The sequence below is a fragment of the Carassius carassius genome, chromosome 30, assembly GCF_963082965.1.
Source record: "Carassius carassius chromosome 30, fCarCar2.1, whole genome shotgun sequence".
NCBI lineage: Eukaryota > Metazoa > Chordata > Actinopteri > Cypriniformes > Cyprinidae > Carassius > Carassius carassius.
Window position 1 is genome coordinate 24,556,493 of NC_081784.1, and position 144,179 is coordinate 24,700,671.

A 144,179-nucleotide genomic window follows, 5' to 3' on the forward strand; every position below is an offset into this window, starting at 1 on the left:
TGGCTGCTCTGTCAATTCTTCTTTATCATTTAAGAACCTAGGTGTGCTATTTGATAGAAATCTTTCCTTAGAAAGCTACGATTCTAGCATGTGTAAAACTGCATTTTCCATCTTAAAAATATATCTATATTATGACCTATGCTCTCAATGTCAAATGCAGAAATGTTAATCCATGCGTTTATGACCTCAAGGTTGGATTATTGTAATGCTTTATTGGGTGGTTGTTCTGCAAGCTTAATAAACAAACTCCAGCTGGTCAAAAATGCAGCAGCTAGAGTTCTTACTAGAACCAGGAAGTATGACCATATTAGCCCTGTTCTCTTTAACCTGGCTTACACATAACACACTAATACGCTTCTAATATCCAAATCCGTTAAAGGATTTTTAGGCTGCATTAATTAGGTAAACCGGAACCGGGAACACTTCCCATAACACCCAATGTATTTGCTACATCATTAGAAGAATGGCATCTACGCTAATATTAGTCTGTTTCTCTCTTATTCCGAGGTCATTGTAGCCACCAGATCCAGTCTGTATACAGATCAGAGGGTCACTGCAGTCACTCGGATCCAGTATGTATCCAGGCCCTGAAAGACACCAGAGACCAGGACAACTACAGTAGATGAGCCGCAGATACAGATCCCCTGTAAAGACCTTGTCTCAAACGACCACCGGACCACAGGAACCAGATGAGTCCTCTGCACAATCTGACTTTGCTGCAGTCTGGAATTGATCTGCTGGTTTCGTCTGGTCAGAGGAGAACTGCCCCCCCGACTGAGCCTGGTTTCTCCCAAAGTTTTTTCTGTCACAGGTGGAGTTTCGGTTCCTTGCTGCTGTTGCCTCTGGCTTGCTTAGTTGGGGTCACTTCATTTCCAGCAATATCGTCAACTTGATTGCACAGATACTATTTAAACTGAACTGAGCTGGATGATGACATCACTGAATTCAATGATGAACTGCCTTCAACTGAAAATTTAGTGTTTACTATTGTCATTTGCATTATTGAAACACTATTTTCCTATTTAACACTAGTAAAGTTGCTTTGATATAATCTGTATTGTTAAAAGCGCTATATAAATAAAGGTGACTTGACTTGATTAGTGTCCGCCCACTTTCTCAGCACCCTTGGCTCCAGGTATTCTTCCATTGACTTTTTTCATAGGGATTTTTAAATGGAGAAAATGAATGGGTTTTTCACTTCCAGAGCCTGAATATTGTGCTCTGTTGGAACGGAGCCCTAGACTGTCAGTTGCCACTGGCCTGATCGAAAGAGCATCAGTACCAACTTGAGCTTTAACATCTCCAAGTCCTTGTTTTGGCCCACAGCAACAGCCGCCGTTCCACTTCAGCAAGACAGGCATGCAGCCATGAACAACATCACTCCTCACCCACCAATATTACTCTCTAGAGAGTTTGCTCTGCATTATTGTTAGAGTCAATTTTATTCAATTCCATCCACACATGGTTTCAGCGGCAAATGTCCCAGAAGCAAAGAGATGGAGCCATTTCTATTGTGACGGGGCAACAGGTGAGAGGCAGGTGCCCAAGCTACAAGCCCACTGCTCAAATATGAAAGAGTTTCTCCGTTGCTTAACAGCTGTCTTGTGGTTTAAGCAGTTTTAGTGCCAAAGAAATAGAAAACCGGGGAAAGTATTTATTGGCCATCTGTCCACTCAGTATTCAAGGAGTAGAAAAACTGTTCATTTAAACCTTGTAATGGGGTTAGTTGTTTAAATATTGATACTCGATCACATGATGGGAGGTGAACTCTTTAAAATGCTGAGATCTTTGAAGTCTATAAAATGCATAAAATGCAAATTCACCGTATGAGTTTTCTTAATGCATGTTAATGATCTAGTGGATTATTCATCCATGCATAGAGTGTGATTGATTTAATTTTTTATTTTTTTTCTAAATGTCATAACTTGATCTTTTGACTTCTCTGTAGTGACATATGCCTGACTTGTCCAATCATGTCATCCACTGAACTCCACCTCTTTAGTACATTTGACGATAGCTCAAATCTCATCGCATTTAGATCTGCCTCTTGTGAAAAAGAAGTGTGATTTATTGGATAGAATGTGCACTCAAAGTTTTTTTTTTAAACTGTAATTACAGATAATACAATATCATTGAAATAAAATGCTACTTAAGCATACCTTAAGAGAGTACACATTCATGATGTTTCTTAAACACTTTTTTTAAGTGCACTTTGTAATAATGACAAAAATTAAGTTTTTAAAGAACTTTTAAATCATGTTTTAACAATCATTTGTCATGCTTTAAAGAAGTACTCTTATTTTGATGTGTTGACATACTAAAGCACATTTAAAGTACTTGATTAGAATTTTAAGTGCAGTGTGCTACTCATCTAAAGCAGGGCTGTCGGTTGATTACAATTTTTAATCTAATGAATTAAATGTTGTGGTGATTAATCTAATTACACAAATTGAATCTGGTTGTGAAAATAACCCTAAAATAGAATTTTAAAGCCATTATTGTGTTAAATGAGAACATTAAACTTATTACACACGAATGATTAGGCTACAGTGACCTAATATAAACTATGGAAAATAAAATACAATTTTGAAGCATCTCAAATACTGAAACATCTCAGTATTTTTTGTTCATACAATGAAAGTCATTGCCGGGAAAACCAAATCAGCTTGGTTACCAACAGTCTTCAAAATACCTTGCACAAAATAAAAGTTTTCGAAATGTCATGAGGGTGAGTGAATGATGACAGAATGTTTCTTTTTGAGTGAACTATCCTTTTTCTTTCTTTCTTTGTTTAAATATCTTTCTGAGTAAGTCATTGAGTCATTCATTCATTCAATTCATTCAAAACGCTTATTATGAATGGGTCACAGAATCATTTGTTCACCCGATTGTTTCAAAACAGGATTCCTTCAGAAACTAATGATTTTCTGCATCTCTGCAGTGTGTTGCTCAGAGGCGCACAACAGTTTTGCTGTGGCTATATAGGTAATATTTTCATTGGCAAAATTGTGCAACAACAAACAATATTGTTTCTGAAATATAACACAATATTACCTATTACCTATTTACTGAACTGTTGTATAAAATCATATTTGCACTTGTGGTAATCGAGACAAAAACAGCACTTGTGCAATTTTTATCCTCGCTGCTAGTTATCATATGATATAAATACCAGACAAAAACTCATAAGGTGCATTTCTGCTCCAATATATTAAACTTAAGAAACATTTCAGGATACATCATGCAGTCCCCCCCCCCCCCCCCCATGTTTGTCAACAGTCAACTGTATGAAATATAAGAAGATGATCAGATCTGGGGCGAGTGCGTTATTTGTTAAAAAAAATGCAATTGGTAATTTTTTACATAACTAATTAATTGAATTAACGCGCTAAAATGACAGCCCTAATTCAAAGTAAATATATTTTAAGTGCACTAAATTAAATTTTGAAAATGTGTGTAATATATTTAAAAACACGATAAGCTTTGATATAAATGACATTTAATTCAGTTTATCATAAATACTGGCCCATATATCCAGCAATACACTTTAACCATATTTCAAAGAAAATAGCAATCATTATGAATTTACATATAAAGATATGTTCAAGTCCTACTTTCTGTCAAAAACTCTTTAAGTTCAACTAATTGCAAGCAATTGCAAATATTATGCAGTGTCCAATGACATTACATTCAGTTCAGACTTATTCCTTTAAAGCACTATGTTTCTGTAATAAGCAAGTCTACTCCATTTAAAAGTACGCTGAAATGTACCATGCAATCAACATCTTATGAACTGAACCTCCCCACTTCTTTTTGATAATCTGTTTCTCTCAAAACAGAATAAAAGATCCATCACCTTCTGTTACGTGCACCTTTAGGTCTGGATTACAGTAAAACAATTCACTGAGCATCAATTTAACATTAGCCAAGCACAGTCATTCAAATCATCATCATCATCATCATCATCATCATATCCTATTATTTCTAAGATGTTCTGAATGGTTTTAGCATGTTCCTATCCAGTTTCTAGGGGGGTTGCTTACTAGACCAATTTCATAGTACTTAAGATTGTTGGTTTATGCATTTCACAGCATACGGGCCTTAACAAACATTTCCAACAATTATTGTTATGTAGGTTAATAACCAGCGGCTATGTAAAATCTAAGTTATAGCATTAGTTATCAAAATAAGTGACAAATGCATTTTGGTATTTATTCGGCTTTTGAAGTCTTCGCATTGAAAATATTTTTGACCGCAGGATATTATGGCTTGACATAATTTGGCTAGTCCTAAAGCCACAATTGCTTATAAACCCACCGACTGCACTGGGAATTTGTGTAGAGGGTTAAAGAGCTGGATTTGTGAATCATGTAAAGGTTAGCCAGCTCCCAAAGAGAGGGTCGCTCCTCTCATGCATCGCATTTGAACCCTGTGACTCTTTCAAATGAATATGCATGCGTTTAGCAATTCAAGGAGGCATTTAGGCCTATATAAAAGGCTATAACTGATTTTTAAGAAATATAAGAGAGAAAGGTTATTTAAGCCTTCTGTATGTTAGAGGCCAGCAAAAAGGCAAACACTGCAATGTCCACTAAAACTCAACTAGCTAAATGATTTCAAATTCATATCTGCTTTGACCTAATTGTGATACTTGGATAAGAAAAAAGCTAATCAAGTAATTGCGGTCTTTAGAAATGGTGAGTTTAATCTTTTTATCCAATGCATTAAGCTAGGCTTTATATAATGTGCTCGTGCTCTATTACTAAGAGAAACATGTAAACAGAGTCACTGCGCCCTCGTGTGGATGGGATCAAATATCCAACAGCTTTTGGAAAGTTATCCGATGCTGTCTGGATCTAGTTACACAACACAAACTCCAAACAGCCAGACATCACCAGTGACTCGGTCAAAACAGACCCTGACTGCTCAACGGAAAGCTGGATCCTTTGTGACGAGGCTTTCACAAGTGTCTCTTTTCCAGGTTCACACACACCTATCAGGTGTCAGAGCAGCCGTCACACCTGCTGCTTCACTGGTGACCTCCACGGGGCATCTGCTACACCACACTAAACACAGTCCCATTAACTAGACGGGGAAACATGTGTTGTTATGGTGTGGTTGAAACAGACTGGGCCTCCTGCTGCTCATTACAAATGAATGAGACGCTGCATAATTACTGCAGCAGGACATTTCAGGTCTGAATACTGACTGTCAGTATGAAAGAGTGAGGGAGAAATGTCTAGCATGACCACAACAAAAAGAGTAAGACACACACAAACACAAAATGTTTTTTCAACTTTATTTAAAACAAGTTAACGATACAAAAAACCTTATGTGAAGCCGAAACAATTGTATATATATATATATAAAAAAATTAAATTACAAAAAGTTAATGCAACATTAAAACACATACGGAGGTCAAATAATAGAAAAATAGAAATTAATACCAACGTGTTGTACAAAATTGGTCGACTTTTTGGATCTCATTTAGATTTTTTTGGTGTTTTTGTTCCTTTCTTTTGAGGTGTAGAAAACTCTTTGTTGCACAAATCACAGACCCAGCAACCTGTGAGAGAGAGAGAAAAAATATATAAAACAATTATAAGGAATACTGTTCAGGACACATTTATCTCCAACTTCCCAACTTCTCTTCTAAACACTCACTGGCAAAAATACAACACATTTTTTTAAATCACATTATAACAAAACTAATTGAAACTCGCCTATAATAATAAAAATAAAATATAAAAAGCCCTCCGTGTGTGTTCCTGGGTTATAGTCTCAGTCTCGGGCGTTTATTCTCGAGACAGTAACCCTCAATTGTCAGATTAACAAATTAAGATGACATTTTTATTCCGAAACGGTGCATTAAATTAATCAAAAGACTTTCAAATTGTTACACATATACATTTATACACACACACACACACACACACACACACAGTATTTTTGATCAAATAAATGCAGCCTTGGAGAGCATAAGAAATTTCTTTCAAAATCATTAAATATATATATATATATATATCTGTTATAACCCCAATATTTAAAAAAAAAAAAAAAAAAAAAACTTATACAACTTATCCTGCACTTGCACAGATTTTTGTCCAAACAAATTCTCTCTACGGTAAGAATTTCTGGAGACCTAATCTCGGTCTCTAACCTTAAAGTGATTAAAAGTACCAAATAATAAAAAACCTTAAAGGTGAGGTAAGATTTCACCATCAGCTTAGCATTGTACGTATTCATTCATTCATGCATGCATATGAGGGCGAACGCATCTCCGAGCCTCACCCAGAGGAATGGAGTCCATGCCCACACAGAAGGTGTGGAAACCTCGGTCACACTTGTCACAGAACATCATCTCCTCCTCATGGTGCGGCTGCTCGCACACGGTGCACGTCTTGCACTCCATGCACTGCCAGGGGTACATCTTGATCTGGGACACCAGCTCCACACTCATGTCCAAGCAGGACGGGTGACCTGAACACAAAGTCAGGCCTCTCATGATATACGCACAATGTCACACACCACAGAGCAATCCAGCAGAATCATTCACAGGATGCGGACGCTTAGGAAACGCTACTTGAGATTCTGATATCACAACACTGGTTCTTTAATCAAGAGACCGTGAGCCTGCGTCCTTCACATGTAGTGAAGGAACAAACATTATCAGGACATATCACTAGAAGATTTTCATTAAACAGAAGAGTCAGGAAGAGTTTGGACTTACCGCTGTTCTGGCACTGGGAGCAGTGGATGAGAGTCTCTGGTTTGCCTTTCTTGTTGGCCTCCTTACCCTTCTGACATATGCCACATATAGCATTGGGAATGACCTTAGGCTGCAAGGGCAGAGTAACGCTATAAACGCCAGGCAACCAAGGTCATACACACCATCTGACATTATGCTTAAATCAAAACCACTATGATTTTTTAAATTAAATTAGTACAAATACCAGAGTAAACTGGATGCAGGTTCTTAAAAAAGTATTAAAATAGCCTAATATTTCAATTTTAAGAATGGTTAATGCATATAAATGTATAAATACACAAGCAAAAAATTCCAAAAAATTAAATAAAAAAATAAATGTCACATAAATCAAGATTAAAGACTACTGTTCAAAAGTCAGTTTTTTTTTTTATTTTTTTTTTTTTTAGAAATTAATACTTATTCAGAAAGAAGACATTAAATTGTTAAGTGATAGCAAGATACATTTATAATGGAACGGAATATTTTTGAATTAAAATGTGCGTTTTCCACAAAAATAAAGCAGCAAATCTTTTTTTTCTTTTGTTCAATACTGATAAAAATAAACGTGTTTCTTGAGCAGCAAATCAGCATATTAAAATGACTTCTGAAGAAACATGCGACACTGAAGAAAGGAGTGATGTCTATTAAATTATCTATTATTGTAATGATATTTCAATAACATTAGCGTTTTCTGTATTTAATTTCATTTATATTTTTATTCTTAATTGTAAACAAATGCAGCCTTGGTGAGCATAAGAGACTCTTTTCAAACACACACACACACACAACAATAGATAATCCAAAGAAAAGTGTTTCACCACATTAAACAAACTGGCAGAAGAAAAAGCCAATGCAAAGTGTAACAAGTGCATAAAAAAGCACACAAAATAGAGAATGTTCTTGTGCTACACTTTCATTCAATGCTCACAGTCATTAAGAAATCTCTCTACAGTCTAATTTCTTTAAAACCTCTTTATTCAAAAGGTTACTCTAATTACTGACATGTCAAAGGCCCTACCATAAAAAAATAAAACCAGGCCAGTGACAACATTGTGGAAAACTAAACTAAAGGTTTCAAGAGGCAGGCCACGGCTACAAGTTAAAGACATTTAGATGTTAGTGAAGCTCCCAGGTATGATAACAAAAAGACAAAATCCTTTCATTCGGTCACAGCTGGAAACTTCCAGCTGAACTAGGAGTATTACATAAAATATAAAAATCACATAACAGGAACAAGAACATTTAATGTGGTTTAACTACAAACACTCTTAACAAGACTCGAGAGATTGCATGAAAGAGCGATGGAAATCAGCTGAGAGCTGTACCTACCGTCTCCTAAATAAATCAAGACTTTCATACGTGCTGCAGTGATTTAGGACTGAAACACCACACTCACAGTAGATTCACATGATCAAATGCCATATTCAACAATAAAACAAAATCTGGATGAGCATATAGTTATAGTTGTCTCTATAGGTATCATCCTTGGTGTGAACAAGCCTTTAAACCAGTCAAACGTGTATGTTAAGAGGAGAAATTGAACAGGGCTGTTCAGATTACTGCCTATTCTTGTCTTTAAAAAAGTGAAACGTGTGCAACATTCAAAAAATGTTTCGACCAGTAGTATGCTACACTGTCACATGACCTTCTAACATCACATATGAGTGCAGTGTAGTTATCATCCCTCAAAATAATGGATAGCATTCTAAAGTAAATTCGATTTTGTGTTTACAAAAAGTAAACAAAAACACAAAAAAAAAACAAAAAGTTCAATTTCATTCTGGAATTCATTAGACTTTAGAGTGCAGTGCATTGTGGGAAATGGAGTGCACTGCAGTGGACTGGCAAGTTACTTTGACAAATGTAGCAGGTCAACTATGCAAACCTACCGTGCATACTGCTGGAGAACAGACGGCTCACGCTTCCTGAGAAACACAACTACAAGGAAAACTAGAAACGAAGACGGGGCTAAAATAAGCCTCTAGCTGGGGCGTATTTTTTAATAATAAAATATGCAAACATTTTTTCCCACAAAAACACATTAGATAAGAATGAACATTTTCAATCAAGAAAATGTAAACCATCTGGAACAAAAAAAAAATGCACATATTGTACAAAACATAATTTAAGTATGCAGAAGTGTAGCTCAAATGCAAGCATATGCAGGCAACGACTTCTTGCAATATAACACTGCAAAACTATTGTGCATTGTAATTTACTTCATGTAAATTTTGTTTTGCATAATTTCTAATGTGAAAAGGTGAACCTTTTGTTGATCCAGCAAGCATTTTGACAAGAAAAAAAGTAACTTACATAATTTATCAGAGTAAAACACGGATATCAAGCATATTTAAGGTGCCCATAGAGTCAGTGTAGAAAACCACTGATATTCAGTTTGACAATGTTATACCAAACAATCGTTGATAAGAGAGTAAAGCAACTAAAGGATAAATAAAGCTAACTTTAAAAGTGCACTCAGTACGTTTGTTTAACTGTTAAAGGCATAATTAAAAGGATCTATAAGGAATAGTTTCTTCATTTATTCACCCTAATGTTGTTCCAGACCTGTAGGACTTTTTGTCCATAAAATAGAAGTCAATGGAAACCAAAACGGTTTCACAGAAGTCAGTCAATCAAAGTTTGAGACTATCAGCGTGGATTAATGACATTTCACAACCGCTTTTAGCAATTCTTTTTTAAAGTTTTGCGAAGACGTATGATAACTTCATATGGTGCTTTCATTTATTTATTTATTTATTTTTAATGAGGGGAACTGTTTTGCAATATCCAAATAAATAGAATATAATTCACAAATAAATATGAAAAAGATTCACAAAAATTAAACTGATGCACAAATAAATACTAGAATGCTATATGTTAGGAGTCTCAATTTTTTAAATCGGAAAATTACAAATTTATAGAGTTATTAATTTGTGAATTTAACTCTTTCCTTTTTTATTAATTCATATGTTTACAACTGTTTTTTTGGAGCGTGGCTTACAGCTGCTGATAAATGGAAAAGAGCTTTGAAAATGTGCCTTGAGCGCTGCAAACGTGCTTGGTGCTTCTTTTATTGCTTTTACTAGTAACCTGGTTGTTTCGCAACACCCAGCTGGTCATGTGACCTCAACATTGCGGCACCCATAAGACGACGACAGGGAAAAGCATAACTGAGTGCACCCTTGATATTTCTTCAACTGTTTCATATCTATGGATTATTAGCACTTTTTTTTAGTGTTTAGCAGCTAAATGAAACTGCTCACATGCCCTTCAGCTTAACCGACAGTCAGGTGGAGAGATAAAGAGAGGTATTTTAAGCTATATGAAGTACTGTTCATTTTATGAGGGTATTTACCTTCACAAGTGCAACACAGCAAAAAAACAAACCCTAAACTGACGGCAACGCCACACAAAAATGTTATTGCTCCAAAGGTCTGTGCAGAACACAGGAACTGTCACTGGGTTTCCTGGCACTGAAAACAAATGAGTACCACTCTTCAAAGAGAAGATAAGTCCCATTTACACGAGCAGTCCCGATCTATGACCAACCGGGGGGAGAGTGTGTGTGAGAGAGGGAGAGAGAGGAAAAGAGGAGTGGCGAAAAGGGGAGAAGAGAGGTGTTGGGTTATTTTAAAAAAAGATCAGGGGCTTTTTTCTTCTACCTTGTACCCGGGGACAGATTTGTGTTGGACGGTGCGAGGAGTGGCGTCTTTGCTCTTGACTTTGGATTGAACTCCACTGTCTTGGCTGTCTCCGTCTGAAGTGTTTCCTGATGAGCTGTCCTGTAAGTGAATAAATAACTCAATCATTTAATACACTTCCTATCATCCACGAGTCATGGTTTGCTTTTCTGATTATGTCAAATCTCAAATAGAGACCACTTTTCATGATCCAATTTCATGATCCATGGTCTTTTTAGATTTTTTTTTTGAAGTATTTTTGTTATGTGTTATGTTGTCATTTTCATTAGTTTTTTATATGTAAATTTAGCTTTAGTTTCTATTTCAGTTTTAGTCATTTCGGTACTTTCACTTGGAAATGAGTCAGAGTGCATAAACAATCATTCAATATTTTGCAGTTGCTTTCGAGACACTAAATTGCACTGGATAACTGTCCAACTATAGACTGAAAATCACATTTGAACTAACTGAACCAACTGTGCACTTTTATAAGTAACAGGCAGTCACATGAAATCAACTTACAGAGGAAGCTTTATTTTTTTTGCCGTCTTCTTTCCCGTCCTCACCTTCATCCGAATCCCCATCACTGTCCAGGGCAGGCAGCTCGGGGTCCAGTGGAGGCTCGTACAGAGCCGTGTTCAAAGGCAAGTAGCGGAGCTCATTTGGAGAATACCTACAAACGAAAAACCCAGTCAGAACGCTGAACGAATTTAAGCCTTTCATGTTCTCCAGTACAGTGATGGATGGTTTATTACAGAATGCACCTTTTGTAGTACTCTTGGAACTGGCCAGGAATGAGGCCGACTGGGTATGGACCGGTCCTGGTCCTTTCTGGAGGGAGGACTCTGTATCTTCCTTGAGGCACCTGAATAATCTGGGGGTGAAAGAGAACAAGTAATGAGTCCTGGGAAAATAAGTGTGTTATCAAAATGGTTTAATGGGGTCTTTTATTTCTATTCTTATTGTTTTCATTCATGTCAAAAATGAAACATGGCGCTATCCTGTCCATAGACAGTAAAAGAAATGGACACAGCGACCCCATTGGATTCAACGGAGACAAATGAAGTCAATTAGAAGCACGCACTTCCTGGGGGTCGGGCGTAAAAGTCAAAGTGACGCCAAAATGAATGGGAGTCAATGGAATGCTAACAGCAGGTGGGGGTCTGCTAGCCAATGGCGGCGTCCAGGGGTGCTTCAAAAAAAACTGAAACCCTGCCCCGCTGATCCTGACTGAGGTCTGTAAGTGGATGCTCAGGATTTAGGGTTAGCTGCCAGGCTATTGTTAGGCAGGTTTTTTGGGTGGGACAGGAGTTTTACATGCATTTTACACACCACAGTAACAGTACACAATCAGATTAAAGAACAGAAGCACATTTTACATGTGTTTGAAGGTCAAAATAAGCCCTCCTCTCCTCCATCCGCTCTCGGTTGAAATTACTGTTGAATTCAGCAGCTTTTTTAGCTGCTTTCTTGATGTAGTCGGGCACTTTACTGGCTTCAACTTTTTGAGGATTCTGTTGCTGCATTTGCTAAAAAAAAGAAAAAAAACAATCTGACCATTAGGACTAACAGACTTTTAGCAAAGTTCAACCATATTGATCATTATTACCACATACACCACCCTTTACTTTAAAAAAATAAAAACCTCACATACATCTATATATATATATGTGTGTGTGTGTGTGATTAATCGCATCCAAAATATACGTTTTTGTTTACATAATATTGTAATGTGTGTATGGAGTATATTTATTATGCATGTATATATAAAAGACACACATACAGCATATATTTAGATAATATTTACATGTATATATTTATATAAATCATATCATATATATAAATGCATTTAATATATAATCATCAAATATTTATCTTAAATGTATAAAAGCATGTGTGTGCATTTATAGATACATAATAAATATACACAGAGTACACACACATATATTATTTAAACAAACTTATTTTGGATGCGATTAATCATTTGACAGCACTAATATATAAATAACTTCATCAAAATAAAAAAGCTAAGCATTTTTTGATCAAAAATACAGTCAAAATAATAAGTAATATTTTGTTATACTAACATTTCAATTTTTTATTAATTCCTGGGATGTAAAGCTGTATTTTCAGCATCATTGCTCCAGTCTTCAGTCACATGATCCTTCAGAAATCATTTTGAAATGCTGATTTGCTGCCCAAGAAACATTTCTGATCATCATCATAATTACTTTTGATCAATTTAATGCAGCGGTTCTCAATTCAAGTCCTCGCTCCCCCCAGCTCTGCATATTTTGGCACGTCTGTCTCATCCACGCCTGTTAACACACCTGATTCAGATAATCAGCTCGTTAGAAGTGAGCTCCGTGCATGAACTGTGTTCCCATTGACATGGTCCCTACACAGTGTTCAAGGAAATCTGTTGAAGTTTACCTCACTTCGGGACATTCATTCACAGATTTGCGCTGCACAACGTCTTCACACACATCATATACTTCTGTAAATAAATACAATTTAAGTTCACTTCTCGCACACTTCAATGCACTTTGAATGGAACATATACGTTCATTACGAACTGGAATCATGGAGGAATATCCTGTGATGTCCACTTCGCAGGGAACTTATGTTCGAATAGAACAAACGTCTGAAGCCATAAGAGAAACATACAAAATGTGCAGAGCAGGGGCACTAGGACTGGAATTGAGAACCGCTGATTTAATGTGTCTTTGCCAAATAAGAGTATGCATTTCTTTAACAAGAGTAATATCTAAAGCCAGTCATAAATAAGAGCGTGTGTCCCTCACCGCACTCAGCGTGCTCACAGAGTACTCTTTAGTGATCCTCTGGCGCTCTCGCTCCTGGAGTATGACAGAGTACTCCGCATGTTTGACGGGATACTCCTTAATCATCAGATCAATCACTTCATCACTGCGCAGAGCAGTGAGGCCTGACGGAGAAGGCAATTTCATTATAGGGATCTTACATTTAGTCTTAAACTAGGCGGATACACTCAACTTCTTACTACAAGAAACTAAGCTACAAGTCAACACCGAAAAACCAAGCAGAGCAGATGATGAATTAAACCACTGAGTTTATATACAGACACCGCATTGGATATATTTAGGGTAAGAGTAATAATTACAAAACAACGATTATTTTTATTTGTTTCACAGATTCAAGAAACGGAAACGAGAAAGACTGAATTCTTACCCAAAGTGCACTGCGTTTCTGTAATAACATTTTGTTCTCTCAGATAAAGTTTTTCTTTGTGAGACAGGTCTCTTCTTTCCAAATCTGGTATGAAGCAGAGAAGGAAAAACTTTGGGTGTTGGGACAGTCACAGCACAGCACAGAAAGTCTTCTCTGTCATGAGTAACTAAATCTGAAAAATCAAACCACCATTTGACCAATAACGTGAATACCACTCAATTAGATTTTTCTCTGCAGACCGTCAGAGGCTCATCGTTCATACCTGGATATTTCCGTTTGAATGAAGTGACTCCTAGGTACTCGCTCACTTGTTCCTGTAACATATAATACTCCCCTGAGTCATCTGGGGGCCATTTGTATTCGGTCAGATTCTCAGCAGGAAAGTATGTTGGTCTGTAATGAAATGGCAAACCTCAATACATAGTAAAAGAACAGAATAAAGATTAAAAACATTTTCGGTGAGCCAATAATTCCAGAAACAGGTGACTGTACTCAGTCGGAAATACATAACAGGTTATTTTTACCCTATTCATCTGGGGTGTCTTGTGTTAAAAGGGATTCAGCGGTCAGCGTGGTATATGTGAAGAGTGTGTGATGATCGCTCACCCCTGCTCGTGGCTGGAGGTGTCACAGCTTCTGGAGCTGTCTCCGGAGCCCATCCGCCGTCTCTTGGGGGCCTGACTGCCATCACTGGAGCTCTCCTCAATGTCATCCTGTTTTGGGCACATTTCAATCTCGATTGAGAGCTAGGTCTAGAGCTAGCTAGGTCTAAAGCCCATGAAATCATACTATCAATGACTGTCCAAAATACACATAGGACGACAGCTGGGGTCCGTTTATATGGTTTATTTGTTTAAAAGTATAATTACTCTGAACATCGTCCGTTCATCTAGATCTTTAGCTCCATCGGCTAGCAGGCTAATAGTAAATAAACAAAGGCGACTGATGCTCACATTCACGTTGATATAGACGCAGTAACTGAACAGATGTAAACCTCTCATGCTACAGTGTTATAACTGTCTGTGCAACAAGATGTAGCCGCAAACACCCACACACCTTCACAGACTGCGTCCCGGGAGTCGCGGGATTGCTCTCGCACGGTCTCGGTGACAGAACCGCTGCCATGTTGACGCTCCGCTGATCAAAGAGCGTCACAGTCACCGTCCGACCGGAAACCAGGAACGAGACGAAGCGTTCCGAACACTTCTTCTTCTTCTTCTTCTTTTTATATGGCGGTTGGCAACCAGCTTTCGGTGCATTACCGCCAACATTCCGAACACAAAATAATAATAATAATAATAAAAAAAAAAAAAAAAAAAAAAAAAAAAATTATATATATATATATATATATATATATATATATATACATAATACATTTTTATATGTAAACAATTAATATTGATAACATTTTTCATCTATATCCCTCTCTTATTTACAATTTATTTATTTTTAATTGGAACGATTTATACTTACAGGAAATATTTGTTATGCCTTTGTATTATTATTATTTTAATAGACAAAACTATTGACTTTTTTATTTATATCTTATGATTAATCATTTATCTACCAATTAAGGTTTCCTTTTAAATGTTTCAAGTTATGTTGAGATTGTTTTTTGGACTATGTTTGTTGCATTTCTTCTTCTTATTATTATAATTATTAATATTATTGTTGTTGTTTAGCATGAAATACCGTCCTGCACTCCCATTTCCTTATGACCTCCTTGCCATTTGCTGCACAACACTGTTAATGTTTTTAATGTCTTGAAACATTTAATCTGTTAATGTTTAAGATTATTATTATTATTATTTTGTAATATCTTAAGTATTTTTTTTACTCTATTACCTATAGATTAGAAGTTATAAATTATTGAAACTAAAGGCAACATTGATTAATGACAAAATATTATAGAAAAGAAATTACATATAACGAGCTTTGGGAAATCTGTTTACTACAGTGACGTTTCGATGATTGACTCCTCAACTGTCCAATCGCTGACCGCTTGCAAATTGTATTAGCCAGTCCGAACGCAGAAGGCGGGGCTTGTGATAAAACGGGCTGATCCGCTCGCGCGAGCAACTGGAACAGGAAGTAAAACCTGCTGCGGCTGAGCGCTTGTAGCACTTTGTCCCACTCCGAGAAAATTTGGCTGCCGCTGACGGCTCCGGGGCTTTTGAAGATGGACAGCCAAGGAAAAAAGGTGGTGGTCTGCGATAACGGAACAGGGGTACGTCCGCAGCTCGAACACCTGACATTTATTTTTGTCTCGTTCAACGTTGAGTAAAGTTTAATGAGACTAAGGCAGACTCCTAACCAGGAAGTAAAGAAAGCTTAGCGCATCTGTGAGGAATGTCTGACAGCTGCAGTGTCTTTGCCCTCTTATTCTTCTCTGTGTTATCCGACACTAAACTGATTTATATTCTATATTTATCCTGTTTAAAAAAAACAGCGTTCACTTATTCCACAGACTGCATTAGACACTAGCAGCACAGTTCCTGCTAAATGTGCCTTGATTTGGTCCTCATGTATATCTATATGATAATATAAACACAGAGGCACGAGTAAACATTCGTTTATGGGTCGGTTACGTGACCATACATCGATCTCTTAGCTTGCTAATCTCTTAGCTTGCTTCGCTCCAGTCATTGCTACCAAAACAGAATATTAAAGTGAGTTTTGCGTCGCTATGGTTACAGATACTCTATGTTATTGATGCCTGTCAAGAAATCATCCGCTTGCTTTGATAACGCTTTGCATATTTCAAGCACGGGTTGATGTCACTTCCTCACCTCGCCGATAGAAAGGAGTGTGCATCGAGTTTCACTAAAGTTGGAGGACGCTGGTCTTTGTGGATGATACAGTTTTTAGTCAATATACAATATATAATAACTGCCAGAAATCATCTGCCCTGGAACTTGGGGGCGGGGTCATACATCCTCACGTCATGTTTGGTTAACGGATGGCGTGGACTGGTTTTCACTCGGGAATCTGGAAATAATGTGGATTGGGGATATTATAGTTGTGTATTTCTAGTAAACAGTAAATTTGTTGAGGTCAGGACAGCCAATGAAACAGAGCCATGAGGCAGGCTCTGAAGGAAGTGATGTCACCCGTTAAAACCACAGCCTGCACAGAGAACGTGACTCTACTTGACAGACGACCAATAAATGAGCCTGAAAGCCTTCAGACCATTTTTGGAATGTTAATACAAGACACAATAGATTGAGTTTAATGCAAACAAGTAGTTGTTGGGGATGATTCATAGAGCAAGTACGGACAGTAAAGGATGAAACCAGTCAGTTAAGCACTGTTCTGAGCTGTGGATGGAGAATTACCATTAAATATCTTAAACAATATGGGATGTTTAGTATACAGATCAATCATGCAAAGACATTCATATTGATTTGTTGTTGCAGCAAGTCTGAATTAAGTCAAAAAACTATATTTAAACAGTTAAACAAACAAACAAAAAAGTCCCCAAATACTAACTGAAGTAGAGAATGCTGCAGAAAAGAGACCTAAAACAAGGAAACCCGTTGCTGGCCTGAAATAACATCTGTGGTTAACACAAGTTCAAGATATTTTCACATTTTATTCTTCAGCATAAATTTCGTCAGTGATGCCATACTTGGGTTTGTTTTTTTAAAACTCTCTTGAACGCCAAGGGTCTTAAAGGCCAGGGTTCAAAACACCTCTTTTTATTTTGTTTTAGTTTGGTTGAAAGTCTGCGTGAGAGGCGTGGCTTTGGAGAGTGATTTGCAGGGAGGGTGGGGTCTTATGCTTTCAAAGCCTCTCCGAAATCGCCTACACTACCTTTAAAAAAGGAAGTTGTCAACAGGTTACTAAAGGGGACTACAGGGGCTCTTGGTGACATTAAACTTCAGGAAACCTCATCTACTCACTAGTTTGCCTCACAGCCTCATTGTGTATTTATACCCATGCTCTTGCTGTTTAACTCAAACTTTTATATTTGAAATGCATGCCTTGTCCAGATATCCACACTTACGGTCACTTGAGAGCGCGTGTGCGCGACAGGAAGTAAGTGTGCAAGACTGTCCAGATCTTAAAAACGCCAAAGTGCAGTGCCCTCAACGCACACTAAATCCACACTTTCTCAAATACCACTCCGGAGCTTAGGCTTAGTGTATCCCATCATGCATCATGTTGTGGAAATCAATCGCAAGACTTTTTGACAAGATCGCGAGAGGTCAAGGAAACCTTTACAGTGTAAGATAAATACTACTAATAATTAGGTGTTAATATAATTTGGTAGTAAAACAAAGTGCTACACGTTTTATTGCTGCTTAGATTAGTATATTTATTTTGTACAACATTTGGAATGGCTTTTTATCATTTAATTAAAATTGTCATGTTATACAGACTGAACAGACATTTAGAAGTTGATTTAAAATTAAAATAATGCTATGTAAACGCTTGCATTTTTGTGTATCCCATAGGCAATGAAAAGTTGCTCACTTGAACACTTGGACCAAATACAGGAAGTACATCATAGAAGAAATCAAGTGCAAAGACCACAAGTGTGGGTGTTTGGACAAGACTAAAGTGTTGGAAACTTAGTATTGGTGACACTGAAGTCATGCGGCCGCAGTATATTTCTTTTTAGACTGCTGTTTGAGCTTTTTTTTTAATTTATTTTTACATCTGCCAAGTTAATTTATACTTCATTATTCATAAAAGTTGTGTTCATTTGTGAAGATTATAATGATGAACAATACAGATGCACTGGTCGACCACCATAAATAGTGGCTTGACATTTTTATTTATTTTTTGGCTGATATCTGTTCCAACCTTGCACACAAACTGCATTGCAGTCATTTTCCAAAATACCATTGTTTGGAAATATTATGAAGAAAGCGGAGAGAATACATGCTCATGCTAAAAACTGGAATAAAAAATCATCAATCAGAATCAGGCATGAAAAATCATGATTGGCACATCCCTAATGAACAAAATATATAAGAATCACAAACTTTTGTTGGTCACAAAGGTATTTTATTGCTGTAATAATACAAAAAAAAAATCTGTAAAACAAATGTTATGCTTTTTCTTTTTTCATTTTTTAAGGAAGCCATTGTGAAGGTAACTTCTGTATTATCAACAGCAAAGTGTTGTCCTTATAGCACTCTTATTATTCTATTTTATAAAGCATATCTCACATTCATATTAACAACCTGTAAATAGGAGAAAATGTTACATTTGTGATTTCTAGGTTTCACAAAATCTTTCAAGGTCATTGAAAAGTCAGGAACACATTTTATGAATAAATAGTTTTTATAATTATGCTCATCTGTAAAATGTTTAATAAGCTAGGAATGGCTGTTTGTGAGTAAAATCTAATACTAATCTAATACTTTTTTACAAGTGTTGGTAACATAATAAGTGGGATAGTGTACATCCAGTAAATCCATCCTCAACTTCGCATCAGTGTTTATTCTGTGATCAAAAATGGCTGGATGTACATTATCCATTACTTTATACATAATAACCCCTGCATCTGTGGACCATAACATTAGCCAGTCATTAACATGTGTTTAAAAAGTCAAAAATTCAGTTCTGTTTTGCTTTTGTCTCTCTCCCTCTCAATGATTTAGTTTGTGAAGTGTGGTTATGCCGGATCCAACTTCCCAGAACACATTTTCCCAGCACTGGTGGGCAGACCCATCATCCGATCCACAACTAAAGTGGGAAACATTGAGATTAAGGTGAGCTCCACACTCACACTATACCTTCCACCCGGCCAGATGATCCCGTGGAGTCTGTTGTGGCAGTTTCTGAATGACAGTGTTAGTAATACTCTAGATTGATGGGTTCTCAAAGTTATTTTTCAAAACCTTATTATCTTAATTGTTTTAACTAGGGATGCACCGAAATGAAAATTCTTGGCCGAAACCGAAAACCGAAAAAGAGAAAACCAAGGCCGAAAACCGAAACCGAAACACCGAAAGAAATTATCCCAATTATTAGTACCATTGCATTTATTGCTATGGCCGTGTACTAACTTTACTAAAATTAAAACATTGCAATTGCATAAATTAATATTAAAGTTTCAAAGATAATTACAATTACATAAATTATAAAAAAACATAAAAATGCATAATTACAAATTATGCAAATATTTATTAAGCACATTGCAACAATGCACAGTATAAAATAAAATTCAAACTAAAATTTAATCCCACTCATCTGTATATTAAATAATAATGTACAGGCCTACTGGCCTGCAGAAAGGTTTTAAAATTAACTGTTCTCTCATAAAAAGTGCATTTAGGTGAAGAGCATTTGAAATTTTTCTCTGTAGTACTAGAAAGTGCATTACTTCTCCAGTAGGCAAGACTGTTATCACTTCTGGGGATGGGGACTTCAGACAGATAACCATCTAGCTGTTGAGCAGTTGAGCTTGTCATCTGCCTGACATTTGAGAAATATTTGAGAGAGTGTATTTAAATAGGGCCAGGGCATAAATAAACATTTTTATCAAATTAAAGCAGAAATCTAGCAAAAAATCTAGCAGAAATATGGCTACAATCTGATATTATGCATGTATATGTATATGTGTGTGTATTATATATGCAGAGACGAGTCTTTTTTTTTTTTTTGCGCTCTGATCTCAGTCTCCTGCGCTTGGCGCTTCTCCGTCTCCACGCGGGTTCTCCGCATCCAGCGCGGCCTGGAGCATTTCTCGTGTGCTCTGCCATATTTCCGCGTCCAAGTAATGGTCTTTATAACGCGGATCAAGCACATTCGCGATGAAGTGCGGAGGATCCGAAAAGATCTCAGTGAGACGTGTGCTAACAGACTCTATAAGACTGTACTTTTCTTTGTTTTCACTTCGTGGTCCGTCTCAATCTCTTTGTTAGGAGACGCTTTAGTGCTGCGAATAAAGGAATAAGAATAGAGAGAATGTTCTCTATTAAGACCCACTGGTGTGAAGTGAATGACGCGGGGAGCTCGTGGTCTGCGCTATGCAGGTGCACGTGCAGGTCGCGGTTTCTGTTTGCGTCATCATAACATTTCGGCCGTGTTGTTTCGGTAATAAAAGTGTTTCGGCCGAAAACCGAAAATGCACTTTTTGGCCATTTTCGGCCGAAAATTTTCGGTGGCCGAATATTCGGTGCATCCCTAGTTTTAACGTAAGCCTTGATTCTCTCCTGTTTACCTTTTTATACTTGCACTCTTTCCTTCTTGTTCTTCACATGATCAAGTAGAATAACCAAAAATGGTAAGTGTAGCCTGACGTGTGTTGTGTTTAACACTGACTGCCTGCTGAGGAGAGTGTATTGCACCATGCAGTTTTTCAGTGGTGTTCGTGAGGTTGCCTATTATTGAGCTTTGATTTTCTTTTATTTAGTAGATTATCTAATTCCTTTTAACCTGGGCTGGGTGATATGGCCAAAAGAGTGGATATAATTCTGCTCTAAAATGGGTTAAAAGAGTTTGTTCTTTTATTGTCTCTCAGTAACAGGAGCATCATTTTAACCAAACATCTGTTGTAGCAACTGAATTCAGTATGTTTAATACAAGAAGTAAAATATTAATGCAGATAAAAAAAATAATCAAGACATGTTGTCCACTAAATGAACATAAGGAGAATTGATTTGTTTGTTTGTTTATGCATCATACAGTACAACAGCATAAACATAAAATAAAAATTTACTTAAAACATATTTTTATTAAAGCATTTTAATGTATGAAAAATGCCACAGGGAAACAAAACATTTTAATTCGGTTCACTAATTTGGATAGAACCATTCTAATCAACTAAAATGCAGGTTTTTTTCTTAACCCTTTAAAGGGCAAGACCATAAAGAGACATCAGAAAATCTCTAAACTGTTAGAGATTTAACGTGATAAGACTGTTCTTTGTGTTTAAAAAAAGTTTTCTTGTAAATGTAGGTGCGCTAGGGTTGTGCCGATAGACGATAGTATCGTGTATCGACGATAGTCAGAGATATCGACATAAGCAGATTTCTCTGTCAATAATCAAGACGATATTAGGCTCATTTTCCTATTAATGTATTAGATTATAATAATAATAACTATTATTTTTATTAGGCTGCTTATTAAAATAAAACTGCCCAGCTATTTCATTTCAGCATCGCATTTCACACACACACACACACACACACACAGCGCGTGCGAGCGCAGGAGGATTAGAGCCTGTAGTCACTGAAACTGTCCGCCTTGACTCTGATAACTCGTTAAATCCATGAAATGAAAGAGATAGAAAACGAGGAGTTGGTGTCCCACACATTTAATGGCTGCTACACGACAACACGCTCTTCTCATTCATGATAGATTAACTCTTTCTTGGCGTTACAAATAAAGTAAAGACAAAATATTAACAAGGCGGCAGAGCGAACTTATCATCCATAGCGGTTCTCACGTAGACCTTCTATTAGACTTATCACTTATAACACTCACTATGTGGTGATGACGTAGAAGGACTACGTGAGAACCACTATGGATGATAAGTTTGCTCTGCAGCCTTGTTATTATTTTCATGCACACCACACTATAATGTGATGCATGCAAAATACAGAGTTTTGGCCGTTACAAAGTGTCCATCCACAAACAGACGTAGCCTACATCGTCTGCAGATATAAGGTGTTTCATTGCACTTTAACAAGTAATCTGAACGGCCTATATATGTGCACTATTTTAAACGAGCCCTCACTGAGTTTAATGCCACAGTTATGTTAGAATGCATCTCATTCTTGTTTCTGTGACGGTGCGTCAGACTCGTCATGAGGCGCGTGGTCCGGAGCGCTGTATGACTGATGCATCAGTTCAATTCAACTTTACTCCAAATATATCAACTTACCTGTTTTAAATACTTTATATTTAAATGTTCGTTTATGCCCAATATTAGTGTTTAACTGTTGGACTTTAAATTAAATCTAATATTGATTTTCACCGTTGACTGATTATGCAGAACATTTAGACTGATAACTTCCACACACAGATGCGGCAGATTGTCACAGGACGCACGATATGACAGTTGTGTCCGACTATATATATATGAACGTAGCTGTTTTAAATACAGTATTTTTATATTTAACATTAGTTTATCAGTATGCTTTAAAGTATATTTTTTCAATAATTGGTGATTCTATAGGCTCTCTCACGCACCTGCACGGTTTAAAACACAAGAACAAAGAGTCTCTCTCTTGCTCCACCCATGCACGATAAGATCGTGTATCGTCGATCTCATGGGCTGACGATATGACAATTTGAAAAATGACCATATCGCCCAACACTAAGGTGCACCATTCAGAAGTGTACAGGTAATAGCTAGTATCGTAACCAAAGTTTAAACTATATTGAGTAGTGTTCTGTTGAACGGCATATGTATTTAGCAGTAATAGGAATTTGATGTGAATTTTTAGTAACATTTTTAAAGTTAAATTTGAAGTTGATATCACAAATGTTGTGGTTCCTGTGAGACTTTGTTTGGGCACTGTACCATAAATAACCTCTGGGTTACACCCAAACTCTAGATTTTTCTGATGTAGTTTTTTTTTTGTCACTAATCAATCAATTTCTGTCACAATATCACTTCTATAACAAAGCTAAATATGGAAGCATGACTGTCAGACTTTTCCAACGATATGTTTTGTCAAGATTACAAAAATATTATATTTTCTAAAACACAAGCCACAAAATCTCAACATACAGGTGCTGGTCATATAATTAGAATATCATCAGAAAGTTGATTTATTTCACAAATTACATTCAAAAAGTGAACTTGTATATTATATTCATTCATTACACACAGACTGATATATTTCAAATGTTTAATTCTTTTCATTTAGATGATTATAACTGAGAACTAAGGAAAATCCCAAATTCAGTATCTCAGAAAATTATAATAGAACTTAAGACCAATACAAAGAACGGATTTTTAGAAATCTTGGCCAACTGAAAAGTATGAACATGAAAAGTATGAGCATGTACAGCACTCAATACTTAGTTGGGGCTCCTTTTGCCTGAATTACTGCAGCAATGTGGCGTGGCATGAAGTCGATCAGTCTGTGGCACTGCTCAGGTGTTATGAGAGCCCAGGTTGCTCTGATAGTGGCCTTCAGCTCTTCTGCATTGTTGGGTCTGGCATATTGCATCCTTCTCTTCACAATACCCCATAGATTTTCTATGGGGTTAAGGTCAGGCGAGTTTGCTGGCCAATTAAGAACAGGGATACCATGGTCCTTAAACCAGGTACTGATAGTTTTGGCACTGTGTGCAGGGGCCAAGTCCTGTTGGAAAATGAAATCTCCATAAAGTTGGTCAGCAGCAGGAAGCATGAAGTGCTCTAAAACTTCCTGGTATACGGCTGTGTTTACCTTGAACCTCAGAAAACACAGTGGACCAACACCAGCAGATGACATGACACCCCAAACCATCACTGACTGTGGAAACTTTACACTGGACCTCAAGCAACATGGATTGTGTGCCTCTCCTCTCTTCCTCCAGACTCTGGGACCCTGATTTCCAAAGGAAATGCAAAATTTACTTTCATCAGAGAACATAACTTTGGACCACTCAGCAGCAGTCCAGTCCTTTTTGTCTTTAGACGCTTCTGACACTGTCTGTTGTTCAAGAGTGGCTTGACACAAGTAATGCGACAGCTGAAACCCATGTCTTGCATACGTCTGTGTGTAGTGGTTTTTGAAGCACTGACTCCAGCTGCAGGCCACTCTTTGTGAAACTCCCCCACATTTTTGAATGGGTTTTATTTCACAGTCCTCTCCAGGGTGCGGTTATCCCTATTGCTTGTACACTTTTTCATCTTTTCCTTCCCTTTACCTCTCTATTAATGTGCTTGGACACAGAGCTCTGTGAACAGCCAGCCTCTTTTGCAATGACCTTTTGTGTCTTTCCCTCCTTGTGCAAGGTGTCAGTGGTTGTCTTTTGGACAACTGTCAAGTCATCAGTCTTCCCCATGATTGTGTAGCCTACAGAACTAGACTGAGAGACCATTTAAAGGTCTTTGCAGGTGGTTTGAGTTAATTAGCTGATTAGAGTGTGGCACCAGGTGTCTTCAATATTGAACCTTTTCACAAGAGAGATACTGAATTTGGGATTTTCCTTAGTTGTCAGTTATAATCATCAAAATTAAAAGAAATAAACATTTGAAATATATTGGTCTGTGTGTAATGAATGAATATAATATACAAGTTTAACTTTTTGAATGGAATTAGTGAAATAAATAAACTTTTTGATGATATTCTAATTATATGACCAGCACCTGTATATATTTATATTTTGATTTCATACCCATAAAAGCGTGATGTATCCCCTGAGAAACAAACATTTAAAGACAGATTACAAAAAAAAAATAAGCATTTAATTAATACAATTTCAGTGTAAACCTAATAAGCTAATGCTGAACAACAGCTTTTTAAAGGGGTAGGTCCCCTCCAACATGTGTAAATATGTGAACTAGATCCACTTGTAGCAGAGGATGAGTAGATTTCGAACTACAAGCAGCCATGCAGATTTAAATGCTTGCCAGTTAAAGGGTTAAGTTTAAATGTTCGCAAAATATATTGTTAGTTTCTGATATATTGCCGAGCCGTATTTCTTGTTCTGTGTGTATATTGATTTTTGTAAAATGCCATAGGGAATGAATCAGACTTTCCCAGTCCCACTAATGTTTGGGTTCTTACATAATTTGTTTTCTTACTCCAATATTCACCACAGTGCATTGCTCAAAGTGCTCTTACGCTGTTTCAAAGCTGCAAATGTCTTACACAGAACCTGGCAACTATTCAGATCCCCACCAGACATTATAGCTTAATTTTCTCCCCCTCCTCCGGTCCGAAATAGATTTAGCAGAAGTTGGCCTTAAGATGCAGGGAAATGTCGATGTCTCGGTTCAACGTACTTTGGCCTCTATAATGTTTGAGGAACTAGAACTAAACCACTGGGCTCTAAATAAATTCTGATGTGTCATAAAAGCTGCTTTGGTGTTCACAAGACATTGTTTCACACACAGAGCTCCTTTCAAAAGTCTTTTCGAGAACCCTGCATTTCCCTTCTCAGATAAACAAAATGTTGCTGAAGCTGTGCTGTACCCAGGAAGTTAGTCAGACAGATGAAATTTAAGGACAGCAGGGCTTCATTGAAAACACATGGCACTACCAGACACATCCTGTAACCGTGCCAAAGAACACCCAGTACTTGCACACTCCATGATAATCTGTGCAATTAACACCCAGTCCTTCATTCAGGGCCTTGCTAGTTATTAGAGGTATTTGCATAACTGGTAACAAAGCATAAACTAAAGGGTGAAATAGGCTGCACAACTCTTGCCCAGATTGTTCCCCAATTTGCTGTCTGTCAAAGCCAGTCTGTGGATTTTGGGTAGTCAGAGTTAACAGATTTCAGAGAAAGATCAGACATTTGCTAGGTTTAAAACAAATTGTTTTCATTGGTCGTGCACCTCATAGCAACGAGGCACATGCTTCTGTATGTTTGTTCTCAGAACGATTTGTAAGTCATTCATTTAAAAGTCTGAAATAAACAAAAGCTAGTTTGCAGAATTGTATAGTACCAGTGGAACTAATAGAGAGATGCTCGCTGTGGTTTAAATCTTGTGACGAAGGGCCATTTCACAACAAGAACAACACTATAACGATAATATTATAAAAACTATACAAATGGATTATTAACATGTTTATTCTAGGAATACGCTGCAGTTTTGTTGTCTACTGCTTTAAATAAATTTAGGTGGATTCTGATTGGCTGACAGTGTTTACAATTATTTTTGTAAACATTATTCCAAATAGGTCGTTCTTCTGTGTCGTTATTGATATAGCTGTACTATGGGTGTCCCAATTCTCATAATTATAACAATTATTAAAACTTTACAATAATCACCTTTATTACGTAAACCGGTCTTTATGTCAGTGCTAACACTGGGGGCAGAGAAGCCTGTGAATAAAAATGCATGGAGGTCTGCTGTTCTGAGCATGCTGGTTCTACTGAACGAGCGCAACATCTGTCCATACGCTCATCTCATCCCAGCGGCTGTGTTTACTGTGCTTGAGCTCTCCATGAGCCGTAACATGAAGTTTCCTTGTGCCTCAAACTGTAACTCCGCACAGAATGTGGATCAGCTGTGGCAAATCTGGGACATGAGATTCCCGGTGCCAGGCATCTGTTGTGGAAATGCTGATGCTGGGCTGCAACATTGAAAGGTTTTTGGTGGATACTGACCTATGGTTTCATCAGCATAGCTATGAAGTGAGGTGGTTTTTCTAACCTGTGACCTGTGATTGCTTCAGGATCTGATGGTGGGAGACGAAGCCAGTGAGCTGCGCTCAATGTTGGAGGTCAACTATCCCATGGAGAATGGCATCGTCAGGAACTGGGATGACATGAAGCACTTATGGGATTACACCTTCGGTCCAGAGAAGCTCAATATCAACTCACGTGACTGCAAGATCCTCCTCACAGAACCTCCCATGAACCCGACCAAGAACCGTGAGAAGATCATAGAGGTGTGTAGTGAGACCGTACATGTGAACCTCTCCAAGTCATGTTTCAATACATAATCCAAAGAAAAGGTAATAATAAATGATACTTTCCAAAACGTCAAATGAAGACGGCCCTTCCAAATATTATTTGCATATTTCTGTAATTCATGTTCCTAAAGGTGGTTTATATGATGATACATGATACAAGTTTGATCATACAAGTATGATACAAGTTTGGCCTATCCTCCCAATAGTTTGGACAATTTTGATGCCACAAACTCTGAATATACACTACTGTGCTGTAGCTTAGCCACATATGAAGAGACATATTTATATGTTGGTAAGATTAATCGTTGTATATTGTCTACATATATTATGTTATTGTCTCCCTTCTGTAAGTCATTACTCCATTGTTACTCGGTCATTACTCTCATTACCAGTCGCCTTATCGCCCTGCAGCCCAAGCCTGGTCTGTACCTGGATGGGAGACCTCCAGGTAAAAAACTAGGTTGCTGCTGGAAGAGATGTTAGTGAGACTAGCAGACCCTGTGGTCTGTGTGGGTCATAACCATAGACTGTATAAAAACATGGACGTAGTGTCCGTGACGTCACCCATAGGTTTCCGAAGAGCGTTTTTGAAGCCAAAAGTAGGCGGAGCCGGTCAGCGCCATTTGATCAGTCATAATCGAAAATGGGCAACAAGGCGGGAGTTGGTCGCTGAAACAACGCTCACCTAGCATGACATCAGCGGCAATCCACCTGTCACTCAAGTGGCCGCACCCGTAATTATGCAGAACTTTAAAGCTTAATATAATTTAAACGGATGAGTTATAAAAAATTCACTCCCTCACAGTTGTCATGAAGGGCAAAATTAGCTATTTAGACCAAAATCATTTTTTGAAACGGGCTGTAAACGTTTTTTTCTGCTGTAAAGTTGGGCATTTTAACATGGGGAGTCTATGGAAATGACTCCCTTTTGCAGCCAGCCTACAGCGGCCAGTCGATGAATTGCAGTTTAAGTTACTTCCATATGGGCTTCACCAGAGAGAACGGGAGGTTGGCGCTTGGTCCTAACACCCCAGTGATGGGGACACTATACTGACAAAAAGCACCATCCTTCGGATGATTTGTTAAACCGAGGTCCTGACTCTTTTGTGGTCATTAAAAATCCCAGGATGTCTTTCGAAAAGAGTAAAGGTGTGACCTCGGCATCCTGGCCAAATTCGCCCATTGGCTTACTGAGTAACAGTAGTGTTAATTACACTATATGTAATACTTTATTTCTCATAATTCAACCCCAAAATCAGTGCGAAAACAGATGCTTTATTTTAACACTTCACACCAGACATGAGCAGCAGAACTTTTTGAATTGGGTCTAGTGTTCTTATAGTCATTTTTCTTCATGTTTCTTAAAATCATTTGACTTTGTGTTTGTCCCGCTGTCCTTTAGGTCATGTTTGAGACGTACCAGTTTGCAGGTGTTTACATCGCCATCCAGGCTGTTCTGACACTCTATGCTCAAGGTGAGTTATTCTCTGCACTGTTTTTTAACCTCAACATGTTGAGTTGGCAAGCATTTTATTGTACCTACATTAGTGTGTCAACTATCAGTGCATGGCTTATTTCAGACACTGTATCAGTATTTGTCTGTTGTGCTACACTCAGGCCTGTTGACAGGGGTGGTGGTGGATTCAGGCGATGGAGTCACCCACATTTGTCCTGTGTATGAGGGCTTCTCTCTGCCCCATCTTACAAGGAGACTCGACATTGCAGGACGGGACATTACACGCTATCTCATTAAGGTACACAATATTTCTGTTTACATGCTTCAGCTTCTTGTTTAAAATAATGTTAAGTATCTAATTTAACTTTTGATTTCCTCATTTGACACATCAGAGCTTAGATGTCCCACATTACCATAAAATGCCCTATTCAAACATTGAAGCAAACCCTTTTTATTAATCAGTCCTAGAGGCCATTCAAACAGAACACTTTTTTTTTTTGCGTTTCAAATTGCCAAGGATTGCTAAATTGCAAAAAACACATGGTTTAGAGACATGCTTGTTAAGAGTTTAATGGGATAGTTCACCCAAAAATTAAAGCTCTGTCATTGTTTCCTCACCTTCAAGTCATTTCAAACCTGTATGCATTTCTTTCTTGTGCACAACATGATATTTTGAAGAATGTTGGTAACCAAATAATTTATGGACAAAAAATACATTAGAACTCAATGGGAACCAAAAATGTTGGCATCACTCTTCAAAATGTCTACTTTTATGTTCCACAGAGGAAAAAAAGTCATTTAGGAATTGGCCTGAGGGTTTTGGAATGTTGTGAGGGGGAGCAAATAGTGATAGAATTTTGCATGAACTATCCCTTTAACTTATTTTTAACTGGAGCCCTGCATTTTTAGAATGATGTGTCATGCGCGAGAAGCTCTAGAGTACAAAACTTAAACACATTGGTCTGTTTATGCAGAAAATCTATGGAAAAACAGTGCAGTGGAATGAAAAAGTGCATTGTGTTTGAACCGCCCTTTAGACTATAATTGTGACATGTCACCTAAAAAGCGTTTTTCATACTTTCTGGAAAATATAAGTCGAAATTGGGTGAAAAAACAGAGATATGTTGCATCAGTGTATAAGTCACATTGTATTACTGCATTCAGGAATGATGTAAAATACTGGTAAATAAAACAAAAATCTAACAGACATTATAAACATAATAATGGTGTGGCTCATGTGCCTCTCTCGTTCAGCTCGCTTTGCGCAGCGTGCTTAATGTTGATTTTTACATGCTTAATGTTGATTGAATTTGCAACATGTTTCAGATGATGAAAAGCATCACTTATATTCTGTAAAATATGGTAAATGTTTTTATCTTTTTTGCCACACAGTTGCTCTTGCTGCGAGGTTACGCCTTCAATCATTCGGCAGACTTCGAGACGGTACGGATGATGAAGGAAAAGCTCTGCTACGTGGGATACAACATTGAACAGGAGCAGAAGCTTGCTCTGGAGACCACCGTATTGGTGGAGTCCTACACGGTCAGTTTTATCTGACACTAGGAGGAATTTCATGTAAAGTTTAATCGCAAGCTTATGGAGTCAAAACAGGGCCACATTCTGTATACTTGGAAAAGAATTGAAGTATTGCAAAAGAAAATGAAGTAATTGCTAAATATAAATGAAACCGCGCAAAAGCAATGATTGTTACATATTTAGCATGGTTATATCTACTAATTTATTTGCAATGCTGCTTTTATTTTGAGTTTCAGTCAAGTTTGAGCTTGCGATACCCTTTTTCACTTTGCACTTTACGTTTCTGCGCATCTTACTTTCTGGCACTGTTTTGTCATGGGGGTGGAGTCAGGGGATGGGGGTGTGAACAACAGTGATGTCATCGGCCCGATACGCATCAATCCAGGCACCGTCATTGAGCAGAGGCATGCGGGTGGATCGTTTCCTTTTATTCACTAGCACTAAAACATTTATTATTAACAAATGTGTATGTGTATTATCAGTGTTTTCTCAAGTTAAACTTGTTAACATGAACATCCGTTGTTTATTTTTCTCAATGTGCACACTTTTATAGCATTAAAATGTAGGGATGTCCAGATCCGATCACGTGATCGGAAATCGGCCCGATCGCGTGGTTTCAGACTCGATCGGAATCGGACGTTACCTCCCGATCAGGACTCGGATATATATATATATATTCTTATTAATTTTTAACACCTCTTTTGTTATGCGGTGGCACAGAGTTAGACCCTTTTGACTCCACACAGAAACAGCAACGCGTGCGGCATGACATCACTTTGTTTTCAAGAGCTGGTGTGAATAAATATAGATTCAAACTCAAAGAGACATGATAGTTTGCGCATGACCCGATATTTCATTCGGACCCAGGATACAGCGAGATGAACATCACAGAGCGCTAAACTCTCATGCAGTGTGTGTTTCATTCATACTCGAAGCCGGAGCGCGCTCTCGCGCTGATATCAGGATATTCCTAATATGGACAAAAGCGTCCAGCTATGCTGTGGTGCGCACAGGAAAACAGAAACGTATGCAAACACGAAGACATTAATATACGATCACGACAATAAATTGTTCTTCAAGTCATCTCCAGCAGGTGATAAATAAAGTATGAACAATGCAGTGCTGATTGACATAGTATTTATTACAGTATAGAAACTATTCTGCATTATTATGTGATAAACAGTGTTTGTAGTATATAAACAAATCATTATTATTTGTTATTGTCCAGCATTTATAGATTTCTAAGCCAATTAAAAGCTAGAAATTAGAGAAAAAATAAAGTTGCCTATACTACCAGTCAGAAGTTTTTGAACAGTAAGCTTAAGGTTTTTTTTTTTTTTTTTTAAGAAGTCCCTTCTATTCACCAAGCCTGCATTTATTTGATCCAAAGTACAGCAAAACAGTAAGATTTTGAAATATTTTTACTAGCCTATTTAAAATAGCTGTTTTATATTTGAATATATTTCAAAGTGTAATTTATTGAAGATCCTGGATCTGTTTTTTCGCTCTTCTTTATTCTTTTTTTATGTATTATAGAAGTATCGGATCGGGACTCGGTATCGGCAGATACTCAAAATCAAATGACTCGGACTCGGACTCGAGGACAAAAAAACCTGATCGGGACATCCCTATTAAAATGTTTATTGTTTCATTTTGTTCAAAGTTACTGCTAGTTTTAATGTAAAAGAATGCAATTAACTTATTTTCATTTGCAAAACTTTATTTTCTTTTGCAGTACTTCAATTCCTTTGCAAGTATATGTGACTCCATACAAGCTTGCATTCTGAAAAGGTGTTAATGGCCTGCAGGGTGAAAGTATCCTTCTCTGTTCAAAAATGTTCAAAAGTTACACTTCGAATGTTACAGTGAGGAAGAAGTTTTTCTGGATGAGGTTTTTAGTATGTGGTTTCACAGATTTCCCGCCGGGACGCAGAAGTGTTCTGTGTTTCCATGGTAATATGCTCTTTGGATTGGATTTAGCAGCAGGGACATTCTTCAGTCTACACTTGAGACCACACTCTGCTGGATTCTGATTGGCTGCTGGGTGTGTGATTAAACAGAGCGGCCTCAAGGGGGCAGCGGTCACTGACAAGTTGTTCAGAGTAGTACTCATCACACACTCTGTGCAAAGTTCCTTCTTTACTTTGAGTTGTAAGGCATGGGTGTTGTTTTTCTGTTGATCTTCTTTCTAAACGTTTTCTTCAAGAGAAAAAAGAAAGAATCAAATGAGCAAGTTTTGAAACAAGGAAGGCTGTGTGATGTTGGAGTTGTTAACCAGCATGTAACATCATTTCCTGCGTGGCCACAGCTGGGAAGCTCTGCATTTCCGACCTCTGGACATCCTCAATGGGCTCTTTATATGCTCCCACGCACCCGTGGCCATTTTCTCATTAGTCATCAGGGTTTTGCTGGGCTGTGTGTTACGCTTCAGACCGGAGACTTTGCTCAGTGCAGCCAGTCTTACAGGAGCATCTCATGATCAAGGTCAATTTGAAGGAGTGAAGCATGTGATAAGAAACCAGCCAAATGTTGACACGAGGTGTGGTTATTTACCACAGTATTTTACAGCTAGGTTACTTATCATAAATCATAAATACTTGCTGAGGTCCTGTTGCCACTGTACACGGTTTAATAATGCAAGTCACAAATCACTTTTAAAAGAAATTAATAATTTTATTCAGCAAGAATGCATTAAATAAATTTAATGTGAGAAAATGTTTTCTTTAAAAAAAAAAAAAAGAAAAAAAAAAAAAAATATATATATATATATATTGAATTTTAAATTCACCAGAGAATCCTATATATACCACAGTTTGCACAAAAATATTAAGCAGCACAGCAGTTTTCAACTGATAATCACAGATAATAGTTAAGAAATTAATACTTTTATTCAGCAAAGTGATCATAAAAAATATTTCAAATAAATGCTTTTTATTATTATTTTTTTTTCATAAAGAATTCTGAAAAAATGATCACAGTTTACATAAAATGGGAAGCAGCACAACCGTTTTAAACAGATAATGTTTCTTGAGCAGCAAATCAGCATATTAAAATGATTTCTGAAGATCATGTGATGCTGAAGACTGGAGGAATGATGCTGAAAATACAGCTTTACATCACAGGAATAAATTACAGTTTAACCTATAGTACAGACCAAAGTTTGGAAACATTACTATTTTTAATGTTTTTGAAAGAAGTTTCTTCTGCTCATCAAGCCTGCATTTATTTGATCAAAAATACAGAAAAAAATGTAATATTGTGATATATTATTACCATTTAAAATAATTGTTTTTAAATTTATTATACTTTAAATTATCATTTATTTCTGTGATGCAAAGCTGAATTTTTAGGATCATTATCACATGATCCTTTAGAAATCATTCTAATATGATGATTCATTATCAAAGTTGGAAACAGTTCTGCTGCTTAATATTTTTTCAGAACATGTGATACTTTTTTAGGATATTTGATGAATAAAAAGTAAAAAAAAAAAAAAGAAGCTATGTTTTTAAAATATAAATATTTTGTAATAACAATATACACTACTGGTCAGTAATTTTTTTTCTTTCTTTGTGTAATAAAATCAATACTTTTATTCGGCAAGGATGTGTTAAATTGATAAAAAGTCATAGTAAAGAAAATATATTATTCAAATAAATATTATTAGATTTTTTTTTATATTTTGAATAAATGCAGTTCTTTTTAACCTTTTATTCATCAAATATATTAGAAAGCAGAACTGTTTCCAACACTCATAATAAATCAGAATACTAGAATGATTTCTAAAGGATCATGTGATAGACCGGATGTTACATGTGACTCTGAAGGCTGGAGGAATGATGCTGAAAATTCAGCTTTGCATCACAGGAAGAAATTTTTTTTTTAAAGTATATTCAAATAGTATAGTATATTCAAATAGTTTAAGTATATTCAAATGAAGTTGTAATAATATTTCACAATATTACAGTTTTTTCTGTATTTTTGATCAAATAAATGCAGGCTTGATGAGCAGAAGAAACTCCTTTCAAAAACATTAAAAATAGTAATGTTTCCAAACTTTTGGTCTGTACTGTATATTCACATAGAAAACAGTTATTTTAATCTGTAATAACATTTTACAACATTACTGTTTTTACTGCATTTTTGATCAAATAAATGCAGGCTTGATGAGCATAGAAGACTAATTTATATTATGTTTTATAAAAATAATCATACAGTTTTGGGACAACATGAAAGTTGGTGATTTCTTTAAGAAAAAGTAATACCTAATATTGTTCATTTATATGCCAATACCTGGTAATAAACATCCATGTTTACTAAAAAAGTACTATGAATCTATGAATTCCAGCACTGACTCAGAAAGGGAACTAGACATTTTATATCAGCAGCAAAAACCTCAAGTATGTTGTGAACTTTGATGTATTGGCGACTCTTTAGGCTGACTGATTTAAAGCCTTGATGTTTTTATATTCTCTGTTCTCCAGCTCCCTGACGGCCGGGTTATTAAGGTCGGAGGCGAGCGCTTCGAGGCCCCAGAAGCTCTCTTCCAGCCGCACCTCATAAACGTGGAAGGGGTCGGAGTGGCCGAACTTCTCTTCAACACCATTCAAGCAGCAGACATTGACACCAGGTGAGCTCTAATTCTCCAGTAGCTGACAGGAAGCTATGAGACATGAAAAGAAACAATCTGTCATCTAAAGATGCTCTCGTCACTTTAGTAACTTCTCCAGTATCAATGGAGCTCACTGTGTGTTGTTCTCAGTGCTTCCCTTCTCTCTGTCCCTCAGGTCCGAGTTTTATAAGCACATTGTTCTGTCAGGAGGATCCACCATGTATCCTGGTCTGCCCTCTCGACTCGAGAGGGAACTGAAACAGCTTTATCTAGAGCGGGTACTGAAGGGTGATGTTGACAAGCTCTCAGTAAGTTTTACAGTTCTGTGCACATGTAAACATGTCATCCAGCAGACAAAAAGGTATATTAGCAACTTCGTAAGTAGGGCTGTGTGATCTAGTGATTATTGACATCGATTTAGCAGCATTGTGAAAGTGCCAAAGACTCAGATTACATCAGGGTACAGTTGGTTGACTGTAGCTGTTTTTTACACATGAACCACAACCAGGAGAAGGATGTTTATAATTATAAAAGGCCTTGCCAAAAAAGTGTGATCTGTCAGGCAGAAGGCTGAAAACATGTAGTAGATTACAGGTTTTTCAGTAGTGTTTCGAACATGTTGAGGTTTTAGAGGCCTTTGAAATTTGCTTATCAAATACAATGCAGAGGGCTTTAGGGTTTAACTGCGATAGAAGAGTATACTCAGACGTGTCGTAATGCCTCCGGTGCACCAGCAGATGGGGCTGCATCATACCCCTAAATGGCCTCGCTTACACAGGACGCCCCTTACTGCCATACAGCTGAGCCCCATCTCATTTAAAACCTGGCCACTGGCCTGGAAAAGCATTTTGGGGAGCCTCAGAGTGGGCTGCATGTCTGCCCTCTATATATAGATGATCAATTACAGATGGTATGCCTGATAGGGTCGGGCGGCGTGTCTCTCTGTCTGTTCCCAAACTGGGTTTAAGGCAAATTAAAAAGCGGTAGACTTTACACCAAGGCCTCTGTGAGACCCTTTCAGCCACCTGTTTGTGGCCCGTTCAGGGTCTGAGAGGCTCTGCATGCGCTGTGCACCTCATTATTCCCGACCGGACAGTGAGCTTTTTATGTGTATTAAAGAGATCCATTCACAGTGTTTTCTGGTATGTGGGTCAGTGTCCGTTCTGTTCCACTCCCCTGAAATTCTGGTCACGCTGTCTGTTTAATACCCCCATAGAAATTCAAGATCCGCATCGAGGACCCTCCCCGCCGCAAGCACATGGTGTTCCTGGGTGGGGCGGTGCTGGCTGACATCATGAAAGACAAAGACAACTTCTGGCTGACGCGGGAGGAGTATCAGGAAAAGGGCGTGCGTGTCCTGGAGAAGCTCGGCGTCACCGTCAGATAAACCCCCACGACCCCTGCGTCTGTCACTGCATCTATTTCACACCACCCTTCTCTGTTTTTGGGCTGTTCTGCCGCTGAATCTGTTCTGCCGCTATGAAGGGGACTGGTGGTTTAGTGTTGTTTTGGTCCTCTGTCACTGTTTGTGTGCTGTTGGCACAGCATTAGCGGCGATCGCCTCAGTCCTGCTTTGCGATTCATTTTCTTGTCCCTTTCTTAGTAATAATGTAGGTTAGAAATATAATTCATATATAATACTATTCAAAAGTGTGGGGATGCTAAGATTTTTGAAAGAAATATTTTCGTCTCCCCAAGTTATTTGATGAAGAATACAATAAAAACAGTCATATTGTATTAAGCCATTATATATTTTGAAATATATATATTTTAAATGTAATTCATTCCTGTGATGCAAAACTATATTTGCAGCATCATTCCTCCAGTCTTTAGTGTCACACGATCCTTCAGAAATCATTTTAATATGCTGATTAGCTGCTCAAAAAACATTTCTTATTATTATCAAAGTAAAAAAAAAAACGGTTGTTTTTAATATTTTAATGCTGTTTAATATTTTTGTGCAGACCATTATAATTTTTTTAAAGAACTTTTGTAATGATGTAAAGTCTTTACTGTTACTTTTGATCACTTTAATTCATCCTGCAGTATATATTAATTAATTAATATTAATTCCAAACTTGCAAACTTTTGAATAGTAGTGTATACTTTAAATGAGATTATTAATGAAAATCATATTCATTTTATTTTTTGGTAGTATCAGGATAAAGTGAACATGGATGTTTTCAATTATTTCACCACTTTTAGCCATTAAATCAGAACTTATTGTTTTTACCTTGTACCCGAGTGTTGCTCTTTTGACAAGGGGAAGCTTATTTATTAAGAATTATTCCATGTCTGTGTGTGTGTGTGTGTGTGTGTAAACTAAACATTTTATTTCATTTTCCATCCTGCTAGTCTTTCATAATATCCCTTGAACTAACGAAAGGCCAGTTCCTCACAGACATCATCTCCAGGAAGTGACATCATTTTGGTGGGAAAAAAGCAGCACAAGTAATATTAGAAAAAAAAGATGAATGAATTCTGTGATGTTTTGTCATTTGCGGCTTGTAACACCCTGAAACACGTCAACTGTTTGAACTAAAGAAAATTACAGAAACCATATGATCTAAATACAATCTCACACACACACACACACACACAGTCAATTATTAAACAGTCCGTGTCTAAGCAATGGTTAACTTTAGCTCTTTCTTTTCTACCTGCATCTTTTTTTATGTCCTGTCGTTTGTCTAAATAATTCATTTCAAAGTTTCTGAATTCTGAAATTGCCTTTAATTGTTACTGCATGACAGAAATGACCCAATCAGTGATGAGCAATATTTAACACCAAAGCTTCCAAATGGTAATGACAGGCACCATCATCACTTCTGTATTACTGCTAAGACTATTATGAGCTGTAATGTTCACGACAGGTTGTCAGTCCGGTGACAGAGACACAAACCTGTTATCATCCGTGTGTAAGGGCAGAAACTATTTTTTCAGTGTTACGACTGAAACTGAGCAACCAGAACTTATCACGGTTATTTTGAGTGAGGTCAATGAGCTATAGCTGTAGCTGAGGGAAGCCTTTCTTCTGTTTTTGTCCGTCCCGTCACTGTGTCATGTGCTGGTCCAGAATAACAAGTGGGGCTCGTGTTACTCATAAGTGTTTGGACTGAGAGTCTGGGATTTTTACTAATGTATTTATCAAGCAGGCCGGTCTTCTGTAGGTCTGCCTTTGAAAACTGTTTTAGCACACTTCAACATACTGTTTCAACTCAAGTTTTGTGTTGCTTATATATCAAAAAATATATATTAAGAAGATGGGATTTGTTTTAATTCTATTAGTCCCTATTGTTGTTGTTGTTGTTGTTTTTTTACTTCATTCTAAATTTTCTCTTGCAGTGCTGTGTCTGGCATAGATAAAAAAGAATAAAACATCTTCAGCAATATCTGTCGGACAGTCGCTTTAATTTAACTAGTTTGATAATAAGGGATGCTGTTTTATGTAACTGAGGTTCGGAAGTGTATAGGTTATAGATTATATTGTTTGGGATCGATTATTTATGGACATTCATAAAGTGCATAAAAAAACATTGATAATTGAGTGTTCTGCGTCTAATTGTCTCATGCATATATTAAAGGCACCATATATTTGCCTGTTATTATTTTAAAAATATATTCTTATCCAGTGCCAAGCACAATTTATGTAAGTGGATCTTCTCTCTCTCTCTCTCTCTCTCTCTCTCTCTCTCTCTCTCTCTCTCTCTCTCTCTCTCTCTCTCTCTCTCTCTCTCTCTCTCTCTCTCTCTCTCTTGATCATAGCATAACTGCTGAATGCTGATTTAAATAAATATTGTGATGTATATATCTGTTGTGATTTGTTCCTTTTTTAATTCTCTCTAATCCAAAAAGAGGACAGTCTAACCTTCTGTAAATGTTTTACCACTTTTCCGGTGATCAGACATTTGCTGTAGCCACCAATGAGTGTTTGGGACTGTCAGTGCTGAAATGTCACATGATCGTGAGGCAGGCATCACAATGCCGTTCTTATCTTGAAGTATGACTGAAATCACTGTAATTGTTGATCGGGAGGTAGTTAACAATTGTCAAGTGTCCGAAGCAGGTTGTATGGCCTGAAAAAGCACCTTCCTGATTACTTTATGGCATCTGAGATACTTTGATAAGATTTCCAAATGATGCTTATTGGTCAACACTGGCAGTTCTTTCTGTAAGTCATTGTGTAGTATAAAGTGATTGGATGAAGAATGCTTTAAGGGAGCCCTGATTTAAAGTGATCAGTGAGGAATTTGGTGAACGTAGCCCTCGGGTCTCAAAATGCCTCTCTAGTCCCTTGATCAAAGCATGTCTAATCCGAAGCTTTCCCTCCGAGTCAGAAGTTACACAGATAAGGAGTCTGCGCTGTCCACCTTTGACCCTGTTTACACTTTTCAGAGGAATCGATGCACTAAAGTAGCACTTGAAAAGCCTTTGTTGTCGTGTAATGTTAAAAATTGTTGCTCACATAAGGTGGACAACACAGAAAAGATGCATTAGAAATTAGAAATTCTTCTAAGCCTTAATAATAAAGTCATAAATACAATAAAAAAGGGGTTTATGTTTGCCAAATATATTATTTTTTATATGAAATTCACAAAAACCAAGTGTAAAAAAGTACTGCATGACAATGAAAAAGTCAGATAGCATAATATTTTTTTTTAATCTTTGAGAAAACAGCATAGTTTTAAGTTTTATTTTATTTTTACTTTGTGCTTTGTTTCTTTATATATATATTTTTTTTTCGTTGTTGCTTTTTTTTTGCTTTGTTTTGTTTAGTTTGTGTGTGTATTGCTTAGTTTTTTATGTTTTGTGTGTGTGTGTGTTTCTTTTTGCTTTGTTTCGTTTTGTGCGTGTTGCTTGTTTTGTATTTTTATTTGTGTGTGTGTTGTTTTGTTTTGCATTGTTTTTTATTTTTATTTTTTGCTTTGTTTTATTTGTTTTGCTTTGTTTTGTGTGTGTGTGTTAATTTTTGCTTTGTTTCGTTTTGTGTGTGTTGCTTGTTTTATTTATTTTGCATTTTTATTTGTGTGTGTGTGTGTGTGTGTGTGTGTGTGTGTGTGTGTGTGTGTGTTGCTTTGGGGGGGAGGTTTATGTGTTTTTTTATTAATTTGTTTTATTTTTGCAATTGAAAGGGGGTCAGCTTAGCATTCCATCTCATTGAAAAACCAAAGCATGGCGGTTTCTTGTTAGTAAATGTGAGATTTATCCAATATGCGTAAGTTGTAATGCCACTTCTTTAAGCAGCAGTCCAGCTAGACTTCCGTCCTTCAGTATGATGATCTGTAAAACGATTCCCACTGGTTTGAGAGGCGCTCGGCTGCAGTGTGACCTCATCGCTTCCGCCCTTCTTCCTCCTCCCCCGCGAGCTGCTGCTGCTGCTCGATAATCCAACATGGAGTAATCAGAGATGGGGCTCGTCGGGGCCACCCTCAGCAGCAGCGACGCATATCTCATCTAAGAGATCCTCGGAAATACACTCAAGCGATCAAACTGAGGAAAACTATTCGGGTGGATCTGGTTTAGCCTTTTTGTATTCCAAGATCTCCCAGGTTTTCATTAGCAACTGGTTAGAACCAGTGAAAAAAAAGAAGAAGAAGAAAAAAAAAAGAAAAGAAACGAAAGACCCATCAAGACGGAGAAGAGCAGAGGAGAGCGCGCAGCACGGAGACACGTTATAGAGGGATTATTTGGAAAAGAGTGGCATAAAAATGACGAGCGAACAGAGTGCACCCGCTGTGGGATTTTTTTGTAGGTGAAACGAGAAAATGATTGAAGAAACACACCCGAACGAGTAAGTAACTGGAAATAAATGTCTGTTTTTGGAGGGTCGTTTTTGTTCTGCACGTTTGTTCACTTGTCTCATCTTTCACGGTGCGAGGCACAAGATCGCGTCTGAAGACGGAGCTGGGAAAGTTTGGGAATCTGTTTTGCGTGGAAATGTTGAGTGGTATTGTCAGGGGACGGGGGGATCATGGGGCCCTAGTCCGGAGGAGGAGGAGGGAGATGGAGTGGGGTGGATCGGAAACATTTTGTAAAGGGATCTGATGTTTGAAAGGCCCTTCCTTCAGCATTCCTCTGTGTTTGCGCGTCACATGTTGTTTTGCGCAGCAGAGACATTGTGTTTGTTTGTTTTCGGAACAGTTGAGCTTGCGTCAATATATTGACTAGTCATAATAACCGACATGGTTTTATTTGTTGGAAAGTCTGTTGCAGTGGTTGGATTTACCCGCCTTTTGTTTGTTTTTGTGTTGTTTTTTCTTCTCGTCGGCCGCTTTGAATCTTCCTCATTTGCATATAGTGCTCCATTCATAAAAACACCATTTGGCCGCGTGACAAAGCGTTATAATTGTTACCCGGGCTGTTTAGTCTTTTCAATTTGGCCTGAAAGCGCTGGGTTAACTCAGGAATGTTAACTTACGTCGAATAATAGGTGTTAAATGCAGTTTTAACCACAGTTAGTCGACATATTTTCGCCGTATGTTTTTGTTTTTCGCCGACGCGACGGTGGGCTATGGCTTAGGCCCACGCATTATCCGTCATGTCTCCAGCTTTATTTCCTAATATCGCGGCCCTCCGTGACAGAGTTGCTGTCACACGTTAACAACAGTGTCCTGGCGGATGAATTGGAGTCAGTCTGCCAGGGCTTGTCCGACGGAAGGGCGAAGGGCAGAGCAGTTGTTGTTTGCGCTCATTCATAAAAGCTGTAACCTCCAGCCGCTCCATTCATGACTGCAGCGAGTGTCTGATAGAAACACGCGTCTGATACAATAGTGCAACTACACAACGAGTTACAGCTGCTGACAAGAGCAAGTTATTTATAACATTTCCTCCAAAGTAGCACACATATTTCAGTGTTTGCTGCTACAATAAAATAGCGAGAAATAAACGTTTATAACGAGTTTATTCACGTTTTTTTTTAATGGAAGGGTTCTTGCATGAGTAGTTATGATGTGTTTATATTAAATTTATACCAAAGTTACTCTGGTAATAAAAAAAAAGTGTGGTCTTTAAAGTAGGGCCCACTTATAGTAATATTATATTATATCACATGCTATATATAGCCTACTACTACACACTAACATTTAAACCAATCAGTTGATACAATACACTTATTTTGCACATGCTTGTAGCCATATATATATATATATATATATATATATATAATACCTGCATGTAATTACATCTATTTACACTGTCGACCCATAACCCACCGTTAAACCTAACCGTACCAATAAACCTGTCCCTAATCATAACCATATCCCACTTACATATCAGCAAGACTTTTTTTTTTATAGAATATGAACACAGTAAGTAGAACATTGTCACAAACAACAGCAATATTAATAATAATATTTATTTTACTTAAGAAGTTTAATCTCAAATGTGACCCTACAATTATGGCCACTGTCATCAAAACATAAAATGAAACGAGTCAAATATTCCTAAAGCGTTTCACACTTCCGTATTTCAGTTTGATTTTACAGTAGTAAAAGTAATTAGTTACAATGTAACATGTTTATATCATGTTATTTAGGGCCTTGTTCCCTAACAGGATGAATGTGATCATATAGCACTCAAACTCAGGAAGTCCGGTCATGTCAATGGTATTGATCATCTCAGTAATAATGTTTCCAAACTAACATTTGACTCTGCCAGTAAAATAGTGTAGAAGACAGCAGTGAAAAATGACTTTCAGAAAAGGTCATTCCCAGTCCCCTTCCCTGTGCAGGAAAAATCGATTTCAGATCCTGGTTTCCACTCTGACTCATAACAGCCCCGGCACAGACCGTGTGTCTGCTTTACATAAAAGTATTACTCTGTGTATTGCTTTCTGTCTGTGGTTGATTATCCTTATAGTTACTCTTCAGTTCATATAGTTTGCTCTCTTTCTTACATTCTATTAGTTTCTATTACACAGTCTAATTACAATACTGTTAGAAAATAATTTTAGAAAATAAAAGTCATTATGACAGTTAGCTTCTAACTTCTTTACCCAGCTTGTCTTATATTTTTGACATGCTGGCTTGATCTACAGCAATAATTAACCTTAATGCCTTTAAAACGATGAGTCCTCAATGTAACAAGGGCAAGCTCAGCACTTTTACAGCTTTATGTCTGTCTTTTCTATTAATTTGACTTAATATTGGTAATGTTAGCGATTTAATTCCCTTTAAGAGGATGTTGGACTGTATTGATTTCCCAGGCTTTTGTCTGAAAAGAAAAAAAAAGAGCTTTACTTAGTCTAAATCTGCTTATATTCTGGGCGGGTTGTGTTTTTTGAAGTGTTATAAACCGAGGATTGACTGTTAAGCTACTGTGACCAGAAGTGCATTTCTATTGATTTAACATTAATGGGATGTTTTTGTATTTGAAGTGAGCTTTTGATTCTTGCTCTGTGAGTAAATAATGTTACACAGATTAATTGTTGATTTCAGTCACATTGCACATGCACTTCACATAACAGCAGAAGTTAAGACTTAAGAGTAACTAAGTTTTGCAGCTGCTATTTAATCGGACAGATTTCCATTTCAGAGTTCAAGAAGTGCTTTTCTTATTCCCTGTTATCAGCCGACCAGCGCTTCTTATGAATATGTTTCACATCCTGTGGAAAAGACACAAGGGCCAAATGCTCCTGCCCGATCTTCCAGGCTGTTATTTTTTTATATTTGATTGTCTCCTTAAAAGTTTTCTTTGTCAAGCCAGGTAGTAAAATGCGATGGTTTATTTGTGAAGGCCACTCTGCCGTCGTCTAAACATAGCTCCCAGTCCTCAGGAGAATGAAAGCGTTGTCAACTTCTCACCCCTCTGTGGTCCTGCTGAGAAGGGAACACAGATAGCTCTTCTGTCACGGCCCAGACAGGAAGCCATTATCTGCGCTTTATTGAACCTGTTGTTCTTTTTCATTCAATCAGCCCTCCCCTCCACCCGAAAAGCATTGCAGAGCCAAATGAGGTCTTGTGAATTTCACTGCTCTCATATGGAAATGTGCATGTGTCCACTGGAAGCACAAGTCCTTTTATTTCAGTGTGCTTCTACGGTCCAGTGACCGGCCATTCAGAAATAAGGAGAGTTTTTGCCAAATGTCAGAGTCCAGTGTTAGTCCAACCGCCAGACTGAAAGTTTGTTATCTCTAAATCAGGATTCAAGCTGAATTCAATATTAGATGCAACGGGACACCTGGACATCAACAATAGCTTTGGTATTACTTGCCATCATTATTTGGCTTTCTTTGTGTCCTTTCTGGCCTTAAGGCTTGGTTTTCCCCTTCTTAGGTTGTGGATGTAGTTGATACGACACTTAGAGCAGTTCTGTGGCTGAATAGCACTATATTGTGTTTGTAACCATATGTTTAGGTGTGTTTTTAGGTGTCTATTTATTTATTCAGAAAAACATTGCAAATGTAATTCAGGAATTTCTAACAGAAAACGTACTCGGTTACTAAACGTAACCTCGGTTCTCTCTAGAAGAGCGAACGAGTACTGCGTCTTAGCTAAGACGCTACGGGAAAAGTCTCTTTTCACGAAATACTGAAGCAAAAAATTATCCTTAATTTTGTATTTTTGTAAAGCGCATTTGCAGCAGTACACAGCCATAGGCGAGACGGCTCGCTCGCTCATTGGCTTGTTCTGCGGCAACTGCACAGCCTATCGAGCGCAGGCTGATGCAACATCAGACCAATAAGGGCGCTTCGCGCCCTTCTTGCCACTTCCCGCCGAAACGGGTGTGGCCCAACCTATAAAAGGAGCTCGAAAAGGCTGACTCACCTGATTTATTTCATCGCCGAAGCGAACCAGAGTGAATCGTACGCACGGCAGAGAACGCAGTACTCGTTCGCTCTTCTAGAGAGAACCGAGGTTACGTTTAGTAACCGAGTACGTTCTCTTACGAGAGCTCTCTCGTACTGCGTCTTAGCTAAGACGCTACGGGAACCCGATGTAAAACGGCGTGCGCGCAGGGATCACACACCGATAAACCTGAAACAACGCCCAGGATTTACAGTGCACAGTCACCTGAGGGACTCACAGAGAGTCCGGGACAGAAAAGGGGGAAAGCCCTCCGTCCCATATCTAGCAGCATCCGTAGATGCGGCAATATGACATCACACAGCCGAGGCAAGGCCTGACCAATGTGGCAATGCGGGTCTTACGCAATACTGCCCATATAACAGTCGGCAGCGCATAGCGCTCATGAATTCAGAATTCCCCTCAGGGCCCTGATTCTTCTATACCGACAGCAGCCTTGCTTGCAAGGCGGGAACCTCCAGGTTATAGAACCTGATAAATGTAGACGGCGAGGCCCAACCCGCCGCCATACATATATCCTGCAAGGAGATCCCAGTAGACCACGCCCACGACGAGGCGACGCCTCTTGTGGAGTGTGCTCTGACGCCCAACGGGCACTGAAGGCCCCTGGAAGCGTAAGCTAACGCTATGGCGTCAACTATCCATCTGGATAGAGTCTGTCTCGAAACAGCCATTCCTTTGGAACGTCCACCGAACGAGACAAATAGCTGCTCCGTCTGCCGAAAGGCAGCAGAGCGAGACACATAAGCTCTTAAAACCCTGACAGGGCAAAGAAGACTCGAGTCTCCATCCTCCCCTGACACCGGCAGGGCGGACAGGGCAATAACCTGAGCCCGAAACGGTGTGTTGAGGGATTTCGGCACATAACCGTGCCTAGGTTTGAGTATGACTCTTGAGTCATTGGGCCCAAACTCCAAGCACGACTGGCTCACCGAGAGCGCGTGCAAATCACCCACACGCTTCACAGAAGCGAGAGCCAACAAGAATACTGTCTTGAACGACAGATGCTGAAGGCTATCCGATTGGATAGGCTCAAAAGGGGGACCCTTCAAGGCCTCCAAAACCGCCGCGAGGTCCCACATAGGGACTGACGGAGGTCTGGGAGGATTCAGCCTCCTAGCTCCTCTGAGGAACCGGATGACTAAATCGTTCCTTCCTATTGACTGACCGGACGCCGTTTCAGAAAACGCCGCGATGGCCGCCACATAAACTTTGAGCGTGGATGGGGCTCTGCCCTTATCCAACAGCTCCTGTAGGAAGGAGAGGACCTCCGTCACCTCACAACTAAGGGGTGAATAACCTCGAGCTGTGCACCAGCTGGAGAACACCGACCACTTCAAGGCATACAGACGTCGTGTCGACGGAGCTCTAGCCTGAGTGATGGTATTTAGCACTCCCACTGCGAGATCAGCGGGTAACCGTTGAGTGCCCATACATGGAGGGACCACAACTCCGGTTGAGGGTGCCAAATCGAGCCCCTGGCCTGCGAGAGGAGATCTCTCCTCAACGGTACCGGCCATGGGGCGACATCTGCTAATTGCATCAAATCTGGGAACCATGGTTGGTTCTTCCAAAGAGGTGCCACAAGCAGTATTGAACATCTCGTTTCTCTCACCCGTTCTATCACCTGCGGAAGGAGGGAGACGGGAGGGAACGCATAAAGCGGGCAGCACGGCCATTTCCGTGACAGCGCGCTTTCGTTCTTGGAAAAGAATGCGGGGCAGTGAGCGTTTTCGTGGGACGCAAAGAGGTCCACCTCCGCCATGCCAAATCTCTCCCACAACAGCCGAACTGTTTGCGGGTGTAGAGACCATTCGTCCGTAGGGACATTGCCTCTGGACAGCCTGTCTGGACCCAGATTCTGCAGTCCAGGCACATGCACTGCTCTCAGCGAGCGCACGTTGCGTTGAGCCCAAATCAGGAGGCGTTCCGTCAGCCTGTACAGGTTTCGGGACCCGAGACCGCCCTGGCGATTTATGTAGGACACCACGGACATGTTGTCCGAACGGACTACGACGTGGTGATACTTGATATGGGGACAAAAGCGCGTCAGCGCGTTCTCCACTGCCAGCATTTCCAGGCAGTTGATATGATGGAGCTTTTCCCGTTCTGACCATAGGCCAAAGGACGGTCTGCCTTCGAGCAGCGCTCCCCATCCCGAAGTGGAGGCGTCTGTCGACACCATTTTCACACTCGGGGAAGTCCCCAGGCTTACACCTGATCGGTACCAGCCGTTCGCTGTCCAAGGTGCTAGAGCCGCAACACAGCTCTGATCGACCTTGAAATGCAGCCGGCCAGACGCCCACGCTCTGCGCGGCACCCGAGCCTTCAGCCAGAACTGCAGGGGGCGCATGCGGAGCAGGCCCAGCCGCAGAACCGGAGATGCTGAGGCCATGAGACCCAGCATCTTTTGACAGTGTTTGAGCGACACAGTCGCGCCGCAGTGGAAAGAACTCGCTGCGCACTGAATGCCCATCGTGCGCTGTGGTGACAGTCGCGCCGTCATGGAACACGAGTTCAGAACTATACCCAGAAACGGGATCGTCTGACTGGGGTTCAGCGAACTCTTCGCCCAATTGACACTGAGGCCGAGCTTCTCGAGGTGATCGAGTAAAACGGCCCTGTGGCCCACGAGCTCCGCTCGTGATTGGGCCAGAACCAGCCAGTCGTCCAAATAATTCAGCACTCGTATGCCTCTGAGTCTGAGAGGAGCGAGCGCTGCATCCATGCACCTCGTAAACATACGAGGAGCTACGGACAAGCCGAATGGCAGGACTGCAAACTGGTATGCCTGGCCCTCGAAGGCGAATCTCAAAAACCGCCTGTGGTTTGACGCTGTCTGTATTTGAAAATACGCGTCCTTCAGATCTATTGACATGAACCAGTCCCCTCCGCGAATCTGCGCGAGGAGCTTCCTGGTCGTGAGCATTTTGAAACTGCGTTTCATCAATGCCTTGTTCATCTGTCTTAGATCCAGTATGGGCCTGAGACCCCCGTCTCTCTTGGGCACCAGAAAGTATCTGCTGTACAGCCCCCCCTCGCTTTGAGCTTGAGACACAGGCTCTACAGCCCCTTTGCTCAACAGTTTTGATATTTCGGCCCGAAGTATGTGTGCTACTTCTGTTTTGACCGTAGTTTCGACGCGCGCTGAGAAGCGCGGTGGGCGTCGAGAAAACTGTAGCGAGTAGCCTCTCTTTATAATGCCTAGCACCCAATCCGAAACCCCTGGAAGCGCTGACCATGCATCTGCATGAATGGCTGGATGTGACACGCGCTCTGTTGACTGGGCAACGGCGGCGCTCGAGTGTGCTGCGCATCTGAGGCGGGGAGCGCGCTGATCACAGCGGGCAGATCGCTCATCCTCGACCCCGTTCCGGCGCTTAACCGACTGGAGGGAGGCTGAGCGGGTCCCGTGGGACTCAATATATCTGCGAGTAACCGTGGGCTGCATGTGTGCACTTTTACCACTTCCAACTCGCCGTCTGCCTGTGCAGAATGTACGTGCACGGGCCTCGTTTTTACAGAAGCCCCGCGCCGTAAGTGACATAGTGTATGTGGGCACTGGGAAGTGGGCACGTTTACTATGCGGCGCGCTCGACCGATCTGTGTCGATCTTATGTGCGCTAGCCCTGTGTGCAGGGCTGTGCTTACATGCGGGGATGGGCACTGGGTAGTGGGCATCGTCACTGCATTTAAAGCACCATCGGCCGTGGCCGGACAAGCGTGCACGGGTTTCGTTTTTACAGAAACCACGTGACGCGTGTGACATAGTAATTGTGGGCACTGAGGGGTGGGCACGTTTACTATGTAGTGTGCGCGACCGACTTGAGTCGACATTATGAGCGCAGGCCCTGTGTGTAGGGCTGTGCTTACATGTGGAGATGGGCACTGAGGAGTGGGCATCGTCACAACATTTATAGCACCATCGGCCGTGGCCGGAACACCAGAAAAAACACTGTTTTTGTGAAACATCTGGGTAGCCGTGATAACGGCTTTTGTGTGCAGGCAAGCGGGCACTCGTGCAGGCTTGCGCATTGCAGAAGACACTGAGGCAGTCGCAACTCTTGGAACTGCAACAGCGGCGCGCTTGGGTGAGAGCTCGGCCGCAGCGGAACTCGAACACCGGCGCTTTCCCAGCAGTGCTAGGATGTTTTCGGGGCTTCTGGCTTCACCGCAATCCTCTGCCGCGCCTCCGCGGCGCGGGGCGACGGCTCGAAGTGCGAGAACGGGGTCCCGAGCTGCGTTGCTGACGCTGTCGTGATGGCGCAGCAGGAGGCGGTGGGCGTGACTGAGAGCTCTGTGGGGCCGGTCTAGAGCGGCTAGCTGCAGAACTGGAGCGCTTCGGCAAGAAGTGCTTGAACGCCTGTGAAGCTTTCTGGTCCTCGGCGAATCTCTCCACAAACTCGTTGACGGAAGATCCAAAGAGGCCGGCAGGAGTTAGCGGAGCGTCAAGAAACGCAGCGCGCTCAGACTCCTTGATGTCAGAAAGCGTCAGCCACAAATGCCTCTCAGCCACCGTAGCGGAAGCCATAACCCGTCCCATGGCCTGTGCAGCGGACTTAGTAGCGCGGAGGGAGAGATCCGAAGCACTCCTCAGATCCGCGAGACAGATCGCTTCAGGTCCCATCTCATCCAGCTTGCGGAGAAGATCGCCCTGGAAAATCTGTAGCGTCGCCATGGTGTGTAACGCAGACGCAGCCTGCCCAGCAGCAGAGAATATCCGTGCGAGCAGCGATGACGTCATGCGGCAGGCTTTGGATGGCAACGCCGCCTTAGTCCGCCGTCCAGCAGAGGGCGGGCAAAGGTGCGCCGCTATAGCCTGTTCCACCGGCGGAAGTGACAGGTAGCCTCTGTTCTTAGCACCGTCCAGTGTGGAGAATGCTGACGAAACAGATGAGCGGATTCTCGCCGAGAATGGAGCGTCCCAAGCCTTCGCCACTTCTTCGTGAAGCTCAGGAAGAAAAGGGGCGTGTTTTGAGCTTGAGGAAGAGCGCTCATCCGGAAGATAGCTACCATCCAGCCGGGAACGTGAAGGGGGCGCTGGTGCAGACCACTCGAGGCCGAGGCTCGCCGCGGCCAACGAGAGTACACGCATCAGCTCCTTATCGATATCCCCCCGCCTGCTGGGCCTCTGAGCAGCGGGCGCGAGATCCACGGAGCTCGCCCAACCCTCACTGCCCGAAGCAAGCAGAGAGCACGTGTCTTCTTCCTCCGACGCGGGCCTGATATCCACTTCCTCCGATGACGCGTCGGCAAGCAGCGGACGCTGAGCATCGGGAAGCGATGCAGGGGAGACCGGCGAAGCGGAGGGAACCGGCGAGCTCGGCCGAGCTGGAGGCGGTTCTGGTAGGCGCTGCGAGCGGCGCTTCTTACGGCGCTGCGGCGCAGCGGATGATGCAGGCTTCGAGAAGGATGCCAGGCGAGTCCTCAGAGTCACCAGAGCCATCAACTCGCAATGAGGACATCCGCCATCAGCGAGCGCGAGCGCTGCATGGTCTTCACCCAGACAGGAGACGCAGATGACATGACGATCTCCTTCGCTGAGCGGGGTTCTGCACGAGCCGCACGAAGGCATCTTTAAAAAGACGCAGCTCTTTTGTGAATGTGCGTCGCAGGGCGAATACACACACAGAATATCACAGAACAAGGATTATAAAGGATATGGGCGCCGGATAGCGCAGCAGGAACGGCAGTGGAAGGCGGCGGTGCCAGCGGCTTCAGGATGGCTCGTCCTGCTGATATGCTCTTCCAGACGGCGCTTGCTTCCTCGTGATCCAGCGATGCGTGAGCTTCGCTGAAGAGATGAAAAATCAGGTGAGTCAGCCTTTTCGAGCTCCTTTTATAGGTTGGGCCACACCCGTTTCGGCGGGAAGTGGCAAGAAGGGCGCGAAGCGCCCTTATTGGTCTGATGTTGCATCAGCCTGCGCTCGATAGGCTGTGCAGTTGCCGCAGAACAAGCCAATGAGCGAGCGAGCCGTCTCGCCTATGGCTGTGTACTGCTGCAAATGCGCTTTACAAAAATACAAAATTAAGGATAATTTTTTGCTTCAGTATTTCGTGAAAAGAGACTTTTCCCGTAGCGTCTTAGCTAAGACGCAGTACGAGAGAGCTCTCGTAAGAGAACCACCATGCAACTTCGACAGCAATCTTTTAATTCGCTGATTTAAACAACAATTTATTAGTAAGGTTGTCAGATGGTATAACCGTTAGATTCAGAATTTAATCATTAAAAAAAAATCCCCTTGAACATTTTGATTTAAAACTTTTCTTTTAAAACAGGGATTATGAATGTAAACTGCTAAATGGGTAAGATGTGTTTTTTTTTTTTTTTCTGGGTTATTTTTTTATTTCTTGATGGTTATACCACTTGACACTGCTAATAAAACTCTAGTCTACATTTTTAGCAGCCATTACTTCAGTCTTCATTGTCACATGCTCTTTCAGAAATAATTTTAATATGCTGCTTTTTTATTACTATGTTGAAGACAGTTGTGCTGCTTAGTATGCTTAGATGCATAGAAAGTTAAAAAAGACAGCATTTATTGGAATTCGAACCCTTTTATAACATTATAAAAGTCTTTACTGTCACGTTTAATTAATTTAATGCATCCTTGCTGAAGAAAAGTATTAATTTCATTCAAAAAATGAAGTAAAACTACAGTCACTAAACATTTGAAAAGTAGTGTGAATATATATGTCAGATGGCCGGATTTTGCTACTGTTTCACAGCTGTTTTTTTTAGCATTTCAACTATGAGCTTTTTGTTTTTTAGACACCATGTCAGATTGGTAATAGTTCTGCTTTTGACACATGCCTCAAAAACGGTTTAGAACAATGGATCAGTCATGAATCTGTGGGTGAGATAAGCATCTTGAGCTTATTAGATATTTACATGAGAAATAATAATAATAAAGCATGTAATTTCAGTAACACAAGCGCAGAATTTGCACAAAACTCCCTAATTTAATAGACTTTTCAAGATTCAAATTCCTTCATTGTAATGCCTGAGGTGTACAAAATAGACATGCTTTAAAAAGAGAGTCTTGTTTCCTCTTCCCTCTCTTTTGTAGTTGGCTGTAAGTAGAGCCAGGCAGGGTTACACAGACCTTATCTTAGGAAGTAACAGTCTGCCCTTATCAGGTTTGGTGCAACTGTTTATATAACCAAACCATTGGTTATTTATGCCAATTCTGTTAGGAGTCAATAATATCAAACCAGGCACATCTTCCAATTTTTTCTTTAGCATCATATGCTGAGAGATGTGCACACTTCTGTGTCTAAATGAGACCGAAAACATGTATTGAGCAAGTAAATAAGGTCTATTTTGATTCATAGTGTCTTAAACCATTTACTGAACTTTGGTTTCTTTTGTTTTATAAATGCAATAAGCCACTTAAGGTAGGAAGGTAGGACTTACATATACACCTCTCACACCTGGTAAAATCACTTATAAACGCATGGCCTGGAGTGGCTTGAATAACCAAACCTAAATTTCAGGCAAACACTTTTGGTTCTTTTTATTTGATCACATTTTCCTATAAGTTGGAGCTGGAAGATATTCGTAAGCAGAGAAGAGCGCAGCACACTGTTGCTGATAGAGAGGCTGTACGATTGTGTCCCATCCCCCAGAATTCACGTGTTTTCCCTAAAGAAAGAGCGAAAAAGAGAGGGTGAGACTCTACTGACTGCACTGAGTGTTGCAACACTCATGTGATAAATGTCATGTGTTCACATGTCTACTGAATGTCCACTGCACCACTGGACTGAATAGCAAGGGCGCCCTGTATTCCTGTCCACATTCCACTTTTGTACAACTATGATGCAATTTGTTGCCTGGAATTTTTTTTCCCCTGTCTACATAGAGAAAGTTGCAAAGAAAAACAAAATGTGGGTACCAAATTGAACTGTAATGCAGTGTGCAGTTCTTAACAGTTGTCCGGGATGCATCAGGACGCAATGACAAAGTCTATTATTCTTTATACTTTCTGAATATTCACATACTCTCAGCCATGGATTTTGACTATGCCATAAAGTCTGGTCCACATTGCAGCTTATTTTGGTCAAGAACCAACAATTTAGATAAGAGACAATCTGACTGACATGTAGAGCAATGAACCAGTTTACTTTGAGGTGTCACTTAGGGTTTTTACCTATAGATTATTCTAGGAATGCACTGATAGGCTTTTTTTGGGGCCGATATCGATTTTAACAAACACTTATTAGCCGATACCGATATTTGTTACTTCTTGGAATAAAATTGTATTATGATTTAATCGTGTTTTAAATCAGCAAAGTTCAATTAAATTATACTAGCAGTCTTATTGCTGTATCATCAAATAATTTCTAATGAACATGGACTGATTTAACATTCAGCAGGCCTACATAAATACAACAAAGACACATAAATACACAGTGCTTTTTAGGTAAATTTAACAGCTTTCAGGTATAGAAATAAAGCAAACAAAAGTAAAATAACACTTCACTGTATAAATTAAATCCATGTTAATCCTTCTTTATTGTAACAGACTTTATTATGATTAATCTTCTAATTTATTTTTGTATACATTAATATTTTTGTAAGTTTAAATGTATGAGATCTCCTTTACTAAGGCGGAACTCTTATATTAACGTGTTTTCTAGTCTTAGGAGCTATATGGGTAACGAAATCACGCAGTTCTTCGGATTTAACATTTGTCAGCTTGTCAGTACCCTCCGAAAAGGCATGAGATCTGTATATATTTGTTTACTGTTAGTTGTAATAAGGATTTTGTGTAATTCGCTGTATGTTGATGATAAATCAACTGAGAGAGAGAGTTTAATGTGCACTTCTTGTGTTACAATAACACTTTCGAAACGATTCAGAATTAGGAATACTTTCAAAAATAACTATCCATAAAGATTCAATATAGATACAATCAAATTCATATACTGGTGTAATTGAGGTGAAAAAATTATTCTGCTTACCATAATCTTAAAAAAAAAAAACAACAACACTTCAAGCTAATTCATCCAAAGGAATTAAAGTGCTGTAAATACAATAAATGTATTAACAAGATCATATACCATATACCTGAGCATTACCAGTTCTATTTTAAATAAAATATATAATTGGATTGATTCTTCCACACCAGTATATGACGCTAACTGCATATATATATATATATATATATCAAATATGATACAAATATGACGATTTTAAGTGTTCCAGCATCTAAAGTATGTTAAATGTTGATAAAATAAAAACAGAGGATAATATACTGTACCTGGTAAAACTGGTTGGAGTTCAGATTTCTTTTAGTGGAAAGAAGATGATTGATTCATTTCATATGCATTATCATCATTTCATAAAAAATTGGTGTATTGTTAGAGCAGAGATTTATTTATTTATTTTAATTAATACTAAAATGAATTTGATTAAAAGTGCTGAAGTCTTTTGCACTTTTTGAACTTTCTTTTCAAAGAAAGAATTTTGTCTCGTAAATGTTTCCAAAGAACACAGGAATTACATTTTAAAATTCAAATATCAAATAAAAAAATTCTAATAGAAACAGCTTTTTTTAAATTGTAAAAATATTTCACAGTTATTTTACTTTGTATTTCAATAAATGCAGCCTTTGGAAGACTTCTTTCAAAAACATAAAAAAAAACGTACCAACCCTAAACTTTTGAATGGTAGTATAGGAACTAAAATAACATTATGCCTAAGGCAATCGTTTAGACAAAAATAAACATTCTGTCATCATTTACTCACACTCCTATTCTTTTAAACCTGTATGACTTTCTTCTGCAGAACACAAAGATATTTTAAAGAATGCTGGGAACCAGTTTTGGTGACATTTGACTTTAGGTGAACTTCCCCATTCATTTAAGTAGCAGAAATGGTGTAGGATCCCCTGGGTGTACATGAAAGTTTCAGTGTATATATTACTTATAAAAAAAATCATAAAACATGGCTGCTTTTGAATGGCCTCCAATGAAGAAACCAGTGGGTCCTGGTTTAGATTGTTAACCCCTGCTAGTAAAAGCACCATCCGACTTCAAAAAGTGTCTTTCTCTATTGACGGCTCTCTTTTATTCATCCTCTACATTAGATTGAACAATGCTACACTGTCAAACAGCGTTCTGGACCAGTTCTCCTGTTCACACCGATTATTGATGGTTTAGATATAGGTGTTTACACAGCGTATAGTCAGCTCTTGCCGTGTGTGTAGGTGTGTTGTTTGATGTAGAGGGGCATAGTAACTAACTGCACTGGTTCATGTTCGGTTGAGCCCACACCCTGTGCATGTGTGGGTGTTGTTGGTCGTAGCTGAAGCTGGAGGTGTAGGCGAGTTGGAGCTTACGCTGCTTGGAGATTATATTCTCTGCAAGTTAGACCGTGAGAGAGAGAGAGAGAGAGAGAGAGAGGGAAATCTGTGCTGTAGGCCGCCGGCTCAAGGCAGAAATGGCTGCTTGCGGATGACTCATACTCCAGCACTCAAGGAGACTGAATCATACAGTGTGTGAAGAGGAGGCTGGAGCTTTCTCCCTGCTTTCTGGACGCAGACATGCTCGGTCTCCGTCCTTCTGAGTGCGACCGTGAGACGCTCGCCCTGCCGATGCCATGAGCGCTGCCGCTAGATACGCAGAGATGATGGAGAGCAGCCGGTAAGCCAGGTCGAAGCAGGTTTTTCCGGATTGTTCTGTTGTCATGTGCCGTTCTGCTCTGCGTTTGTCTTTTAAGGGTTGCCATGTCTTTGTATAAAACACAAGGCGCTGTTTTGAATGGCAGTAGTGAGGTCCATGTGGCATCTTCAGTTTCGGTTATAATCTGATTCCAAAATGATGCACAATGGATCTCAGTTTTTCACTGGGGTGCAAATTCTGTGTAAAGATTTAGTAAGAAATATGTCTGCGTTGACTGGTCGATAGGAGTGGAAGAAGCAGCTTTGATAAAATCAGAGGCCGCTTTCACTCTATGTAAAAGAAATGCTGCATCTTAGCCATCTTAAATTTGGTCATCGTTTCTGGATGTGCATAAGCATGATCAACTTGTGATTCATTTGTAATGAGTTAATGTTGGTTTTCTTTATGTTGATGTTTTAGCATTTTTGCAGGGCTGTACATGGCATGGCACTGGAATTTTTTATCCTAAGCTTTCCAGTGCCCAGAAATATTAAAAATGAATTAGAAATTTTGGTTAATCTGTTTTTTTTTTGTGCCCACACAACCCCCACAAATCTATCTTCAGTGACAGGATGAAGGATGTTTGATTTATGAATCAGATTAGCACAAGAGATTTTGGCTTTTGAATTTTAAATCATTAACCAGTGCGCATGTGATTTTTTTTAAATCGCAGTTAAGGGGTACAGTGCTGGTAAAATCATGATGGGATGGTTCACCCAAAAACTTAGCTTTGTTGTTAATTTACTCACCTAATATGACCTAATGTTTGCTGTTTTTGTTGTTTAATTTGAAATTAATTGGGAGTAATGTTCCCAGCATCTCATGAAGATATGATATTTGGCCGCAGGACAAGATTGCTGATTGAATTCATTTGGAGCTGTGCTGTCATAATTCTCTGAGTCGTCCATTGTTGATCTCACTGAGACTCTGGGAAGAGGTGGCGACATATCATTTAAAGCCTTGAGAACGTGGACAGTTCCACATTGTGTGGAAACCATTGTGCCCTATTGTGAAGCCGGTGCCCCCTGATGCTAATCAAATAGACTAAACTATGGTGACACATCCGTCTATCCCCAGTTCCTCTATGGCCTGCCAACCTGCACGTACACCAAGATACCCATTCTGTAGAAAGTATTGCCATTGTTACTTCTGTAAACTGGAGCTTGTAGACCTTCATCTTTGAGGAAACCCCGAGTGGGTGTTTTTGCTGGCCCCTTAAAAGGCACTTAAAGAATCCCAGTGGTTTTCTTTGACCTTTTAATGTGGTTAGTTTGGAAATATATACGTACTATTTGTTGATTTGTGTCAAGGTCATCTTTGGATTGTCTTTTTCTCACTTCCATTTTAAGGTGAAGTGTGTAATTTCTGTGGCACTCGCTCAGACTTTGTTTGAAGTGCCTAACCGTAATACAAGAGAGTTTGGGGAAAGTCGAACTGTTTATCCAAGCAATGGAGGATGGGCCATTATTTAGAAAACATGGGGAATCTTCTTGAGGTTAAATAAATTTGTTTCGCTGAAACGTTCATTTAGTGTTGGTTCACTCTGAAATTCTAATTCTGTCACCATTCGCTCAACCTCATTTTGTTCCCAACCTGTAAAGATTTCTTTCTTTGGAGGAAAGCTGATGCTCTTTTCCATGTTAGCATACAGTGACCAGTGGCTGTCAAGCACCATCAAAGTATCATAAAAGCGGTCCATTTGCACAATAATCCAAGTTTTAATAAATCATTTGAGGAATAGACTGGAATTTTAATGAAAATTTGTTCATTTAAAATGTCAAATTCGGTCATCATTTACTCCCGCTTATGTTGTTCCAAACCCTTAAGACTTTCATACAATTGAAACACAAATGAAGGTATTTTTAAAGAAACCTGAGATATGTCTGTCTTTCCAATAAATTCCTCCTCAATTATAACTTTGATGCTTTACAAAATTATGCAGTATTAATCAAGCAGTCTTCTAAAGAGACATGATCGCTTTATACGATGAACGGATTTAATGTAGGTTTTTATTATATATAAGCATTGATCAATACAAGTCTTGGTTGCGTGGACCTTTGAGTGGAGGGACAGAGATCTCTCAGGTTTCATTAAAAATGTTCAAAGTTGAATTAAGGTCTTAATGGCTTGGAACCAAATGAGGGTGAGTAATTTATGAAACTTTTAGTTTTTGGGTGAACTAACTCTTTGGGTGAATTTATTGACTGAAAATCGAGTTGGAAACCCCTAATTAGGGTCTAGGATTGCAAATGATGTCGATGATAATTTATTTAGCCATGCTACCCACGACAGAACTACACACATGTTCTCTCCCAAAGAACTCTTTATTGTTAAAATATTAGTAGGAAGTCAGACACTTGTTTACATGGTTGAGTGCACAATGAAAATGGATGGGTGTTGTTTCTTTTCTTTTTAAATTTCCATTGTGATTCTTTCTAAAAGACTATAACAATTGAATGAACACATGTGATGCAGCTGAATGGAGACACAACAAGGAAGATGGTTGTGTTAAGGTTGGTGGAGTTTCACCTGTGTTGCGCTCAGTGTGTTGTTTCTTGGCTGCTTATGGCGGGGTGTGATGCTGGCCTGACGCCCACTGCTGCACAGATGGGAGAGAGGGCGCATTGAGACACCTTCCAGCCTGGGATGGCAGCGAGCAGAGGGAGTCGTGGCTTTCGCCGCCTTCGTACATTCTGTTGTGTGTGTCTGTGTTTGTATATGTGTGTACGCACACGCTCCACATTGTGTCTGTTAAATGCCTGTAATTCTAAGACCCTATCTGAAGAGATAGACAAGAGAGAGAGAGTGACAAAGGGAGAGAGAGAAAGAGAGAGAACGAGCGAGCCCCGGCCGCAAGCTCATCGTCTTCAAACAACACGAGCGCTGTCTCTCTCCCTCGCGCATATTAATCAATTGACACGATGGTGTCGATGTTTAAATCATTAAAAATGAGAATGTAAGTGTGCTCACCCTATTTTTGTTTGTAAGAAAAAATTAGATTAGATTTCATATCGCAATATATATAGCAGAAAAATTAAATATTGCAATGTCATTTTTTCCCAATATCGTGCAGCCTTAGTCCCAGCATGCTAAAGAGACATGCTAAATATTCTCAGTTATTTACTTGGAAAAGATGACAAGCTAACTATCGCTGGTAAAAACAACTGCTTAACATGAATGGAGTGAAATTTGTGGATGTGTTTGAATCATGCAAGTTATATTTTGGATGTCCATGGTCATGAAAAGGGACTGTTTTTAGTAGTTTTTGTTCTAGTTTTGTTTCTTTGACTGTTTGCTCTTTGGAAGAACTTGTGTAGACAAAAACCAGTCTGATTACATAACTCATCCAAAATGAAAACAAAATTCTGTTATCATTTACTCACCCTCATGTTATTCCAAACCCAACCCAGGCTCTGTGGAAAAACGTGCTTGTTGCAGCATTTCTGCAAAATGATGTTATGATGCTTTTTGCATGTTCTGCAACACTTTCAATGTAAAATGTCTAGTGAGTGGTAGACATGTGCCGGTATTCGGTAATGCGATATATCACGGTAATGAATATGCAAAATTTTGTTATCGTAAGTACTTCTATATACCATGAATAATTATATATAACAAATTATTCAGAATTTTGAAGTCCATTTTAAGAATACTTTTCCAATCAACTGGTAAAAATGCACAACACTGCCATATGCTGCATGATGTAAACAAGCACACATGAGAAGCACATTGGGGAACTCATGAGAGACACGCTGAATGAAAGCACATTCACTCTCTGACAGCAGATGGCGCCAAACTGCAGAAAATGCAGCCGTTACCCAGGAAACCCTATAAATAAAGCAGCTGTGCTTCTTTTTAAAAAGTATTTAAATAGTCATTCAGATTTGTGGATTTGCCAAATACTTAAATATTTAGATTTAATAGGCTATTTATTTTCAAACTTTTTTTTTTCATTTTAATCTGGATTACAACATGCCCTAGATATTGTTTGAAAGTTTTTTGATTCCTTATTGTTCCTTCACAATTTACCTTAGCGCTTCATTAGTTAACATTAGTTAATTCATTATAACATAAACCGCAATTAATCTTAGGTATTCCAATATTTAATTACACGTTGTTAAAATCGAAAGTTGCAACTGTGTCATTTAATGAGCTAACATGAACTAAGACTTGTATTTTTTTTTAAAAAAAGATTAATAACTTCTGTAGCAAATGTAACTATTTCTTATTGTGAATGTTAATGCATTAATTAAGGTTAACTAATGAGGTCTTATTGTAAAGTGATACCTATTGGTTTTAGTTCTTTTTCACTTAAATCTGAGTAAAACATTTAACTTTATATATTTTTCTATATTGCATGGCTATTTTTGTTATAAATTTCAATACCGTGATAATAGCATTAGCAATTAATCGGAACATGAAAATTTGATACTGGCATATCCCTGGTGAGTGGTCCTAAAAGCAGAAACAGATGAGCAGGAATCTGTCAACATTTTATTACATTGCTGTACATTCCACGACACATCAGAAGAAAAGTGTCCAGTGAGTGGCGCTAAAAGATTAATTGCATTTGATAATAATGTACCAGCTACACTAAACCCAGATCAAACGGATAGTGAAAACAAAAGCCTATGTGAGATAAAAACACATTCCTCAAGCAGCTATGCCATTTTAGCTTGCTTCTATGAGTCTTAACTCAGGTGAGCTACAGAGCAAGTTTACTTCATCAGAAAAGCCATGCATATTGACCTGCTTATGTAAAAAAAAAAGATTTTCTATGGTTAAAAAAACAGTATTGTGGAGCCAAGCAAAATGTGTCTTTATTAATAATATGTGTGAAGAAAAAATTAAATTTGTAGGTGTTTTACTGCATCTAGTGTTTATTTTTACTGGAATTGTAATTTCGGTAGAGGCACGTTCTATCGATGAATCGAAGTAGTCCAAACCGGTTTCTTAAATCTGCCTCTAAAGAAATATTTTTAAAAAATCCTTATCCAGTGCTCGTGAACGACTGGAAAGGTCATGGAAATTCATTGCTCAAACAGTGCAGGAATATTTTGTTGTTCTCAGATTTTGTTCAGTATACTGTAGCATGTTTTTGACGTTTCTGTTTGACTGTATCAGATATCCGAAAGAATATGTAGCTAATGCAAAGAGTTCTAAAATAAGATGATGATTTAAAATGCCAAAGATTTAAGTTAAAAAACAAGTCTCCCGTTATAGATGTCTAGTGTACTTAGAAGGACATAAGAGATAAACAACAGGAAGCAAGAATGATATCACACAGGAAGGAAACAGCCGTCTCTAATTTTAATCAGACGTTTCCTCATTACATTCACTGACTATGATAAGAGTGTGTTAGAAATAAAAGAGAAGATTTCAGTATCGTTTTGCATAAAATGAGTGGGCATGTTCACACTGACAATCAGTCCTATTTGCACTTATATTTCTAATAGATATCTCACCCATTCACCCTGTCGTGCCCTCCTGCACTCACCGGAGTGTAAAGGGGAACGATCTTTCAAACGTTATGAGGGAAAAACGAGGAAAAAGGGCTGTTTTTTTGTAAATTTCCACATCACAGATGGATGGAATGAGTCACTCTCTCACACACACAGACATAAACACTCACACATACTTCAGTGACATTTTCACTCGCCTTTCTGCGTTTAACATCCAGGTTTTATCATGCGTTCTTTTTTGGACCTGCTGTGAGAGAGCTTATCAGTAATATTAGCAATGGTTTTAATTAATATACATGCACCAATCAAGTAACTGGTATATATATATATATATATATATATATATATATATATATATATATATATATTAGGGTTGTAACGGTACGCAAAAATCACGGTTCGGTACGTAAAGTTTTAAAGTCATGGTTCGGTTCATTTTCGGTACAGTAAGGGAAAGAAATGCAAACATTAAACTGCAGGTTGTTTATTACTATACACTTAAAAAAAATACTTTTTAATAAAATATATATAAAATAAAAATAGAATTAGAAATAAAATACTGCTGCAAAGTTCTCTACTAAATAAAATACTCTCAGTCTCAAACCAATATCATATAATAAAATATAATAAAAATAAAATATTAAAAAAATATATATAAATAAATAACTATGATTACAGTGCAGCATTACCAATCCCAGCTTGTAGGCCTGCTTCACCAGAACCGTGCCGTGCCTGCTGCTGTAGGTGACAGGGAGACCGCCGACAGACCAGGCTCTTGTCTTCATGACAACAATATCTATAATTCATGTTGAGCATAAATATAAAGCCTTCTGATAAAGGACACCGTCAACAGTATTGACGGCAAAATAGACTATGTTTGACAGGTGCAATATTTGAAAATCGATAATTATTCATTTATTTTTTAAATTACATTTATATCTGAATTTATGTCAACCTATAGGCATTCAAACATCACAGTGTCATGAATTAATATGTATTTGTGTACAAAATGACAAACATATTTTTTCCTATTCTATTTTGCCTGGAAACGCTTCCAACACGCTTGCGTGTCGCGTGAAAAAAAAAAAAAGGCTACGGTTCTATTTCTAGCATGCACGCGTTTTCCGCGCGGCAGTCTGCAAGCTCTAACCTGTTAACATGGTAACCGAATTAAAAACGGACACGCCACGCAGCTGAGACGCTTGCGCCACGCATCCAGTGTGTCGCCGGCTTTAGAATCAGCTGCAGGGCGGGATTTGCGCTAAACGTGGAGACTTCCGCCACTTAATATGTTCGTTTGGAAACACGAAAATGTTCCTATGTTCCACGCACAAAATATTGCATTCGGTCATTCGGTACATCAATATTTCCATGATAAACAAAAATAATATTTCTTTGCATTACAACAAGGAAAAATGTTTTTAATCGTCATAAAAAAGTCTTCATTTAATGTGTATATATATATATATATATATATATATATATATATATGCACACACACACACACACATATATATATTTATTATTGCTGTAACTAAAACTATAAATAATAAAATAATATATGGATATTAAATGAAAAAAAATCTAAACTGAAATTTGGCAACCAAGTGAAATAAGTAAATTTAATATTACTGAAATTTCTAAAAATGAAATTAAAATGAAAACTGAAAAATATGAGAATAAAAGTTTCATTTAAAAATAGTATTTATTAAAATGTTAAATACTATAACAGTGTATAAATGATACTAAAATAATGCTGTTATATTATGCATGCTTTTTTTATTATGGGTTTGAGGTGAAATATGACATGTTTTTGAAAGATCACGGCTCAATATCATATTCGCTGCCTGTGTGCTTTGATCGGACAACATTTTCAAGTGTCTGTTCAGGTATAGGCTGACAGCTTTTGGTCTCCAGTACCCCAGACATCCAGCGGGACATGAAGGACGTGTGGTGTGAAACAGCTGCAGCTTAGACAGGATTCACCAGACCTCCGCTCGTTCAATTATGAAAAACACCTAGTTTTATTAGGAGTTGCATTTGATTTGGTATTAATTAGCTGCTGATGAATGACTGTGGCATAGAGACAATCCCCTGGCCTGGCTCTCGTAGTGTAAGTACATTAGACAGTGCTGCTCCCACAGGACTTCCTCCCTCATTAATTCTAATCCCACAGACAGCATTTCTCTGTTTCTTTCCACTAGAGGAGCCACATCTACGTAGGCCCTGGGCCAGTGACTGTGTATAATAATTACAAATGGATGATGGTTAATACCCGCTCGTATTGTTGCTTTGGTCTATGCCATGGCTCAGTGTTTTGTAGATCATGTCGTATTCTCTTTCATTAGACAGAATCTGCTTGGATTGTTCTAGATGCATGCTTTTCAATTCAACATCACATCACCGAGGGAAAGTTTATTGCGTAAAGGTTGCTCTACTTTCAGGATATTTCATTTAAACATCAGCTTTGTCTCAGATTCAGTCAGGAAAATAGAAAGAAGATTTAATCGGTGGCATACTGTTTACTTTATGCAAGTATATTTAAAAGAGTGTACTATAACCCAATACTTATCAGGGCTAAACTAGCACACCTTTGGTAAAAAAAAACAAAAAAAAACAAAGTGTTATTTTTCTTAGTGTAACAATAATAGGCTGTTTTAGTTTATGAAACTACACTTTAAAATATACTCTCAGTAAACTAATAGTTAACGTAACGATCATAATGCTTATTTTTTATTGTGGAAGAGATGTCAGTAAAATCAACCAAATGTATATCTGTTTCTGTGTTGATTAATAAAACTGTGTGCAAAAAACAAAAAAAGATCACATTCCGTTCAGGTCAAATCCATGCCAAGTGTACTTAAGTCATTTTGATACTTATATCTCTGGCAAGTACATAAAAAGACTGAAATATGCTGTCTTATTTTTTGTCTAAAATATGTATGTATTTTGTAAAGGTAGAGTTATGATAAAATGGATGTGGCAGATGTGTGCAGATCATTAGGTCTGAATAAGAAATGTTTGATTTTGTGCTGAAATCTCGGACTTTTTATTGCAGACTAGGCGATTCTGAGCCAAATTTCCTTCAAGGCAAGTCAGTCCACTTGGCAGCCATCATGGCCACACAGTTTTCTGTCTAACCAATAGTCTTGCAACAGCTCCTGTCTGTTTGAATGGAAAACTCTTATAAATTATTGGCTGAGTCTGTTTTTCAAAAACGTCAAACCACCAATATTATCTGATAAAAACGGTATAGTTTTGCTTCTGTCTAATGTGCATGTGAGATGCTGCATTTATTCTTTTCACTGATTCCTTTACTCTATTGAGCCATTTCCTCCTGTTTGAGACACTGTTGAGAAATCCTAGAAAAGACATGTCTGAGATCTAAGAAGTTCATTTGCTCGACATCTCACTGCAGTCTCAAGGGAAACATTTGAGATCTTAAAGTGACTTTTCTTCCCTACTGTTTGTTTAGGAGTCCGGAGTTTGAGGGCTTAATGTAGAGTGTGAGCGTTCACACGTACACGAGACCCTTTCCTTCCTCTGGCTCTTTCTATTGATCTTGAGACGTGCCCTCACCTCCTCACCCGTCCGCTCTCCTTCTGCGGTTAATTATTGAACACGCAGCTCAGGTTACCATATAAGGCTGACTGCTGGCTTTCAGGGCATTACAGAGGAAGAACGGTTGAGTTAGTTTGAAAGTAAACCTGGCTCGAGTCTGAGTGCAGATGCCTCTAGGGATGACTTTTTTCAAATTGATTTTAATTTAGCTTTCTTGTCCTCTGGCCATGTGTAACACTGTGAATATTGTGAGTTTCTTACTGACAGGCCGTCTTGTTTGGCCTGAGGTGTTGATGCTTGATTTCCCCATTGCTATGTCTGACATCACTGTGTAGAGCCGCAGATGAACGGAAAATACACAGCTGGATTTAGAGCACAGCTGGCCAGTGTGGCTAAAATATGATGTTATATTAATTGAAATAAAATGTTTTTTTGTTCAATGATAAAAAAAAAAAGAAGTATTTATCGAAATTGCACTAGTATTCAAAAGTTTAAGGTCAGTATGTTTTTTGTTTTCTTTTGAAAGAAATTAATTTAAACAATTTCAGCAAGCAAAGTGTTCGAAAGTGAGGGTAAAACTATTCATAATGTTGCAAAAGATTTCCGTTTTAAACAAATGCTCTTCTTTTGAACTTTCTATTTGTCGAAGAAACCTGAGAAATAAGTAGCTCCACGAAATTATCAAGGAGCACAAATATTTTCAACATCGATAATAGTAATAAATGTTTGTTGTGCATCACGTCAGCACATCAAACTGATTTCTGAAGGATCATGTGACGCTGAAGACTGGTGTAATGATGCTGAAAATTCAGCTTTGATCACAGGAATACTTTTTTTTTTTAGTTATTTTTAAAAAGAAAACAGTTATTTTACATTTTATAAAAAAAAAATATTTCACAATAAGAGGTCAAATACAGTACAAAAAATGAATCAAGGCTTGTTTTGAAGACAGTTTTTCACTTTATGAACAAGGACGAATGATATTCAATCCAATTTTATTAAGACTGTATTATCCCAAATGTATAATGCTGAAATGTTTGTAACAACGTGAGGGTGAGTAAGTGATCACAGAATTTTAATTTTTGTGTGAACTTTCCCTTTAAAAGAGAAAAACGTTGCAAAACTAGTCTTTATGGTAATAAATAGTATTGAAATCATCTTGAATTTTACAGTGTATTTTTTATCACAATGTTACTCAGGTGTCTTTCAGAATTAAACTTTTTCTTTCTCTTTCTCTCTCTCTGTCTCTCAGTGACAGTTACATTGTGCGCGTCAAAGCGGTGGTCATGACCCGAGATGACTCGAGTGGGGGATGGCTGGCACAGGAAGGTGGGGGCCTCAGCAGGGTGGGTGTCTGTAAGGTGATGCCTGCTGAGCTGACCGGCCGCAATGACTTCCTCATCCACGGCGAGCGCCTCAAAGACAAGCAGGTGTGGCACGAATATTCACAGTCTTCCTCCCCAGGAGCTTTTAGGAAATCAAGCTGATTTACAACCCGGGGATTTTTGCATGCTGGGTTCTTTTCCAAGACAAATCTGGTTACGAATCCATTTGTTATGTGATTTGCAAGACTTTCCTCCGGCAGTGACCTCTAGCAGAGCAGAGCAGCAGCAGGCCGTGGGCTCCGTGAATGTAACACTCTGATATCTCTCACTTGTTTTGGCTGGCAGGTGATTTTGGAATGTTTCGTGAGGAAGGATCTGATCTACAACAAGGCCACGCCCACATTTCACCACTGGAAGGTCGACAACAAAAAATGCGGCCTGACGTTCCAGAGCCCAGCCGATGCCCGTGCCTTTGACAGAGGAGTGCGGAAAGCCTTGGAGGACATAACGGAGGGTAAGAACATTGAAAACAGTAAAACACTACTTTGAATTTAGACCAAACACATGTAGCCAGGATTAAAGGGGCGCTAGATATTTTTTACACAGATGTGTTTATTACATATACATATCTTTCCAGGAAAAAAGTTTTAGATCTAAACACACATAAAGTACTTTTAAAGTACCTTTAACAAGTTTCTTTAAAATTCTGCACACTCACATATAAATGAAGACTATCATATAAGTGGGGTCGCCCCTCATGGTGGCACCCGTCTTGAGGTCACATGACCTGCTGATTTAACTACTTACTTTAGGTTCGCTCTTATTATTCATAGGGGTGGCTATTGAGAATTGCTCCGAAATTCCAAGAAACGTGGAATCAATACAACACACTCAAAAAAAAAAAAAAAGCAGATGAAAAAAAGCTGCTTCTTATATAGTGCGTGAATACTGAGTTTTGTTCTCTTTCACATCTTCTTACACAGGAAAGGACAAATACACACAAAATTATGTCAAAATATAAGAAGAAAGAAGATTCACGTCTGTCAGTATACTGGGTTCATGCATTAGGTCTTAAAGTGACAGCAGCCTAAGGGCCATTCACACAGAATGTGATTTTGGGTCTAAAATCATGAGAAGCAGTGCTCAGTGCTCAGATGCTCAGCGCAGAATGCCTCTTTTGTCATGTTGCAATGAAATTAATAAGTTGCAAGGCCAACTTGCTACTGTAAACAAAAGCTGGTAATGCTTGCCCGCCTCCGGGGTCTTCTGATTGGTCCACTGTTTTGGAACTGACATTGATGAGCAGCCCTTCACGTAATTTGAAATTCTGTTAACTTGACTCTGCATCCTAAAAACGCGGCACTCTTGTGCAGCAATCATACATGTCCGTCTAGCACAGGGGTCCGCAACCTACAGCACGTGTGCCAACAGTGGCACGCAGAGGGATAATTGCTAGCACGCGAGCAATAGGGAAACTGCATAATGACGTACATTTTGAGGTAATAACTTCTCATAGTCACATAGCCTGTTAGGAGCTATAAATACTATTAAAGTGTGAGAATAACTTGCGCTAGTCTACGGATGCGCGTGTGACCGCTGCAAATACTGAGCGCTCCAGATCAAAGCCTCAGTGGTCTAACAGCACTCGTCAATGTCAAAATGACTGAGGTGGCCAATCAAATCAAAGTAGGCGGGGTTTACTGTTCACAGAAGCAGAGCGTGAAGCATCAGTTTAACGTTAAAGAGAGCGAGGGAAGATGAAGCTGCAAATCATTTAATATTAGTCAACTTTTAATAATACGTTTTCCGATAGAAATGTTAAATGACCAACAGCTATATCCAGTGATGAAAAATTTTCTCAAATATGGCCATTTTGAGAGGGAGAAAGAGAGAGAGAGAGAAAGAGAGAGAGGGAGAGAGAAAGAGAGAGAGGGAGAGAGAAAGAGAGAGAGGGAGAGAGAAAGAGAGAGAGGGAGAGAGAGAGATGGGTTGTCTGCGTCTGTCTCTCTACAAACAATGAATCGATTTTGCCCCCTTGTTGTTGAGAAATATAATGTAGCGATTCAGTATTGATTAATAAAAGTCGGTGGCAGCACTGACAAGTTTATGAGCTTCTGAATGTTACTTTTTGCACAGCGCGATCTCAGATCTCTGTGTGTCTGTTTGTGTGTGTGTGTGTGTGTGTGCAATTAAAGCAGCGCATTAACGGTGATAACTGAACTATATTAATGCATTGGCCCTGTCACACACACACACATATGGCACACTGTGTATCTGTTATTCACATTTTTTTTTTAGTTTAAAAAACTATTTATTAAAAAATATTGATAAACTACAGAAACAGGGAGTTGGGGGGGGGGGGGGGGGTGGTGTTACAGTGGCACAGTGGTTAACCCGAAAAATTTAAATTGGCACGTCATGCCGAAAAGGTTGCCGACCCCTGGTCTAGCATAGAAAAACAATGTAAAATAGAGCATTGGAATGGAAAAACGTGGTCTGTGTGAATGGCTCCTAATAATGCTGTTACTTTCTGACATTAATGTTAATCAAAGAATGAAAGAAAAAGAAAATCACTGGGTGATTTTACTATGCAGTGTTAATTTACATTTTATTACATTTGATTACACTTTCTGTATCTGAACTTTTAGTTGTATTTATTCGTGCTACTGCTAGTTTATGTTGTATTTTAGACTGTTTACATGTTTTAATCTTTGAAATCTATATTAGTTAGTCTAGTTTATTTTGTTGTTGTTATATTTTTGTTAAAACCATAAGCAGAAGTTCCTTATGTAAGTGTTCTTTAGGCTGCTAATTTTTGTTTTGTAGGTTGTTCAATTTTGATATTCAGCTGCAACAGAATGTTTTGCAAAAAGACACAACATAAATATGTTTGATATCTAGATGTTTGACTTAATTATTTTATACATAGTAATACTAGTAATGGCTTAGATAGAATTGTAATCGAATTGTGTTTCATCCATCAATCAATCTTTTACTGTCTCCTTGTCAGTTTCTTTCTCTCCAACCTCAAATACCACCATTAACTGACAGGATATGTGAAGGTCTGTCAGCTCATGTCTCCTGTTCGTGTGTTTTATTTTAGGTTCCACAACTTCCTCTTCAACACTCCAGAACGAAGCTGAACTTGGGGATGATGATGTGTTCACAGTAAGTGAAGTTTTAGAACCCTTTTTTTTTAAAATCATTATTGCATCAACCATTAACATCATATTGTCCACTTGCAAAAAATATATAAATAAATAAACTTCCCAGCACACCTGGAAACTAGTAGAAATAGAGTAAAAAGTTCTCATTTCAGTAGCTGAACAATTTACCATTACATAATACATTATTTTATATTATATACATATTTTTTCATTTCATTTTTTCATTGAACCTACATAGATTTAAGTACAACAAATACTATCCGGGGTAATACTTCAATAATAAATATGATTTAAGTAACACATCTGAAATATATAAATATTTAATAAAATATAGGTTCAATTTTAACACATTTGAAATATAATAATACATTAGTATGATATGATGATTATCATAACATTTCATTATAATTACATTTCTTTACAGCATTACAGCAATGAGAATGATATAATGAAATAGTATTTTCTTGCTCCAATAGTCTTTATTTTGTACATATTTTATGCGTTGTGGGAATGAATATGGCCAGCATGTTTTTTTTCTTCTTCACCATATGTTCTTGACCTTTCGTGAGTTTCCCCCAAACATATGGGATGTGTAGTTTTGTGTTATATGTGCACTAAGGGCATGTACATTTTGAAAGTAATATTTAGTAACTTCCTCTTCCCTTTAGCTTACATGTCTGTGGGTTTGGTTTGAGTGTGTGCGAAGAGTCCCGGAATAGGCAGAGTCCTTGTGATATATTTTCCCCGTGGAAAGAGACGGGCCTTTGTTTTTTGAAGATGGTGGATATGATAGAAGCGCAGGCAGGTTTCCTGTGGCACTTTCTGAGCAGTCTGTGTCCACGCTTGGCTTTTGCCCACTTACTGTCCTTTTGTCACAGTCACAGGAGACCTGGAGCAGGGATCAGGAGATGACTTCCTCCACTCCCCAGTAAAACTATCATTAGCAGCTGCTTCCTAGCTAACTGCCATCCTGATTTATTGCTGCCCAGGGTGGAAGGAGGGGGGTGCGCTCAGGGAAAGCCTCATGGCTCCTCTTTCACTCGCTGTCTGTCTCGCTTTCAGGCCAAAAGGGTAGACTGCTAAGCCAAGGACCCCGAGCTTGAAAGGAAACTTAATCCAACGCTTCTTTCCGTCCTGGAATTTATGCTCTTCTTGAGCTGTTGGGTCCATCCTTGCTTTCAGAAAACAGGACAAGATTAACTGCCAAACCGTTTCTTTTAAAAACCTACCTGTTTTGCAGGACACGCACACTTATTCTGTGGATCGAAAGCGAGTGGACACGCACTTCCACGTGAGGTCGTTGTGACAGTTGTTGGGATGGGGGCTGTTGTTGATGACCTTTCCTTATATTCCCGCGTGAGGCAAGTGGCCGCAGACAGCAGAAATACGGGTCTGGATTTACAGCTCAGAGCAATTATGTTGAGGGGAGTTGTTCCTGTGCTGGGACGTGCATTCCTCCTGATGGTTCCTCGTGAGCTGACCTATACTTAACCTCAGCTCGTTTTAGCTCATTCAGATCAGGAAAAGGACTCGCTCTGCGTCTCTGAACGCCGGGCGTTTAGCAGGGTGTGTCACTCTGAGACGCCTGGTTTTGGGATACTTGTGCTCACACAACACCTCAGTCTAGAACTGATCAGAAAGGATATTTTCATATTTTTTCCAGTCATTTCAACCAAACCTCCAAAGTAACCAAACAGAACGAGTAACCAAACATTTAAAGAAGCAACTTAGAGTTTTTTTTTTTTTATCATGAAAGGATGAATATTTAATTATTTAGCAATTAATTAATAATGAATTAATAATTTTTTATGCATCAATGCATACAGATATAATACACAGTATAATACAGCAAAACACAATTAGAATACTTTTGCACATCATGGTTTCATATAAATTATTATTTTTAAAAGCATTATTTATTTATTTTATAATGCATACTGGAGAAAGCCAACATACTGATGTTGTTTTTTTCTTTCGAGACTTGAAAAGTTTCTGATACATTTTTCTGGCCGAACTCACTTTCAGAAGCAGAACTTAGTAAATTAGAGTATTAAAAGAAGTTGTATTTTTTTTTTTTTGTATTTACTAAATAAAAATAATATTTAATATATTCATTTTATGCACCAATTTAACTATGCATACATATAAAATATATAGTATTACATTTATAATATATAGTATTAAATTTATAATACATAGTATTAAATTAATAATACATCATTAAATGTCATAGAAATTATTGCAGTATTGATTCATTTTATTTCACCAATAGAAAAGAAATTGAACGAAATAATGAAAAAAAAGAATTTAAATATTGGATGCTTTAAACAGAATTAGACATCATAGTTTTATATGAATTATTATTTGTAAACACATTACATTCTATTGATTTATTGTATTATATGTGCTTGAATTTTCTTTTGAGACTAAAATTTCTGATATATTTTTTCTAACTGATCCCACTCTCAGACGCTGAATTCCAAAGATGCCAAAATTCCATAGACTTACATTGATGGACTGTGTAAGAGATGAGCACTAAGTGATTCACGAGCTCCAGAGGTCATAACGACGACTCATAAACCCATCACAGCTTCACCCTACACCATGATACAAGCAGCGCTGCCTGATGATGCTCAGAAATGTCATAATGGCTATAATGAGTCATCAGTTATGTAGAGCAATGAGTGTTTTGTTTGGGATTTCCAGGAGATCTTGGGTGTACTCATCATTTTACACACAGAACGAAACTGGTCAAATCAGCAAGAAAATATGATGATGACCAAGGTAGTTTTTGATGGACCTCTAATCTGAATAGCCATCATAGTGTTCATTTGTTCAACTTTATGCTATACTTTGCATGTAAAGGAACACTTTTATATAGCGATGCATTGGCAAATACTGAAATTATTTTTCTTGTAGCTTTAATTTTAAAATATTAAAATAATTTGGATGCACTGGTCATGTATACATGTATTTCAATTGAGTTCTTTCACTACCAGAGAAAACATGTACTGTGAAGATAATACCATGGTACTCTGATATATACTTTGGTTAAACTCTCAGAGAATATGTGCAAAAAAATTTCCTTTAGGAAAACAACAACTTGTCACTTGACCCCTCATATGGTCAGCTTTTTAGCCCTTAAAGGTTCATAATAGTATTTTAAGACTTTAAAAATAAATAACTAATTGACCAAAAACACAACAAAATGACTAAAACATATTCATACACAAAGACTAAAATTATAATAAATGACTTCCTTTTTTTCTGTGGAGCACAAAACAAAATATTTAATGTCCAAACCACTCAGACAGCCTTGTTAAGCAATCTTTTTATAAAGATATAGTATGATTTGTTGTGTAGTAACATGCTTAATTTATTTTGAGTTTAGTTATTTGTAATTTGAGCTCTTAGTATAATTACCTTGTTTCAGGGAGGTGTCAGATTTACATATTATAAGAGTGGACTCTTTACTGTACACTTTAATAGAGTAAGGAGTCCTGGCTATTTTGGTTGTGTAGTGTGTGTGTGTGTGTGTGTGTGTGTGTGTTGAGGGAACTATATAAATGACAAAATACAACTTCCTGTTCAGCAGTTGGGCAGGATAAGGCTTTGCTGTATAGAGAGCTCCCAGTCAGGGCCCTGGAGGATGCTCAGAGGAAGTGGGATGTGGAAGACTAACAGTTCTGGGAAGAGGGGGAAAAATAAGGTGGAAAGAATCAATGCTCCTTTATGCAAGAGGTAGAGAAGCTTTATTCTGTTATCCTCTCTGGTCCTTAGTAGCACTGGGCATCTGTGTGTGGAGTATGTGTACGCTAAGGCTCGCAGCACTAATCACAGCAGTGGAAAAGGTACCGGTGCCCTTCCACCCTCCGGGCCGCCTGCCTCAGACTCTAGGTGGTTAATTACAGGCAATTTGACTTGGAACTCAATTAGTTCCAGCACATTTTTCACTCCCTGGATAGTCTTATTGAGGAATTATGGCTGAAAACGCCATAAAAACATTGTTGTCAGTGGTTTGGAGTCCTATAGAGAATTAAAATCCTTTTCCAGATAGCATCAGTCATGCACATAGCTAAGCACATGCTTACTGTATAGCCAGGTGTTTGGTGCGATCAAATCTGATTGCTTGCAGTTGGCCTGAGCAGCAGGAAAGCTTTTGATGGACAGCAAATCCCGCTATGCTCAGACCATTAATGCTACCTGCTAACCTGTAAAGCATGCAGCCCTCAAGACACGTTCCACTGGTTAAACAAACAGCTATCCGAAGACCCTGAAGCTCCCGATATACTCCTGCTGTGGCTCTTTTTTTTCTTCATGGTTTGGATCACAGGTTGTTTAAAATGATGTTACACCGGTTCATTCTTCTCTTAAAGTGCATCTAAGCTTTAAAGCCCAAAGTGTACTTCAGTTTTGTTGCAGCACTTGAGCCAAGTTTGAACTATATGAGTTTTTAAATCCTGACTGATTATGAAATCTGGTTGCATCACACACATAATGAGAATCTTTACAGATTGTCCTCTTCAAGACTCAAACATGCACACACAAGATTTGAAAATTGTGGCTCATCACACACTACAAGATATTAATGGTATGACTCGGCTCAGCTCAGTTTGGTTTGCGTTTCCATTGCAGTTTAGTACCGCTTTAAAGTGGGAATGATTGTTCACATGTCATTATAGTTGCGCCGCCTCTACTGCCACGACTCCTGAAAAACTTTTTAATTCGGCATCGTCCCATCAAGCTCTCGCTGGATCCACTCCTCTGCTATCAATGAGAGGAACATCTGTACATTCTCAGCAGACAATGAAACAGACAATTTTTGGTTGTTAAAAAAGGTGCACTCGTTTTAAATAGTTGCATTCGATCCTTTGCTGGCTGTGCTTATTTAAATCTAGCGGTTCTGTTGACGATTCTAACCAGCCAATCCGTGATCAGCAGAGTTTACACGTCACGTTTTGGTAATGGTACGGTTCACTTGGAACCTCAACCAAGGTGGTACTTAAAAAAGTATCAGGTACTGTACCCAGTGGAAAACCCCCCAAAAGTGAACCGTACCGAACCGTACTGAACCGTACCGTGCAGTGGAAAATCGCTATATGATGATCATGGCAGAATAAGCACCTCACGTGATCTTATATGGAAGCGGACATAAATTAAATTGATAATTGTCTGTTCTTCAGTGACAACTGGAGGTGAGATTTATTTGCCAATTTGAATATCTGTTAACAGTAGTATGCTAGCTAATGTTAGTCTCAAGGGCTAAAATGTTTACCACTGCTTATCCACAACATCAGCACGTTAGCTTATAGCACTAGCAGCTTTCTGTGCTTTCTTCTCAGCTCTTCTCTTTGTCTGTACAGTTGTGGTACATATGTTATACATCAGTTGCCATACTGTTGCCATGTTGTTGCCATACTTTCACAAGCCATTCCTCCATCTCCACTCTCCTATGGACCTGTATGGCAGCTTGTTTCATGGTCGCCACTTCAAAACTTCTCTCATTCATCTCTGTCTCTTTGTAGACTTGTCTTTCACTAGCTACTGTGAAAGTAATGCTGTAATCATAGTCGTAATCATTCTGATTTAAAATCCTAAATATCAAACATGTTTCATAGTATCAAGACGGTCCCAATGTGTCTGTGACCAGATCTGAATGTTTAGGATTCAATCTGAAAATGCCTCACATTACCAGATAATCTGGGCCATACATCGGAACCAGCAGAGGACCTGAACAAGATTTATTTTTATAAATTGGGATTAAATCGGTCCAAAACTCCTGTAGTTTAAAGACCCTAGCGTTCATGCAAAGACCAAAGTATATATTGTACTTAAAATTTAGCAAGAACAAAAACCACTCTTCCTTCAAAAAATAAAAGATTAGCTTTCCTCAGTACTGTCTCTACTAAGTCCATTTTTGTTGTTGCTTATGTAGGACTCAGTCCTTTCAATATGTTGTTGATGACTTACATTATTGTTTCTGACCTCTGAACTCAGTTTTGGATTATGTATGGGTATGGTTTTGACTGCTGTTTCTATTTTTTGTGCTCTTCATGCTGGTTCTCTCTCAGCAGGTCTTATGGGGCCACATTAAGCTATGTCCAGTTATAGCCTGTTTATTGCTCAGACAGTTCTGGCCAGCCACTTTTGGATTGGTCTGTTGTGGTTTCGTGCCACAGGGTGGCCAGTCTAGGACTTAATGAACGGGGGCCCATTTGTGAAATTACCCGAAAGATTTCAGGTCCCCAAAGCCTTGCCCCCCCATTATCTCTCCGCCCTCCCCCATCGCACCACTGATTGCACGTCATTAACAGGCCGGCATCGGCTCTGCTGCTGGGAAGGTATGCCTTTAAATCAGAGTTGGGCCACATGTGCCTTTGAACTCTCTTGTTATCTGCGCTACGCCACACATTTTAGCGCTTTTCGATAAGTCAGCCGATTTTTGTGGTGGGGGTTGGTGATTTACTTGAAAGTGCAATTTTTGGTACTTATATGCTCTTTCAAAATCTAGTGAGCTGCCTATCAAGTCAGCATTTTACTGCATCATAAGGTACGTTTACATGGACACTTTTTGCTTCCATCGGAATGTATTGTTTCTGATCGACGAATCCGAGCATAGTGTTTTCATGAACGCTGAATAAAGTGAATGGGTTGATATGTGCATTTCGATTGATGTGTTTACATGTGACTTTTTTATTCTGATTGTGCTTCTAGTCCTATTACGATCGGATTAGCAGGGTCCATGTAAACGCAGCTATAGACATGTTTTGTCAAGTCAGTTCACCTTTATTTATATAGCGCTTTAAACAAAAAACATTGCGTCAAAGCAACTGAACAACATTAATTAGGAAAACAGTGTGTCAATAATGCAAAATGACAGTTAAAGGCAGTTCATCAATGAATTCAGTGATATAATCATCTCAGTTCAGTTTAAATGGTGTCTGTGCAATCATTTGCAATCAAGTCAACGATATCGCTGTAACTGAAGTGACCCCAACTAAGCAAGCCAGAGGCGACAGCGTTAAGGAACCAAAACTTCATTGCATTGACAAGCGCTTATGTGAGAGGGTAATGAGATAGCAGCAACTTTAGTTTAAAAGAGTACAAAGACATTTTTATCGGTCATAAGTTAAGAAGAAATATAGAGCAGACACTGGACAAATGAAGATGAAGTTTTATAGGGCATGTGTCGACCTCCTGTGTTCACGTACACCTCAAATGGACTATACTTAGAAAGGCTACATATGTGGTATTCAATTCTGGAAAGTATTATTAAATATTTCAGTGCAGTTACATTGACTATTTAACCAAATATTTGTGTGTTATGTATTTAATTCTCATAAGAGTGTGATACCATTATTTTAGCAACATGCTAACAGGCCATGATATACCAGTCAAAGAATGAACTGGCAGAGCTGAACATGGAAAATGCAGTATACCTTGGTCTTTAGGTTCCATTTGCTTATGATGCTGCCTCAGAAGGCATTAGACAGCAAGGCAGCTCACTAGTTTTTTATATCTATGTCGGCCTCATACTGCTTGAGTACTTTGGCCCAATGTTTTTTAGACCTGCAGCGTAAACATTTGAAATGGTCTGTGTTTTTAATTATCTCCAGCAGTCCGGCCCCAGCTATCCTCCTAAACATATTTTTAAGTCATGTCGGCTCAGGATCTCTTGGCAGTACTTTGAGGGACGTCGTTGTTATTTTTGGCCAGCAGTTCTGAGGTCTTTGTATGAACACGATGGGGAAACCAAGTCCTGGCCAGGCAGGACTAGTACAGAGAGAGAGAGAGAGAGAGAGAGAGAGAGAGAGAGAGAGAGAGAGAACCATGGTGCAACGATGGCCAGCCACCGGAGACTCCTGTTCCTCTTGCCCAGCTGGAGTTTAGCCTCAAACATGGAAAACTCAGTTTGAGTGGCACAACATTATCTGATGCCAGTGATCTAATGGTGGATGGATTCTACAGACCTCATGAATGACTTGATAAACATGGTTTATCAAGCAGAGTTTAGATAAATCATTGCCCTGTGATGCTAACATAACACAACATAGCATAACAACATAACATATAACAACATATAATACAACATAACATAATACAACATAACATAACATATAACATAACATAACAAATAACAACATATAATACAACATAACATATAACATAACATATAACAACATATAATATAACATAACATAACATATAACAACATATAACATAACATATAACAACATATAATATAACATAACATAACATAAAATAACATAACATATAACAATGTAATGTGACATATAACATAACAACATGGAACAAAACAAATCTCACTTTCAGCTGCTCACATTGCAGGCACCAATAAACATACTTATTTGCTTTTAATCCACATATTTATTTGCCATATTTTTATATAACCGAAATACAATCTCTCTCATACTTTTAGCTATAACAAAATAAAGTGAAATTAAAATTAAACAAAGTATTCCTATTTCTAATGAAATAGGTTTCACATTCTCAAACTGAATCTGGATGGCATTTTATTGGATACTGCATATATTTAAGATAAATTGTGAATATTTTGGGTTTATTTTACCGAAAGAGAAAGACTTCAAAGATTTCAAATGTGAACATCTGCTAAAGGGGAGTTTTGACAACCTTTAGGAGTACACTAACACCTCCAAGCCAACAGACATCCACCAACAACCAACATTTACACTTTTTTCTGTCGATCGCTCACTACTCCAACAGGTTTCTTTTGGTGACATTTTGACATGCATTCTTCTAACCACATAAATCTTTTTAAAGCTGGGTGTGTGTGTGTGTGTGTGTATCTGTGCTGTGTGTTTGTGCTCACACTCCACCTGGCAGGTGGTTGTTGAAGGCATCCGCTTTAGCCAAAGGAAGGATCACGTCCAGACTCTCAGCCACTAATCACTTCCCATCCACCCAGCCGCTCTGTCTGTCTGTCTGTTTAGTCCACCTCCGCAGGCAGCTGTCTGTCTGAACCATTCTTATGTTTTGTGTTTAACGACTAGGCTGGAAACTTTTCGCTGGAGCTCATCCAGACAGAGAGCTCAAACCCTGCGTTTCTGTTCATACCTTTAAAGTAGACATGTGGTCGTTTCCATTGACCTCTTCTGACAGACTGTTTCAGAGTCTCAAATTTACTCCTACAAGAGCCTCGTGGGGGGCTCAGTAGCTTGAGAATATCTTGATTTTGGTAAGTAACCCAAGCACTGAGGTGTTCTGTAGGTCTCTCTGGTGATGTTATGGACCAGAGCTGTAGGTTTTGTGTGTGATGGCCTGTATCCCAGCATGCTGGAATCATTTTGAGTTCCTCTAATAACAGGGAGACTTCAGAGGTTTTTTACAGATCCTGCAGCCTGAGGCCTTATTTTTTTGTTTAATTGCACAGTGAAGTTGAGCCACGTCACGTCGGATTGACTGCACTGACGTCTACGTGTGTGTTTATGTGCAGTGTATGGCTGTGTGTGGTGTATTAATATTTAGCTGTGAATCAATGCCAGTCGCCCATGACGTCGTGGAAAACCGCATTTACTCGGAAAAACACCTGTCTGTGATCGGGATTGTCTTTCTGTCTTTTTTCTTAAAATTTCCTGGACAGTGCATGTACTGTTTTCAGCTCTTGTCTTTTTCTTTTCTTCCTGATGTGTTTTTGAAGATGATTTTAATTTGCAAATGTCTGTAGGTCATTTGAGACTGAGTGTGTATTTTCTTTCTTTTGTTCTTCAGACTGCCACCGACAGCTCCTCGAACTCATCTCAGAAGAAGGAGCTCGCTACACAGTTAGTGGCCACCTCCACCTTCTACGAGCCTCATCCACATCGCTGCATTCTGCAGTACCGGCCGCCTGAGGGCTACAGCTTGGATCAGGTGCGTCAGGTGGAGGCATATGGGAGCTGGAGCCTAGTCAATATTACGCCCCCCAGCTCTACATATTTTGCACGTCTCTCTTTGTTAACACACCTGATTCAGATAATCAACTCGTTAGAAGTGAGCTCCGTGCATGAACTGTGTTCCCATTGACATGGTCCCTACACAGTGTGCACTGCTCCCTACTCCCTGAGCAGGGGAAATCTGTTGAAGTTTACTTCACTTCAGAACCTTCATTCACAGATTTGCGCTACACCAGACAACAGAACCTGACTGATTCTGTCAGAGGATATAAACATTTGATATTTAGATTTCATACTGTTTTCATCTATCATTTATCTCCTAAAATTAAGGTGCACGTTTCTGCACAAGTCTGTTGTGTTTGGAACAACTTGAAAGTCTGGTAGTGTGTGATTCTCATTCAGATTTTAAAAACTGTGTCGTGTATTCCAGCCTTAAATCAGATTATGTAATGCGTAAAAGAACATGGAAATTACATTTTCAAATAAGTGACATGATTCAGTATTGTGAGAGACAAACAGAACTGTGTTATATGATCTTATAGGCACAGTCATCACATTTATGCTCTTATTTTCTCTTGCCTCTCAGAAGTTCTCCAGGAACCCCTTCCCGTTTGAGGATGAGGAGATCGTCCGAATCAACCCCCGGGAGCGCTGGCTGATCACAGGCTACGAGGACTACCGAGACGCCCCTATGCCGGACAAGTTCATCCAACACGAGGACTCTGACTCGTATGTTCACATCGCTAAGAACGAACCTTTAAAGCATGACTACAACTACCCTTATGTGCCCAGCTCTGACTTCAGCCAGTGCGATCTCAAGAGCCACTGCAGGGGCGACGGAGGCGTAGTGGCCACCCAGCCGCGGGTGTTCAAGCTCAAGGGCAAGCGAAGGAAAGAGGACGGAGAGCGATCGCGCTGCATCTACTGCCGGGACATGTTCAACCACGAGGAGAACCGCCGCGGACAGTGCCACGACGCCCCCGACCCCATCCGAACCTGCATCCACCGGGTCAGCTTCATGTGGTGCGCCGACAGCATGCTCTACCACTGCATGTCCGACCCGGAGGGCGACTACTCAGACCCGTGCTCGTGCGACACCAGCGAGGAACGTTTCTGCCTTCGCTGGACGGCCCTGTTGGGTCTGTCGCTGTTGGCACCCTGTCTGTGCTGCTACCCGCCGCTCCACGTGTGCCACCGCTGCGGCGTGGCCTGCGGTTGCTGTGGAGGAAAGCACAAGGCTGTCGGCTGAACCCCCCGCCCGTCCCGAATGAACCCTAAACTCCCCTCGGAACACTAGCACTGAGGAGGGCAGGAGCGGACGAAACCGACACGGCCCAGTTGGCGCTTTTACTGTCCTTAACTTTACAGTCTCTCCTGGTTCCAGAAAACAATTCATGCTTTATCTGGCTCGACAACGTTCTCTTTTGGTTGTTTTTATAAATATGACTATATATATATATATATATATATATATATATACACATTGTATACACTACCGGTCAAAAGTTTGGGATCAGAACGATTTTTTTATGTTTTTTTACAGGGGTTTCTTATGCTCATCAAGGCTGCATATATTTGATCAAAAATACATAAAGAATTATATTGTGAAATATTATTATGATGTAAAAGAACATTTTTCTATTTTAGTATGCATTTAAATATAATTTATTTCTGTGATGTGAAGCTGAATTTTCAGCATTATTACTCCAGTCTGTCACATGATCCTTCAGAAATCATTCTGATTTTTTTCAGGATTTTTTGATGAATAAAAAGTTAAAAAGAAGAGCATTAATTAAAAAAAATAAATCTTTTCTAACAGTATACACAATCGTTCAAAAGTTAGGGGGCAGTACATTTGTATTCTTTCTTTTGTTTTGAAAGAAATGAAAGTAATAACAAAGATTTATATTGCTAGAAAATATTTATATTTTGAATAAATGCTGTTCTTTTGAACTTTTTATTCATCAAAGAATCCTGAAAAGTATTGCATTTCGCAACTCTTGCCAACACGGATAATTCTCATAACAATAAAAGCATATTAAAATGATTTCTGAAGGATCATGTGACACTTTATACTGGAGTAATGGCTGATGGAAATTCAGTTTTTCATCACAGAAATAAAATATAATTATTAGGAAATTAAAATATAGTTTTTTTTCTGTATTTTTGATCTAATAAATCCAGCCTTGGTGAGCATAAGAGACAAAAAAAATTCAAGTTTTACTGATCCCAAACTTTCGACCGGTATTGTGTGTGTGTGTGTGTGTGTGTGTGTATATATATGTTCTTTTATTTCCCTTTTGTTGTGGATGTTTCTCTCAGCTCTTTTGTCAGGTTGCTTTTGAAGCCTTCATGTCATGCATTACTTATGCAGGTACTTTATATTTTTTACACTGATTTGACTTCTCAAGAACCTGAATCACTCGTTGTCTTTACGAGGTTTTGCGTTTGTCCGCTGTGGCCAGCGAAGGGAGGAATTCGCTGTTTACTCTTCCTGAACAGGTCCGTACACAAACTGGCATTTATATCCCAAGCCCTTTAACCGTTCAGAACAATAACAGTGAGATTAGCTCGAGACACTAAACCTGTAGTCAGAAACGTCCATGTGTAGTGTGTTTGTGGGAGAGCGTGTGTCGATGCCTACGCGTGTGTTGTAAAGGAACGATAACATTGTATCACAGCATAGTATTGTCGTTATTATATTTAAGCCAAATTTACATAAGCTGCATCCAGAGTATATGTAAATACTGTATACTCCCATCTATATGTTTCAAATCGAATTATTGTAATCACCTTCGACAGCCACAGCTGCGCTTCAGACATGGGACATTCGCCTTAGAGTTGACTTATTTTGGATGCGAGGGTGGCTTTTGGGTCTGATGCATATTTGATATCCAAAGATTATTTTTGTCATATTTATTTTTGCGGTCAATTGAATCACCAGCCAAAGGGAGAAAAAATAAATAAAAAAATAGAGCGAAATTATTAGACTGTGGGCAAAACAGTACAGCCATATGGGGAAAGAGGGCTTTCCAGCGAGCCCGTGAGCAGTCAAACTGCAAGAAAATCTTTCTTTTAAACATCGTTTTTGTCTTGAAAAACCAATTCTAGATATCCTCACAACAAAGTACTTTTTAGAATTTGTTATTTTTAAATATACCTGAATTTGGTTTAATTTTACCTTATTTTTTATTTATTATAGATTGCTATTGATTGAAACAAACCTCACACAATTTTATTAGATCTATGCTTACAACAAGAATCAGTTTGCCAGTGGGATAAGAAAAAGAACAAAAACCCAGGCTTTGCTTCTCTTATCATTTTGGTGTGTTTTAGGACTGTTCAGATATTTTTACTGGAAAACAAGTATGAATTAATGAAATGATTGTATGCTGTCTATTTGATTTCATATATCCTCTGGAGAGAAAACACTAAAGCGCTATCTTTTTACTGACAGATGTGAGATAGAAAATGGAAGGAAGTGTTGTCTCAAAAAGGTTTCAAGCTCCAGTCCTGTTCTCTCGAGAAAAATGAAAGGAAACAGAAAAATAAGCTTGATTTTAAGGGTGCTTTATAGAGGGACGTTTGCCAAAACGGTCTCCAGTTTCTTTATGACAATAACTTAACGCCTTAATTTTTGAGAGGACATTCAAATGAATCGATGCAGTTCCTTAAAGAAGAGAAAATAGTGAAAAGATATTTTTTTATTATATAAAAATCAACAGCCCAATAGATAGGCCTTTCATTTAAAAATAAAGAGTGCTCCAGTTATTTGCGGGAGTCGAATGGCATTGGTACAATCACGAGGTGGCTCATATGTGAAGGACTTCATATTTAACCAATCACCTTCCTCTGCTCATGCTTTGTCTGAATAAATCATCCACTGACAGAGCAGTGCTCTCATAGATGCTCAGTGTATGTGAGCAGTCAAAGAATGTACAGTGCATCAGATGCTTCTTCATCTTATATAAACGTTCAGCCTCAAAACCATGTGTACATGACGAAACTCTTAAAAATAAAGGTTATTAACGGTTTGTTGAAGAACCTCATCTCAGCAAGAACCATTTTTCATTATAAAGGTTCTTTGTAGATCTTCTTGATGTCACATTATTTGGTTCAAAGATTGGTTCGGAATTGAATACTACTCCGACTAGTGCTGCGGTATATGGTTTGCATTTTTTTTTTATACATAGTATATCCAAACAACATTTGCCGGAATTTGCAGTATGCATGTATACTATCATTCATGTTGTAAAAGCCTTTATTTTTAAGAGTGGGGTGCTGCTGTTTGGTTTCGCTCTCAGAAAAAAAGGTACAAAACGTGTCACTGGGACGGTACCTTTGAACTTTAATTTCTCTTAAAGAGTGCATATTAATCAAACATATTACCTTTTGAAAAGGTGCTGCCCCGGTGTCAACTTTTGTACCTTTTTGTCTGCGTGTGTTCATTAGTGTGGAGGCGTCTTACTCGCTCCCCTGTCGCTTCACTGGAGTCCTCTCGCTGATGGGTGGCGGGGAGGAAGCTGTCACTGTGTCCTTTCTGTATCTGAATATATCAGCTTCTGCAATACCACTGTCATCGGAGCTTAGAGAAGAGCTGCCTTTTATTTTTCTATCTGTGGTAATGGAAAGTTAACCAAAAGCAGTCTGTCCTGGTGCAACATTTACCTGTTAAAAAGTGCCTGAAGCATCATTAATCTATCTCCTTGTATACTAAAAAAGAGAAAAGAAACAGAAAAAGATCAAAAATGAAATAAACCCTATTGTATTGATCAGTTTGGTTTTTTTACAATCCAAATTTGTACCTCTGTAAAAAGCAAAAAAATCTATATCAAGTGTATGATGTACATTTTTATTTCTTTTTCTTTTTTATCGTTTCTAACATTTATGATCAATGTAGCTCCTGCTTTTAGGATAAGATGGAAAAAAGACAGTACTTTGTAAATAGCAGTTGATCATATGGGAGCTACATGACGGCCCGGCCGCTGTGCATGTCTGTCATAGGTCTCAATAAAAATGAAAGAAACCAGTAACACGTCTACATTCGTGCTGTTTACCACGATTGCCGAGCGGCTGTTCAATTAAAAAATTATTAATTTTCAATTTGGCTGGATTTATACTTATAGAGAAACCATTATATCAACTGTATATCAACAAAAACATACAAAACTTTCCCTAACTCCAGGCCTTGGATTACTCCACAGATTAAACAAAAACTGGCTGAGAAACACAAAATATTTCAATGTAAGGATTGGCTTTCACTCAAAATACTGGACAGACAGATAAAAATGACATTATTAAAGAAAAACTTAAATACAAAGAGAAAATAGAACATGAGTTTTCTACAATGAACACAAAACAAGCCTTCAAGAAAATAAAAATATTGACGGGACAGAATGTGAAACAAGATCATAGCACTATTTCTAATCCCACAACATTTGCAAATAGCCTTAATACCTTCTACTCCAGATTTGACATCACTGATTATTCAGCTGTCTGCAATGAGCTACTTAACGCTCTTCCTTCAGATCTACCGACAACTCCTCCCTTTACAGAGGTGGATGTTCGACAGGAGCTGAGTAGGTGTAAAATCGGCAAGGCCATGGGGCCGGACGGCATCCCTGCCAGGGTGCTCAAGCTTTGTGCAATGGAACTCTCCCCGGTTCTGTATTCCATAATGCATGAGTCATACAGTACAGCACGGTGGCCCACCCTATGGAAAAAGTCCACCATCATTCCTCTACCAAAGAAACCCCGTCCATCAGAGCTCAACCATTACAGACCTGTTGCTCTCACACCCATAGCAAGCAAATGTTATGAAAAACTGATTCTGCGCACCATCTTGTCAACTGTCAATCCACAGCTGGACAAACATCAGTTTGCCTATAAAGCCAGGCGAGGGACGGAGGATGCTGTTGTATGTCTCCTTCATTCACTCCTTCAACATCTGGAAGTATCTGGTAACTCTGCTGCAGTTCTTTTTGTGGACTTAAGCTCAGCTTTTAATACAATTCAACGTCATCAGATGATTAAAAAACTACGTAAACTCAACGTTGCACCTCATTACATCCATCTGATTCACAGTTTCTTGAGCCACAGGCCACAGGCTGTGAGGATAGGGTCTGTCACATCGGACACCACCATAACCAACACTGGAGCTCCTCAAGGCTGTGTCCTCTCTCCCTTTCTTTACACACTCTACACTAATGACTGTATTAGTCCTTCATCCTTCACAACATACTACAAATACTAAGACGATACTGCAATCCTGGCTCTCCTCAACGATCACACTAGCATTGCTGCTTACCACGACACGATATCACACTTTACACACTGGTGCACAGACAATTTTCTCCATCTCAATGTTGAGAAAACAAAAGAACTGGTCTTTAATGCACCCAGTCTCAGTCGGATCTCCATTCATGGCAACATGATAGAACAGGTTGAGAAATTCAAATATCTTGGACTCACACTGGATAACAAGCTCACTTTTGACTATCACATAAAGGACATCCATAAACGCTCCCAACAGCGTCTGCATATTCTATGAAAACTAAGTTCCCTTTACATTGCCCCTCATCTTCTGTTACTACTGTACACAAGTATTATCCAGCCCATTCTGTTATACTGCTCCACCAGTGGGGAAGTCGTGGCCTAATGGTTAGAGAGTCGGACTCCCAATCGAAAGGTTGTGAGTTCGAGTCCCGGGCCGGCAGGAATTGTGGGTGGGGGGAGTGCATGTACAGTTCTCTCTCCACCTTCAATACCATGACTTAGGTACCCTTGAGCAAGGCACTGAACCCCCAACTGCTCCCTGGGCGCCGCAGCATAAATGGCTGCCCACTGCTCCGGGTGTGTGCTCACAGTGTGTGTGTGTGTGTTCACTGCTCTGTGTGTGTGTGCATTTCGGATGGGTTAAATGCAGAGCACAAATTCTGAGTATGGGTCACCATACTTGGCTAAATGTCACTTCACTTAACTTCACTTCAGTTTTTACACCATGTTGTCAGTCACCAACAAAAACAAACTGAATAAAATCACACATATAGCTTCAAAAATAATACACTCCCCTACACCCAACATCTCAGAACTCAATGACAGAGCAATAGCCCGCCTTGCCCGGACAATAATAACAGACCCAGAGCACCCCCCCAACTTCCACTTCACTCTCTTGCCCTCCGGGCGAAGATACAGGAGTCAGGACCCTAACATGGAGAAGGGCTCGTTTCAAAAAGAGCTTTGTACCATCTGCAATTTCAATCCTTAATAGGCTACAAAGTTGAACATTCACCTTTTTGTGTTTTTGTTGTTGCTGTTACATGTGTACATGTATGTATGGATGTATGTGTATTTTTAATATCTATCTATCTATCTATCTATCTATCTATCTATCTATCTATCTATCTATTATAGTTTTAATTATTTTAAATATTTATTTTTTTTGTTTTCATTTAATTTTAAAGTATTAGTAGTTTTTGTCATTTTTGTTCGTTTTTATCGGTGTAGTTTGTATTAATATTTTGAATTAGTTTTAATTTTTTTATATTTTCTGTTTTAATTTTAATTTTAAAGAATTATTAGTTTGTCATTTTTATTAGTTTTTATCTGTGTAGATAATTTTTTACAAAGTTTTTTAAATTTCCTATTTTAATTTTAGTTGTTATTAGTAATAGTATTAGTAGTTTTTGTTGTTCATTTAGGAATAGTTTAAGTAATTTTGTTGTGTGTTTTTGTATTATTATTATTATTATTACTTTAAATAAGCTTATAACGTTTTTTATTATTTATTTATTTTGCTTTAATTTTTAGTTATTTCAGTAAGTCAAGTTAAACTAAATGAAAATTAGAAATTGTGTTATCATTATTTAATTTTTTAACTTTTTTAATGTTTTATTTTATTTCAATTTTATTTTAATTCAACTAACTTTTTTAATGGTTACCTATAGTTAACTTTAGATAACCCCGCTTTGACCTCCCATGTGTCCTGTTGATCTCAGTGACATTTTGGTGTCCTTTAGCCATCAGTTCACCCATACGAACTGGTCATTGTTCCTCTGAAAGCTGTAATGAGTCAAAATTGCAGATGGACCACGTGATACTCTTCCCCGGCTCCTAATGTGCTTCCAGCCAGACGTGACTGCAGTGCTCACATCTGGACCCAGAAGCCTTTGAGCAGCTCAAACATGTGAGAGCCATACAGGACATTAAGCTGTTGCGCTCAGGATGTTTCTGAAAAAGCATGTGGACGATTATCTGGCAAGAAAAGAGGCGGGAGAGAAATGTCCCCAAAGGCTGCTTTGTGACTGCAAATAGCATCAGCCTCCACATGTGCAAACATTTAAGATGTATTTTCTCGTAATGAGTTCACTTTTTTCTTGCTTTAAAAGAAAGGAAGCAATTCCTTACCTCTGCTAAGGGCCATTTTGCAGCTTTTGGAATTCTGATTAAAATACAAGGCCCCTAAAAGATCCTCAACGGAACTGTAATATTGTTATATAGTATATATAGTTTATATAATTAAAAAATAATAATAATCATCACGTACTTACCAAATGAAATAAATTGGTTTCTTCTGTGTAATTTTGAAGAATATTCTGGTGGCTTATTCTATATAATGGACTTAAAGGGATAGTTTTAGACGATATACAATGGAAGTCAGTGGTTACTGTCAACTGTTTGTTTACCAGCATTCTTCAAAATAACTTGTTTTGTGTTCTACAGAAGAAAGAAACTCACACTTGAAAATGACCTTTCATGCAGTGTGTAACACAGGCTCAAAGTTTTAAATCTGAAAGTGCACAGAGGATAAAGTTATTATCTCTCAAAAGAAAGAGTCGACTCTGAATCATTTAAACTAGTCCTTCATGTTGACCTCAACATGAAACATTAGCATATTTCCCGCCCACTTGTTGGTCTTTTCCATTGATCTGAATGAAAATGCAAATTCATTCTTCACCACTAGGTGCCGCTTTTGTAGCAGTAAAAACAGCGGTTTCCCGTTAACGCTGTACACAAAGCAGCACTGCGCTCACAAACACTGCTTTATCAGGCGTCACAGGCTCATGATGAAATAAAACTGAGACCAAACAGACCAATCACCGCAGATTAGCATCACGCAAAGGAGGGGTTTGGAAAAATGAATCGTTGAGCGAATCATTTGGGAGTCCTTGAGCAAATAAGGTAAAAATAAATGCATACTATAAGACAATGAAAGTTTTTTTTTTTTTACCTTGCATGCATGTCAACCTGTTATTGTGTACTCCCAAAACCAAAATATAAACCTTTCATAACCCATAATAGGGGCTCTTTCATTAATTTCAGTAATGATAATTGGTTAATAGTAAAATCCCTAGGGGTGTGTTCGCAGAATGCTTTTTTGCTTTGAGAAACTTGAGACAATGTGTAAAACCAGTAAATAGGAAAAAAACACAAGGTCTCAAGATGCGTTTAAAAAAAAGAAAACACTACACTCCCACTGAAAACAACTGAAAAACCTATGTTAGCCTCAGAGTGCAAACAAAAAATGAAAATAAAAAAAACTATACAAAAAACTAAACTATACTATACTATATGCTTTACGCTGTAAAGGTTATTTTATTTATTTACTTATTTATTTTATGTAAATTTCACAGATTTCTCCCCTATGCAAAACTACTGTTTGTCATATAGTGTATATAGTGGACTAGTTTTATGATACCCGGTCACCGTTCACTGTCATTATGTGCAGAAACCATTATTTTCTTCAACATATCTCTGTTTGTGATCCACAGAAGAAGTCCTACGAGTTTGCAATGACCTGAGTAAATGTACTAAATCAGTTTGGGGAATTATTCACTTAGGCTACTGTCGACCTGCAAACCGCAGTAATCTGCCTTCCTGTTTTTGTCAGGTCACAGTGCTGTTTGAAGAGCTTTCCTGTCTGCAGCTGCTTCTGCTCTTTCCTGTTTGCTTGTTTGGACTTGTTTCTCCACCTGTTGTTTGTCTCCTGCTGTAGGTGTTGTTTTTGGAGTCATTCAGGCGCAGATACAGCCGTTCTTGTCTGGACCCATCAGACAGTGCACTAATCTCATGCCACATTTCACCTCCAAATCAAAAGAATAAAGAATTGGAAATTATATTTTGAATGATGAAAATCAAGACTTTTAGGACAATTAAGATTTTTCAATTGTAACATTATTTTCCCTCCGATTGTATTTACAAGGCATTAAATTAGAATTTATTTTCTTTTTATAATTTCTATTTGTTTTTTCAGTAGCGATTTTTATTATTAGTAGTATTAGTATTAATACTGTTTTACTAGTAAAATTTTTTTTTTTTAATTTCACACATTACTGTTTGAAGTTTTGGGGTTGATAAAAGTTTCTTTGCTCACCAAGGTTGCATTTATATTTATATTTATATATATATAAAAAACACATACCAACCCCTATTTAAAAACAGACTTCATTTTCTTTATGCAAATTATACTTTCTTATTTCTGTTATGGCCCCATTGTCGGCCGTTTCATATAAACTATTTAATCATGTATTTGCTTGTTACTGATGACATTGGACGTAATATTTCCCTGCTTTGACCTCAGTAAATTGTTCTTGTGTTTACTGTCACTCCCTCCACCCTGGTCGTTGATTGTGCTGTCTTTTATTTGTGTTCAACTTCCCTTTGACAGAGCAGTGTGGTACATGCACCAGGATGTTATTGTGAGCAGATAACAGCTTTGAGACTCCACATCCTTTGACTGGAAGGGGAGGGGCGACTGCTTTCCCAATCCGGCCAGCTGAGGAAAAGCCACAGTGGGCATTGTCTCCACCGCGACAACCCATCATATACACAGTATTGTGCTAATAAGCTCAACTAACACCTTAACAACTCCCTGGCAACCACACACACTTGCAAGTTTGCACAGATAAACATCTCAAGTTATAACATTTGCAAGGTTCATCCCAGATTTTAAGGTTACTTTGTAGCAGTTGTGCTTTGTTTCTGTTCTCTGAGCTGTAGAAACAGGTCATTGAATAAGATCTTTTGGATTTGTTTACTGAGGCCCGTCTCAGCCGGTTGCCATGGACAGGAAGTAAAAAGAGTCCAGATCCTGATGAAAGTTGCAGCCCAAAGGGAGAAAAGCTGGACTCCATGTGCTGACTTAATAAGTTGTTCCTCTGTAATCTTTCCCTTTCTTAGATGCATTTAGATAATAGGCTTGTGAGTTTCAGTTTTAGCGCTGCTGCAATGATGTGGAAGTTTAAAATTTTAAGATTTTATTCAGAATACAACATAGATGAAATATCAAATGTTTAAACTGAGATAATTTATAATTTAAAGGGAAAAATAAGTTGATTTTAAATTCATGGCATCAACACATCTTTACCACTGTGTGGCATCCCCTCTTCTTTTTATAACAGTCCGCATATTTAACTTTTCCGGCCTTTTATTGCTACCTGTCCCAACTTTTATGGAATGTGTAGCTCTCATAAAATCCAAAATGAGCCAATATTTGGCATGACATTTCAAAATGCCTCACTTTCAACATTTGATATGTTATCTATATTCTATTGTGAATAAAATATAAGTTTTTGAGATTTGTAAATTTTTCCATTCCTTTTTTACTCACAATTTGTACAGTGTCCCAACTTTTTTGGAATCAGGTTTGTACATACAATGTACTTATTATTGTAATAATGACTTCTAACCCTGAACCTACCCATAAACCTAACCCTAATCTAAATAGTTACCTTATATTATCCAGTACTTTTTGTAAGTACAGGTAAGTGCATGTACCGTAAAATGAAGAGCAACTAAAACTATAAAAAATATATATATATATATTTAACTAACTAAAATAAAACTACTTGACGCTAAAAAAAGAACAACGTTTTAAGAACAATTAACTGGAAGTTTCTTTGGGGAACCCAGTGATTATTACATGGCATCACTGCAAAAAGTCTGCTTGACTGAAATGACCAGTCCCTTGTTAAAAATATACTTTTCTAATTTTTATTCTTTTAAAGGAAGTGCAGAGCAAAAGGTGCTACACACAGCCAGAAACATCACAAGATCTGATGTACATTTCTTTGATCATTAGCTGTTTTGGCATTGAGAAATAACAGCATATTTCTTACTTCCTCCTTATAACCTCACCATGACTGGCTGGACCAAGTTTCTGATTTCCCAATAGGTGTTTTTGCTGTGAAAAATCAGAACATGTTGTTTTTACAGCTACTAATTTTCACAGGGGAGGAAGTTCTGAAAGTTACAGTACATTTTTAAACAACAAACTCTTTTCTCAGAAGAGTAAGGCAGATTGGAATCCTCATGATATGACCCCTTTAGACCAAAGCACAACTTTACTGCAGCACATTCTTCACTAATGGATGTGCCTCTCAGGTCATTCATTCTGAGTGGAGCAAATCAAGGATGGAGCTTAACTCGCTCCCACACTCCCTAGAATGCATGATATCATTCTTGGGCTCAAGAAGAGACTGGAGGAATCCTGCTGCATCTGAGCGCTTGCTCCCTATTCCTTTAATGTGTGTGTGTGTGTAAAGGCTCCATTCCCTCCCACCAAAGCTCTGCTGTGCCTTCCAGCCCAAAACCAGGGAATGATTATTAACATAAAAATAATTGTTATAGAGACCAAACCTCGGAGACCATCAAAGGGCTGCTTTTGATTCGATTTGGGCTTTGCAAGAGGCTCTGGGCTTGTGGATTTGACAGATCTTATTGGGGCCTAATTTAAACGGGCCCCAGTGTGTCTGCCTGCCTCCCTTTGTTTACATGGCTGAAATCTGAAACAAATGTGAACATGATACTCCCTGTCCTCTGCGGAGCTCCACGCAGCCGCTCTCGCGGAGTCAGGAGTGTGCGTGTATTTACATGTGCATCCATTGTGTCTTTTTGATTGCAGTACTCGATCATCAGCATCTGCAAATACACTCTTCACAAGTTACAAACCCTCTCTGACCCAGTGTTTACTGGTGTATTTATACTGGACCAGGAGAGCTAAAATCAACTGATCTCGACATCTCTGGAATGAAAAACATGATGGCCCTTTTAGAAGCATGTCTTTTTTTGTGCATCCATATTTACATCCATAAGTATATATAGTGTTGCTTTAGTATCAAAGATGTATTATTATATTTGCATTAAATAATAACCCTGCAAATATGTTGTGGGTGGGAATTTGTTAATTACAGACCGATCTTAAATCTTCCTTTTCTGTCAAAGATATTAATATCCTCTCAGCTATGTTTTTTTTTCATATCTTTGAGGATTTCCAGTCAGGATTTAAACAGTATCATAGTAAATGAGTTATAAATTCACCTGATCGTGATTGTATCTCTCTATTATTACACTATCAACCACAATATTATTTTGAAAAGACTAGAAAATTATGTTGGCATTATTGGAGTTGCATTGGCATGGTTCAAATAATGCTTATCTGACCGTCATCAATTTGTAGCAGTGAATGAATAAGTATCATATTGTTCACAAGTGCAGTATGGAGTACCACAAGGCTCAGTAACAGGACCATTGCTTTACACATTACTTTTATACTTTTGCTACCCTTGTTGGATATTATCAGGAAACATGGTGTTAGCTTTCACTACAATACTGATGATACTCAGCTTTATATTTCTTTGCGGCCGGGAGAACCATGCCAATTTGCAAAACTAACAGAATGCGTAGTTGATATAAAAAGTCTGGATGACTAGTAATTTCTTACTGCTAAATTGTGAAAAAAAGAAACAAAAAACCCTTAGGTGTTAATTATAGGACCAAAATCCCCTGCATTTAATAATCTGGAACACTTGATGGCTGTGCTGTCAATTCTTCGCCATCAGTTAGGAACCTAGGTGTGCTATTTGACTGATATTTTTCTTTTGAAACTCATTTTTCTATATCTAAAACCTATGCAGTCAATGTCAAATGCAGAAATGTTTATTTATGTGTTCATTACTTCAAGGTTAGATTATTGTTATGATTTATTGAGTGGTTGCTCTGCGCACTTAATAAAATGCAGCTGGTCCAAAATGCAGCAGCTAGCCTTCTTACTAGAACCATATTAGCCCGGTTCTGTCAACACTGCACTGGCTCCATATTAAACATCGTATAGATTGTAAAATCTTGCTAATTTCTTATAAAGCTCTGAATGGTTTAGCTCCTCAGTCCTCGAGCGAGCTCTTATTGCAATATAGTATATCTTCATTTCTGCTGTGATCTCAAAACTCTGGCCATTTGATAATACTTAGAATATCAAAATCAACTACGGGCAGCAGATCCTTTTTCTTACTTATGCCGCTTTCCACTGCATGGTACGGCACGGTACAGTTCACTTTTGGGGGGTTTTCCACTTGGTACAGTACCTGGTACCTTTTTTAGTACCACCTCGGTTGAGGCTCCAAGTGGACCGCACTGTTACCAAAACATAACTTGTTAACTCTGCTGATCACGATATATATATATATATATATATATATATATATTTAATCTATTAATTTATAATATGTATTCAATTACTTATAATTTATCATTTTATATATATATATATATATGAATATATTTCACTTGTGGTTTTGCTCATGGCAAATGTTCAATATTCATAGTTTTGGAGCCAAAAATGAATGTAAGAGGAAGTTTTCCTGTCCGTTGTGCACATTAGACGTCCGCTATGGTGAGTCGGTACAGCTGTACCGTGTGTTGGTGGGTCGGTCGGTCAGTCGGTGGGTCAGGCAGGAGGTAGGCATTGTGTGACAGCAGGCCATAAAGCAAACGTTTCCCTTCCCTCTCTATTCCAGGCACGGATATTGAGCCTCTTCCTCTGATGGTTCCTCTATTCCATGCCACATTTACATTTCCTCATTCTTTGTCCATCTGCCTTTGTTTTCTTTTTCACAAACTGACCCCCCCCCCTTTTTTTCCAGAGGTCTTTTCTGTTTTTGTTCTGAAAATGACTTCCTTCCTTCCTTTACAAGCTGACCCCCTGAGGCCGAGGGGGGGTGTATTTGACAGTCTGCTGTGTAATTACAGCCCTCTCTCTCCCTCCAATCTCAAACTTCATGCAGGCTCAATGAGCTTAACACTGATTCTTCTCATCTTGTTTCTTGTCATTGTTTTAAAAATATATAATTTTTATGTATACTCACATTATGTCCTTGTGCATGATATAATTTTTCTTGATCTTTTTCATTCTCACATTGCAGTCATCAAAAAAAAAAAAAAAACGAATCTAAGATATAAACAATTGATCTTCACTTCCAGAAGGTCACAAAAGTTTGGACACACCTATGCATTCTTTACTATTACTATTTTCCACATCATAATAATATGAAAGTAATGAAAACTATGAAATAACAGAAATAAAAAAGTAATTATGCAGTAACCAAACATGCATAAAATGTTAAACAAATGAAACCTAGTTTATTGGGAAGGTTTGAGACCTGCAGTCAGCAGTAAGGCAGTGCAACATCTGTGTGGAATTCATGCAGTGATTTTGCCACATCAAAGACTTTCTGCCTCAGCTTCAATCATGAACTGCTCTCCAAGCTCAACTGTGCCGACTGAGTCCATCAACTGAAGCACAGACATTTCCAATTGTTATTTCCAGAAGTTTTCCACAAACCCTGCATCTTGGGAATAATACCACGTGTAGAGGACATTGTTTACCTTTTCTTCTTCTTCTTTTTAAAACGTTTTTTTTTTTTTATGAGATCAAGAGTATGCGTCCCTCCTAAAGTGGCCCTATTATGGATTTTTGAAAATGACCTTTCATGCAGTGTGTAACACAGCTCTGAAAGTGAATGAAAACATCCTGCAAAGTTTTAAATCTGAAAGTGCACCGTGTAGCCCACCGTGTATTAAGTTATTGTCTCTCAAAAGAAAGAGTCGGTTCTGAATCATTGAAATTAGTCATTTTTAAAATGAATCCCAAGCGTTTCATGTTGACCTCAACATGAAACATAAGCATATTTCCCGCCCACTTGTTGGTCTTTTCCCTTGATCTGAATGAAAATGCAAATTCATTCTTCACCACGAGGTGCCGCTTTTGTAGCAGTAAAAACAGCGGTTTCCCGTTAACGCTGTACACAAAGCAGCACTGCGCTCACAAACACTGCTTTATCAGGCGTCACAGGCTCATGATGAAATAAAACTGAGACCAAACAGACCAATCACCGCAGATTAGCATCACGCAAAGGAGGGGTTTGGAAAAATGAATCGTTGAGCGAATCATTTGGGAGTCCTTGAGCAAATAAGGTAACAAATAAATGCATATTATAAGACAATGAATGTGTTTTTTGACCTTGCATGCATGTCAACCTGTTATTGGGGACTCCCAAAAACAAAATATAAACCTTTCATAACCCATAATATGATCACTTTAAATGATAAATATATGATGATATGCACATAAATAATTTTATTTAGCAAGGATGCATATAACTGATCAAAAGTAAGGAGAGAGAGTAAAGAGACTTTTCTAACTTTCTATTCATCGGAGAATCTTAAAAAAATCACATATACATTACAAAATATAATATGAGTGGAATAATGACTGTAGTAATTATCATCACCAGTGTTAGGGAAAGTTATTTTAAAAGTAATGCATTAAAATATTGTGTTACTTCATAAAAAAAGGAATGCCTGGCGTTACTTTTTCATTATCTTTTGTCCTCTTGGCTGGACTTGCTTATTAAAAATGCAAAAGTTATACTTTTGTCAACTGTTAAAAAGACTCTTTCACAAATTTAATGAATAAGCCTCACGCAGAATCAAGTGCGTCTGCCTCTTCGTCTCACTCTCAATATTTCTCAACATGGGGACAGAAGAACTAGAGTTAAAGGGTTTCCCCCAACACTGATCATCACCAGAATAAACTATAGTTTAAAATATAATAAAATAGAAATCAGGTTTTTTTTAAATCTTAATAATAGTTAACAATATTATGGTATTTAAAGTATTTTAGTCAAATAAATGGAAAGACTTTAAAAACTCATTTTTAGGAGTTTTCTTGTGAACAGTAGTGTATATATAACTAAGCACATTTTATTAAAATATATAATATTTATAGTGTGTGTGTGTGTGTGTGTGTAATATATATTTTATCAAACTTATTATTAAAACTATATCATTATAAATAATTTCTATCGGCATTTATAATGTATATGTTTTCTCTTATTTGTGAATTTGTATTAATTATATTTTACTTGTATATATTTTAATTTATTTATTTATCTGAAAGAGTTGTACTTATTGTTATTGTTATTTCCTAATTAAATTCAGATAACTTTATTAGATATTTTATTTAAATGCCATCATGTATACATAATTGACAATATATATATATATATATATATATTTTTTTTTTTTTTTTTCATGCTACAAATCTGGGATATGCTTCATTCTCATGAAAAAGATAATTAATTAAACATATAATTCTTTTTTTTATTGTTTTATAATGAAAAATTGGTTTCAGAATATTGCAGGTTAAGTATTTGACAGTTTTAGTAAAACTAAAAAATTAATAAAAAATAAATATAGTGTTTGAGTAAATCATGTCCTTTAGCGCCACCCTGTGCTGAACTTTGGTGCATACATGGACAAAGTGAGCAACTGAGCAACAACCAAACATTTCACAGAAAGTAATTAACTATTAAATATTGACAGCAATAATTATGGCATAATAGGGGAATATAAAATAATTTATTATCATAATGAATGACAAAACAAAATTTCCTGGCTTATTGGCAAAGGGAGTTATCTAATCATCTTTCAGTCTGGCTGTAATTGTAGTTAATAATTTGATGATTTTCCATTTGATTTTATTTGTTAATGTCTAAACTATGAGAACAATTTTACTTTTTTTGCTCACTTGAAACCACATATGATATTCTATCAACTGTTACCAACTGTTACGAACAAAACATCAAACTAATGTTGAAGAAAAACCACAGAGGAGCCGGTTGAACCAAACCACACGTTCATCTGGCATGAGTGATGAAATGACACTGAGGCTGTTGTCATCGGAGGACTCAGGGCTCGCCGTGTGTCTAATGTATAATTACACTCAGAGCTGCCCGCAGGGAAGTGAAGACTGGAAATATGTAGTTTGACTGGTCCCATGGCAACACTTGGGTCAGAGAGGACATATTTTTTGTTTAAGCCTTTTGACAGAAGAAAAGAAAGCAGCTTTGAGAGAGGAACTGCCAGGAGACACAGCATGCTATCACATGAAGGAGGACTTCATTATGCTGGTGCAGTGGGCCGAACAGTAACAGTAACCTTTGAAATGAGCGCTAACCTTTGGACTTTCTAATGCACACTTGTGCGCCTGTTTCTGACATCCTGAGGAATGCTGCTGCTGCACGGAGCGTTTCTGCTCTTCTGTGCGGCCTGTAAAACAACACAATAGACCTATCGTGTGTGTGAAGTGACATTTCACAGCACAGCTACACTGAACTTTTAAAGGAACAAAGCTGTCACACAACAAGCTTCATTCACAAACTAGCGGAAGTCACAATTATTCTGCCCATGCTCAGTTAAATCCTCTCTCTGGCTGAGAAAAGAGTGAGATCACTTCACTATGTGAGAGATGTTTAACCAAAAGCTGATTTTAAGGTATCCACTGAACTTAAAAACAAAACAAAACCAAACAAAAAATATTAAAATTGAGCGTAAATAAAGTAAATAAACAAGGAAAATTTGCTGAAGATTCAGTGTGGTGGTATGGTGACGTTTTAAGTCTATTTTACAATTATAACCATAATAATGATAATGATTTATTGAATGTTGATCTTGAGCTACTTTTTTGTTTTGTTTTGTTTTGTTTTGTTTCTTAAAAAGTATAAAAAGTACTGATAACCACCATAATAATACAAGTTATTGTGGATGTGGTATGTGGTCTGTGTGTAAAACATGGCCATTACTCATTTATTGATGGTGCAAAGGGTCATACAGAAAAAAATGCATAAAAAATAAAATATAATCATATGCAAGGTGACTTATAGGTCTTATGGGAATGTCCTTCTACTCTTCATAGTTTTTACTTGCAAAAAAAGCTAATATTTTACAGTATTTTACAGTGAAATTAAATAATACGAAGTTGAACAATTTACAGATTTTCAGTTAAATGTTTTTTTTTTTCAGTTAATTTCTAAAAATGTTGTAATACCATTTAAAGGAACAACAGAAAATACAGAACAATCACAAGTCTCCCACAGCAGCTTATAGTATAATAAAGTGAAACTTATTAGTAATAATAATAATAATAATAACTATATTTGTACATTTTCTGAAGAAGCATGTTTTAACACTTAGCTAATCGCTATTAGCACACTACTAGCATGTGTTGCATGATGTTGTGTTTCCTGTTTGCTAGCAAGCGTTAAAGGAGCAACATCCCCATGTTTTTATATGACACTTCTATCCAAATATGTCCCTTTTGATCTGTTTAAATTGAAGTCTATGGTGTGGTTGCTAGAGTGCTGTAAGTGGTTGCTAGGGTGTGGCTATATTGCATTGGTTACTTGGAAAGAGAAGTCAAATAAGTGTGAGAAAGAACGACAGTGTTGCATTGCCTTATAAGCAAGTACCACTAATAATGACTATGAGAGTGGTGCTTGACTTGGAAAATGTGAGTGGTGCTTGACGTGGCAAAACTTGGCACTAAGCACTAATACTAACATTAATCGTGTTAGCATCATGTTAACAACCTGCTAATTGTTAACACAAGTAACATGTTGTTAACATGAACTCAGCATGATTAGCCTGTTGCTATAAGATGCTCGCATATTTTTTTTTAACAATAGTTAACATGATTAGCATGTTGTTAATAATATGTTAATAATATGTTGTTAGCCTGATGCTAGTATGTTTTAACAAAAAGCTAACCCATTGACATGATGTTAGCAACATGCTAACATGATTATCATGTTGTTAACATGAAGTTAATATTATTAGAGCTTAGGTAAAATGCCTTAACATGTTTTAAGCATGTTTTAGCACTTAGCTAGGTGATTCTAGCATGATTCTAGGTGATTTCTCCATTCACTTGTTTCATGGGTTTTAAACAGTCAAAATTGCCCTTTGAGAAAATAAATAAATAAATAAACCTCAAAGCAGGTAAAATTAGGGCTTTTGCTGTCAAATATTCATACACACCTCAAAATGAGTTAATATAATCTGAAATCTAATACCGTAATCTGAAAGAAATATTTGAGGGTTGATAATGAATAACTGGCGCCAATAGGGGGAGACAGAGACTAATCCACAATACAGCAACAGTTCCCAATACATTTCCAGTCAACAGTAGCCTAATTTATTTATTTAGCACATTTCTACCAAATTAAATTAATAATAAAAATAATGATAATAAATATACTAAAAAGCATTAATTAAAAAAAATAAATAAAAAACAAAAGAAAATTACTTAAGTTAAAGTGACAATTATCAGTAAATGTTTATAAAAATAATTAAGAAATCTCACATCAGGGATTTGTTCACAGTCATGATTTAACATATAACATATAATTGTGAAAAATTAAAGGGGTGCTCATCTTATTACATCTATTTTTCAGTAAAATCATATGTCAGTTTTTCCAGATTATTGTTAGATTATAAAACATATCTTCAATCCATTGAAAAGAGGAAGGCTCCTGAGTAATTTTCTGTGCTAAAGCGGCAATACATTTAGCCTGTATTAATCTGAAATCTATAAGCTTGCACATTTAGTTTTTACAGTATATTTCCAGTAAAACTTAAGCTAAAAAAAATTAAACTAAGTTTAAATAATTATAATATTGCAACCACTTATGATTTATGACAGCTGATGTAATCATGTAAAAAGGCAAAATAAACCCCAGCTGCTGTAACTGTAGCTGTATAGTACAACATTAACAATATGATCAAGTGTTATATATATATATATATATATATATATGATATTAATGTTAGCACGACATTTCTCATATACCAAAATATGGCAGATATTATTTTTATGATATAAAATATAAAACTGACTTGCTTTAAACCGCACTGAACATTTAAAGAAAATCTGTTTTCTTAACTCTTCTTGATACATATTTTTTTGACTCAAGTCTAATAAATGATATCAGATCATAAAGAAGATGTCACCTTGACCGTATTCAAATGCTTGTGACAATTCTAAGGTGCTGCTTTCATCCTCAGAGAGCTCAGTTTCAGTGATGGGTGTTTATGGAGCTGGTGGCGACTGGCAGCGACGGTGTGGAAATTCAGTTTGGCCCCAGTGCATGGGATTCATGTACTGGAAAAAAGATGACCTTGTTTACAGCTGACTGCTGATAATCTGCCAGTAAATAAAAGCTCATCCTATTCAAGCTTTAAATCCATTTTGTTTTTTTTAATTTATGGATTGAATAAATATGGAATAAAAAGTTCAAAGTGTCCGAGTGTATGAGTGGAGGTTTTTAATGCATAGGCTTAACCTGTAAGTAAGATTTATAACACACACACACACACACCCCCTGGTATTCCTATTATTATGGGGACATTACATGTATAGGCATAATGGCTTTTCTAATGTACAAACTGTATTGTCTATCCCCTTCTCCTAGCCCTACACCAACCAATCACAGGAAACTTTCTGCATTTTAGGTTTTTTAAATACTTCATTTTGTTTGATTTATAAGCTTGTTTCCTCATGGGGACCTAAAACATTTACTGGTATTTCTATACTTAGACATTTGTTCTTCATAACCTAGTGAATGCCACACAAATGAGCGTCCCAGACAGTCCACTCTCTTACAGTTCTCCAGTGGTGTTTCTGGTTTACCTCCATGTGTTTGTAGAGGATGATTGTTACAGGAGCATAATCACCAGTGAAAGCACACACAGCACATAATCACAGCCCCCACTAACACAACACGGCCCATCCCAATGATTAATGACCACCGGGCTCCAGCAGGCCTGCCGGGGGGCCTCCATTCACTTGTTTCATGGGTTTTAAACAGTCAAAATTGCCTTTTGAGAAAATAAATAAATAAATAAACCTCCAAGCAGGTAAGATTAGGGCTTTTGCTGTCAAATATTCATACACACCTCAAAATGAGTTAATATAATCTGAAATCTAATAATCTGAAAGAAATATTTGATGGTTGATAATGAATAACTGGCGCCAATAGGGGGGGACAGAGACTAATCCACAATACAGCAGCAGTTCCCAATACATTTCCAGTCAACAGTAGCCTAATTTATTTATTTATGTAGATTTAACCTATATTTGTGAAAATGGACTACTTTTTAAAAAGTACAAAGGAGAGTTTAAATATTTATGAAAAGTCTTTTTTATTTTATTTTATTATTATTATATTTTTTTTATAAAAGTGACATTTAAAATTTAATGAGGTTAAAAATCTTGCTTTAAATATCTTGAAGTCTCAGTAGTTTAACTGGCTTAGATGTGTCTTTTACTACTGTCGATTTAAATACGTTATAAAATTTCTATTAGATTTCAACAACAACATTTTTGAAGACAATTTCACACCCATTACAGTTTTTTTTTTCGATTGCTAAACGACAGTGAGCACATCTGGATTTACATGTGCAAAGCTCTAACTACAGTCTGCACTAGCAACAGTCACCTGAGCTAAACAGTTCACATCACCTGCAAAACTCATTCCAAGCAACACAACTCTTAACACATGGCTCAAAACAGGCTCAGTGCAGCCAAACACTACACACAACCCTCACTGAGATAACACACACTGTCACTCAGAAAATACTCACTTTTCATCTTTACAGTTTGAACTATTTCAGTGACTTCATACGAAGTAATATTTTCTTCAAAGAAAAGAGGGACATTCTTTCACATGATTTATTTACATTTTTAGAACATAACCATTCTTTAAAGTAAATGAAAATTAGCAGTTTGCTTCAATAGTCTGTAGTAATTTACAAAATTACAGTAATGAGAAAAAAAAGGTAAACTATAAATACATACTCTAATTCGAACAAATAATTTTCAGGGCTGATCCTGAAATTGCAATCAGCAGTGTTTGAAATCTCTTCTGTTTTGAATGTGTGCTTCACAGTTTTCACAGCAGTGTGTTAGCATTTGAACAAAGTGCTGCAAATCCACAGTGTTGTGCAGGTTGTGGTTAAAGTCGTGGGATAAGTGTGTAGAGTTTTGAAAACTGTGTTCAAGCAATGAAAAACGAACTAGAGTTTGGTCCACATGAACTGCTGCTGTGCAGACTGTAGTTAGAGTTTTGCACATGTGACTCCAGTTGTGCTCACTGTCGTTTAGCAATCGAAAAAAACTGTAAATAAATAAGACGACTGTTATGTAGTTATATGAAAGGAAATATAACCTTCGAAAATCTGACCAATCGCATGAGGTCATTGGCTTTTGCATGTCATGTGACCGATCATGATGACCTGGAGCTTGAAATAACCAGTCCCCATCCACTTGGGGAAAAGAGCAGCATGAACATTCTCCTTATCATTTCATGTTCCAGAAAATAAATTCATCAAGGTCCATAACGACGTAATGGTGAGTGAATGAATTTCACTTTTCATTCAGGAAATGATGTTAGGATCTTAATCATGTATTAAAGTCGTTCTCCTTGGGGAGTTTTTTGTTGCATGTGGTTATATAAGTAGTGTTAACCTTCAGTGAAATACGCGACAAGTGATTTATACAATAAATTAACACATCTGCCCTCACTAGCTCGCATTGTCCTCGATCACGCCCAGCTCAAACATCTCTTAACCTGTCATAAACTCAGATTAGCTTGTGTGAATGTCGCCTGCAGTTACTGCTCTGATGATTAATGGCATAGGCTTGGTGAAGTGTTATGAACGTATTTGTGTCACAGGTGAATCTGTGGAATGGTGTTTAGTGAGTCCTTGCACGTTGCACAAACTATATGCAAGATTTGGAAAGACTAATAATGTCTTGTTGGCCAGAAATGTGAGCATTGAGGTCAACATGTCAGTGCTAGATATACAGATAATAATAAATGCGACTTACAGATTCTAGTGTACAGCATGTATGCTATGAACAGTATGCAACCAGCAGGCTGCTGAAAAAGCCATTGTTGCACTCTACAGCTGCATCTGAAATTGCATTCTTCTCTACTACTACAACAAAATGTGAAAAAAGAGTAATATTTCTGAATTCACAATATTCATAAAACAGTTGGCAAAAGTTCCCAGATGACCTACTACTTCTGGTGAGATTCTTTAGCTTGAATCCAGTGGACACTTTACTATCCCATCAGGCCACGGGAGAGGATTTGTCAGTGATAGTGAAGGGACATAACTGATGCTGGTAGGTCAAAAGACTATGAAAACATGGCCAATGTAGTATGTATTTATTAAATTCCTAATAAATATTAAACTACACACATTCATACTTTATAGAACATACTTTTTTTTACATTGTCGCAAAGTATTTACTTGTTCAAAATTTGTACCTACTCATAGAGTATGCTTTTTGTTATTGCATTTCATCGTGAGATACAATATTCCATAATACAGCATGTGTTCTGCTATATACTGGGAAAATATAGTATACTAATTTGAAATGATCAGTGAAGTGACATTCAGCCAAGTATGGTGACCCATACTCAGAATTTGTGCTCTGCATTTAACCCATCCGAAATGCACACACACAGAGCAGTGAACACACACACACACTGTGAGCACACACCCGGAGCAGTGGGCAGCCATTTATGCTGCGGCGCCCGGGGAGCAGTTGGGGGTTCGATGCCTTGCTCAAGGGCACCTAAGTCATGGTATTGAAGGTGGAGAGAGAACTGTACATGCACTCCCCCCACCCACAATTCCTGCCGGCCCGGGACTCGAACTCACAACCTTTCGATTGGGAGTCCGACTCTCTAACCATTAGGCCACGACTTCCCCCAAATGTTCATCATTGCATAATATGTGCTGTTTTTGTACTATTCCTTTAAATCGTTGATAGTGTATACTGTGACCTGAGAAAAAAACAACAACTAAAAAAACTGGCCACCACCACAGAGTCTTGACCTTAACCCCATTGAAAATCTTTTGGAGTCAACTTTAAAATGAGTGCCTCGACTAATTGTCAAGACAAGATCTCAACTAAAAATTTATGCAAATCTTGATGGAAATAAATGTTATGATATTGCATCAAGCTGTCAAAACAGTGCCACAATGAATGCACAGTATTATCAAAAATGATGCAGCAAATGAGTATTGAAACCACTTAAAATGAGTCAGTAAGTGTTTCTATAAAAAAGATAAATAAAAAAAATATATAATACTGAAACTGCTAATAATAATATAAAACATTCTGACAGCTTTAAAAATGTCTGTAGAATGTGTTTGGTGAGAAATGTGAATGTTTTGCATTTACTGAAACATTTCCACACGGCGCTGTTACAATTCTTTCAGGACTTCAAGGTTTATCAACTAGGTTAAGGTGTTTGCCCTCCTCTCAGCATGTTCACCTTGGTTTTCAAACGCTAAACACAAATCCGTTTGCAGCAGCACCAGAAGTAAGCCAAAGACACTGGACCATTCAAGAAAAGAACCAACTGTGACGATGTGCTTCCCCTTAAGATCCTATTTAGAGGTGGTTTGTGAGGATTAAAGGGTTCTGTAGTTTTTATCTAGTATTTGAGCACTTGATCACAGAGGCGTGCCCTAATCCGAATGTCAATGTGGCCCCATCAGCGCAATGGCTCGAAGCTGCCAAGTGACAATGGACCACAAACATGTTTGGGGCCGGCTTTATGTGTGCTATAAAAGTTTCGGGCTGCTCGCTTTGATAGCTCTTGTCAAATGTCTGATCAAATTCAGCCCTTTTTGTTTTGTTTTGTTAAGATTAGGTTAGCTTGGTTGAACCTGAATAGGTTTGCTTATATGTTTTAATCAGAGTTGATTTATTGTGTGGGATTATGAGTTCTGGTTTGTAGATAAGGCTTTCTGTTGGTGACATGCTTAATGGCAATTCAGTTCAGAGTATCAGATGTTATAGAATTGAACGACTGCGAGTGCACGTCTAAAACAGAATTATGACAATGCCTCGGAAACCTCACCAGTGTGTTTGTGAGGCTGATAGGTGATATATATAAAAGAACAACAATCGGTGGTCAAATTGAAAGTTAAAAAAAGCATCTATTTGAAATAAAAATCTTTTGTTAGGTTATAAATGCCTTTACTGTCAATTGTCAAACTGTCTTTACTATTGATTTAATGCATGATGCCTCCATACAGGAAAATCTCTCTCTCTCTCTCTCTCTCTCTCTCTCTTTCAAAAAAAAATCAAATAAAAAATTAACACACACACACACACACACACACACACACACACACACACACACACACACATATGTAGTTGTACGTTATACTACAACAACAACAGTATTTAAAATGTATTTTAATCTAACCAAATCTGGTCAAAATGGCAATAAAATATATCTTGTCTTAAAGGGTTCATCGGATATGAAATGCACTTTTGTATTTTGTTTGAACATAAATGTGTGTTGGCAGTGTGTGTACACATCCCCCCTATAATGATAAAAATCGTCTAAGGTTACGTATGTAACCCTGTTTCCTCGAAGGAACGAGACGCTGCTTCGAGAACGAATGGGGAACGCGTCCAGCGTGACGTCTCTGAATAACGTGTATAATCAGTCCAATGGAAGGGCGAGACGTCATAGGCAGGTGATGTCAGAGACCAGGAAGCATAAAAGCATGAGCGGCGAAGCCGGTAATTAGCCTCAAAGGATGAAGCAAACTCGAGCTGTGTTGAGAATGAATGGGGAACGAGAATGTCCACGCCGCCAGACCTTCAAATCTCTGCCTAGTGTGGAAGAGCACAGCTAAAGCAAGAGAAGGAGAAGGAGCCTGACAGAAATCGGGGACAACCCGTCCAATGGCCAAACTTCAGAAGGAGTGAGTCTTGACCCCTTAGGAGAGGGGAGATCAGAGGATTCGAGGCTTAGGATAGCATCCTGATCACCGCTTAGCATAAGCTTCTTCTGGCCGGAGGCCTCAGCCTCAGTGCACCATGGAGGAAACATGTAACCAGATGGTTTCTGCCCACTGACTGGCCACCGAGAGGGGCGCGGTAGGCTACCATGGCCGCCACGTAGACCTTCAGGGTGAAGTGGGTCAACCCTGCGGAGAGCCTGCAGGAACTCCAGCACTGTACCAACCGGGCAGTTAACTGGGTCGAGCTGGTGGTCTCCGCACCAAGAAGTGAAAAGCTTCCACTTCAAGGCATACAGTTTCCTCATTGAGGGAGCTCTGGATGGAAAATGGCCTTAACAACCTCGGTTGAGAGACCAGAAGCTAAGAGTTATGCCTCCTCAGAGACTGCACCTACTGTACAGCCTCTAAGCTCCATGCGGGGGCGCACCCTCCGCCTGCGAGAGGAGATCTCTCCTGACGGGAACCTTCCATAGAGTGCCGTCAAAAAGAGAAATCAGGCCCAGGAACCATACCCGGCACGGCCAGAACGGGGCTATTAACAGCAGCCGGACTCCGTCCTGGTGCACTCTCTCCAGAACTCCCGGGAGCAGAGCAGTCGGGGGAAAAATGTACAGATGAAGCCTTGGCCATGACTGTACCATGGCGTCCAGCCCCAGTGGAAGCCAGAGGGGACAGTGCGATGTCTCTCGAGTCGCAAACAGATCCACCCGAGTCTGGCCAACCTCTCCAACTCTGCTTCATCACCTCGGTGTGAAGCCGCCATTCCCCGGGCCTCGGCCCCTGCCTCAACAGGATGTCTGCTCCCATATTAAGATGCCCAGGAATGTGAACTGCTCTGAGTGAGAGGAATTCGTCCTGGGCCCACACAAGGATCTGGTACGCTAGTTTGTATAAACGGCGTGAGTGCAGACCTCCTTGGTGGTTGATGTAAGAGACCACAGCTGTGTTGTCGGTGCACACCAACACATGGTGACGTCTTAGGTCTGGGAGAAAATAACGAAGTGCACGAAGCACGGCCAGCATTTCCAGGCAGTTGATGTGCCATGTCAGATGGTGACCACTCCACAGACAGAGGGCAGGGTGGCCCCTCATGACCGCACCCCAGCAGGGACGCGTCCATCGCTAGCATCACGCGGCGACAAGGAGCTCTCAGCATCGGGCCCTGAGACAAGAACCAAGGCTTCCTCCACATTTCCAAGGCATGTGGGCAGCGCCGCGTGACCTTTAGCATGCAAAGTGGGTTTCCCCTCTGGGAGAAGCCCTTGGTCTTGAGCCACCACTGTAGGGGTCTCATGTACAGCAGGCCAATAGTATTCACGTTGGACGCAGGTGGCATCAGACCCAGCAATCTCCGAGACTGCTTGACAGTGAGTGACCGGCCTTCTCTCTCGCGACTGCAGTGAGGATCGACTCGATCCGAGCAGGTGACATACGTGCCTGCATCGTGGTCGAATCCCACACCACGCCCAGATAAGTGGTTCTCTGTACTGGAGAAAGCACACTTTTCTTGCCGTTAAGTCTTAACCCCAGCTCTTTCATGTGAGCGAAAATTACACCTCAGTGCCGAACCATCATCTGCTCTGATTGAGCTGATATTAACCAATCGTCAATGTGGTTGAGTCGTGAAAGTGTGGGGTGAGAGTGCAAATCCAGCGGAAGATCCGTATTGGTAGGCTTTTGCCCCCAAAAGCAAACCTCAGGAACTTCCGATGAAGAAGGATGGAGATAAGTGCATCTTTTTGATCGATCATGACACACCAGTCCTCAGACTTGGCCTGTGCAAGCGTGCTGAACTTAATTCCCCTGACTGAGCGGTTCAAAAAGCACAGATCTTAAAAGACTGCGCCCTCTCATCGGGGAGAAAGTACCGCAAACGCAGGCTTCCGAACCCCGGAGAGCGGGCGCTGGATCTGTTGGTTAAGGAAGAAGATAGGGACTTGCCCGTCTTACATTCCTTCCAGCAGATCCGAAAGCGAATCCCGCGAGCACAACCACAGCTCCGCCTCGGCAAAAGCGGGGCTGGCACCGCGAGAAACGCCAGTGAAGGCTCTCTCCTCAAAGAGAGCCTTCTGAGAGTGAAGCAAAACGCTCGCATCGCAGCTGTCAACTCCCTCGATAGCTGACACCGTGCTTCACTCTCAAGCAGACAATACACGAGCTGCGTGTGTCCCTAGGACAGGGAGGGCAGGGAAAACACACAGCCTGAACGCTGCCTGCTCTCGCCCAAAACTTCTCTTGATTGAAGCTTTGACAATGGAGTTTATCAGTGGACAAACGACATTAAATAAGACTCACAAACAGATAGCGACTGACACACACAGAGCGCTTGCTGAAATCAGAAGGCTGATTACCGGCTTCACCACTCATGCTTTTATGCTTCCTGGTCTCTGACGTCACCCGCCTATGATGTCTCGACCTTCCATTGGATTGATTATACACGTTATTTAGAGATGTCATGCTAGACGCATTCCCCATTCACTCTCAACGCAGCTCGAGTTCCTGAAGAGGAACCACCCAGTGTTTTTTTTCCTCCTAAAATCATTACCCTTTTCTCAAATCAAGCCGTTCTCAGATTCATGACAGTGTGACATCACACATACCCAGGCCCCTCCCATGACTGTTGATAGACATTGGCGTCAGTCATTAGTTTTATCACAGACCCGCCCTGAGTAGGGCTGTCACGATAACAAATTTTGCTGAACGATAAATTGTCCAAGAAATTATCACTATAAATGATAATATTGTCTTTCTAAGACCAGTTTCAACTAATATAATGATAATGGCATAAAAATGCAGGTACACCTTTTCAAAGATCAATAAACTTTTATTTTATTTTATGGCAGTTTCAGAGCAAGAAATGTTGACTTTGTGTGGCTTAAAATTAATTACTTTTTTATGTTATATTATGTTTATATGCCAGTTAGGGATGCTCATATTGACCGCTTAACCGTTAACTGAAAGCAAAAATTTTACCTATGAAGGGGGCGTTCACATATCACGTCTTTTTTTTTGTGTTCAAGTTCGTTATTTCAAATGAGGTATGCGCGCTCATAATGGAAGCGACGCGACGTTTTTTTTCAAGGACCATCCGCACCACATCTAGTTAAAAAACATCTCAGCTTTTCAGAATGCAAAATATGCAAAATATGCAAAATATGCTTGCAAAATATGCTACGCAGCATTAAAATAAACCAGTAGTGCAAGTACAATGCAATATCACTTGTGACGCAAACATCAACAAGCAAATGAAAGGCGCTTTCCAAAGCTGGTCACCACAGAAAAGAGGGGCGGGGTGAGCAGAGCTCATTAGCATTTAAAGCTGCATAGAACAAAACGGCTTGCTCTGAAAAAGAGCAGTTTTTGACAGGGTAACCATTGAGAAATTTAAACTACCATTGAGAAATTGTAAAGGGTTAGTTCATTCAAAAGTTAAAATCAGCCCATAAATTACTCACCCTCAACTCATCCTATGTGTATATGACTTTCTCCTTCAGACAAATCCAGTCAAGAGTTATATTAAAAATGGTCTTTGAACATTCAAGCTGTTTAAAGGGTTACTCCACCACAAAATTAAAATGTTCTCATTATTCACTTACCCCCATGTCATTTCAAACCCGTAAAAGCTCTGTTCGTCTTCGGAACACAATTTAAGATATTTTGGATGAAAACCGGGAGGCTTTAGACTGTCCCATAGTCTGCCAAGTAAATAACAGTGTCAAGGTCCAGAAAAGGTATGAAAAGTTTTCGTCAGAATATTCCATTTGCCATCAGACATGCAATCTAGGTTATATGAAGTGACGGGAACACTTTTTGTATGCGAAGAAAACAAAAATAATGACTTTATTAAATAATTCCTTTGTCAACAGTCTCCTCTGTCACTCCATATCACAGTGCTGCGTATGCTCTTCTGTGTCCTCTGCACAATTTGATATCTTAAATTGTGCTCCGAAGACGAACTGAAATTTTACGGGGTTTGGAACAACATGGGTGCAAGTTATTAATGACAAAATTTAATTTTTAGGGTGGAGTATCCCTTCAATGCTATTCAGTGATTATTGCATGCATCAGTCTAAAATAAGTTAAATGAAAAGTGCCCATCCATTAAAACAGGTGTCTCACACTGCTCCGGGGGTGAACAAAGGCTTTTAGCAAATCTATGCGTAAAAAAAAAAAAAAAAAAATCGAAACTTAATAATCACTTTAATGTAGCTTGCGCCAACAGTTGTTCGAAGAAACAGTTCTGGGCTGATGACGAATGACGTCAGCATTGTGCATGCACCGGTGAGTCTCGTGAAAACCAATGTTTGGTAACAGAAGCAAAGGAAGCAATGTTTCCTTACTTTAGCAAAAGAAAACCAGTTTCCTCTTGACTTGTATCAAAATCCTCCAACATTCTTCTTTATAAATCCTTGTTTTGTACTTCTAAATAGTAACAGTTGTTTTGATCTCTCCCCTGCTTTTCTGCGTTCATCACTTCTGAGTGGCACAAGAGCAAAGCCGACCTCCATACGTCATCCACCCGGAGCTGCTTCAATGTACAACTGTGAGCGATAGCTAGATCAAAGTGATTATTAGTCTTTGAATATGGATATTTTTCTTACAAAAACACATCAAATCGGAGCCATGTGAGACACTTTTTTTATGCATTGGGATTTTTTTTTTTACTTCTTTTGGACTGATGCATGCAACACCTGCTGAGTGGCATTAAAACAGCTAGAAATAGCAAAGACAATTTTTTATATAACTCCAACTGGATTAGTCTGAAAGAAGAAAGTCCTATAAACCTAGGATGACTTGAGGGTGATTAATTTATGGGCTGATTTTCATTTTTGGGTGAACTAACCCTAACCAAAGCGTGTAACAGACTTTTCATACCCTAAAGAATCAACTTGTGGAAAATGGGCAGCCAATGACCCCTTTAATGGTATCTAGAAAACATCTTTTGGACAGCTTGTGTCCCATTTTTCACATGGCATGGTGTTCTCATTTTTGGCAGGTCAAAGGTGTGAGGACCGCAGGGCTTTAGGTTTGTCCCTTTGGTGATCTTAAAAGAAAAACTATGGTCTTTTTCTGTATTTTTGAAAAATCTCTGTCATATATACAAAGTTATGTGGGGGTTAGCTGTGGAGTCAGAGGCTGTCTCAGGAGTTCATTATTGAGCTGGTGTAGTCTGAAGAGGGGGTTGTGAAAAGTGGCCAGGTCAACAGTCAGTCGGGTCAGTATTGTTTAGTCTATAGGCTGCTCCCCCCACAGGAGAACAGGCACCAGTTTTCCGTTTCTAAATGGCCAAGATTTATGTACAGGACTTCCAGTCTGGAGAACACACAGTCTCCAGTTCCAGGAGCTCTGAGTGTCTCTTACATCTCAGTATCTGAAAACGCACACACACACACACACACACACACACACACACACACACACACACACACACACACACACACACACACACACACACACACACACACACACACACACATCCCTTGTTACACAAGACTCTTTTATAGGCTGTAACAGAATGGATTGGACATTCATAAACGTTTCTTTCTTATTTTAAAACTTTTGTTATTATAACAGAGATATGTATACACACAGCTGAAGCTATTGTAAAGTAGACAGAATACACAGGCTGTCACCACTTATCAGTTCTGTATTATTGAAGACACCCTTTATCCATAAAAAAATGACCGTAACCAACAGCTTCTTGACACTTATTAAGGATGCACCAATATAATACATTTTAGCATGTAACTTGTCCTATATTATTTGTGTTAGAATACATCAAATCATGCAGCTTGGGGTGTAAATGTGTTTATGTACTGATGTGTGTACACTGACCACTTGCAATGAACGGTGCATTGTCCTCAAAAGTACTGTTAGGCAACTGTGGTCTCAAGCTTTATCATTACTAAAATAGTTAAATGATTCAGTGTTTCCCAAAACCATACTTTCAACAAACATTTACAAATGGGAACTGTAAACTTCTGGGGTTGGAATTACAGCTCTCGACCTGTGGTAAAAAGCATTGTTTCTTGTTAGTAAGTCTTATTGACTTAAAGGGGGGGGGGGGGGTTACAATGCTGTGTCATGCATTCAGAGTTTTTTACACTGGATTCTCATGCTAAGCATGGACAAAGTTTCAAAAAACTTGGATGTATGACGGCGTATTACTATGCTAAAAATCTTACTTCCTGGTTTGTATAAGTTTTATAGTTTTTTTGATCATGGCTCTTCATGACCGTAGATGAGGGTGGAACTCCTTATATGGGCATTTCTCCTGGAAGTGAGCATCTGCGCAAGCATCGACCAGAGTGAGAGCAAAATAGTTCCCATCAACAAGCATCATCAGGTGACAGCGCTGCACAGGACTTGCTCAGGAAGAATGTCTCTAAAGGAGAGTGTTTTTGGTTGTAAGGGAAAGATAACTTTGTTCAGCTTTACTAAAGAACCCAACATTATGTAAACAGTGAATAAAGTTTGTTTTTCCGGGCCAGCAATGGAGTTCCACAAGTATGTTTGTTGATGAACATTTTATAAACAAGGCCCAGTTCGATGATGGATTTTGCACATCGTTTGATACTGAAAGATGGAGCGGTCCCAGCTATAAAAGATCCCAGTCATGATTCAGAACTGCAGACGGTAAACGAAACGGCATCAAATGTCTGTTTTGTTGGCATTCGGCCTTCAAGTGCTCATCACTCTGTAGCTCCCAACACAGCGCGCCTCCAGGAGCTCGGCTTTTTCCAGATAGAATCGTAATGCTGTATCTTTCTTTTATAAATATGTTAAAACTAAATAACTTTTGGAGATATGAAGGATGCAGCACTACTCTATAGGTACTCAAGATTAACATGAGACTGGGTGAAACTATGTGTGTTATGCCCCCCTTTAAACAGTTCATGTTCTTGAACAAAATAATCAAGCTAACATGCAGTACAATCTATATAATTTATTCCATATTTATAGAAATGTCTGTCATTTAGGGTGTGTTTACGCAATGTCACTTTCAACTAAAAAGGAAAAAGTTTTACCTATTTTGGCCACTAGTTAACACTGGTTGTCACTTTTTTTTTTACAAGGTGTAATCACCATCTACTGGTCTTTTCTGTTTTTAGTACATTACTGACATGTAGATGTACCCTTAGTTTATCTGGAGGATAAAAGCAGTTTTTGAACAGTGTGCATGTGTGAATATGCTCTAGTAACCCAGAATTATGACATAAAAGGTTAACACACGATTGAATCTAACATCTGTAAATACAGCAAAATAAGTGAAGTATTCCTCAGATGCCATCTTCATTATTTATAGCAGTAATCTGACATTAATTTGATCTTAAACTATTACTACACCTACATGACATCATTACTGAACCAGCGCAGTTTGAATGATGGATGTGTATACCATTATTACGGTTTTGGGAAACAGTTGTGATTAACTAGATATTTTCTCCAACAATGCACTATATTATGGTAGTTAAGCAGCGAGTTACAATAGCCAAGATCAGCCATGATTGATTTTAATAGCAGGCATAAAAAGGACACTCAAGGATCTTGGCCTGGTAAAAAAGTATGTGGAAACTGCCCAGAAAACTTTAGAAACCATATTGCAATGTGCGAACAACTGCTCCAAACACCTTAGCAACTGCATAGGCACAACGTGATTACTAACTTGACTTGTTTTTTATACAGAAATAATGTGAAATGTAATGCTACCATATTCACTATTTGAGTGTTTTGATGAGCGGTGAGAGAACTGTATTGACAACAGAGCAGAAAAGCAAAGTTGTAATTTCCTAAATCACCAATATCAGTCAGCTACAGGCTTCAATATATAGTCAGATTTAACAATGCATCATAATACGATTATTTGATCATTAATATGTAACTGTAACTCACAGCCTGAGTTTAATCAGCTTGCAGAAATCAGAGAGAGCAATCAAGCGCTCTTGCGCTGATCTTGATAGTGATGCTTGACTTACTAGGAAAACAATCATCTGTGAGATAAAGGAGTGTTCAGAATGATGTCGATTATCTGGAGTTGTAATCTTGAATTTCATAGTTGTCTGGGTAATTCTTCCATGCAGCTTCAATTTGGTAACATGATTAGATGTTGTTATTTTTAAGGGCCAGGAGGAATCAATCACTGGTTCAGTGTCTATATTTTTAGACTTTTTGGCCCTTTCAAGCAAAACTCCAGCTGGACCATGAGGGAAAATGAGGCTTGTGTTTCAAAACAGAAAAGAAACCCCACATTTTGATGCTTGATAAGTCACATCCTGTTTGCCTTGTGTTTTTCAGCTGAAATGAAACCTTTTCCGTCTACTAAACAATTAAAGACGATATATGAAAAGGTACACTTTTAACTAAACAGAGACATAATGAACAGATGAAATGTCAACCAATATGGGTTTTAAACGGCTAATGCAATGCTAGGAAAGTTGGCTGATTGGTACTGTATGGTACAATAATTGAATGATTAGCTTGCTAAACAAAATTTTGGTTAAGTGACAAACTCGCAATTCTAAGAAAAAAAAGTCATATTTGCAAGTATATATATCTAGCAATTAACACCAATTAAAATTGAAAAAAAAATGCAAGTAACACACTCAATTTTGAAGAAGAAAGGCTGAAACAGTATTTTCTTGTAAATAATACTACAATTATTTATTATTTTTTACAACTTTGAGAAATCATTTTTTTACAGTGTACCAATCAGCTGTTTTCAGAGATGCCTCTCTCAGTGCCACAAAAAATGCCTTTTCTCTTTCACCAGGGGTATTGAAGTAACCAAAAATAAAATGTAATAGCAAATATAATTAAGCCAAAATGTCACAAGGTTACTGGAATTAAATATTCAGATTCACTGAAGTAAAATAGATAAGAATGTAGTTTTATGATGACTTTAAATAATATAATATAATATAATATAATATAATATAATATAATATAATATAATATAATATAATATAATATAATATAATATAATATAATATAATATAATATAATATAATATAATATAATATAATATAATATAATACAAATAAAGCTATTTAATGTTATATTCACCTAAAAAATTCTGTAAGTGAGAAATGGACCACTATTTTTTATTATATATATATATATATATATATATATATATATTGTAATTGACCACATTTTTTTAAATTAAAAAGTAACTTGAAATTTCCCAAAAGAGTTCACAAACACTCAGCTCTTTGATATTCAAGCAACATATTAAGGAGGAGCAGATATTCTTTTTTCTATGTCCTGCCCCGAGCTTCTGTAAGCTGAATACATAAAACATCTTGGTCCCTGGTGTCAGCACAATTAGCTGCTAAATAAAATGCCACTCTCTGTTGTGTGTGTTGTGTTTTAATTATACAAACTGGGTGAATTAGTGCCCCATTTAAGTGAAATAAACAGCCATGTTTGCCAAGACAATATTTCCCCAGAGAAGTGAGGAAAGAGGGCAAATTAGCTCAGGAAATTCGAAATTTCAGCACATTAGCTTGAAGGTGAATCAAGAGTAGATCTCCTGGCAGTTTTCCGGAAAGAAAGAAAGCTTAAATCAATAGGGCATAAGTAGCTGGAGGACTGCTCAGAGGTTGCTTTAGAGACTTTAATAGTGCTTAGTTGTGTTTAAGTAGCAGCTTTGCCTTGTTTTTTCCCCTAAAATTTCTTAGGAGAAATAACAATGACACTTTGACATGACGTGATAAGATTTCAGTGATAAGAATTTGTTCGCACCAGATGTGACAAAATCACAGCCAACCAGAAGAGCTTGATGCTTTTATCCAAAATGACGCCAATCAAACCAGCAAAAGAGCAACAATAGCCAAGTGCTGTGAAGTCACGGATAGTCTTAACAGTACGTATAGCAGTTTTTAGTTTTATTTTAAATCATAATAAAGATAAAGAAAACATGTAGATAGAATAGAAAAAGAATGAAGAGGTCTAGTGCTGGAGGGTCAAGTGTAGATGGAGGAGATGTGTTTTCAGCCGTTTCTTGAAGAATGCTGCTCTGATCGAGTCGGGCTCGTTCCACCAGCAGGGAACATTGTGAATGATTACTTCTTAACTAGGATTAGACCACACATTTCCTCCACTGTTCAATGTCTTACTTCTATAAAAATGTCCAATGTTCCATTGCCTTGACCAAAACCATCGAAATACGAAATCAATCCCAATTCTGAGCAGACAGAATTAAAAAGCGGTTTGGAGGGGCAACAGGAAAAAATATAAACACACACGCACACTGTCCTTTTATTAGTACTTCCAAATTTTAGATTGATCCTGTAAGCAAACACACTGACATAGCCTGCTTGGACTCAAAATCGGCTTTGCCCGTCTTAATCATAAGCAGTATTCTTCAACCAAATCCTTCCCATGAAAAACAAGAAATCTGTAGCCAGGGAAAGAAAAAAACTGCTATGCTCTCAGACCCTAGACGGACTACATTCCATTCCTTCATTACTGCCAAACACATCCTTAGCGTCTCCCCCCAAAATGGCACAGGTCCTCTCTCTCTCTCTCTCTCTCTCTCTCTTTCTCTCTCTCTCTCTCTCGAGCGGCGCTCAGCGTCACGCAGATTTTCCTCTTTTGGACAGTCACTCACATTATATTCACATATCTGAATAGTTTCTGCTTTATTGGCATAACACGTACTAATGGGATTTCTGCTCAGCTCAGCTCAGACTGCACACTGCTGGATGAGAGAGACAGTCTGCTTCTACACAACTTACTGCTCTGTTGTCACTGTCCACAGTTTTCCGTTAGCATCCTTAAATCTGCATTGGAGATTTCAGATGTCTGAAATTTATTTACATTTGTTGACTTACAGCACATACAGTTATTTGTATTAAATGAATACTAATTTTGCACAATATTTTACAAAATTAACAAATAAATAAATAAGTTAATTATGGGTTTGTTAGTGGATAATGCTGATATATAAAGGGCAGGATGGCAGATTTTTCTGCTGATATATAAATGATTAAATTCAATGACGGCAAATGAACTAAAATTTCTTAGTTAATGGCAAATTACAATTTATTAATGCTTATTTTTTCATTATTACATATAGCATATTACATATACATCTTTTTTTTTTTTTTTACATATGTAATACATATTACTCCAAATACAGTATTGTAAAAATTATAATATACTAAAATGTACAGCATTAATATAATTTTATTAAGAAAGGACACGAAAATGATCAAGTTACAGTAAATTTGTATTTATTTATTTGCTGAAAAAAAGTAGTTTTCAACATTGGTAATATTTAGAAATATTTATTAAGCATCAAATCAGCATATTAGAATGATTTCTGAAGATCATGTGACACTGAAGACTGGAGGAATGATGCTGAAAATACAGCTTTGCATATATATATATATATATATATATATGATTATAATACTATTTAACTTTTTTACTGAATTTTTGATTAAATATAAGACGCTTTTAATTTTTTATTTTTTTTTACCTCAAATGTACAGATTCATTATAAAACTTTTAAAGAAAGTATATACTGGATTATTATTATTTTTTTTTCAGAAATTTCACTTGATCATTTGCAAAAGGCCAAATAACATCTATCATATCAGTCTTTCATGATGTGCATGTCAGCATCATCAGTCATGATCAATGCATCTATAATTATTTATATGGAATTGGTTTTATTAGTAGTGTTTTTCAAGGCAAGTTAGAGTAATAATTTTAATCATACTTAGTGTAGTACTACTTCTTGACTAGTATTCAAAACACTGTTGACAATGATTTTCACTTATGATTTTCACTCGGCAGGCAATTTAAAAAAATAAAATAAAAAAATCCATATCTAGAGACCAGAATATAATGGAGAACATGGGCTGTTTTGACGTATAACAGTGACCTAACCAGCCCTGGCAATAACCTCCCACATCTAAACATTGTAGCTTTTTGCACAGACAAGCATAAATCTGACCTGAGTGTTACTGTGTATTTCATATATGGCCATGTGAAACAAAATAGTTATGAACTGTCTTTTATATCGCCCAGTTTGGCTCTTGGCTGACAGTCCTGCCATTCGTAACTTATAGCAGTCTAGCACTCCTCATACGATTCCCGTTTCCTCTTACTTGTTTTCCTTGGCATTCCCTAGCCGACAATCACTGGCACAGATACTCATGATATCATGCCACGCCTGGCATGAGTTATCAGCCCACGTCACTTTCCATCCCTGTCGCACTGTCTAAAGTGCTGCGGCCAGCATGTCAAAACATATCTGTGTCCCCGCGGTGTGATGGCGATGACACAATCATTTGCTCGAAGAGACAAGCGGCTTAAGTAGTGACATGTCCCTGTCGGAGGTTGTGGCCCTCTCTCAGAGTTATGCTCCTGTGGGTAAACAGAGGCCTGGGCCTTGTGCTTGCTTTTTCCTGTTCCTGCACGAGGGGAGAGTTGTCCCCTGGTGTGTATGACTCTCAGTGTGGTTCTCTGATGAGGCCCACTATTTGCACAAGGAAAACATGTATTAGCATACTGTAAAAATTGGCATGCAGTCTAATTAAGTTCTTTTTAGGAGTACCATTCATCGCCTGAGGATTCCTGCTCACGTGGAAGCTGCTGTAGGTTAGTATGAGTTAAGTGTGTGAAAGGATGTTTTTGTTTGCATGTGCATGTGCATGTGTGTGGGTGTTTTTGTCATCTTTGTGCATGTGAATGTTGTGTGTTGTGCCCACACTTGAAGAACAAGTTGTATTACAGGATTTTCAGAGAATCTCTTTCTGCTTTTTGTTGTTCGTCATGAACCTAAGGTGCAACATGTTGTAGTCCACTGTGATTTTTCCTCTAATCCATTTACAGAAATACATTACATATGCAATCCATACACACACGGACCTCTATGATGAATAATTAATTATGAATTCATTTAAATTATTTTCTAGAATTGTTATTGAAAAAGAAAACATAAGGAATCATTTATTTTTAACAAAAACAATGAAGCAGTTATTGTTATTATTATTATTAATGTCATTTGACAAGAACACTGAAACAGGTCGTTAGGTCTCATGGAAATATTATTATATATTTATATAAAAACAAAATAGGGCATGGTAGTAGTGTTATTTTAGTATCCAGATACTATTGTGCTTTTTTCACATTTTGAATTTAGTTTTATCATATTTTGTGTTTTCATTTTAATTAAAGCTTTAATCAAAAATATGTATATTTTTTTTAAATGGATCGTTTTTTAAAGTTTTTAAGTTTATACTTTTTTAGTTGTTAAAAATTTTAAAAGTTGTCTTGGCAATTGAATAAAAAAATATATTTTTTTTACAAATATTTAGTCAAAATGTATTTTATGTGAAGTGACAGGTTTTTTTATGGTTTAAGATGTAGGAACCATAATAACCCTCCATGGGTTAATTTATGTTTTCTGAAAACTTACTATTAATGTTTCATTAACTGTAAACAATAAGATTTTTGATATTTGTAAAATAATATTTTTTTCTTTTTGTCTTGAAAATCCTAAAATGCATAGAAAAATGTATGTAGTAAAGGTTTAAGCATTTTAAAATCAATAAATTAAAGGTAAAGGTAAGTAAATGTTTTTTTTTTTAAAGATTTATGAAACCAAAATAAAATACCTTTATATATATATATATATATATATATATATATATATATATATATAATTATTATTTTTTTCTTGTCCATGTATCTTCTCCGACATCTTATCTGTCACTCAAGGCTTTTATTGTGAGCAGGTGTCAGGTGAGCCTCTTGAAATAAACCAGACTGTTTCTGTAGAGTGAGTTGTGTCATTAATATTTTAGGGTAGATGTCATGACTGTATTCACCTCTGGTTCAACTAAGAGCTTCAAAGCCTGACTTATTTTATAGGTTACCACCATAAAGCCAAGAGAGTTTTACCTGCACACATGGATGACGTTGGGGAATTCATTGTTCCCTGCCGGTGCAGGGGTGGATCAGGGTTCAGGGGCATGAAAGGAATGTTTCTGTGTTGGGCCCTGGAGGGTGAATTTACAGAGGTGGAGCTGTGTCCTACTAACAGCTAAACTTACAACCACCAGCAGCCAGAACCCACAGCAAAGGAAAGCAGTCTGAAATCAGTTTGGACACTTAAAAATGTCTGAATGTGACTGTGTTAGATAACAAAAAATCAAACCAATGGCATTTATTTTAAAGATACAGCACACCTTTAAATGAGAAACAGTAGATGTTCTGTTCAAAAGTGAACAGCATTGTGACAAATGTTAGTGGATCATTATAGTTACCTGCGGTTCCTCTGATGGACACCTGTGTGAGATGATTTCATGTTCAGTTGGATCAAAATAATTGCAGAAGGCGCCTTATTCAATGACAAGTTAAATGAGTATTAAATATCAAATACTTTTTAGTATCTGGAGGGACAAACTACTTTCAGAGTATTGCTACTCCTTAATTCAAATATTACACCTCTTACACCGTAAGTGCAAAGACACAATCCCTCATGCCTGAAGTGCTCTTCTTCTGTTCTCCTCTTTATGGATGGAGCTGCTTTGGCCTCTGGAGGGCAGTATCAACCTTACGGTAAGGCAGGAGTTAATGGCTCTGTGTGCAGGGAACTCCTGCTGTAGTGCAGTCTGGTCTGTCCAGTACAGAGATGCAGAATCTTTCTGTCACTCACTGTGTCTAAATAGGCTGGTTTGGGGAAAAGGACGTCCTGTAGGAGAGGCCAACACCCATAAAGAAGGTTGGAAATGACCTTTGTGGGACCATTTATTTTCTTCAAGATTTGGTAAGAAGGTTGGAAAAGACCTTTGTGGGACCATTTATTTTCTTCAAGATTTGGTTACATTTCGACCGCAGATCAAAAGGACAAACAACAACAACTATACAGAATAGTAAATTATTTTTAAGAAAAATCTTATACAATTTTTAAGTTGCAGGACCCTTAAGATTTTTATTTTCACACACGTGATACATACATATTCACACGTATATCATTAAAGTAATGAGAGTCTATCAACAATGAGAAATACAAATAAAAACCTAATACAGAAGCATATTATGAAACATTTTTTTAATATAATGAATTGGTAAATAATATCTGCATAAATGTATGAAGTTCAAACACAATCAGATGTATACAACAAATACTATCCTGATGCATAAATGGAGTGCAGTACATTAATAAACAATGCAAATGCAACTCATACATATTCCTGCAATGCAAATTAATTATTAAAGAGAACGGGTTGCATTCCCATAAAAAGGATTTATGGGGAAAACGTGCTTAATTTTAATGAAAACAATGCAAAATGACTAAATGGCTCCTTCACTTCCTTTATGCAAAATATAATATATTTCTTTTGATTTTGAGGTCAGATGTGAACTGAATATGAAAGGTGGAGGGAAATAAATACATGTTAAAGTTAGGCAAAACTCCCGAAATTACATGCACTGAATCTTTCCCGGTGATCAATAATTTAGGAATATCTAATTAGCTCTAAATAATGTGTTCAGTAATTTCCTGAATAGCATCACAGGTTTGTTTAAAAATGCTAATTTGCACCTGTAAAAATCAATGCTACACGTTTCAAAGAAGACAGATGTATTTTTTTTTTCAAACAATGATTTGGGTGCATCAAATGCACAGCTTGTGCAGACTGTGAGTGGAGAATAAAGAGATATTAGGGACTCAAATAAAGGAATCCCAGAAATATTTGATTCCAGTTCAGACCAAATGATGCTTAAGTCTGATGAATTAATAAAAGGGTGGCAGATGGGTCCCTGGAGCACTGTGTGTGTGTGTGTATGTGTGTGTGTGTGTGTGTGTGCACGCCTCACCGAGACCCTTAAAAAAGATCGCTACAGTTGCTTGAGATTAGAAAAAGGCAAGGTGTGTACCATGAGGCATAACTGCATGAATAAAATATGAATGTCTCTGTGCTTACAGCTTAAGGGTCATTATCATCTCCATGAGCAGCATCAGCTTCATGCCAGACTAGGCTTTATGTTGTCATCTGAACACTTTTAATCTCACGAGGAGAAAACACTGGTTTTAAGAGCCAATTAAGTGCATTTGGAAAAAATGATTGAACTTTGATTTATGAAGCAATGTCAAGAGATCGTCGTATGAATCTCCTACCAAGCCACGTGTGTTTGATGGTTATTATGAGAGCTGTTCTGAATGTGATCGGTGCATCTGCCAGCTCTATCTATCTATCAATCTATCAATCTATCAATCAATCAATCAATCAATCAATCAATCAATCAATCAATCTATCTATCTATCTATCTATCTATCTATCTATCTATCTATCTATCTATCTATCTATCTATCTATCTATCTATCTATCTATCTATCAAATGAAAGATCAGTATTTTCATTTTTGGATGGACTATCCCTTAAATGTCTCACAGTTGGTTATTTGGTGACAGCAATAGTTTATGTCACAATGCATCAAGATTAAAATACCGCAGTCTTTGTTAGACTGGTCTCATTTTGGGAGTAATTGAACATGTCTGGAGTTGTGCAGAGATATATAGACATATTTCTCCTGACTGCATGGAGAGGAAAGGCACAGGTCTGTTGCTTTTTGTCTTAATGTTCATGCAGCGACTGGACTCCTGGCTTTTCCTGCCCTGCTGAAACATGGGAACAGGCAGCATGGTTGGAGGGGATATTTATTTATTCATTTCCCTGCGGCTCTGTGGTTTCATGAGACATAGCTACACTTGGCCAGGCCCCTCTCCCCTGACCCATTCTCACCAAGTTCAGAGGAGTCCTGCCAAATCCTTCAGATCACAGCTTCACACACATGTGGGCATACAGACCGTTTCCTCTCATTAATGCTACGATGTCCATTGCACAGTGACTAATTCATCACATGAGCCTGTTGCTGCATTGAATTCATGCTTTGAAGAATTTGTGTGCTGATGTGGATATAAGATGACTTAAAGAGTTTTCAATAATTATTAATATTCTAAAACATTTTACAGTTCACACACACGGATATGGATGAAGAACAGGGATCTGGAGGTGGAGGTGGCTGTATATAGCAGGTGTATATTTATAGCCACGTGACTGTGACTGTGAATTGAGGAGACGTTTGACAGTGGAGATGTTCTCAGCTGGTCTTCAGCATCAGTTTCTGTGGTGGTCTCGCAGGTCAGAGACGGGGTCGCCAGCAAGAGCTGTGCATTACTGTCTCTGTGATGCGATCCTATTCACACCTCCGTCTCCATTCACCGGCTGCAAGGTCATCCTCACAGGACACGCACCATCAGTGGAGCACACAGACACCATTTACAATCCTCCTCATGCTTTATTCAGTTCTATATTTAGCCCAGTCATATGTAATGTGTATGGAGTCTGCACGCTTTGTACTGTACTTGACAAACTTTACCAAATGCTAAGTTCTGTTAAGCAGTGTTATCAAACTAAGCTTCGTTTACCACTTAAATTATTTTTGATTCATTCCTCACTTTGTAAAATTGAACAGAAATGGGTTAGAGCCGATTGATTTCTGTTTGCATCATTGAATCATTATTTTCTTGTTTATGACTGTAACGCTGCTTTGAAACCTGCATTGTAAAAAGCGCTGTATAAACAAAGCTGACTTTAAAGTTAAGTGCTTACACTAGAAGTCAATGGGGCAAGACATACAGTAAAAAAATGTGTCTAAGCATTTTTTTTTCATGCTGGGACAACTTTCTAATAGTTTAGAGCTGAAAGAGAGTTACATTATATTCGGACAATACTATTATTAATACTGTTAGCTATTATTGCAAATTACAAACATAATTAAATGGATTAATAAATTAAATGAACTAAGTTATATAATGTATGATATAAATTCTTGTATTTTTTCAAGAAAATGTATTGATAATTATATATACACACCGTATTCTTCGGACTATAAGTCGCACCTGAGTATAAGTCGCATCAGTCCAAAAATACGTCATGATGAGGAAAAAAACATATATAAGTATGAACATGTAGCGCAAAACATTTTAAGTGGACTAGTGATGTTTTATAATGTATAACATAAATTAGTTTGTATTTGTATTTTTGTATTCTTTCTTCAGGACAATGTTTAATGAAAAAGATATTTTAAACTATTTTAGGTAAAAATCTAAACAAACTTTATAATTAATTAAAATTAAATTATGTAATGTTTTAGGATTGTGTATTTCAGGAAAAAGTTTGATGAAAAAATATGAATATTTTAAATTATTTTAGGTAAAATCCTTATTGTCCTAAACACTTTTAATGTCTTGTGGCTATAATGTACAACATTTTTAATCCTAGTGCCTCTTAGACTTCTACTGTACATGAAACTTTTGGGTGGTTTTTATATATGGGTGATGAGTTATACAGCATATCACAGATCTTGTCCATAGAGCTTCACTTATCTTGAACCATATCATCAGAAACTCAACTCTGTCTTTCCAGTGCCTTGGTTATTAATGAGTTCATTTAAATCTATCACTGTTTTTCACGCTTATATGTTTATAGGTGGGAATATATATATATACAGTATATATATATATATATATATATAAAACTTGACATCAGTAATGTTCTCAGATGCATCAATATTTCATCCTCGCAGACTCTCACTCACTTACCTGTAGGTTTCTTTCTGTTCAGGAGCCATGAGGAAATATCTTAGTTTTTTGCCTTCCCGGTTATGATGTATATTTTAAAGACCTCGCTGAGAAGTTAGTGTTGGTGTTGGTGTGTCAGGAAGTGTGCTGTTTTCTGCTCTCATTCCCAGCTGGCAGCTTGCAGTTCTTGTTGTTCACTATTTAATTTTTTGTGAGATTCTGATTTGTCTCTTAATAACCCAAATCACCAGACTAGGGGCTGCTCACACAGAATGTGTTTTTTCATTCCAGTGCTCTACTTTTCCATTATTTTCTATCTAAACACACACATGAGGACTGCGTTTTTAAGATGCAGAGTCAAATTAAAAGAATTTCAACTTTTATAAGCAGTGCTGCTCATCAACTTCAGTTCCACAACAGTGGACCAATCAGAAGACCCCAGAGGCGGGGCAAGCGTTGCAGTAACAAGTTGGCCTTGGCAACTGTTTTATTTGTCGGTAACATGACAGAGGAAGCATTCATTCCTGTTGTGCTGCATCTTGCATTTTAAGATGCAAATATGCCTTTCTGTTTAAAGTAAAAAAAAAATCCTCAAATACACAGAAGCTACATTCTCATTTACATATGTCTCCTGCGCACTAAAATTCTGTAGTTTGTTGGAGACTGGCTTTTTGTTGTAGTTTACTGTGATTTGTGACGTACTAATTCTCATCATGCATACTATACTATCAAGCAAGTGCACACTTGATCACACACATGCTTCCTTTGAATTCCCACATCACACTTGACCTGCCACTGATAATCAGCCCCTGGTGTGAGAGTATTGATTTCTGAAGAATGGACAGAAGAAGATATATGTTCAGGTCTGCTGGAGATCAGTGGGAGGAGGATCCATCGTCCCTCAAGCACTTAAAGTCCAATGCAGTGTGGCATCAGTTGTTTGGGGTCAGATAGCTGATTCATCAAAGCTTTGAGGGTCTAATCAATAAACTCATCCAAACCCGAGTGTTATAACAGGGTGACATAAGATGGCACTTTCAGCTTAGCTCTTTTTTTCACATTTGTATCTGAAATCCTGAATTTCATCTTTAACATGCTTGCTCTCCTATCACTATTTACTGTTTACTATCAAGACTCAAGACAACCAATAAGAAGCAAAAGCACTAATCAAGTTGTCCTGCAAAGCATCCTGGGTATTGTTATATATATAGACACTAGGTATCCATTTGTGTGACTGTTATAAGAGTTGGATTGTCAGATTGTGTGTCTGTTTCAGCTACAGACCTGAGAGAAGTTGATGTGGAGTGAGGTGCATGCTGGGTCAGTGTGGCTGTAGTGGAGGCACCTGAGGCTGTGTGGCTCCTGGCGGGACAAGGACCAAGCCTGCCGGGGCCCAGGGGGACGCTCTACAGCCCACTCTCTCCTGACATCCCCTCAAGCTGCATAAAGTGGCATTAATTACACCCGAACTGACAACAGGGTCACGCTGCTCAGCCACCCTGCTCCCACCATTAGCACTCGCACCAGCCCTCCACAACAACACACTCTACTGTGTTACTATGTTTGCACTGAGTATGCATTAAATTGATAGAAAAGTGATGGAAATGACATGTATAATATTACTAAGATTTCTGATTCAAATAAATGCTGTTCATTCAACTTTCTGTTCATCAAAGAACGCACAAAAATATTTTCAAAAACTCTTTTTTTATTTAATAACATTGATATATTATTAATAATTGAGCACCAGTAATAATTCATAACTAAGAACAGATTCAGCATGTTATAATGATTTCTGAAGGATCATGTGACATTGAAGACTGGACTAATGATGCTGAAAATTCAGCTTTGAATTGCATTTTAAAATATATTCAAAGAGAAAAAAGCTCTTTAAAAGTGTAACAATATTTAACTGTTTTTATTGTTTTTTTTAACCCTGCCCCATGTAGTTACCTTGTATTACCAGAACTGTCTTAGATAAATACACTGTAAGTACACTATAAGTACATGTAAGTACACGTACTGTAAAATAAAGTGCAACCGATACTTCTTTTAAAAAAAATTAAATTATCTTAATTATTCCAAACTTATATATATATATACAGGTTTTTAAGTTTTTGATTATTTTAATTGTGATGATCTTGGCTCACATTTAACAAAAACCCACCAATTCACTCAATAATCTCAATAAACTAGAATACTTCATAAGACCAATTAAAAAAAAAAAATATATATAAAATTTTAGAGAACTGTTGGCCTTCTGGAAAGTATGTTCATTTACTGCACATGTACTCAATACTTGGTAGGGGCTCCTTTTGCTTTAATAACTGCCTCAAATCAGCATGGCATGGAGGTGATCAGTTTGTGGCACTGCTGAGGTGGTCTAGAAGCCCAGGTTTCTTTGACAGTGGCCTTCAGCTCATCTGCATTGTTTGGTCTCTTGTTTCTCATTTTCCTCTTGACAATACTCCATAGATTCTCTATGGGGTTCAGGTCTGGTGAGTTTTCTGGCAAGTCAAGCACACCAACACCATGGTCATTTAACCAACTTTTGGTGCTTTTGGCAGTGTGGGACGGTGCCAAATCCTGCTGGAAAATGAAATCAGCATCTTCAAAAAGCTGGTCAGCAGAAGGAAGCATGAACTGCTTCAAGATTTCTTGGTAAACGGGTGCAGAGACTTTGGTTTTCAAAAAAAAAACACAATGCACCAACACCAGCAGATGACATTGCACCCCAAATCATCACAGACTGTGGAAACTTAACACTGGACTTCAAGCAACTTAGGCTATGAGCTTCTCCACCCTACCACCAGAATTTAGGACCTTGGTTTCCAAATGAAATACAAAACTTGCTCTCACCTGAAAGGAGGACTTTGGACCAATAACAACAGTCCAGTTCTTCTTCTAAGCCCAGGTAAGACACCTCTGACATTGTCTGTGGTTCAGGAGTGGCTTAACAAGAGGAATACGACAAGTGTACCCAAATTACTTGACAAGTCTGTATCCCTTGACCCCAGCCTCAGTCCATTCCTTGTGAAGTTCACTCAAATTCTTGAATCGATTTTGCTTGACAATCCTCATAAGGCTGTGATTCTTTCGGTTGGTTGTGCATCTTTTTCTTCCACACTTTTTCCTTCCTCTCAACTTTCTGTAAACATGCTTGGATACAGCACTCTGTGAACAGCCAGCTTCTTTGGCAATGAAAGTTTGTGGCTTACCCTCCTTGTGATGGGTGTCAATGATTGTCTTCTGGACAACTCTCAGATCAGCAGTCTTCCCCATGATTGTGTCTAGTGAACCAAACTGAGAGACCATTTTGAAGGCTCAGGAAACCTTTGCAGGTGTTTTGAGTTGATTAGCTGATTGGCATGTCACCATATTCTGATTTGTTGCGACCGTGAATTGGTGGGTTTTTGTTAAATGTGAGACAAAATCACAATTAAAACAACCAAAGACTTGAACTACTTCAGTCTGTGTGCGTTGAATTTATTTAATACATGAGTTTCACAATTTGAGTTGAATCACTGAAATAAATGAACTTTTCCACGACATTCTAATTCATTGAGAGGCACCTGTATGTATAATATGTATAATATATGTGTGTATATATGTATATATGTGACCCTGGATTACAAAACCAGTCTTAAGTCACTGGGGTATATTTGTAGCAAAAAACCTTGAATGGATCAAAATTATATATTTTTCTTTTACACCAAAAATCAATAGGATATTAAGTAAAGATCATGTTCCATAAAAATATGTTGTAAATTTCCTACAATAAATATATCAAAACTTAATTTTTGATTGGTAATATGCATTGCTAAGAATTCATTTGGACAACTTTAAAGGTGATTTTCTCAGCACCCTCAGATTCCAGATTTTCAAATAGTTGTATCTCGGCCAGATATTGTCAGATCCTAGTAAACCATACATCAATGGAAAGCTTATTTATTCAGAATTGATTAAAAAAATTGACACTTAAGACTTGTTTTGTGGTTGAGGGTCATATATATTTATATATTTATATTTCTGGTAATGTACTGTACATCCAACTTTATTGTAAGCAAGTTACTCTTCTGACCTATTTTGTGTATTTTGTACAGAGAAAAAAACCTGTGAGAATAAAGAAATGTGCAAAAGGGGAAAACACAAAAGAATGAAAATTTAATCCAAAAATAAAGTGATGTTGTTTCCGTAGAACATGGTAGAAGGGCTTTGTGGGCTTGGTAGTGGGGAATGTACCTGAGGCAGTGGGAAGTGTTAACATGAAAAACACATCAGAGGACTGGGACATGTGGCTCCTCACGCTGTAATTAGTCTGGAGGAGCACACTTCGATTACACACACACACACACACACACACACATGCATGCATCTCCTAATAACAAACTCATCTGTACATGCCGGCCCTCCTCAGAACCAGCTCTGGTCCATGTTTCCTGATTCATTTGTACGCTGCTATCAGCATCAGGGCATCGCTTCCTCTCAAGATCTCACCTCATTGTATAGTTTACGAATATGTGATCATTAGGTTGTCACAATAATGATGAAGTGTATATAATGTATAAAGTTATTTATAATGTATAATACAGAATTAAGTCATTTTAAATGAAGTTGTAATTGGATATTAATAGTATAAAGGAATAATCTAGTATATGTTTGGTGTCATTCTTAATGTTACAGTGTGTGATTATAGTAAAGAATAATTACAAATATATTATAACTGATTATTGATATGAATTTTTTTAATATTATTGAAATTATGATTAATAGAAAAATTAACTAATTATCTTTTTTTTTTAAAAGAACCTGCTAAATATGTGATTGATAATACTACCATTTAAGAGTTAAGGATGTGTAAGAGGTTTTGTTTATTATATTCTGCATTAGGTTGCTTTTATGGGATCAAAAATGTAATTTATTCCTGTGATCAAAGCTGATTTTTCTTCACATAATCACATAATCCTTCAGAAATCTTTATAATATGATCATTTGTGGCTCAAGAAACAGTTCTGGGCCCGGTTCCCCAAAACGTTCTTATCGCTAAGTAGTTCTTAACCTATTCCTTAACCTCTCTCTTAACCTTATGGCACGGTTCCCGACACGTTCGTACGCTAAGTATATCTTCTGTAAGTCACACTTTCGTAAGGTTGGTCTGGACCATTCGTAGCTCTCTCTTAGCGTTATTTGAGCTCATGACGCTACTGTACAGCAGCCTTTAGAAACCAGCGCAGCGAAGTACAAGTCAAACTATGTTATGTTGACAATTTTGTGGCTCAACAATGATTTTCTGTTATTTTTTTAAGACTCATAATAAATTATGTTCGCAATGGATACAGGCCTATTTATGAAGTTGACTTTATGTGGTTACAGAACTAATAAGGTGGTAATTAGCCTAGGCTTTTTCGTAATGTAATTAAAGCGAATTGGCAATCATTTTTTTGATAATTAAAATCTGGCAAACAATTTGGCTCTAAATGGCTAAGATCTTTAAATGGGTAAGCATGGTGGTGTCCAGTAAGCGACCAACTATGGCAGCGATCCAACGTGTTCTTGTATTGAATCAAAGATGGAGTCAGACTCGGAGCCGTTTAGTCCATGTCAGTTTTTTTATTCGGCAAAACTTAAGCCCTTTTGACATTTTGCCTGACGTGGCTATATTAAAAAAAAATCCCCTCCCAAGACAACTCATTGTGGAGCAGCTGGACCTTCCCAGACCTTCCCAGGCTAACGCGGCGGAATTCTGCTTTAAGCCCTGAAGCCCAGCGCTACTTTTTTTTTTTTTTTTTTCCTTTTTTTTTTTTGCTACAGAGAGATTCATCAAGGTCGTGGGACAGGGCTACAGCCTAATCAAGACCTCAGTGTGGAGGTGCGTCCACACTGTCACCAACGCCCTTCTGCGCCATGCCGGGGATTGCATCCTGGTGGATGGCACTCATCCCTATCGCCAATCCATCAGTGAATGATCAGGCTACTTATCGCGAAAGGAAGACGCGGCCATAAACGTGCAGGTTATAGTGGACCATAGGGGTGTGATATCTTACCTGGTGGCAAGGTCCAGCAACACTTCAAGTTCCTCTGACGAGAGGCTTGGTGCCCTTTTTTAGGTTGCTTCCCCAGCATATTTTGTATCTAACTCTCTCTCTCTCTCTCTGTTCATTGTAGATAGATTGCTTTTTATTAAAAACATAAACCAATTGCAATCAATACCGCATTAAACAGAAGTAACTGCAGCTGCTTGCCAATCAATTCTAATTGTAAAGTACCTTGCCATTAATATTAAAGTGTATTATATAATTTTTATAAGTCGTTAAACCCATGTCAAGAAGCGGCACAAGTGGCACAACGGGATGGATGATTAGCGAGGGATACCCGGTTTGTCTTAACGTCACAACATATCGTGTGAACATTACTGACCCTTTGATAATTTAATTTATAGTCTATATTTTACTGATAACTTAAACTATGTTAAAATAAATGTTACTGTAATAATTTGAGGAATGTTTCATTTGCATAGAACGTGTAGTCTTTCTTAACGCTGTATTGCACCTTCGCGTAAAGTGGAAAATCGATTCATGAGCAATCGATGCCAACTAATTCAGCACCCTGACTTTGGACAGCGCTCTTGTAACGTCGGACGTAAGAGGCAGCGTGCTAAGAAGCTTCCTAAGGGACACTTCGGGGAACACACTTAGAAACATCAACAACTTTGGTAAGATATATCTTTCGATGTCCTCTTAGCGCGCTAAGAGTGGCGTTTTCGGGGAACCGGGCCCAGATTATTATCAATGTATCTATGAAAAGCTGCTAAATATTTTTGTGGAAACTGTGAGAATTGTTCATTTATGAATACAAAGTATATATATATATATATATATATATATATATATATATATATATATATATAGTACAGACCAAAAGTTTGGACACACCTTCTCATTCAAAGAGTTTTCTTTATTTTCATGACTGAAAATTGTAGATTCACACTGAAGTCAAAACTATGAATTAACACATGTGGAATTATATACATAAAAAAGTGTGAAACAACTGAAAATATGTCATATTGTAGGTTCTTCAAAGTAGCCACCTTTTGCTTTGATTACTGCTTTGCACACTCTTGGCATTCTCTTGATGAGCTTCAAGAGGTAGTCACCTGAAATGGTCTTCCAACAGTCTTGAAGGAGTTCCCCGAGAGATGCTTAGCACTTGTTGGCCCTTTTGCCTTCTGTCTGCGGTCCAGCTCACCCCTAAACCATCTCGATTGGGTTCAGGTCCGGTGACTGTGGAGGCCAGGTCATCTGGCGCAGCACCCCATCACTCTCCTTCTTGGTCAAATAGCCCTTACACACCCTGGAGGTGTGTTTGGGGTCATTGTCCTGTTGAAAAATAAATGATGGTCCAACTAAACGCAAACCGGATGGAATAGCATGCCGCTGCAAGATGCTGTGGTAGCCATGCTGGTTCAGTATGCCTTCAATTTTAAATAAATCCCCAACAGTGTCACCAGCAAAGCACCCCCACACCATCACACCTCCTTCTCCATGCTTCACGGTGGGAACCAGGCATGTAGAGTCCATCCGTTCACCTTTTCCGTGTCGCACAAAGACACAGTGGTTGGAACCAAAGATCTCAAATTTGGACTCATCAGACCAAAGCACAGATTTCCACTGGTCTAATGTCCATTCCTTTTGTTCTTTAGCCCAAACAAGTCTCTTCTGCTTGTTGCCTTTCTTTAGCAGTGGTTTCCGAGCAGATATTCTACCATGAAGGCCTGATTCACACAGTCTCCTCGAGATGTGTCTGCTGCTAGAACTCCGTGTGCCATTGACCTGGTCTCTAATCTGAGCTGCTGTTAACCTGCGATTTCTGAGGCGGGTGACTCGGATGAACTTATCCTCCGCAGCAGAGGTGACTCTTGGTCTTACTTTCCTGGGGCGGTCCGCATGTGGGCCAGTTTCTTTGTAGCGCTTGATGGTTTTTGTGACTGCACTTGGGGACACTTTCAAAGTTTTCCCAATTTTTCGGACTGACTGACCTTTATTTCTTAAAGTAATGATGGCCACTCGTTTTCCTGTACTTAGCTGCTTTTTTCTTGCCATAATACAAAATCTAACAGTCTATTCAGTAGGACTATCAGCTGTGTATCCACCTGACTTCTGCACAACACAACTGAGGGTCCCAACCCCATTTATAAGGCAAGAAATCACACTTATTAGACCTGACAGGGCACACCTGTGAAGTGAAAACCATTTCAGGTGACTACCTCTTGAAGCTCATCAAGAGAATGCCAAGAGTGAGCAAAGCAGTAATCAAAGCAAAAGGTGGCTACTTTGAAGAACCTAGAATATGACATATTTTCAGTTGTTTCACACTTTTTTGTTATGTATATAATTCCACATGTATTAATTCATAGTTTTGATGCCTTCAGTGTGACTCTACAATTTTCATAGTCATGAAAATAAAGAAAACTCTTTGAATGAGAAGGTGTGTCCAAACTTTTGGTCTGTACTGTATATATATACTGTATAAAACCCAGCAAAATATTTATTTGAAATAGAATTCTAATGAGCTCTTATGAGATCTATTTAATCCACCCATTCTGAATAAAAGCATTAATTTGTTCATTCATTCATTTTTTTAATGGTACTGTATGTTGCTAATGTCATTATAATACAGAATAAAAACTAGCGTAATCAAATCCATATAAATACTATAATTATGAAATCCCCGAACCCCGAACCCGAACAGAGGGATGAAATTTTAAATAATGGTGATTTTTACTGCCAAAACATACTAAAATAAATCAAACTGAAGTGGTAAGATAAACGACTTTAGATCTGTACCTCGAATAAGGTTATCATATTTAATAATGTAGACATATGGAATGCTTTATAAGTTTTTTTTTTTAGGCAGCATGGGTATTGGCATGATGGGAATGTTTGTTTTATCAAACCTGGCATCCTTTCACTATAGCAAAGTGGTTCAGCCTACGGAAACAAAATCAAAGAGAAGTAGCAAAGTATTAATCAGTTAAACATCTTGAGGATATTTCCTCTCATTACATGTGCACCTAAATCCCACCACAGCATTAAAGTACCGGGAATAAAGAAAACATGTGCATGAAAGAGAGAGAGAGAGAGAGAGAGAGAGAGAGAGGGAGAGAGAGAGAGAGAGGGAGAGAAAGAGAGAGAGAGAGAGAGAGAGAGAGAGGGAGAGAAAGAGAGAGAGAGAGAGAGAGAGAGAGAGAGAGAGAGAGAGAGAGAGAGAGAGAGAGAGAGAGGAGCATGCCTTCCAAATCTCTTCAGTTTTAAACCTCCAATTTGGAAATGCGGCTGACAAACTTGTTCCAAAGCCCCATCACTCTCATTTACGTCTGAGAGCCACTGTGCCTAATTACGGATGATCTGCCCGCCCATCCACTAATGACATTAGTTTAAAGGCCTGTAGATTAAGGCAGCATCAGCAACTTGAGAATAACCAAATCTAAATTTCCTGCCTCCCCTTAATGCCATTATAGTCCCCCCATCCTTTGAAATGAATTCAAGGGCCAGGTCTGCGAGGTCTTTCGCTGATCCCACCCCCAAAGCAAGTTATCAGTTTCCCCTTTGAAAAACGGGTCATTCAGGTCTTGTTTGGAGGACAGATAAGGAAAGACACCGGGGAAAGCCCCGCTGAAATGCCTGAATGTCAGGTTCAGCATCAGATAAAGAAGCTGATTCTATCAAAGCCCTTTGAGGCAGTGTATGCTTGAGCCCCATTCACTGGAATGCAGCATTTAGCCCGGGCTCACACAGTCCCAGGTATGCTGCCGTCAAGCAGTGCACTTTGTGTTTTGAATTAAACACATCTCTGGTGCTAATGCGATTCTAATGTAAATCCCTGGAAAACCAGGCGCGCTCCTTTCCTCCCTCTCTTTGTGATCTGTAAATGAGTTTGTTTACGCTCATGCATGCACTTGAGGCCAGTGCTCGATCTTCTTGCACCAGGGGGGGAGATGTTGAGGTTGCGTGGTTATTGGGGGGGGGGGCCATTAAAAGCTGGGATACTCGGAGGCTTTTTGGTTTAGGAAGGGGTGAAGGGCTTTATTGGAAATTACATTTCAGTTGCGTTCAATTACCTTTACACTCATTTGTCCAACAGATGTTTTTTTTTTTTTTTTCGCTTGACTTTATTCTATAAGGGTTTGTTTATAAGCCTGATATTATATTACGAACAGGGCGGCTTTGGCTGCAAATGACCCGGTTCTGATAAAGAGAGCACTGCAGTGCTAATGGATTTTTCCAGCAGTTTCCTAACACAAAGCACACTTTGTTTGCAATAACAAATCACTTTATCATTATCAAAGTCATCGTTCTTTTGACCTTTGAACTTTTTTTTACATGGCACTCAAGCCCTGCCATTAGTGCAGACTCACTGGCAGGCATGATTATGTGTTATTGTGAGAGGCAGTAATTTGATTGGTGGAGAATTAAGGCTTCTCCTCACGGGTCATTTTAGCTCACTTCCTCTACAGTTCTCGGCTTGATTAAAAATTGATCCACGGTTGTAATGTGAATATATTATTGAGGCTATCTGTCACCGCTGACAGATAATTGGAAGTACACAACTTCAATTTCACAAAACTGTTCCACCTTGGATTGCTTCGGTTTGTGCAGAGATTCTTTCAGATGCTAATGCTTCCTCCGCTGCTTGTTTTTTAAAGCAGCGCTTTAGTGAATGCATTTTAGAAGACAGAACAAAAGCCACGTGTTATCATCAGTCTATAGTTCTCTTGAATGTTTCTATGAAACTTTTCTCAGTGCACTTCATGCATTTTATTATCACTGAATGAGATTAATGTAACATATGCAACTCGTTCAATTTGTATTCACATTTGTGTGATTTCAAATGTAACAGGCTATTAAATCTGGGACATGAAAGAATTTCTCCAGATTTGTAATGAAATATAATTGTCAGCTATACACAAAAGGTAGGAAAAATAAGTTCATTTTTTAATGAAAAATATGTCTTATTCATTGAATTCATCATTCATAAAATTTTAACAATAACAGGGCCCTGTGAATTTTATTTTATTTTATTTTTTCCCCAGAAACTCTGTGTTGTCTGTTTAAAGTTTTCTGGATTCTGTGTTTTTATTTGATTTAATACAAATTATTAGCAAGGAATGGTAATAAGATGACTACTACATAACATAACACAATTTGATTAATCTTTAAAAATTTAACAGCTTATTTTCACTGTATTTTGTCAAAGTGCTGCACAATCAGTTTACTGTTTAAATGAAAACTTTGAAGCAAAAGAATTATGATATTGTGTGATATTCCTTATTAACTTATTATTATTATTATTATTATTATGATACATTATCCTTTACAATAGTAATGTATTAAGTCATAATTTCTTCAAGTTAAACCAAACTTTTATTTTGTAGTGAAAACCTTTGACTTTCGATGAGTATCTGGCAATAGTTTGATCAAATGAAATGGTGAAATTCTGGTGAAGTGACTCTCAGATCATCTCTAGAGATGAAGTTTGTGTTCATGTGCTCATATAGTGAAATGGCAGATGCTGAAATCATCACCAGTGTGTTTGAATGTGAACTGTAGTAGACAAAACCTGGCTGCTCGATCCATATTACAATTAAATTAATTGTACACCTACTTTTGATTTCATTCAAAAACTCTGTTTTATGACTGGATTCCGTGATTCTGTCCCTGTTTTCAGCATTATGGAAACTGCGCACTAAATATTTGTTGATCTTTGCGTTCAATACTAAGATACATCGCTGGAACAGCAGGACTCTTATTATGTCTCTCTGTGTGGGAGCTTTGTGATGCTCTTAGTCACTGAACTCTAATTTCACTAAAGATCCATTTTTAAGAGGGACATTAATTAGAACGCCTGCGTGGTTTCCACTCAGGGAGATAGGAGAGTCATGTTAACAATTCAGTGTAATTTTCTGGACAAGTAACTTGTTCCTGGCCATGTCCCCTTCTCTCTCTCTCTCTCTCTCTCTCTCTCCATGCTGGGGAAACGCTGCTTTCCTCACAAAAGAGCTTTTGCTACTCAATAGAAATTACCTGTAGAGATTAATAATGGCATTAGGCTGTAATGATGCTACGCTGAATTAAATATTTATTAAAGATCCCTCTGCTAGCAATTAGCATAGCATGTAATCGTTCAACACATGAAATCAAGATGATTGCAGCGGTCCCTCAACTGCTTTTCCCGCCAGCCCACGCCCACTGCCAACGACTGCCATCCTTCAGCCGCCCTCGTGCCATGACAAAAGATCTGGGACCTGGGACTGCTGAATATCCCATTTTAATTACTGTAATTCCACCATGCTAAGAAAGTGATCAGAGTGTAATTATGCCTGGACTGAATGCCGACTCTTTGATTTGCTCGGGAGCAATGAAGCTCAACCTGCAGAGCATCTGCACCACACTGCTGTGGGAAACAAGGACGCTTTACATTTTCAGGTGTGTTGTGAACTCTTTCATTTAGTGTGCAGGTATGCACTGTGATAGACAGACAAGACCTTTTTCTGCTCACATACTGTGCCTTCGTTTTGTGTGGGACATTTTTGACTGGGACTACTACAGTGGGAATGGAAATCTTAAGCAATTTCTGATTCCAGCTCCTTAAAGACACATGAAACAAATTAAGATCATATGTGATAGTTTATATCTATACTAACATTTACAAGTTTCAAGATTTTGTATCTTTTTGAAAGGTGTCTCTTATGCTCACCAAGACTGCACTGCATTTGGTTGATCAAAAATCCAGTAAATCCAGTAATATTATGATTATATATATAAAATACAGACCAAAAGTTTGGACACACCTTCTCATTCAAAGAGTTTTCTTTATTTTCATGACTATAGATTCACACTGAAGGCATCAAAACTATGAAGTAACACATATGGAATTATATACATAAAAAAAGTGTGAAACAACTGAAAATATGTCATATTCTAGGTTCTTCAAAGTAGCCACCTTTTGCTTTGATTACTGCTTTGCACACTCTTGGCAGGTAGTCACCTGAAATGGTCTTCCAACAGTCTTGAAGGAGTTCCCCGAGAGATGCTGAGCACTTGTTGGCCCTTTTACCTTCAGTCTGCGGTCCAGCTCACCCCTAAACCATCTCGATTGGGTTCAGGTCCGGTGACTGTGGAGGCCAGATCATCACTCTCCTTCTTGGTCAAATAGCCCTTGATGCCTTCAGTCTGACTCTACAATTTTCATAGTCATGAAAATAAAGAAAACTCTTTGAATGAGTGTGTCCAAACTTTTGGTCTGTACTATATATATATATAGAATCACACACATATACAAACACACACATATACAAACACACACACACACACACACACACACACACACACACACACACACACACACACACACACTGAATAAAATATGCTGATATGATTTAAAATGTAATTTATTCCTTTAATGCTAAGCATAATTTTCAGTGATTCTTCCAAAAATCATTCTAATGTACTGATGCACAAGATATTTCTTATTATCAATGATCAAAATAGCTGTTCAATATTAAGAAAAAAAAATATTTTGAAAGCTTTTGTAACATTATAAAATTATTTATTGTTTATTGAATAAACATATTGATTTTGTAAAAAAAGAATATGCTTGTGTATGGTAGTGTATATAAATTTAAAATGTACAGTCTTTCTTTTCCAGGAAAACAGACCAAAATATTGATGACTCATCATGCACCCATAGGCGTGTCAAAAGTTTTGTCCAATCAAAATCTCTCTATAATAAGCAAGTCCCTCCCACTAAAACCACGGACTTGAGCAATTGGAAATAATAGTCATAACTATTTGAATGCATTTTAAATAATGCTTTGAATGTATTTTAACTAATTAAGCATTATATAATTACATGCAATGAGGATGTGAGTTTATGGACTTCAGACAACCATTGAAGAAATCAGACAACTATTGCAGCAGCTTATGATTTTAAAGTACAAAAGAGTTTCATATATTGTGTTTAATGGTGTATAATACAGAACAGGATGCATTTTCCTTTAAATACAAACTGAACAGCTCAGAATTAATTTACAGAACCTGTTTAAAAGAGTCAGTTATTGGCAAATTGGACAGCACTTATTGTGCTGAATGCATATGGCTTGTAACTGCATTTAATTTATTAACATTTACAAATTGTAATAGCAACTGATTGATGCTTTTCAACACAAGACTTCATGAAACCTTTACAAAGCAGGTGTCTGAGATCTTGTGTTGTCTTTTATGTGTTTATAGAGCTGCCAAAAAGCATAACTACCCACTGAGGTGGAAACCTGAGGGGAGCTGCTAGAGGGTGTGTAGGTCAGAAAATCAAATGGGTCAGTTTACGACATAGATCATCACCGCTAGCTCATCAAGCGAGCCTGTGGAGCGTGCATAAGATTAATCAGCTCAGGAGCTGCTGTTTAGCCATGCTCATTCTACCCAATAAAGAGAAGCAGAGGGCAAGACAAGAGAGCAGAAAAGTGGAGGACGTCAAGAGATGACAAGTCAACAGATAGCTAATGCAATTGTACTTCACTCAGAAACTAATCAATAGTATAGACGAGACAGATCAATTTGCAATATTCTGTTCACCATCCATGCAACAAAGCCCAGACATGAAAGTAAAACATTAAGGGACGTGGTCTATGAAGTCACCAATCAATAAACAACAGAGGCAGAAAAAGGGGCCCAAATTTTTCATTGTGTTGAGGACCCCCAGGCCTTTGTACAGCGACCGCTGGCTGCTGACCGAGGACTGGACCTGTCATATTTCACTTTCACCGGTTTGGTGTTATTTATCAATGTGGAGCTCAGCCTGTTTGCTGCACATGAGAATGGGAGAAGATAGAGAAGAGAGGGGAATGAAATGGCTTGTTTTAGTGTGATACACCTGCCAGGAAACCTGACTATGAGACTGAGCTGAAATTTTATCCTCAGTGTTTTGGGTTGAAATGAAAATTGGATGCATCAACTGTAGGCACCACATTAACTATTTACTTACCTACTTGCATATTTTATTTTATTTTATTATTATTATTTATATTTTGTTTAGTTTACTTATTTATTTACTTGTTTACTCACTGGATAAAAATTTCAGCCAAACAGCAGGGGTGGCAAAGTGTTTAACAATTAATATTTTAAATGAAAATAAATTGACTTTCCCTACTTATTTACTTTCTAATTAAATTATCTATGTTTACTTATTTACTTATTTTCGTATTTATTTACTTGTTTACTAACTGAATAACAATTTCAACCAAAAAGCAACTGTTGCAAAATGTTAAACACAAGAAATAAAGAAATAAATATTTATTTACATAGTTAATAACGATTTCATCATAACAGCAATTTTATTTATTTGTTTGTTTACTTAATATAAGGATTTAAAAAAAAATGTATTTGTTTGTTTTATTTATTTACTTACTGAATAATGATTTCAACGATTGTATTGATTCCTTGAGTTTGTTTACCTACTTGGTTAATTACTAACTGATTTACTTATTTTTTTACTTACTAAATAACAGTTTCAACCAAACAGAAATTGTTGAAAAATGTAAATGTAACGCGTAAAACCAAAGTGAAAATCTAGTTAAAACAAACCAAAATGTGTTTTCTGTAATTACTAAATTATTGTAAATTAATTATTTAAATGCTGCAATATATAATAGCTGAATCAAGTTTTGTTTAATTTATGACAAAAGACAGGATCACATAAATTATTATTCAAATAATGTTTTTAAACCTGACAAATAAATAAAGCAAACTGCATTTTTGCTGCTGAAGTACTATTTTACTACTTTAGAATATATTTAGATGTCACTTGACCATTAAGATTTCAGGGCTTGAGAAATCTGGTATTATGAAAGATCCTCTATTCTGCATTCAATTCTACAGTCATTATCACGGCTTAATATTTCATAAGGATTCATGTGAACTCTTTCCCCAATTGTTTTTGGACTGCAGGCCAAGGCAGTCAGTCAGTTGGTCTTCCTCGGGATGGAGCGCTGTCCGTTAAATCTGTATGAATTTAAGTGGCACAGAAGAGTTGAAAGTGCTCTGATATGGCGGCGTCAAGCAGAGAGCCAACCGAGCAGAGCAGCCTCTCTCAGCACCAGTGTTTAACTCTCCCTATTTATTATGGGAATTCAAGGCCTCTCGCTCACTGAGAAATGTAGCGCTCTCTTCCCCCAGCCACCTCTTTCATGCTGCGTGCTATGAAATCCTATAGAAGTGCTTTTATCCCCTGAAGATACAGTACAAATCATCATTGGTTTTATCTCAGCTGGGGATGTCGATTTTCTAAATGAGCTTACTCTTTCCAGCTGCCCGTCAAGCCCATTTTCCCTAATGCTTACCCATCACCCCCTGCTTCTGCTCTGCTGAACGCCTCCCCTCTCTGCCCCGTCGCTCCCCACCTTTTTTTAACAGTGGGGTTCGGCCCTTTCTTTGCAGTCTTTGTTCGCTCTGGGGAGAAGGAGCAAACAGCAGGATTGATCCTACATTGCGTCTTGGTATTGTTCCAGAGGCTCGCTGTCAATAGGCTGCTGCTGGGGAATGCATTGACTGGGGAAGCTGAAGGGGGTGAGAGTGAAATCGGGTGAGATCTTGTGCTTCAGTGTGTGTCACTGTGGCTGGCTTTCTGTGTGCAGCGGAATGTTGCTAATCTGCCCGCCATCGATATGCAGATGAGCGGAGTGGCCCTGCGTCAGAGGATTCAGAGGCTGGGAAACGGCTCCACCAATCCCTGCGTCAGCTTGGACACAAGTGCACAGCTTCAATGCCTTATAACGGCCACAGATCGTGGACCATTTACAGCTAATTTTGTTGAATTGATTGCACAGACAATGATTTAAACTGAACTGAGCTGGATGATGACATCACTGAATTCAATGATGAACTGCCTTCAAATGAAAAATGAGTGTTTACTATTGGCATTTTGCATTATTAAAACACTATTTTCCTATTTAACACTAGTAAAGTTGCTTTGATATAATCTGTATTGTTAAAAGTGCTATATAAATAGAGGTGACTTGACTTGTATGGCTGCACAATTTGGAGAAAATTTTGTTTATATATCTTTATGGCTATTCAACAACAACAACAACAACAACAGCAATAATAATAATACAGATTATTAAATACTAATATAAAAATTATTTAATATAATAAAAAAGGTAACTGTTTAAATATATTAAGAAAAATAATTGCATACATTGCATCTGTAAAACTACTATACTAATATTTATTTATTTATTTATTTTGATATCAATATAATTTATTAAATATACTACTAGTAAAATTTAGTCATAGTAGTAGTGGTAGTAGTGTTACTACTACTACTACTACTAATAATAATAAAGTTTCAAGCCCCAGAAGGCTTTGTGTTGCAATATTATTATTATTATTATTTTTTATTACAGCAATATCATACACAGAGTTGGATTTTTAGGTAATATCAATAATGAGAACTACTGCAAATAATCATCATGTTCGTTGAGTGTTACAGGAGATTAATGCTTTTAAAGGGCAACAATATGATGTGACGCCAAAATATTGTGAAATAAATTACAAGTATTTATTATATAACAATGATTATTATAATAAATTAAATATACTACCACTAATAATAATCAAACTAAACAATTTTTACACTTTGCAGTATAGTTCTTTAGCCTATGGGCTTGCAATTTAATCAATTTGATCAACTTTAAGATTACAACAAAGCACATATAATCTTCTATATGTCAAAACTACTTTTGTTTGAATAAAGAGATAAAAGCTCAGACAATCGGCAGCCACGTCATTGATCAGTATTTTGTTTGTGTTGTGGAGGAATGAGCTAGTGAAGAGCTGATACTGGCAGAAAACACTGATGCCACTGTCTCTGAAAATAGTGCACTGATTGATGTAACGAAGTGGGCAAATGAACAAAAGCTTTGGCCTGGCGCCTGAGACACAGTATGGTGTACTCATTGTAAAATGAATGTCCTTTCACTTTTGTTTCAGAGTGGATTTTGTGTGTGTGTGTGTGTGTCTTTGAACTGATGCAGTGTGAGTGAATCCTTTCACGCTGTCATAGGAGGTTCCTGTGTCTGTAAATAACAGCTACAGAATGCTCTTATTTATGTAGTGGAACAGCATTTGCATTGAAATGGCTGCACATATTTTTTTATGTCTTCATAACTCTGTCGTCTCACTTGTCCAGTTGAGGCACATTGACTGGAGCACCTTTGATGAATTGCAGCTCTTTGTTGATAGATCTCAGCCTCTCTGATTGTAGTGCTTTAAGAAGAAAGACTGTTTGGTTCTTCTGAACTAAAGTTCAGTCACCGTTTTACAAGGGTTTTAATGCAGGCACTGCGGTTTACATAAATACTGTGGGTTTATTTTTTGCTATGCAGTTTGTACATGTCACTCCTTGAGACTAAAACTAGCATTCATTTTAGCATTACATTACATTACTGAAATGAACTAAAAAAAAGTGAACTGTTTGGAATGCTTTATATAGGCATAAAAAACACAACTCACACAAAAAAAAAAATAATGGTTAAGAATCAATTAAAATGTTAACTTTAACTCTCTGGTCCTCATCTTTTAGGAGTCACTACTTACCTCCTTCATGGTCAAAAGCGACTAAAGCCTTGAAATGTTTTTATTTTTTTATTTTTATATTGTTTTTTTTAATATGTAATATGTTTTTGTTCAGTAATATTTTTTGATTATTATTTATGATGCTACACAATATTTATAACATTTTAATGAGGTATTTTCTCCATTAGAATTAGTATATATATTTATAATATATATATAATATATTTTTATCTCTTTATTTATGTACTATTTTTTTTAATAAATACAATATTTGACATTTAAATAGAGTGAAGCGTTTAAAAAATCCTTTATTTTAAGTGAGAATTCAGCAATCTGGAGGCATTAAAAAATAAAAAACTTATTTCAAATTTTAAAAATATATGTTGCATAACCTCTTGTATTAGCACCCTATATATATATATACAGGTCCTTCTCAAAAAATTAGCATATTGTGATAAAGTTCATTATTTTCCATAATGTAATGATAAAAATTAAACTTTCATATATTTTAGATTCATTGCACACCAACTGAAATATTTCAGGTCTTTTATTGTTTTAATACTGATGATTTTGGCATACAGCTCATGAAAACCCAAAATTCCTGTCTCAAAAAATTAGCATATCATGAAAAGGTTCTCTAAACAAGCTATTAACCTAATCATCTGAATCAACTAATTAACTCTAAACACCTGCAAAAGATTCCAGAGGCTTTTAAAAACTCCCAGCCTGGTTCATTACTCAAAACCGCAATCATGGGTAAGACTGCTGACCAGAAGGCCATCATTGACACCCTCAAGCAAGAGGGTAAGACACAGAAAGAAATTTCTGAACGAACAGGCTGTTCCCAGAGTGCTGTATCAAGGCACCTCAGTGGGAAGTCTGTGGGAAGGAAAAAGTGTGGCAAAAAACGCTGCACAACGAGAAGAGGTTACTGGACCCTGAGGAAGATTGTGGAGAAGGACCGATTCCAGACCTTGGGGGACCTGAGGAAGCAGTGGACTGAGTCTGGAGTAGAAACATCCAGAGCCACCGTGCACAGGCGTGTGCAGGAAATGGGCTACAGGTGCCGCATTCCCCAGGTCAAGCCACTTTTGAACCAGAAACAGCGGCAGAAGCAGCACTGGACTTTTGGACAAATTTTGCATGTCATTCAGGAAATCAAGGTGCCAGAGTCTGGAGGAAGACTGGGGAGAAGGAAATGCCAAAATGCCTGAAGTCCAGTGTCAAGTTCCCCCAGTCAGTGATGGTTTGCGGTGCCATGTCAGCTGCTGGTGTTGGTCCACTGTGTTTTATCAAGGGCAGGGTCAAT

General features: G+C 38.1%; 3 protein-coding genes across 4 annotated transcripts; 2 read left to right on the top strand and 1 right to left on the bottom strand.

The window, feature by feature from the left end:
- Positions 1 to 5,285: 5,285 nt before the first annotated feature.
- On the bottom strand, positions 5,286 to 14,836 carry LOC132111204 (PHD finger protein 10). 2 transcript variants are annotated; one of them, XM_059518363.1, is made up of 12 exons: positions 14,695 to 14,836; positions 14,245 to 14,351; positions 13,901 to 14,031; positions 13,639 to 13,722; positions 13,233 to 13,375; positions 11,808 to 11,957; positions 11,193 to 11,302; positions 10,951 to 11,101; positions 10,411 to 10,530; positions 6,731 to 6,839; positions 6,292 to 6,480; positions 5,286 to 5,566 (listed from the first exon to the last, which is right to left on the bottom strand). In XM_059518363.1, exons 1-12 carry the CDS (start codon positions 14,761 to 14,763, stop codon positions 5,484 to 5,486), a joined length of 1,446 nt encoding a protein of 481 aa, XP_059374346.1. In that variant the 5' UTR covers positions 14,764 to 14,836; the 3' UTR covers positions 5,286 to 5,483. The 2 variants fall into 2 exon arrangements, with proteins under 2 accessions (XP_059374346.1, XP_059374348.1); XM_059518365.1 differs by having other exon boundaries at positions 14,592 to 14,727.
- Positions 14,837 to 15,706: 870 nt separating this feature from the next.
- LOC132110957 (actin-related protein 2-B-like) lies at positions 15,707 to 36,218 on the top strand. The gene is made up of 9 exons (XM_059518097.1): positions 15,707 to 15,865; positions 19,251 to 19,361; positions 26,946 to 27,161; positions 28,588 to 28,660; positions 28,803 to 28,939; positions 30,034 to 30,183; positions 34,662 to 34,807; positions 34,965 to 35,097; positions 36,006 to 36,218. Exons 1-9 carry the CDS (start codon positions 15,818 to 15,820, stop codon positions 36,174 to 36,176), a joined length of 1,185 nt encoding a protein of 394 aa, XP_059374080.1. The 5' UTR covers positions 15,707 to 15,817; the 3' UTR covers positions 36,177 to 36,218.
- A 3,730-nt stretch (positions 36,219 to 39,948) lies between these two features.
- LOC132110958 (sprouty-related, EVH1 domain-containing protein 2-like) lies at positions 39,949 to 80,158 on the top strand. The gene is made up of 6 exons (XM_059518098.1): positions 39,949 to 40,580; positions 65,533 to 65,710; positions 65,951 to 66,119; positions 68,709 to 68,773; positions 78,523 to 78,663; positions 79,273 to 80,158. The coding sequence occupies exons 1-6, from the start codon at positions 40,555 to 40,557 to the stop codon at positions 79,933 to 79,935; spliced, it is 1,242 nt and encodes a 413-aa protein (XP_059374081.1). The 5' UTR covers positions 39,949 to 40,554; the 3' UTR covers positions 79,936 to 80,158.
- The last annotated feature ends 64,021 nt before the right edge of the window (positions 80,159 to 144,179 follow it).

What these genes read in the sequence shown, in the direction of transcription:
- LOC132110957 (XM_059518097.1), top strand. Translation starts at nt 15,818, where the DNA reads ATGGACAGCCAAGGAAAAAAGGTGGTGGTCTGCGATAACGGAACAGGG. An exon ending in TCTGCGATAACGGAACAGGG is followed by an intron (nt 15,866 to 19,250) that starts GTACGTCCGCAG and finishes TCAATGATTTAG; the next exon opens with TTTGTGAAGTGTGGTTATGC. An exon ending in GCAGCAGACATTGACACCAG is followed by an intron (nt 34,808 to 34,964) that starts GTGAGCTCTAAT and finishes TCTGTCCCTCAG; the next exon opens with GTCCGAGTTTTATAAGCACA.
- LOC132111204 (XM_059518363.1), bottom strand. Translation starts at nt 14,763, where the DNA reads ATGGCAGCGGTTCTGTCACCGAGACCGTGCGAGAGCAATCCCGCGACT. An exon ending in ATTCAAACGGAAATATCCAG is followed by an intron (nt 13,723 to 13,900) that starts GTATGAACGATG and finishes GCTTCATACCAG; the next exon opens with ATTTGGAAAGAAGAGACCTG. An exon ending in ATTTTGACCTTCAAACACAT is followed by an intron (nt 11,303 to 11,807) that starts GTAAAATGTGCT and finishes TTTCACCCCCAG; the next exon opens with ATTATTCAGGTGCCTCAAGG.
- LOC132110958 (XM_059518098.1), top strand. Translation starts at nt 40,555, where the DNA reads ATGATTGAAGAAACACACCCGAACGA. An exon ending in GAAGAAACACACCCGAACGA is followed by an intron (nt 40,581 to 65,532) that starts GTAAGTAACTGG and finishes TCTGTCTCTCAG; the next exon opens with TGACAGTTACATTGTGCGCG. An exon ending in CTTGGAGGACATAACGGAGG is followed by an intron (nt 66,120 to 68,708) that starts GTAAGAACATTG and finishes GTTTTATTTTAG; the next exon opens with GTTCCACAACTTCCTCTTCA.